The sequence below is a fragment of the Sorex fumeus genome, unplaced genomic scaffold (genome assembly GCF_029834395.1).
Source record: "Sorex fumeus unplaced genomic scaffold, SorFum_2.1 ptg000063l, whole genome shotgun sequence".
NCBI classification, from domain to species: domain Eukaryota; kingdom Metazoa; phylum Chordata; class Mammalia; order Eulipotyphla; family Soricidae; genus Sorex; species Sorex fumeus.
In genome coordinates, this window is record NW_026606120.1 from 62704158 (window position 1) to 62816297 (window position 112140).

The following is a 112140-nucleotide window of genomic DNA, read 5'->3' on the forward strand; positions in this document are numbered from 1 at the left end:
CGTACCAGACACAAGATAGTTACTTCTTGTTATTACTGACAGCCATGACAGATGTTCTCTCAGGATAACCATACATCAAGATAACCATACATAGCACTGGTTTTGCCTGTTGCAGGGTCACGTAGGTCAAGATGACCATACATAGCACAGGCTGTGCCTGCCGTGGGGTCGTAGGTCAGGATGACCATACAGGCACTTAGGCCTTGGTCAGTTAAAGGGCCAGCTTCCCACATCTCCCCCTTCCTTTATTATAAAAGACGCCAGCTAGGGGGAGCATTGACTGGGTCCCTCCAAAATATCCAGAATACCTCTGTTTTGCGGAGGGGAGGAGAGTGGAAAAAGCCCGTTTTCCCCTGATCACCCTACTCGTGGAGGGGAGCCGCGGAAAAGGGCCAGTGCTAGGCAGAGGAAACCTCCATGCAGGCCCAGTGTACTCCACAGGGAGTCGGAAGCAGCCATGAGGCCTCCCTTGCAGTGCTTTGCCAGACACCTAGCAGCTGAACAAAATGGAATAGGGTAAAGTCCGACTCTTTCATACCCAGAGTGTCAGATCAGAGAGGGGCGGGGGAGCTGGCCAAGAACAACTCAAGGATGGGTCCAATCAACTACGACCCGCGAGCTATCCTCTGCAGCAGCAGATTTTGCGGCCGCACAGTCCAGGGAAGCATCTTCCATTGCCAGGCGGTGGTAATGTACTTGTATGGGGTTGGCAGATAGAGAAGCTATCTGTTGTCTAACAAAAGCGGTAATTCGATTAAAAATGCAGGGGCCCACAGTAGCAATCAATAAAAGGGCAGTCAGGGGACCCAAGAGTGGCAACAAGTAAGGAAGTAGAGTGTGCAGGGCCCACCCAGAGCTAGAAGACTCACATTCCCGACGTCTCCGTTCTAAACCTTCCCTTAATTCACGCATGGAGTTTTTAATCACTCCACTGTGGTTAACATAAAAGCAACACTCTTCCCCCAGGGCAGCACACAATCCCCCCTCTTTCATAAAAAGCAAGTCCAGTCCTCTGCGGTTTTGAAGAGCAACTTCCGAAAGAGATGTCAGAGAATCCTCGAGGTGAGAGATGGATTGTTCAAGGTGCTCTAAATCGGCATCCACGGCAGCGCGAAGTGTAGCTAGACCGGAGTGCTGAGATGCCAGGGCGGCGATGCCTGTGCCGGCGCCTGCAAGGCCAAGGGTGAACAGGGTGGCGATGGTGATGGCGGAGACAGGCTCACGGCGGGATCGGTGGGGTGAGGCAACATCGCGCGGGGACCAGTAATCATAAAGGGTGGAAGTTGGGTGATACAAAATACGGGGGACCACCAGAACAGTCATACAGAATTCTGAAGATGAGTCAAAAACAGAGGCAGCGAGATGAGGAGTCAGGCCTGTCACTGAGCAGAGCCACCAGGCATCCTCGGTCGGGGTTACCCAGGAGGTGGGGGGGAAACGCGGGTCTGGAGTGATCCGGGCGCAGTGGCTTACGTAGGCTGAAGGAACGGAGCCGATGCAGTGGCCGGAGCCAGAGGTCGAGGATAGAGAAAGGTGAGGATATCGAAGTCCCAAAGGGGGTCCCCAAGACGAGGGAGGCGAAAGAGAGATACCATAGGAAGCATTGTGGCCAATAGCATCAAAAAACGGGGGGGGCCGGCTGAAGGCAAAGCCAGCAGGATTCCGTAAGTGTTGGGGAAGTCGCATTCAAGGATGCAAAGGAGGCGGCCACTAGGGCCCTGAGGGCGTCCGCAGAACCAGACGGAAAAGGTGGCAGAAATGGCGGGGAGGAGGGGAAGAAAGGGGGAAATGTTGTGGGTCTGATCTTTGGAGTTGTAACGGGGACAGGTGGATGGAGTGCGGGAGGCGAAGGTGATGGACCAGGCTGTGCATCCGGGAGGGCTTGGGATACCGTGCGGCGAAGACGGAGAAACCACCCGATCGGGTGCCCTGCTGGGGTCGAGCCACTCAAGGTGACTCCCCAGACCAGGCCGTTAGCGGCCCACCGGGAAGGGGGAAGGGTTCTCCCTGCTAGGGTGAAAGAAAGCCGAAAATTCCTACAAGTGGAGTCGCCTGCAGGGGGGCGACAGCTGGATTGACCAGCGGGAGCAGAGAGGTGAGAATAGGAGATGTAATCTGGGCGGGTGCCGAGAGCCCTGACGGCTGTGCTGGAGGACGCACAGGCTTTTTTGGCACAGAAGTAAACTCGGTCATCCCTGCAAGCAGGATCCGACGTGTGTCCAGGGCACAAGAAATGTGGCATGGACCAGCTGGAAACACAAGCTGACTTGGGCACCGGGGTGCTGTAGTTATTAGCTACATGACAGTAGTCTACCTCTAAGTTAGGGAACCAAGAGAGGGTTTGGAGAGCGCATCGCTTCTGAATGAGTGAGGAAACTGCATGACGGGGAGAGTCGAATGTTTGTAGTTGTTCAAAGTACACCTCCCAGCAGATGGGGAGTGGCTTATAATCAGCAGAGTTAGCGGGAGCCAAGGAAGGCTGCTCCTTCGGAGTAGCGCTTCTGGGCAGAGACTGGGGAAAGGTCCTGCGAATGCCAAAGAGAAGACCAGGGGCTGTTCCAGCATACAGACGCAATCCCCAAAGAAGGCCACCCCCGGCCCATCTCGAGAAGGCTAGTGCCCTGCCATTAGACGTAAAGGAAATGCGAAGAAGCTTACAATAGCGATCACCCACAGGGGGCTGGCATGGGATAGTATCAGGATATCTCTGTGCTGAAGAAAGAGTGATTAAATCGGAGGTGGAGGAACGAACCCAAGAAGCAGTACCTGTGGTCTCGCAGCCCCAACGCTTGCAGAAAAAATCAGTGGCATCTCCACATCCTGAGACCCTCTTATGTCCCGGGCAGGCGTAGTTCTCTGTTTCCCACTTAGCCCGGCAGGAGGGACGCCATGACAGGGGAATGAGCGAGCAGAAGTCCACCTCTAAGTCAGGAAACCAGGAGAGGGTTTGTAAGGCGCACTGAGAAAGAACACTCCGGTCTCCATCTGCTTCCCGTGCGAAGACTTGCCAGCAGATAGGAATTGCCCGGTGGGGTTCAGCAGGCAGAGCGTAGGGCTTATGAAGGTTCCATGAGGTCAGCAGAGTCAGGGTCAGAGGCAAGAGGATGTTCCCTGGGGCTGACATCTGAAAGAGAGGGAGAATGTTTCTCAGGGTCTTTAGGATCCCTGGAAGGAATTATAAGATCCGTTTGCCGGAGCAGCCTCTCTGGGAGCCAACGTGCAGCCCCCTCGCGAGTGTCATAGACACAGGCGTGTCCCCTGCCCCAGATCAGGACTGGGTCCGGGCCATGCCACTGAGCCGTGAGTGGATCCTTCCATTTAGCCATAGCATAGGAGTTTTTCGAATTAAAATGCCAGAAACGATCTGCAGCGCTACGGCCATCCTTGTCCAGACTTAGGAAGTTGAGCACAAACTGTACATGGGACAGCAGCGTCTTAGGAGAGCTGGAGGCAACATATAGGTCTCTTTCCTTTATCAATTTGGAGATATACATTTTAAGAGTAGAGTGGGCTCTTTCCACAATGCCCTGGCCTTGCGGGTTGTAGGGAATTCCAGTGGTATGCTGAATTTGGAGCTTCTTACAAAAGTCCTGGAACCTCTTCCCTGTATAACCCGGGCCATTGTCCGTCTTGATGCACTGCGGCTTCCCCAGGACAGATAGGCAGTAAAGGACGTGATTGATGACATTCTTAGAGGCCTCGCCTGTCTGAGCAGATGCACATATATACCCGCTAAAGGTATCTATCACCACATGGACATATCTAAACCGTCCAAAAGAAGAGACATGAGTAACATCCATTTGCCAGAGTGCATTAGGAACCAACCCCCTGGGATTAACTCCCAGGTGTGGTGTAGGTAGAAAGGTTACACAAGACTGGCACTGTTTTACGATTTGTCGGGCCTGCTCTCGAGAGATTTTAAACATCATTCTTAAAGTATTAGCATTAAGGTGATGAAGTGCATGAGCCTTAGTGGCCTCTGATACGGGGTCTGGACTGGCAATAGAGGCTGCAATCAGCCGAGTAGCCTGATCAGCCCTGTCATTGCCTTCAGATAGTGGGCCGGGGAGCCCGGAATGGGCTCTCAGATGGCCTATAAAAAAGGGGAGACGGCGGGAGCGGATGCACTGTTGGATCTGTAAGAACAAACTGGTCGCCTGAGAGGATTCCTTAATATAGCTGATAGTTTCAAGGAGCGGGTCAGAAAAGGCTACATAGGCACTATCTGTGTATAGATTAAAGGCTGTCTGGGGGAAGTCTTGAAAAACTTTACAAACGGCCGACAGCTCCACCAATTGGGCAGATGTATAGTCCGTGCGAGAGGAGACAATGTTCTCTTGGTGCACGTACGCTGCCATCCCACTAGAAGATCCGTCAGTGAAGATAGTGGGAGCCCCGGGGATGGGGTTATTGCTAGTGACAGTGGGGAAGATCCATCTGTGGATCTTGCAGAATTGAATCAGTCTGTCTGGAGGGTAATGATTATCTATGAGTCCCTGGAAGGAGACACAGGCTATGGGCCAGTCATCGGAATTCTGGAGTAGCCAGTTTACCTGGTCCCGGTCGTAGGGCTGAATGATGGTGGGTCGGCTCCAAGCCGAAGTATTTTCTGCAATATTCCCTCCCTAGTCTAATCAATGAGGAAACAAGGAAGTAATAGGGAGTGAGGACTCGTTTGGGAGTTGAGGGTAGAGACAACCAGGAGATGGGATGGGTCTGCCAAACAAGACCTGTGGGAGAGTGTGGGGTCGCAAAGATTATCAGAGAAAAGGGGAGCTCATAGTCCATGGTAACAATGAACTGTTCATCAATGGCACGCTCTACGAGGGCAAGGGCACGTTGGGCGTCATCCGTGAGTGTACGGGGGGAACTAGGATCCGGGTCACCCCGAAGAGTGTCAAATAGGGGCTTGAGATCATCCTGTGTCAGTTTAAGGCAGGGTCGGAGCCAGTTAATATTGCCTAGCAGCTGCTGAAAGTCGTTCAAAGTTCTCAATTTGGAAGTCATGAGCTGAGCCTTTTGAACTCTGACCCTGGACTGGTCGATCTGAAAGCCTAGGAAGGAGAAGGGGTCACTCATCTGAATCTTATCTTGAGCTATGGAAAACCCCGCATGGGTCAGGGTGTCAATCATAAGTCCGCAGCAATGCATAACTTCATCTGAGTGCGGGCCTGCAAGCAGGATATCGTCCATATAATGGATGATGTAAAGATCCGGCCATTGTTCCCTGACCGGGGCCAGAACACTCGCAACGAACTTCTGACACAAGGTGGGGCTGTTGGCCATTCCCTGAGGCAGCACCTTCCATTGAAAGCGCTTCATCGGACCTCTGAAATTTGTAACCGGAACACTGAAGGCAAATCGAGGGCGATCAGCCGGGTGGAGGGGGATTGAGAAAAAACAGTCCTTTAGGTCAATTACGATTTTGTGCCATAGGGCGGGAATGGCTACGGGGGATGGCAAGCCAGGCTGTAATGCTCCAAAGACCACCATGGTCTTGTTTACTGCCCTTAGATCCTGGAGCAGACGCCACTTCCCCGATTTCTTCTTGATCACAAAGATGGGCGTGTTCCAGGGGGAATTGGTCGGTTCTGTGTGTCCAGCAGCGAGCTGCTCCTGCACTAGCGCCTCCGCTGCGGCCAGTTTTTCTGAGGACAGGGGCCATTGATCTACCCACACAGGGTCATCTGATCGCCAGATAATCTTATCAGCGTGAGGTACAGGCAAGTCAACAGCCATTATGGTAAATTTCCCAGTCCTAGTCGTCCCACAGAGGGGGAGGGCATCACGGGTTCAGTGAGGCCCTGGGAGTGCCTTCCCAGACCCTGGCCAGGAAGATAGCCCTGCTGAAGTAAGAGATCCAGGCCTTTGGTATCTACTAGGATCAGATCCATTTGGGACAGGACGTCCCTTCCCCACAGATTAACAGGCAGGTCGGGAAGGACATAGGGGCGGACGTGGCCTTCCTTTCCTTCGAGGGTCCGCCACTTGAGCTCAGCAGAGCTCAACATCGGGTTTTTTGAATGGCCAATCCCCTGCAGGTGTGTTAAAGAGGGGGAGATTGGCCATTCTGGCGGCCAGTCCCTGGTAGTAATGATAGTAGTATCAGCTCCAGTATCTATAAGGCCAGTGAAAGATCTGCCTAAGATGGTGAGGGTCAGGAGTGGCTTACACTCCTGTATAACCTGAGCCCAGAACACCCCCTGTGGCGGGGGGCCGGTGGCGCCAGGGGCAGCGCTGGGTGGGATAAGGAGCAATTCAGCAATGCGGGCACCCAGATCTATACTCAGGAATGAGGACGTAGTCACGGCCATAACGCTAAGCTGGCCAGTGAGAGTATCATCTATAGTGCCAGGGAGGACCTGGAATCCCTCCAATATAAGATTCCCCCTCCCGATAATGAGGCCAACCATTCCAGCAGGCAGGGGCCCCTGGAAATTGACTGGGATGGGCTGAGGTCCCTGTGCCTGGGTTAGGATTGTGGGGGAGGTGGTACGGAGGTCCAATTTGGAGCTGCCTGGGATGGCGTGCAGGAGGGAATCGAAACCTGAGGCGGAACAATGGCTGGAGGCGGGAGGGATTGAGGGGGAAGGAAGGGGAGTGCCCCAGCTGCCTGCTGCATTACGGGGCCCTGGGGCCGGCCCCGCGACAAGTTTCCCGAGCGAGAGACAACTTCAACCCGGCACTCTGATGCCCAGTGGTACCCGTTCTTACACTTGGGGCATAATTTCTGGGGTACACGCGCCCTCCCCCGCTCTGGGCAGTGGCGCCAGAGATGACCAGGCTTGTTACAGTCAAAGCAGACTCTAGGGTTGGCTGGAGCGGTCACGGGAGTATTGGTCAAACTTTTAAAGGCCGCCCCAATAGCCAGTCCCATTCTTTGAGAGGCCGGGTCTACATCGGCGCACAGGCGGAGGTAGTCAGAGAGGGTCTTGCCCCGTTTGTGAGGACGGAGGACGCCCTGGCAGACAGAATTAGCATTTTCATAGGCTAGGTGGCGAATAAAGTCGTTATCAGTGTCGCCTCCCCCCAGGAGACGCTCAGCAGCCTCCACCAGGCGGCCAACAAAGTCATTATAGGGCTCATTAGGGCCCTGGCGGACTTTGGCAAGAGAGGTGACAACGGAACTCTTTGATGGGAGTCCCTTCCAAGCCTTTAAGGCTGCTGCCTGAATCTGCGTGAGAAGGCCAGGGGGAAACTGAGCCTGAACCTCATTAGAGGAAAAGGGAGCGTTACCCAGGAATTTGCTCAGTACCCAGGAGGAGGAGGACCCTCCCGCAGCAAGATTCCGCTGGGCCATATCCTGACAACGATCATGATAGTCTGCCTTCCAGAGCAGATAATCTCCGCGGCTTAAAACGGCCCGGGTCAGGGAAAACCAATCGTTAGGGGTGAGCCAGATCTCACTAAGGGATTCTAAGAGGCTCAGAGTAAAGGGAGCGGTTGGGCCACAGGAGGTAACAGCATCCTTAATGTCTTTTATATCACTAAATTTCAGTCTTTCATAGCGCTGTCGCCCATGGGCTTCCGCGTGGGCCTCCCCTGGCTCGAGATCCCTCGCATCCCTACCCCGATTAGGAGCCTCCTCGATGCCCTCGCGGTCTTCTGGGGAGTCTGCCTCTTGGGCTGCTCCCTCCCTCTCCTCCCCTGAAGGGGCTTGAGGTGAGAGGCCTCTACCAGACCTGAGAGCAGGAAAGATCTGAGGGGCCTGTGGGGGAGCTTTAAGCAGCTGGCTCTGTGAATCGGGCGGGGCATTTGGGGATAGATCAAGTTGCCTGATTTGCCCCAGGAGGTCCAGGAATTCCTTCTTTTGTTGCAAAAAGGAGCGAAGCACTTGCGCTTCTTGCGCCAAGCGGTGGGTAGCAAGACGAAAGTCGGAACCCACAAAGGACGGTGAAAGATAATTGCTCACCCCGAGATAGACCTCCGGATTGTACGGAGGGGGGCGGAGAGGGGAGGCAAGGGGGACTTTTGGGGGCCTCTCCGCTGTACGAGAGCGAGAGCGTGTGGCTGCATCCGTGAGGTCAGCAACGTTCTCCGGGGGAAGGGCATCAGAGTCCAAGGAACGCAGAGGGGAGTGCTTGGGGAGGGGATCCCTGATGGCTGGATATAAGCGCGGCATTAAACACTCAGAGGAGTCGGACTGGGATTTTGCAAGAGGTTTCTCGGGTGGCTCCCTGATGACTGGATATAAGCGTGGCTCCAAACACTCAGAGGGGTCGGGCTGAGAGCCCGCGGGAGGTTTCTCGGGTGGCTCCCTGATGACTGGATATAAGCGTGGTACCAAACACTCAGAGGGGTCAGGCTGAGAGCCTGCGGGAGATTTCTCGGGTGGCTCCTCAGGGGGCATAGGGATGGATATGGAGGGACAGGGGGATCTACGAGGTTCCTCTGATTCTGCGAGGGGGGTGGGGGAAACAGAAGGCGGGCGAGAAGGCGTGCGGGAGTGAGGGTTAGAAGGGCGATAATCTTTAAGAAAGGTCTCAGAGTCTTGGACTACCTGGTGGGCGTCTGACTGAACATGTCGGACGCGAAGGACCTCATTAATGAGATTCCAATAAGAGAAAGTCGGAACGGGGATTTTCTCGGGACCAGACGTCCTGTAATAGTCTTTAAGACAGTCTCCTACACGGCCCCAACGTTTCTCATCGATGGTGCCCCCTTGAGGGAACCAGGGACAGATCTCCTCGATAAGAAGAAAGAAATCTATGAGATCCTTTTTCTTGACCCGGATACCCCTGTGCTTAAGGGAGGTCTTTAAGCCACGAATAAACAATTCCTTCTTGCTTAAACTCTGACCCATTTTCAGAGGTCAGGAAAAACAGCGTTCAAAAATACAGATACACGCAAATATGCAGATCACGAAAAAGAAAATGAAAATTATAGGAAGGAGAGAGGGAGTAAGACAGACAAAAGGAACAGAAGGCAGACAGGACATGAAGAGAGACGAGACAGGAGATGGGTCACTGGAAGGCTGTTCCCTGCGTGAATACCTGGGAGAAACAGACACAAGACACGGGGGAGGCCCAACAAAGGGGCCCACTCAGGTGCTTGCCTGGCCAATGGGAAACTTAGCCGTAGTGGATCAGCCAAAGGTGACTTGCGGCCGACGTCTAAGTCAGCACCACCATAGACCATATGTTTCCCGTGGAACCGCAGGCAGCCCAAACGGATTCCGTAGCCTTTTCGGGGACCTTAAGGGTGCCCAGCCGTGGAACCACAAATTCGAATCAGAGGCGAGGACGCCCCTGACCGCTCATTCACTCACACACACATTCCACAAAGGACACAACAAAGGAGCGCGGGGGGAGCCTTATCCAACCCAGTGACCGTCTCATATACCTCATATGAGACTGAACACTCAGTTCTCCCCTTATACCACCCCGTCAACCTCTATAACGAGGCAGGGGCTAATGCCCACTCGACCTCGAACGAGATGGGTATTTTTGATTAGGCACGCACTTACCTTTCCGTGCGTCCCGGTGGCCACCGCTTTCTGAAGGGGAGTTCGGAGGTCGTCTCCCAGACACCGCCCCACGTTGGGCGCCAGTTGCGGGGGGGGGGGGGGCCCGCCAGACCACTCTCCGGCCTGCGTGTGTGTGTGTGTGTGTGTGTGTGTGTGTGTGTGAGTGTTGGGACACACCTAGGTACCAGGGATGGAACCCAGGTTAGCTGCGTGCAAGGCCAGCACCCAACCCACTGTACTATCTCTCCCAGCCCCTCCTCTGCTTCTGACCTCTCTGGGAATACACCCACATCAATTAAGGTGAAGGCCATCTCTCTCTCTCTCTCTCTCTCTCTCTCTCTCTCTCTCTCTCTCTCTCTGTCTGTCTGTCTCTGTCTGTCTCTCTGTCTCTCTCCCTCACTTTTTGGGTCCCACAGTGTTCAGTCTCAAGCCAGCTCAGGTTCTGCGGCTCCCTGAGGTTCTGTGTGGCAGAGCTCCTCCCCAGGCCTTGCAGATCTAGTGGAGAGAGGCCTCTTTGTGGACTGACAGGTTGGCTGTGTGCAGAGCAGCTCTCCCCCGGATCCTCGCTTTACTCTGCCGCCTCCCTGAGCCTGTGGCCAGCCACCCCTCTGCTGTGATCAAACTTTTTTTTTTGGGGGGGGGTCACACCCGGTGATGCACAGGGGTTACTCCTGGCTCATGCACTCAGGAATTACTCCTGGTGGTGCTTACGGGATGCTGGGAATCAAACCTGGGTAGGCTGTGTGCAAGGCAAATGCCCTACCTGCTGTGCTATTGCTCCAGCCCCTGCTGTGATCAGACTTTGGGGAGTACTCCTGTCTGTGCCCCCTGAAAGGCAAAGGTCACCATTCTGCTGCCCTGGGGGAACTCCCTGGAAATTCACTGTCACAGGTGACCCTTTCCATATAGCATTTTTAAATCTCATTTATTACTATCATTCAATATCTCCTTTTCAGAAAAAAAAATGTAAGTGTTGGGAAACTGTCAATTCACTGACAGGTTTTTCAAAAATCCTAATATTTGCTTAAGTTTATTTCATCGGCAACTGACATCACTAGCCATTCTTTTTTTTTTTTTTTTTTTTGCTTTTTGGGTTACACCCGGCGATGCTCAGGGGTTACTCCTGGCTCATGCACTCAGGAATTGCTCCTGGCGGTGCTCAGGGGACCATATGGGGTGCTGGGAATCGAATCTGTGTCGGCCATGTTGGCTGCATGCAAGGCAAATGCCCTACCCACTGTGCTATCGCTCCAGCCCCCATCACTAGCCATTCTTAAAGTGAGAGGCTTACTTCATTCATTGACAAGAAATTACCACCAATACTCAGGCCTGAATGACCACAGGCCTACCAGCAGTATTTCAGGTAATGGTGGTTGGGACCATAGAGATAGTAGTGAAGGTAGGGCACTTGCTTTGCACATGACCGACCTGGGTTTGAACTTCAGCATCCCATACGGTTGAGTGCTTCCTGAGTGCAGAACCAGAAGTAAGCTCTGAGCACTGTTGGGTGTGACCCAAACACCAAAACCATACCAACCAACCAAACAAACCAACCAAAACAGTGGTATTCCATGGGAAGTGGGGACAATTTAGCTCAACACAACCCATTGCACAATTTTTTTCTTGGCAATGCTTGTAGACTGAGCAGCAGGCTATGTGCCTTCAATGGTCAAATTTAGTAATAATAATGACCATTGATCCAACAAGGACATTCTTTTTGTTGTTTTTGGATTACATCCAGTGGTAGCTCAGTTACTACTCTTAGTGCTTGGGGGACCATGCAGGGTGACAGGGATTGAAACTCAGAACTCCCACATCAAGGCAGGTGCTCCTGTCCTCTTGAGCTGTACCCTCACTCCCTCAAGTATGTTCTTAAGTACAACTCTTTTGTCTTTTCTTCCTGCTATGAAGGTGAGACCAAACACAGCTGTTCATTGCTTCTACACCATTGCTGTGAACATCAGCGCAATCAAAGACAATCTCTCACTAGTTTTGACCTCAAAGACATCTGAAAATCATTTTGATGAGCGTGGGTGTCCACAGACGATTCTTAAAGACCCACATGCATATTGGGAAGAAAATGGATTTTCAAGTGTATGTGTGTGTGTGTGTGTTGTTGGGAAATTGAATCGCTGAACTATATTTCTGGTCCCATAAAAAGGGATTTTGAAGTCAGAGTTGGGTCCCTTTATGAGCTGAGAAACAAACAGGGTAAATGTCAATTTGTAGAGTGGGTCCAATGCATCCCCAGACTTAGAATGAAAAGTCAAAATAATACAGTAAAATATGACTTTATCGAGTGTTGTTCTTAGGCTCTCACCAGGCTCAAGAAAGGTTAATTAATAAATTCCATTTCATCAGCATTCAGGGAAAAAGTCACCTGAGGGGGCCAGCAATAATACGGTGGGTAGGACGTTGGCCTTGCATGTGCCAACCAGACTTTGATCCCTGTCACTCCATGTAGAGCCTGCAGGAGTGATTCCTGAGTGCAGAGCCAGGAATAAGCCCTGAGCACCGTGGGTGTGCCCCCTCACCACCAAATTTCTTATTATAAAAACTGGTGTCATATTTTATGTTATAGCTGCTCTGTTTGCCCTTCCGTGTGTGTGTGTGTGTGTGTGTGTGTGTGTGTGTGTGTGTGTTTCTGTCTTTTGGTGGAGAAAGCTAGTCTACTTCTCACATGGTGTGCTTTTATTCTCGAAGGCTTGGCAGATTCCTATCGATGACTATATTTATTTATTATCTCCAAACTATTGTCTTTTTTATCTCAAAACTATGTTTTTTTTGGGGGGGGAGCACACCCAATGATGCTCAGGGGTTACTTCTGGCTTTATACTTAGGAATTACTCCTGGTGGTGGTGCTCGGGGACCATATAAAATGCCGGGGATTGAACTGGGGCCAGCCACGTGCAAACCAAACACCCTGCCCGCAGCACTATTGCTCCCGTTCCTACAGTGCTTGTGTTTATCTCAAGTGCCGCTTTTCTCCCATGGTCTGAGCCTCTTAAAACACCTGATGCTCCAGGAGCTGCATCCTCATACCGCCACATTGAGCTGCTTGCCCAGCTGGTCGATTCACCAGGAGCAACTCTAGCTCTCCTGAGCTCCCCATGGGAGGCCCAAAATAATGACAACCACAGCAAGACAAACCACGCGATGCCCATTTTCAAAGAGGCGGTAAAGACACTCTTTTCTTTCTTTCTTCAAATCACTCAGAGATGAACAAGTGAGGAATTACGGGAACCTGAGCACAATGAAACCGCAAAAGAATTCACGCAGACTGCTGCGATCTCCCGGTAAAGCAACTGCACACAGGGAATTCTTGCTCTTGGGGAAACCACAGACAGGGTTTTCTTTTCTTTTGCTTTATGTGTGGTGCCCGGGATTGAAACCAGTGTCTCACCCATGCGAGGTAAGTGTTTCACCACTGAGTCCCACCCCTGCCTCCCTTCCTGGGCTTTCTACCATGTGAAATGGACTGTCACACCTCACGTTCTAAGGAAACAGATCCAACATAAATGTGTCAAAGTTGTGGCATGGGCTTTGCTGGCTGTGGCCACCTCAGCCAGTGAGCTGCTGCCCGTGGCCAGGTCTGTTCTTGCAGGAGCACCTTCTATGTCAGCAGAACATTGTTGTGATTTGCTCCTGGCCTTGGCATTGGCCCTGGAAGCTGGAGCATGCCTGAGAGAAGGGCTGGGAGGGCCTAAATTAGGGTTGCAGAGGAACTGGGTCTCCGGGTGATGGATGCCCCACCTAGGTCTGCATGCAGTGAGGGAGAGCAGGGTCTGGGATTGTGATGTTGGCTTTGCTCTTCATCATCAGGCAAAAGTTCCCTCTGTGCCACCAAGCCTAGACTCTGTGAAGCTTTTTCCTGGACTCTGGCCTGCCAACCTGAGGTTCTCTTCCACTCATGAGGTATGGGGGTGTGAGACTCCACCAGGAGCCTGTTTGGGGTTTTCGGTGGAGTTTATCTGGGCTAGATAAAAGACATAGCGAAAAGCAGCGCTTGTGAGTGTACACGTAGGGAATGGTATGTGGGAATTTTTGTTTTTGTTTTTTGGGTCGCACCCGGCATTGCACACGGGTTGCTCCTGGCTCATGCACTCAGGAATTACTCCTGGAAGTGCTCGAGGGACCATATGGGATGCTGGGAATCGAACCTAGGTCAGCCGCGTGCAAGGCAAACGCCCTACCCACTGTGCTATCGCTCCAGCCCCAAGTATGTGGGATTTTTGTGGTAGTTGCTTCTGGATGGTGCTCGAGGAACCCTGTGTTGCTGGGGAAGAAACTGGAGAATCTCACATGTCAGGGATGTGTGTCAGCCCTTTGCCTATCTCCACAGCCTCAGGAAACAATTTGTAGGGACATAGGGAGAGGCAAATAATGCTATGAGAGGTCAGAGATGACCATCAGCAGTTCTGACGCCCCAGAGCTACGGAGATCAGTATTAGGACCCAGATGGCACAGAGCTGCAAGCATGGCCAGCTTGTTACGGAGCACGCAGTGGACTCGCCTGCCCTGAGCAGTCACACTGCACCGTGGGTCTGGTCACTGTTAGAGCCCAGAAGAAGCCACCACTGCCATTTTTGTGCCAGGCAGAGACCCACAGCCCTCGAAGGTGCAAAAGCTTGGCAGAGAAGGAATGGTGGCCACAGCTGTGTTTGCTGTTCCCTGAGCACTTCATTGTATTTTCCTTTATTTGCTTTTGGGATCACACCCGGCAATGCTCAGAGGTTACTCCTGGATCTGCCCTCAGAAATTACTCCTGGCAATGCTCAGGAGACCATATTGAATGCCAGAGATTGAACTTGGGTCGACCGCATGCAAAGCAAATGCCTTACCTGCTGTACTATCACTCCAGCCCCTCATCAGATTTTTTTAATTTCCATCAGAACCTTATGGAATACATATACCATGATTTCCCTTGTACAGAATGCAAAACAATGGAAGTGAGAGGCAAGAGTCTTGCCTTGCATATGGTGATCCTGGTTCGGTCCTCCAGCACCGCTTAGGGTCCCCTAAGTCTCACCAGGAGAATAGGATGCGGAAGCTGCTATGATATGGGCCCCACAGAAATTCAGCACAGGATGAGGACAGACAGGCCCTGGTGAAGGGTGCACCCTGCCTGTGGCTCCACACTTACCCCAGGGTCCAGAACCAACCGGCAGTAGCAAGGATGGGAAGCCGCACCCTTCAAGCTTCTGCAGACTCCCTGACCCATTGGGTCAGTCAGCTGGCTTCTATTTCCCCTGTCCCACACTGATGGGGGAGTGACCAAACACGCAGCCTCTTACCTCCTTATCACCAGCTTAGTAAGAGGAGCAACAGGAGACAAACACAGTCCCACCACTGAGACAGAGCAGAGACTGGGGACGGTGCTGCTAGGAGGCCCTGGAGGTCCCTGATTCTGCATTCTCAGGGCTTCACAGTCAGTTGATGACTGGTTGCCTGAAAATCGCTAGGAGTAGCCCCTTGGGTCTTCTAAGCACTGTTTGGGAGATCTCACCCCAATATTGTGTAAACACACAAAAAATAAAAGGGCAGTTTCCCCACTCCAGGGAGGTCGATGGCGATGGTCAGGTGAAGGAAGGAAACGAGGCCAAGCTGGTTGGTCTTAGTAGCCGTTTATTACATGGAAGAGATGTATGTCATGGAGGCCCCAGGATCTCTCAAGCATGTGCTCCTTTGTTCTCTCAGCTTCTATCCTCAGCCCCATCTTCCCAGGTTCTCTGATGCACGTGTCCCCCCAGAGAGCCCTGAAATCTCCCTTATATAGATCATAGTACCTCTAAAGGCGCAATATAATGATGTCATCAAAATGAGTTACAGAAAGAACATTGAGGCAGCAAACATACATTGTTTCCTTACATCCGCAGGCCAGTAATCCTGGCCTCACCTTTTCACAAGCTACAAGCACTTAGATTAGCACAACAAAGACCAGTCTGCTAGAGCTTGGAATCTACATCTCCAAAAAAGCAGTCTCATCCAAGCTAGTCAGGACACACAGGAGACCGCTTCTAGGACGTGTTTCTCCTCTCCTTGTCCAAACAACATATAAGCATACATAATATTAATCATTTCGTATGGACACAGTAAGAAATACTTTGAGCTTATAGAATTGCTCTCCTAGGGCCATCTCGATCTCAGACTGCAGTGCTCAGGCCAGATATCTTTCCTATTCCTAGCAGCAGGGCCCTAGTCTTGTCGTTACTTTTGGATCATGACATCATTTGCCTATGATCAAACTCTTAACTTATAGTTAAGAATCGTGGCACCTTGGCCTGGCCCATCGCGATGCCAGGGTAGCACATAACTTACCGGCTTGCCCTGGTTCCATCCAGTCCCACGTCGGGACCCTGCCCTTGGGGTGCTAGGAAGTGAGGGCAACTGAGGCTTAAGTTGAGAAGGCAGATGGCCAGGAGTGAATAATATCCAAAGCCAATTAATTCCTAAGTTATAAAGCATAATATTAATTAATTGTCTTCCTGTATCTATACAAAAGGACATTGCATTAAAGTAAACTGCTCAAAGACATAAGGAGAGGAGAAAGACAATATTAACTTACAGTACAGCTTCAGTGTCTAAGAAGGATGAGACCTTACAAATTGGTTGGGGAAGAGAGCATAGAAGAGGTTACAGACAGACAAAGTAATGGGAGTGACTCGGGAGCACTGTGATGAGTACAATCTGATAAACCTAAGCTCCGTGTACTCCAACCCTGCCTGTGGCTCCACACTTACCCCAGGGTCCAGAATCAACCTGCAGTAGCAAGGATGGGAAGCCGCACCCTTCAAGCTTCTGCAGACTCCCTGACCCATTGGGTCAGTCAGCTGGCTTCTATTTCCCCTGTCCCGCACTGATGGGGGAGTGACCAAACACGCAGCCTCTTACCTCCTTATCACCAGCTTAGTAAGAGGAGCAACAGGAGACAAACACAGTCCCACCACTGGGACAGAGCAGAGACTGGGGGCGGTGCTGCTGGGAGGCCCTGGAGGTCCCTGATTCTGCATTCTCAGGGCTTCACAGTCAGTTGATGGCTGGTTGCCTGAAAATCGCTAGGAGTAGCCCCTTGGGTCTTCTAAGCACTGTTTGGGAGATCTCACCCCAACATAATAATAATAATTACAATGAAATAATATAGCTTAACAGGGGCCAGAGAGATAGTAGAGTGGGTAGTGCACTTGCCTTGCATGTGGCCAACCCAGATTCAATTACAGCATCCCATATGGTTCTTTAAGTGCATCAGGTTGATCACTGAGTGTGGAGCCAGGACTAACCCCTGAGCATGGCCGTATGTGTGGCCACCAAAAATAAAACAAACAAAATCCCTCCCCCCCACACATACACAAAATATGGTCTTGTAAACTAATTCATTGGAAAAAAATATTTAGTAACTAAATACAAAAATGTACTTTTATCCTATTAACATAATTAGAACTAGCTACTAGGTCTACGTGACATGAATAAGAATCTTGGTATTTAAAAAATTCTCGATGATGATGACCAATGTAATGTATAGCTCTTGGTTCGGGGGCCACACCTGGTGGTGCTCAGGGCTGCTTTCAGCCCGTTGCCAGGGATGGAATGCAGGCCTCCCACGTGCAAAGCAAAGTAGGAGCCTCAGTCCTTTTGAGTCATCTACCCTGTCCAGTGTGATATTTACAAATATTTTTTTTCTTCAATATTAATTAAAATGTATGTTGTATCGTGTCAGGTCATATTAAGATTTTTAAAAATTACATAGACAACAAACAACCCTCCTATTTTTTTTTTAAAAAAACAAGCCCTGTCTTACAAAACCCTTGGAATTACAAACACTTATTGCATTAATGCCACCAGTTTGCCAACCTTCTTGGAACTTCCTTTTAAGAGAACAATCTCGAGAGCTCTTGCCAAATCACCATTGCAAAATACTAATATAAATACAGCTAATTGGCACGAAGGAAAATAGAGTTGAGAGTGATGGGATGGGGAACTGATGGGAAAAGTCAGCAAAGCAACAGAAACCAAAATAAATATAAATGAATAAAAATAAGCCCCAGAAAAATACACAAGAATCAAGTGGAAATTCTTTTTTTTTTTTTCTTTTTGGGTCACACCCGGCGATGCTCAGGGGTTACTCCTGGCTCATGCACTCAGGAATCGCTCCTGGCGGTGCTCGGGGGACCATATGGGATGCTGGGAATCGAACCTGGGTCCGCCATGTTGGCTGCGTGCAAGGCAAACGCCCTACCCGCTGTGCTATCGCTCCAGCCCCTCAAGTGGAAATTCTTGATGTATATGCCTGGTGTGTTTGTGCGCGCGCACACACACACACACACACACACACACACACACACACACACACTAACTTCCAAAGATTAACAGAAAATTGGAGACACTGAAAGAAATACTAAGCAAACCTGAAATCAGATCAATAGAAAGTATCTAATTGCAGAAGAGAAAGACAAATGCTTCACAAAGCTTCAGTCACCTGTAGCTGCCCGTGGCAACCTTTTTGTTTTTGTTTTGGGGCCACACCCAAAACAAGATCTTACTTCCAGTTCTGCACTCAGGGATCACTCCTGGCAGGCTCGGGGACCATATGGGATGCCAGGGATTGAATCTGAGCTGGCCGCCTTCAAGGGAAACACACTCTGGCCCCCATATGGCAACCTTCTCGAACCTGTGCATTGGCACCTGGTCTGCTTATGGTGGTCCATGGACCACCAAGCTGGTGAATGAGTGGTTTTAAGCTTTCTCTACCTGCAGACCAGCACCAGTCTATGGATCGGCAATGGAAGACGACTGACTTACGGGGCAATATCAGGCAAACTAGCAAATATTTCATTGGACAGAGGGACAGAGTGAATGAGAAAGGAAAAGAACAGAGTCCGTGATATGGTTCAACTAGGACAGCACATGCCTGGTGTGTGTGTGTGTGTGTGTGTGTGTGTGTGTGTGTGTGTGTGTGTTTAACCCTCAGGACCACATGGCCTGCTAAGTATCTCCAAATGTGACTCTGGTAGTCCCCAAAACTGGGCACAGACCTCACAACAATGCAGAAGGGGGTAAGAGGAAGAGAAGAGGAAGGAAGAGGAGGAGGGGAGGAGGAGGAGGTGAAAGGGGAGAAGAAGAGGAAGTTGCAGTACAGTGCATAAATGGCTAAAAATTGGATACAGGTCTCTGAAGTCCAGCAAAACTCAAGCTGGGGTTTTCTATTTAATTTTGAGGCCACACCTGTTAGTGTTCAGGGCTTACTCTTGGTCTGCACTCAGGGATCACTCCTGGGTTGGCCTCAGGCAAAGCAAGCACCCTACCTACTGTACTATCCAAGCAGGATTATTTTTAAAGGCATCTAGGTATGTTGTAGTCAAACACAGTGTCAGAAATTCCCAGACAAAAATCCATAAAAGACAGTACCTATAGGGCACACCAATATAAATGGTTCTCTAAGATCTCCTTCCCTTTGTTGGTGTTTGTGTTATGTGATGACTGTGGTTTGCATAGGCCTGGCCACATCGTTAGTCTCAGCTCACACACACAGGATGTGGGATTCACACGTTCAGGTGCGCACTCCTTAGCTGGGGTCCTTGCACACCTGAGAGTTTGGTCATAGCTCCCCAGACACTGTGGCAGTACTCTCACACATGCAAACCAGGGTCAAGCTGTACTTCCTGACCACACTATATTCAGACATCTTTTTTTTGGGGGGGGGGGTGGGTCACGCCTGGCATTGAATAGGGGTAACTCCTGGTTCATGCACTCAGGAATTACTCTTGGCCATACTCGGGGGACCATATGGGATGCTGGGAATTGAACCTGTGTCAGCCGCGTGCAAGGCAAATGCCCCACCCACTCTGCTATTGCTCCAGCCCCTCAGACATCTTTTTAAAAATGTATTTTTATGTTTTTGGTCACAGTGCTCCCTGGACTGGAGACCACACCCCTTTGTGGTTCTTAGGGAAATCTCTTAAGGTGTCAGGGGTCACAGAGGGGCCAGATTGATCTAGCAGAGCCAGACTGTGCTCCGTCCATGTGGGACACGGAGGATTTGAATTTGTGACCGTGTGATTGTAAGGTAGACATTCTGACCCAGCAAACACTTCCTCTGGGTGCACGCAAACGACTGCTGGAATCTCTTCAGAAACAGCTGTGTTCAGAAGCCAAAAGAATGAAATCTTTGGGGCTGGAGTGATGGTACAGCGGTTAGGGCGTTTGCCTTGCAAATGGCTAACCTGGGTTTGATTCCCAGCATCCCATATGGTCTCCTAAACACCACCAGGAGTAATTCCTGAGTGCATGAGCCAGGAGTGACCCCTATACATCGCAGGGTGTGACTCAAAAAGCAAAACAAAACAAAACAAAATAAAAAGAAAGTACAGCGGGCAGAGCAACATGCCTTGCATGCAGCTGACCTGGGCTAGATCACCCTCCCCAAACCCAACCCCCTCCAATAATGTTCCCGAAAGCCCACCAGGAGTGAGTATTCCTAGGGCTCAGAGCTAGGAAGCCCTGAGCTCCCCTGATGTGCCCCCACCTCCAAAACCCCAAACAGAGCAAGAAACATATAGTGTATTTTATGAATCCAAAAGAAGATTTTTTAGAAGACGGGAACAACAACAACAACAACAACAAAATAATGAGACAAGTAAAACACAAGTAGGAAACAGACTTGATTCGATGAACACATTAAGTACATACAAACTAAGCAGTCTTCTTGCCCATGGGCCTGAGCCCTGCAAGTGGTGCTTATACCCACCTGGCTACAGTGTAGCGCTGGAAACTGTAGCCAGAAGAGCAGCAGCAACACTTGCAGGGCGAGGAGGCAGCGGGGAAGGGGGGCGGGGTGCGGGACTTGAGCTCATGACAGTTAAAAGTCAGAGACGGGGATGGGAATGATAGGACAGCAGAACAGCAGGTAGGATGTTTGCCTTGCACCCAGTCAATCCAGGTTCCATCCCTGGCAACCCGAGTGCTGCCAGGAGTAATACCTGAATGCAGAGTTACGAGCATCACCAGGTGTGAGCTCAAAAATTAAATAAATAAATAAATAAATAAATCACGATCACGATCATGATCATCCTGTTCGTCGATTTCCTCGAGCAGACTCCAGTAACGTCTCCTTCTTCCTAGCCCTGAGATTTTAAAAGAGCCATTTCAATGCTCTTTTCAGGATTAGGAGAATGAGACCCATCATTGTTACTGGTATTTGGCATATTGAGTACGACACGGGAAGTTTGCCAGACTCTGAAAATAAATAAATAAATAAATAAATTAATAAATAAATAAATAAAAGGCAGAGACAAGGACCGGAGACCTAATATAGGAGGTACGTCACTTGAATTACACCTAGAGACCCCCAGTTTGATCCCCGGTGCCAACATACAGTACCTTGTGTTCCTCTAGGAGAACAGATGCAGGAGAGAACCCTAAGGCTGGTTGTGATTCAATCCCTCAAAACATAAAAATAAAAAAATACGGGGCTGGAGCGATAGCACAGCGGATAGGGCGTCGGTTGCCTTGCACGCGGTCGACCTGGGTTCGATTCTCAGGATCCCATATGGTCCCCTGAGCACTGCCAGGGGTAATTCCTGAGTGCAGAGCCAGGAATAACCCCTGTGCATCCCCGAGTGTGACCCAAAAAGCAAAAAAAAAAAAACAAACCCACAAAAAAACAAAGAAAACAATAACAACAAAAAAACCCACATTATTATTATTATTATTATTATTATTATTTTGGCCATACCCAAGTGGTACTCAGGGACCACTCCCTGGGCAGCACATACACAAGGACCACGGGAAAGGGAACGTGAACCTCCGAGAGCTCTGTGGCAGTGCAGGCAAGTACCATTCCCAGATATGCAAGCCCCACAGGCACCACAAGCATGTGTGTGAGGACCACAGCAGCATTGAAGAAGGGAAGGGAGAGCGGGAGAACATTTTAAAAGAGGGGCAGAAAAGAGCCAATGTATCAGGAATACGAGGAACTCTGACTGCAGGCTGTGACAAAATTAAGAGTAAGTGACATGCTAGACATACTTATGTTCCAACAAGCATGTCATCATGATGAGGTGACCCAAAGTTTGCAGAAAAGCAGGTGGTTGCTTAAAGATAAAGGGGAAGCAGGATGAGACACGCCAAGGATGCAGGGGCAAGAGGCCCTGAGAATAATCTGAGTTCAGACTGAGTAGCTCTCACACACTGCTCTGTTCAGCTGCCAAGAAGAACTTTTTTTGTTAACCATTCAAGGCTAACGGCGAGTATCTGGCTTCTGCACTCCGCATGCTTGTTTACAAGAAAGTCGATTGATGTTGCCATGCAGGGTGTGATAAGAATGTACAAAAACTTTGCCTGGACTTAGGTTCGGGGCTGTTTGTTGCACTGAGAACCTCCAGACTTGGAAGCCCCTGCGGGTTAATAAAGGCTCTTCATTTCTGCAAACAGGCTTGTTTGATATTTCTTGGGACTTCATGAAAAAGTTCGCATGCAACAACATAACGTACTTTCCAAAAGGAGAGGAGGGAAGAATATTGGAAAGAATATTGGAAGAACAAAGGAATAAAAATGGCACGCTAGGAAATATTGAACGCAAAAAGAACATAGTAACAGATAAAAGGAAGATCAAAAAGACATAAGATTTAAAATAGCACATGGAAGATACAACACCTGCCTTATCAGTAATTTAATGCAAATGGATGAATCATGCCAGGGAAAAGGCAAAGCTTGACAGGATGCATAAAATAGTGCTTTAAGGGGGACCAGAGAGATAGTATAGTGGGTAGGGCATTTGCCTTGCATACAGCAGACCTGAGTTTGATCCTGGGCACCCCATATGGTACCCCTAGCACTGCCAGGAGTGATTCCTAACTGTAGAACCAGGAATAAGCCCTGAGTACCACCAGGTAGGGTGCTTGCCTTGCACATGTATAATTCAGGTTCTAATCCTAGCATCCCGTATGGGCCCCCAAGCACTTCCAGGAGTGATCCTTGAGTACGGGGCCAAGAGTAAGCTTTGAGCACCACTGGGAGTGACCCCAAAACAAACCAAAAAAGCTTTAAACTATATGCTGTCTACAATTGCCATCATGAATTAAAAAGCAAATCAAACATAAATAACACAAGAGTGGTAAACAATAACTCAAAATAGGATAGACTATTTTGGAGTAGAGCAAATAATAGCCCAGTAAATCTGAAAGACTGAAATAATACAAAGTATACTCTCTAGCCACAAAGAAAGAACTTTAGCATCCTAGGTCAGTAAATATCTAAGACTTTGTCCATCCTTCCAAGTCATCTTCAAGTTCCTTGTAAACTTTTCTCCCTGGAAGGAGAATTCTACAAACACTCTGGCATGTGAATCACCAGGTCACCTCACCCAAAGGAGTTAGGTGGGCAGGAATTTCAAACTGTTTCCAGGAAAAGGGTGGGGGCTAGTAGTTTCGAGCAGGAAATACCATTTGGAAGCCAAGAGCCATTGTCTAGGGAAGTTATTTGGTTTCTAAATAAGCCTCTGTATTTTTTTTTTAAAAAAATCTGATACATGAAATAATTATGTCTATCCCCAAACTTCAGTGTGAGAATTAAATGAGATCATGTACATCTTAATTTCCTCTCATTCTCCTCCCACCTTCTTCCTTCTCCCTCAGGCAAACAGTAAAAAAAAAAGGGGGGGTATAAACAAGAACACCTTGGGTAAAGGGCCCCAAAGGAAGAGAAACAGGGGAATTATTAACAGGAATTAGAATGAGTAAAACTCTCCTGACCTAAAACCCCAGTCTATTTTGTTCATGCTGCGTGATTCTCATGTATAAAACAGATGTGGATTCTTTCTACTAGGGTTTATAAGCACTGTGACAGTGTAACTGAACAGGTGTGATTTTTCTTATAAATGGTAACCTTTACCATTAGTAATAGTCTAAAGTACCTTTCCCTCATTAAACAAATTTGTATGGGGGCTGGAACAATAGTACAATAGGTAGGTCACATGCCTTGCATGTGGTCAACCCAGGTTTGATCCCTGGCACCCCATATGGTCCCTGAGCACCTCCATGAGTGATCCCTGAGTGAAGATTTGTAAGCCTGAGCATTGTTGAGTGTGCCCCCATACACCAAGAAAAAAATCATTTAGGGTGAGGGAAATTGTATAGATATCAAATGGATGGAGTATGCAGAGACCCTAAATGCCTTTCACAGCACCACCTGGTTCCCTGAGGAACTGCTAGGATCTGGGGAGGGTCCCTGAGGAATCCTTATCACTGCTCAGGAGTCCTTCCTGCCATCCTCCTCACCTCTAAATTAATGGAACTATCTGCTCTACTTGAGCCACATCCGGGCCCCTTTCCTAATTTTTGCTGCCTACTTAGTCCCCCTAGCACAGCAGGTAGGGCGTTTGCCTCGCATGCAGCCCACCCAGGTTCGATTCCTCCGTCCCTCTCTGAGAGCCTGTCAAGCTACAGAGAGTATCCCTCCCACACGGCAGAGCCTGGCAAGTCCCCGTGGCAAATTCAATATGCCTAAAACAGTAACAAGTCTCACAATGGAGACATCACTGGTGCCGGCTTGAGCAAATCATTGAACAACTGGAGGACAGTGCTACTCAGTCCCCAACAGCAACCTGTATCCGCCTCCTCTCGCCCCCACTCTTTCTCTTTGGCTCCACCACCACCCCTTCCTGTTATTTTTCCTGAACTGGTGGGAGGAGAGAGGGTGGAGCAGAGCTTTCTTCAAAAATAAGAAGGAAATCGCAAATCTAAACACATTTTAGAAACATGTTTCAGTTCCAGCACTAAATTTGCGACGAAATGGACATGAATAAAATGATAAATGGACATGAATAAAATGATAAGTAATAACTAGCAAAAGCGCAGAAAGAAATCTCCTAGTTTAAGCCAGAGCATGTGATTCTGGGCTCCCAGGGACAGCTGCCAGGAGCAGGAAAGAGAAAGGAAGGATTTAAAAAGAGAGAAAAAAATGGAGGAGGGTGGGTGGTGGGTGGGGATAGTCGTTTAAGTGACCCTACCACTGTTGTTGCTTAATTTGGGGACCAAAGCCATTACCATACAGTGGATTGAACTCAGGGTCAGCTGTGTGCAAGGCAAGAGCTCCAGGACCACTTCTACTGACCCTCTACAATTATTTTAAAATGTATTATCATTATTTTGAGTTTTGGGCATACCCTGCGGTGCTCATGGCTCTGTGCTCTAGCATCACCCCCGGTGGGGCTCGGGGGTCCTTTTGTGAGGAGGGGGCCGGGGATAGAACCAGGGTGGGCCAAATTCAAGCGCCCTATTCGCTGTACTATCGCTTCAAATCACCTACAGTTACTCTTATCGTTTCGTTTTTAAAGGCCTGTCTTGACCCGCCAGGCTTGCTCGCGGGCGCCGGGGGCATCTGTCGGGTTTGGATGAGTTCTCCGAAGATCAGGACTTGCCGCGGGCTGGAGCGTGCCTGCAGAATCCGGGTTCGATCTGCGGGGCTTGAGAAACTCGGAGTCCCACTGTCCCGCGCCCACCCACGCCGTGGCAGGCACCCGGGGATCGGAGGGTCAGTAACCTTTCTCCACGCGTGCCCACTCCTCTACCTACTACTTGCGATCCCACTGACGCCCCTCCAATACCCCGCCCACCTCCGCCCCGCCCATATCCAACCACGCCCCGCTCGCACCCCGCCCACACGGGCCACGCCCCGCCCCCCCACACGCCCCGCCCCCACAACAACCCACCACGCCCACACTCATACGACCCGCCCACAACCTACGCCACGCCCACTCCCGCCTACGCCACGCCCCCAGCCCGCTCGTGACTTCCTGAAAGACCCCGGGCCCCGCCCCTGCGGCCGCTAACTTTAGTTTCCCCAGTTGCACGAGCTGGCAGAGCGGTTGCAGTGTCTGCAGCGCGTGTGGTCCGCGTCCATCCCCCCGACCTCCACCCTCAGCAGGACCACCATGGCGGAGCTGTGTCCCCTAGCAGAGGAGCTGTCGTGCTCCATCTGTCTGGAGCCCTTCAAGTTGCCGGTCACCACCCCGTGTGGCCACAACTTCTGCGGGTCGTGCCTGGACGGGACCTGGGAGGCCCAGGGGGCTCCGTACAGCTGTCCGCAGTGCCGTGCCGTCTACCGCTCCCGTCCGCAGCTGCAGAAAAACACGGTGCTGTGCGCTATCGTGGAGCAGTTCCTGCAGGTCGAGCCGGCCCAGGAAGTGCTCCCCGACGGCTGGATGCCCCCCACCCGCCGCACCGACGCCGCCTCCGTGGCCTGTGATCTGTGCATGAACGAGAAGGCGATCAAGACTTGCCTCGTGTGCATGGCCTCCTTTTGCCCCGAGCACCTGCGGCCGCACCTCGACAGCCCCGCTTTCCGCGACCACCCGCTGCAGCCGCCCATCGGCAACCTGATGAACCGAAAATGCCCGCAGCACAACCGGCTGCGGGAGCTCTTCTGCCCCCAGCACAGTCAGAGCATCTGTCACATCTGCCTGGTGGAGCACAAGGCTTGCTCGCCCGTGGCCCTGAGCCAGGCCAGTGCCGACCTGGAGGTAGTGTGTGTGTGTGTGTGGGGGGGGGATTGGAGGGTGGCCGAGGGTGCCACTCGTGGGGGGCTCCGTCTAGCTCTGCCTTCCAGGTGGGTGTTGGGCAAGGCTGGATCTGAGATCTCGCTGGGAGAACAGCATCTATTTGGTGTCCTCTGAGCTCTCACCCCTCATCTGCTCTACAGAGGGGAGTGCTGCAGACGGTGGGTGATGCTGTGGCCTGCCTTAAGCCTGGGACTTTTCCACGGGTGTTTGAGGGAGCTTTTGAAGGGCAGATAGGAGCTCGGTGGTTACCCCTACCCTGCTCACGAAATCCTGGCCGTGGGAATAGTTCCTTCCATTTTGCAACAAGTCCAGAGAGGCAGTTGAGCCTGGGTGAAGGCATTGTGTGGCTTAGGTGCCATCTTTGGCTGGCTCCATTCCCATTGGCCATTTCTCCCAGCCGACCAGCCTCACAGCCAGGTTTAACGAATGTGGAGCATGCAAGTAGAGGTGATAGTGATGTTTGTATGAACTGAGAATAAGTTGAGTCCTGGGACTCCTGGATAGACTTTGTGGTTCAAAGTTCAAAGGCCCTCTCGATGATCGTCGATTTGTTCGAGCGGGCCCAGTAACGTCTCCATTGGAGACTTTGTTGTTACTGTGTCTGGCATATCGAATACTCTCGGTAGCTTGCCGGGCTCTCTGAGAGGGGTGGAGGAATCGAACTCGGGTCGGCCATGTTGGCTGCGTGCAAGGCAGACGCCCTACCCGCTGTGCTATCGCTCCTTGTGGTACCACATGGATTCCTAAGGGGCCTTCCAGGGCTTGGAAGAATTTTCGGGGGGCTACACCAGGCAGTGCTCAGATCTTACTCCTGCAATAAAGCTTACAACTGCACTCTGGGAGAATGGGGGTGGACACACACACACACACACACACACACACACACACCCCACACACCACACCACACCACACCACACACCACATACCACATGACCAGTTGAGGTGCCTAGGATTGAACCAGGGTCAGCTGTGTGCAAGGCAAGCGCCTTATCTGCTATACTGTCACTCCTTGGTTTGGTTTTTGAATCACTCCTGGAAGTGTTCAGGAATCACTCTTGACAGAAATTGGGAGACCATTTAGGGTGCCAGGGATCGAACCCTGGTGAGCCGCATGCAAGTGTCTTATCCACTGTACTCTCACTCCAGTCCCTTGGTTTTGGTGTTTGAACCTCATCTAGAAGTGCTCAGGGATCACTCTTGGTGGCTGCCATAACCCCTATACTATCTCTTTGATCCCTTGGAAGATGTTTATTGGTTCGAAAATTCTAATTTGCCCCGTAAACTCCAATGCAGGCCATGTAAAGGCCATCAAACCACCATCTTTAGTTATAGCTGTGTCAACTTCAAGCATGGTCTGATTTTTTTTTCCTTCTTCACGCTTCTTCTGAGAGAGCCAAGACTTGCTTCCTGTGGCCTGAGCGGACCTGAGGCAGGTTTTTGGGGTTCCAGACCATGGTGCTGTCCTGCCTTCTTCGGTCCGGTCTGCCTTTGTCTCTGGATTTCTCCCCTGACTCTCAGAAGCCAGACGGTCAGGCCTGGCCTGAGGGCTTGCTTCCTGGGTCTCCACCTTTCCTGGAAAAGAACCGGCTGACCTTTGGAGCCAGGTGTCCCACTCTCCCTGCCCATGACTTCTCTGCCCTTCAGGCAAATTTCTGTAGTTCTTGATCCTCTGTGCCTCATCAGTAAGAGAGCTCAGACCAGACCTGGCTTTGCATTTTCCTGTTGCCTCTTAGACATGAGGGTCATGGGTATCATTAGTTCCCATCTCACAGGGTACAGGGAGAATGACACAGGCATTATGTACACCTCACAGTGCATATTCCTAAAACCACCCTTATTGCTTATACCATATTGCTTATACCAGGGTGGATGAGCGCTTGCCCAGTGGAGAGGGTGGGTTGGCCTGTTTCTTGATTTGGGTGCAGGGGCCTGCAGGCAAGGTCTGGGGCAACCTGGCTCCTGCCTATAAAAGTTTTAATGCTGTCAGGCAAAGGCAGGAAACCCCTTTTCAGCCTGAGCTGGGGTCTGCATCTGGTTGATTGATGTTTGCCTTCCTTCCTTCCTTCCTTTCTTTCTTTCTCTTTTTGGATCACACCCAGTGATGCTTAGGAGATATTTCTGGCTCTGTGCTCAGGAATTACTCCTGGTGGTGCTTGGGGAACCATATGGAATGCCAGGTATCGAACCCAGGTGGGCTGCATGCAAGGCAAACGTCCTCCCCACTGTACTATCGCTTAGGTCCCTGGTGTCGGCTTTTTAATCCTGAAACTGACCCTTCTGCTGCCCCAGTCTCTGTCCACTGGGTTCTCTGCCCTGTTGCTGCTTGCTTTACTGCTGTGACTGCTTGTCTCCAGCTGGACAGTGTGCTGTCCCTGGGCAGCTGGGTGCCTCTGCCACTGGAGTCCCACAGATACTGTCAGATGCCTGACTTTTAAGCTTCTAAGATGCCTGACTTTTAAGCTTCTAATCAGCGCACAGGACTTTGCTGAGCCAGTCTCGCGAAACTTCTGGTTATCTGTGGCCATATCAACAGCTAACTAACCATGTGAACAACTTCTTTTTTTTTTTTCTAATAATGATGAATTTTATTAGTTTGTGAAAAGTATCCTACAGACATCTCAGATATCAAAAAAGCATGTAACAATATTCAATACACATCAAGTTAAAAATACAAATGTTAGGATTTGGAAGAGACTTCTTTGATGTGAGAAAATTCACAGACAAACATCTAAGCCCTAGGGCTGGAGTTTACTTACTGGAACACAATTAAGTGTTCCCAATAAAGATCAGGAAGGAAAGAAAGCAGTTCCCTCCGCTTCCTGACCTGAGTACTGGACAAGAGGCAAGAACAGAAGCAGGAACAAGAGAGAGCTTGGATTTCTTTCGGCAGCTGCTACCATTGTACTTTTCGGATGCCCCAAGAATCAAATATGTTACACAGTCAAATTTACCATAAATACTTTTGCACACATGGTCGCAAACAAAGTCCATGTAGAGCAAACAAGAGATCATTTCATTGGCACCCAGAGGTGATTTGGTACAAAGAAAGGGAAAACGCAGGTCGAGCAAAAAGAGAAAGCAGGAACTTGCCCAAGAGGTTCGTTGAGAAACAAGAAGAATGTGTGGAACCTGCATGGTTAGAATGTTCTGGAAAGCCACTCACAGCTGCACCGTCCAGTTGGAGTACTGGTGCCCAAAGGATGATGCCAGAACCCATCAAGCCTGGGGTGTGGCTGCCATTTACAAGTGAGCTGGGCCTGGGCTCTGTCCAGTGCGTGTCTGCAGCACCCAGCCCTGTCCATTGTGGTGGGCACAGGCTTCGTCAGAGTTTGCATCACAACTGTGGCAGCTGAACCACAAGACTGACCTGCACAGGCTGGGGGCTGCCATTCACTGATGCAGTTTCCTGGAAGCCCTCGAGACCCCAGCCACGTGCAGGGGCCGACGGATCCAGCGGCGGGTGAAGGCTCTCCTCGGCCTGCAATGTGCTGCCTTCACACATCTCAGGGTGTGCAGAGAGAGTCCCTCTTCCACTTGCTCTGCAGGTCCTGATTCCAGGGGAGATGCTCAGGGTCACACCTGACCGGTGGCCTCACCCTGAGTCTATACAACAGATGGGATGCACCGGCCTGTGAATCTCAGGGAGACACGCCAGTGCGTGGATAGGTACTGGGCAGCCCCTTGTAGGTGTTCTTCTCTTCTTCCAAAGAGGCCACTGCTGCCCTCTCCCACCTTCCCCAACAATGAGGGCTCTGTCCAGTGCGAGCTCCCACTGACACACTCTCACTGCATGTGCAGGGCAGGAACTTGGGTTCAAGGATCAAAACCGGGACGGGATCGGGGCGGCATCTAATATGATCCTCTTCCAAGATTCCTGGCAGCCTGACGCCAGCAGCACTGCTCACTGCTCTGTCCCGAGGAAGCAAAGTGACAGCCCAGATGGACTGTCCTGGAAGCATTCCTAGGTGCTGTTTGAGGTCCTGCAGCCAGCCCAGAAGCAGAGGGGTGGCTGGTCTTGAGAAGGAAGCAGGACGGGCAGGAATGTGGGCGGTGGGTGGGGGTGATGCTGGGGAGGGGATTTGGGTGGGGATCACGCAGGGAGGGGGCCTTTTACTGGGGTTGGAATTCCCCATAGCAAGACATCCCGGGGAGGGCCAGTGAGGGAGGAAAAGAAGGTGGATGGGCTGAGGGACAAGGGACAATGGGAAACTTGTCGGATGGGAGGGTGAGGAGGGAGGGGTGAGGAAGGAAGGGTGATGACAGACAGAAGGGTGAGAATTGGAGAGGTGAGAAGGATGAAGATGAAGAGTGAGGATGGAAGGGTGGGTGAGGAAGGAGGGATGAGAATGGAAGGTAAGGAACGACGAGGAAGGAGGGGTGAGGGTGAGGATAGAGGGGTGAGGTAAATAGAAAAAAGGGTGACAATGGAAGGGTGAGGTTGGAGGGGTGAGGGGTGAGGAAGAAGGTGGCGAGGAAGAAGGGTGATATGAAGAAGGGGCGAGGAAGGAAAGGGGAAGGTGAGGAAGGAGGGGTGAGGAAGGAAGGGTGAAGAAGGAGGGGTGAGGAGGGAGGGGAAGGAAGGGAAAGGAGGGGCAAGGGAGGAGGGGTGAGGAGGGAGAATGAGGAGGAAAAGAGGAAGAAGGGTAAGGAGGATGAAGGAGGAGGAGGAAGGGAGAGGAAGGAGGTGTGAAGAAGGCAGGGGTGAGGAAGGAGGGGGAGGACAGTGTAAGGCCACGGACTCCACTAACCCAGGGTGGGCCCAATAAGCGTCAGAGCAGAGATTCTGAGCACCTGGACTATAAGGGAAAAACAAGAACCCAGCCAGCCTTATCTCCAAAGGAGCAGCTGAGCTGATATTCTGGAATGTTCTTGCCCTTCAACTCTTCCTCCCTGGGAATTTCCTGGTGTGGCTGCTCTCTTAACAGGATCCATCTGGGAGAAGCCCAGTCAGCAAGTCAGGTGAACTGTGTCCCACTTAATCAACATCACAGAGTTCACTACCACCTACAAACACCTGGGAGTGGGGGGAGGTTTGCCTATAAAAGGGGGTGACTCCAACCTCTGTGGCTGGCACCCCGGGGCCCCTGTGTGACCCTGAGGGGGGGGAAATGTGTGAGGGTAGTGCTCCCCAGAGTGAATCTCCATCCTGGGGGCTCTGATTCAAGGGGAGCCCGGGGAAGGGCGCCCCTCCTCCCACGTCGCTGGTCTCAGAGTCTGGGGCCCGCTTCTGCGGCTTCCTCATTGGCCTCGCGGTCTGATTCAGGCATCTGGTCCAGCAGCATGTCCTCCGAGCTGGTAAACTTCACGTGGTAGACGATGCTCCAGAAGCTGGAGTCGGAGCCCTTGTACCGGTTTCCGGGGTACAGCTGCCAGAGCAAGGGCAGCCGGTGGGACCCGAGCTGGCTGGGGCGCATGGCGTGGCTCAGGGGCACGTCTTGCTGGCGCATGAGCACTCGGAAGCCTCTCTCCACCTTGATGACTGTGGGCAGCCAGGTGCGCTGTCTCTCGTCCAGATACACAGCCCTATCCCAGATCCACAGGTGGTCAGGGTGCACGGTCGTGGGCTCGCCCATGTCGCCTGCGGTGTCCCAGGGTAAAGGCAGGACGTCTGGGGAGCCACCGGTCGATCGAACAACTTCTTTTTTTTAAAAATTTTTATTAGTGAAACACCATAAGGTACAGTTGTAGACTTACAAATTTTTGTGCTTGGATTTCAATTATACAATGATCAAATACCCATCCCTCCACCAGTGCCCATTTTCCACCACCATGGGTCCCAGTATCCCTCCCACCCCCCATCCCCTCCATCCCACCCTGCCTCCGTGTTCTCTTTGTTCTCTCTCTCTCCTTTTGGGTCCTGTGGTTTGCAAAACCTGTGGGGCTGGAGCGATAGCACAGCGGTAGGGTGTTCGCCTTACAAGCGGCCAACATGGCCAACCTGAGTTCGATTCCTCCGCCCCTCTCGGAGAGCCCGGCAAGTTACCCAGAGTATCTCGCCCGCACGGCAAAGCCTGGCAAGCTATCCGTGATGTATTCGATATGCCAAACACAGTAACAACAAGTCTTATGATGGAGACGTTACTGGGCCCGCTCAAGCAAATCGATGAACAACGGGAGAACTGTGACTGTGGTTTGCAAAAGAGGCATTGAGTGGCAATCATGGTCGATAGTCTACTTCCAGCATGCTTCTCCCATCCTGGGAGGATCCTCCCAACACCCTTTATTTGGTGCTCCCTTCTCTATCTGAGCTCCCTTTTCCCCTAGCATGTGTGGCTGGCCTCTAAGCCGTGGAGAAACCTCCTGGTACTAATCTCGGCCACTCTTGGGTGTTAGTTTCCTATTTTGTTACTTTATTGTGAACAACTTCTTATATGTTCTCCAACGTGGAGCTGCTCCTGCTCTCTGTACATTCATACCAGCCCCCCTGTGGCAGAGCCAAGTCCCCAGTCTGTGAATGACTCCTTAGAAGTCCAGTTCAGCAGGTAGGTAGGGTGTTTGCCTTGCATGTGGCTGACCCCAGGCTCGATCCTGGCATCACATAGGGTCCTCTGAGTCCTACCAGGAGTGAGCCCTAAGCACTGCTGGGTGTAGCCCAAAAATTGAAACAAATTAACCCAAAAAACTCAATCAAATTGTGCTCAGTCCACTGGGAGCTCTCTCTTGCTGGCGTCCTGAGTTCTCTCCCGGTTCTTAGGCCCCAGAGGCCGGCTCTCTTGGCCTTTTGCCTTTGGTCTTGAAGTGTTGGAGGCCAGGTCAAAGGGCACAGTCACAGAGGTGAAGCTTTTTGACTGAAAATTTGACTGTGAAATGTTCAACATCGGACTTTGAGATTGATCGGTGTGACCTTGCTGTCTGCTTCTGGCCTGCACATGTGATGGTCATCTGGCTGGGCAGTTACAGGCCCATGGTCCGATTTGGCCTTGAAAACTTTGAGTGGTGTGAAAGAGACGAGACAAATAGAGGATGCGCCAGAGTAAATTGTATCATCTTGTGAGAAGTAAATGCTTTTTTTCTAGAAATTCCTGGTGTGCTCTGGTGTGCACCATTTGGACTCCCGTCTAAAATGGTAACCTCAGGGCTAGCTAGATAATACAGTGAGTAGGGCACTTGCATGCGCCAACCTGGGTTCAATCTTTGGCATCTGATAGGGTCCCCTGAGCCTAGCCAGGTGTGATCCCTAAGCACAGAGCCAGGAGTGATCCCTGAGCTTAGAGCCAGGATAATTCCTGAGCCTTGCTGGGTGTCCTCTCAAACCAAAAAATACATAAGTATTTATGTTAATGGTAACCTGAGGATCTTGTAAAACCAGGTTAATAGCCCTGTAACCTGGGGCAAAGCTCCTAATTACTGTGTCCTTACTTTTAGGGGACAGGTAATTCCTACCTTGGTACTTTGTCTTTCTCTTTAAATCAGCCAATACTTAAATAACTCATTTAAATAAGTTAATAATTTAGTGCTAAGACAATGCTTGGTATCTAGTGAACTCAGGGCAAATGCCCCCTGCTTTCACTGTGGCCATGCTGGTGGTGACTTTTTTCATTTCTGTGCCCCAACATTTCATCTGAGCAGGATACTCTGATGGATATGAAAAATATTGTTGGCACTTGAGATCCGAACTGCAATCACTGAACTTTGTAATTGTTAGGGCGCGGATCGTGATCTCCCTTTAACGACAAAGAGACTCCAGAGACTGCAAACAGCAAGCAAGGTTTATTGTAAGACTGGCTAGCCAGGGTCAAGCCGCCTACACGGACACGCAGGTCAGTTAGGTGAGGCAAGACCCCAAACCTCTTCAAAGGGGATCTTATATAGGCCTTCACTGGCTGTTACAGCAAAGCCCACGCATTTCATAGCCAATAGATTTGTAACGACATATGCTTTCTTAACCAATCCAATTAAGGGTACATCACTTCTTAGCCTATAGATTCAAAGATCAGCATTTACGCACATAGGCATTGTGACTAGTGGGCATCAGGTAACTTGGACATTTGGTTATCACCTTGCTTCCTCTGATTCTCAGCCCTGCATTCTGGAGGTGGATAAGGGAAGAGTTCTTAAGGGAGGTAACAGATAAGGAGGGCAGGAAAGGGAGAGTTACTAATTTATAGAGTTTTAACTCTGGAATCTCCCTCAGGGTCCCTAGGGACCTAACATTCCTCCCTTTCTCTACTTCATATTGAGGAATCTTCCTCAGTGGGCTCTTCATACAGAGGAGTAATTTCCTCAGTGGGCAGGGTCCAGTATTGTTACCCAGAATTAGGAGGATTTTCAAGACTCAAACCAATTCTCCCAGGCCTCCCTTTCTCTCCGACGTTGTTCAAGGCCCTCCCCGAGCTTGGCCGTGGAGTCTCAGACCATCCCTGTGTGATCAGTATAGAGTAGCAGCATTTTTCTCCCAACACCACACATAAATCCCCATTCTTCATTGCCTTGGGAGGGGGCCTTCCCTATCTACCTGCCTACATCCTATTGCCCCCCCCAGAGATTCCACCACCTTGAATCTTTAAGGGAGAATGGCAGAAGGTCCATCTTCTGGAGCTGCTTCATGCTGACAATGGGGCGCTGGCCCTGCCTACACAAGGGGTGAAATCTCATGCTACCTCAGCTTTTTAGTGGCCCTCAGCAATGAATTGGTTGGGTTCCTGAAGTTATCTGAAAGAAAAGATCAGTTCGATTAGACTGAAGGATATCACTTTGAAATGGTTAGACCCTGGAGGAGTAGAAGTTCCTTTCTGACCCAGTAAGGACAGAGTTCTCTACCCACAGGTTTGGCTGATAGAAAAATGACTTCCTGTGTCCAGATTTTTCTACTGGACACAGAAACACCAAGCCATTCTCTGGCTTTCTCAGTGCAGATTGGAAAAGCTTCTGCCCATACACTGAAGCTATCAATAAGAACCAACAGATATTTATACCTTGAACATATGAGCATTTGATCATTTGCATAAAGCCAAGCTGCGATCCTCCTCTAAGTTCCTTGATGCTGAACAGGTGTTAGGAGAGAAGGATCAAGATTTCCACTAGGTTCATTAATGGCACAGAAAGCACAGTTCTGAGTTACTTCTACCTTACTTGCTATTAAGTCCCTTTAATAATATTCCACTGCATTGGTCCAGGAGTTAGCAACTTTCCTTGTTGGTAAATCATCCATCATCTTCCTTTTGGAAACCTCCAATGTCCATCGTTCCTCTTCTGCAGAGCATTCTGGCTTAGAGGAAACATTCTCTGGTGTTAATCCCATGATGCAACAAAAATTAAGAGCTGTTAACATCCTTGTTCTCTCCAAATGACTGTTCACAGAAAATGAGATGCAATACAGAAAGTATAGAAAGAAAATTCACAGTATTTTAGAACTAGATATTAATCCACTCTAATTTAACCATTTTAGATGGCCTTTCTTGACACTTTTGCCAATTCACAAACTGGGGGAAAGCAATTCTGCACTTTGAGATGAGCTTCACCCTAGTAAAGCTCTGGCTTCCAATGCTCGTATCAGACAAGTGACAGCATGTATAACATTGAGTTCCTTTATAGATTAGGCTGTTTTCCTACAGAGAGTAACCAGGTTTTATCTAAATTTCCCAAAGAGGGTTACCTTTTAGACCAAGATTAAATACATTTATTCAATCACCTTTGTAGAATTAGAATCTGATTCTTACAAAAAGCAAGTTACAGAAACATGGTTTTCTCTCCACCTTCATTTCAAAACGTTGCAAGATAGTTTAACAAACCTGGCTTGTTCTTTTGCATAAACACAGTTAAGCTTAGAGAATTCTCCATTTGGGATACCCCATTATTTACTGAGAAGTCCTGGGGATCGACTAAAGACAGGAGACACACCAATAGTGGCATTAATCTGATTTGGCACATCAGAGCTACCCAGGCCTAACCAGAAGATGTCCCACGACGAACTGGATGGCCTCAAGCCTTCGGGCCTCATTTTACACAGAGATGTCCTGGCAGAAAGGAGTCCATCCCATCCCTTCTTCAGGGGTGGGAGAAATCCTGGTTTCCAGGTTTTTTTTTTTCCTTGACACTGAGAGTAGGCCCAGACTGAGTTAGTCATTGCAGAGTCCTAGATTCCTCATTCTCTATAGCAGTGATAATTTCCAGTCTTTTCTTGAGCCGGCCTGCCTCTAGGGTCGCCCTGAGGTTTGTAGGGTACTTGAAACTGTACCTGTTAAGTCCCTACTCCTGTCATTTAGACAGATCCCTTGACTGTTTCCCTGGAAGAGGGCTTTGGGGTCCCACAGTTGTTTTTTTCCTGTCTGCATGAGGGGTAGACCCTATTACAGAGAGGAAAGGCTTATCTGGATTTATGCAAACCAACATAGAGCCATGAAACATCAAAAACATACTGAAGGTGCAAAAGAAGAGAAAAGCAAGCATTTCACTTTACTCACAGAGATGTAATACACCTGTTTGCTGTGGGTCCTAGTCAAAAGAAGCTAAAATCTGTAGAGAGAGAGCATACCATTTAACATGTTTTCAATCCCATGTCAAAACCCTTGATTCCCTGCAACTTTTGAAAAATTCAATTATCTAAGAGCACTGTAACAGGAGTCCGGATGATCCACCTATCGTCTTTTCCATAGATCTTACTGAAAAGGTACTAGAACAATTCTGCATGTGATTTAAAGAGTTTCTTATAACAAAACAATTTGATCAGTTCCTTTTCTTAAACCAACCTCAAACCTCATATACACATTTCTTTTACAAACATTCTATAACTGGATTCCTTTTCTTTTTCCCACTGATATCTCCATCAATTATCTTTCTGACTTAAGACACACATCTGTATTCCTAATAGTCATCCCACAAGTTTAACCTCTTATTTTACTGAACTTAGTACAACATGATCTCCCAAGTTTAGACACTAGTTACCAATCATCTCATTTAACATTGACAAAAATACTCTGAAGTACCATTTCAAAAGCATTATATCAGTTCTATAGTTAAGGCTTTAGAGATGCTCACAACTAAAGTTCTTACAAGGTATATCCACTGGGCAAAAGATCACTTTACATTAGAAATTCACCAGGACACATCTTAAAATTCTGATTTACAGGAAAACACAAATACAAAAAGATTAAAACACTCATAGATTATCATGAAACAGAAAGCATTTCACACTTAGGTACAAAGTTCTCAGGTTAGGACTAGGTTGATACCTGGAGACAAAGCTTGGCATGAAATAAAATTATCAAAATAATAGCATGTACTTTCAAGCACTAGACAGGCTGATTAACAACATAGTTAGTAAAATTTCCCACATTTTCCATGCAATTCTCCATTCTCGGAAACTATTACAGAAGACTGACATCTGAGGTGAACCCATTTTATAACTCTTAGTAGTTCTAGAAATTTTAGTTAACCAAGAGTCTCAGAGATCACATAGAGCACTGGTAGGACAAACTTTGCAACCAATTTTATAACTCTAGAAACTCATGTTTAAACTAAACCATTATTTTTTGAACCTGTTTTCATGTGTCATTTTAACTCCTTCTATGTCAAATATTCTAATCCAATCCAGATACAAATATGTACATTAACATAACAGCAAAAGACCTATAAACAATCAATTTTTATAGAACATGATAAAACTTTCTTTGGCTTAATTTCAATAGTTCTTGTACCTTAATTATTTAAAATCATGAGCTCTCTATACCAGACATTTTTAACAATTCCACAAAAATACAAACATGCTTTCAGACACAGAAAAAGCCCTTTGGATTTTTTTTTTTTAACCAAACTTTGATATCAGTATAAGAAAATATTTGAATTGCTGTGTGAGCACAGAAAGGATGGCAACAATCTACCTTTCCCACCGCCCGTGTTTGGTAGTTTCCCCAACTCCAGGGAGGTAGATGGAGATGGGCAGGAAAAGGAAGGAAATCTTATGGCCAGGCTGCTTGATCTTAGTTGCAGTTTATTCCAATCCTCTCTCCATTAACTCTCGTACATCTGCAGGCCAGTAATTTTGGCCTCCGAAAAGAAGATATAAAACCAAACTGAAACCCTGGTCTGTGTGTCTGCAAGTTGCCTACCCTGAACTCACTATAATTTTTTTTTTCTTTTTGGGTTACACCCAGTGATGCCCAGGGGTTATTCCTGGCTCTGCACTCAGGAATTACACCTGGTGGTGCTTGGGGGACCATATGGGATGCCGGGGGTCCAACCCGGGTTGGCCTTGCACAAGGCAAACACTCTATCTGCTATACAATTGCTCCGGCCCCCCGCCTTTTTTTTTTTTTAAGTTTTTTGTTAGTGAGTCACTGTGAGGTACAGTTACAGACTTACAAACTTTCGTGCTTGTGTTTCAGTCATACAATGGTAGAGTACCCATCGCTCGACCAGTGCCCATTTTCCACCAATGGTCCCAGCATCCCTTCCACCATCCCCACCCTGCCTCTGTGGCAGGAGGGCCCCCCTTTTTTTTTTTTTTTTTTTTGCTTTTTGGGTCACACCCGGCAAATGCACAGGGGTTACTCCTGGCTCTGTGCTCAGGAATTACCCCTGGTGGTGCTCAGGGGACCATATGGGATGCTGGGAATCAAACCCGGGTTGGCCGCGTGCAAGGCAAATGCCCTATCGACTGTGCTATTGCTCCAGCCCCCCACCCCCCTTTTTTTTCTGATTGTTTTGGAGGCCACATCCGTCTGTGCTCAGGGCTTAGTCCTGGCTCTGCTCTCAAGGGAATCACTTCTGGGCGGCCTAGGGGTCCACACGGGGTGCCGAGGACTGGACCCAGTTTCTGTAAGGCAGGCACTCTACCAGCTGTACTATTTCTCCAGTCTCTGTACCCGGAACTAATATTTTTGTTTGTTTGTTTGTTTGTTTGTTTTTGGGGGGCCATACCTGGCAATGCTTAGAGCTTACTCCTGGCCTACACTGGGACTTACTCCTTCACTGGGCTCTCGGGACTCTAGGGGATGCTGGAGATAGAACGAACCTGGGTTGGCCGCATGCAAGACAAGCACCTTATTTACTGTACTATTGCTCTGACCCCTGAACCCTTCACTGTACTTTCCCCTGGCGAGTAGGGAGGGAGGCCAGTTTTCCACCTGAAACTGCTTTTTGTTGCCGGACGCAGAGGAGAGGTGGGGTGGCAGAAACTCCCTGGGGATCCTTGTGGGGCTGGTTCCTGGCACTGGGGGCTGGCACCCACTGAGGTGCTCTCTTCCCCTCCTTGCTTCGCTCTGCAGGCCAAGCTGAGGAGTAAACTGGCCATCATTCATGGTCAGATCAACAGCGCGGGGGTGGCCCTGGAGGACGTGCGAGCCAGGCAGCAGATAATACAGGTGAGTGGTCCCGGCCCCCCAGTCTCCAGGCAAGACCAGCTTAAGCAGCTGCCAGCGGCTTTGCAAAACACACAAAACACATGTGCCCCTGAGGGAGGAGGCCCTGACCCCAACCCCAAAGTAACTATAAGCAGAAGCCTGGGAGAAATCCCGACAAATCAAAGTTTAAAAAGTCGTAATCGTGAAGAGCTGATGGTGGGAGGGAGGAGAGAGCAGCCGGCACAGGTGTGTTTTCCCAGGGTCCTTACACCTCACTGTCACAGTGCTGGAAGCCCCAGTTGCTAAATCAAAGTGTTGATGGGGCCACACACCCTCCAGTGGGTCTGTGGATGGATCCTTCCGGCCTCACGCAACTTCCGGTGGCTCAGGTGCTCCTTGGCTTGTGGCCGCATCTCTCCTCTCCCTGCCTCCATCCTCATGCGTGCGTGGCCTCTTCCTCTTTCCCAGCTACCAGCCTCCATGGGTTGTGCTGCTTGCAGATGGGCCGGAGGGTGGCATGTTAAGCAAAATAGGTCAAGGGGGAAAAGGACAAATACCAGCTGATACTCGTCTATGGGATTGAGAAACAAAACAAAACAGGGAATTGACTGTACCAAACCATGACAAACTCGTGGCCTTGAGTTCGAAAACTGATAACCAAGCAGTGGTCTGTGTGTGTGTGTGTGTGTGTGTGTGTGTGTGTGTGTGTGTAGGGGGAGGGGGATAGAGGAGGGACATGGCACTGAGAGGGTTAATGACCAGACTAGAGGTGACCTCAGGACAGTGGTGGAGAGTCTTAGGCTACTTGGTGCGCAGCAACTTTGTATATTGATTCTGTGACCTAACACTACTATAACCAGGTTTCTATACTGTAATACAATGGGTTCTATCCCCATCATCCTATATGGTCCGCTGAGCATTGCCAGGAGTAACCCCTGAGCATCGCTGTGAATGACCCAAAAAAAAAAAGTGAAATAAAATCTTTCTTAAAAGTAAAAAAGCATATAAACTGTGGATCCCCTAAGCACTGCTGGGTGTGCCTTGGAGGGCCCCAGGATAGCCCTGCAGGGCCTGAGCAGTACCACATCCCTGGGCCCTTACATGCACTACCCAATTGTCTGAGAATCACTACCCAGACCTCATGAGCACTGCTTAAGAGCCCTTCCACCCCACCCAGTGCTAAAAAGTGGTGGTGTTCATTAGTACTGCCACCGGAGCGTGGGTGCAAGTTTGAACTACCAGGGCTCCACATCACACCAGCAAACACCCTCTAGGATTTTTTTTCACCCCTCTATTTGGCTACTTTCTTGCCTTGGCCCTCATAGGAGAATGCACGGAAGAGGTTGGAGCAGATTCGACAAGAGTACATGGAAATGAAGGCTCTGCTGGATGCCTCAGAAGCCAGCTCAACACGAAAGATCAAGGAAGAGGAGAAGAGGGTCAGCAGCAAGCTGGACTCCATCTACCAGATCCTACTCAAGAAGCAGAAAGAGATCAAGACTGCAAAGGAGGAGATTGAGCACGCTCTGACCAAGGAGGATGAGTTTGAGTTTCTGGAGGTGGGTGTTGATGAGGAAGTAGCTCAGGACTCCGTGTAGCATGATGAGTTGGCTGGGAGTGCCAGCTCATTTCCGTTCTCCAGGGGTTGGGACCTTTGCATGAGAACCAGGCTGTGTTCCTGTTCTGTGCCACCTGACAGCGTCCCACATGCTTCATCTCAGACCTTCTGTGACTTAGGAGTCTGCCTCATGGCTCATAGGCTGCCATGGGCAGGTGGGTCTGACTGCGTTTCCTTTGGAGTTCAAGGTTGTCATCCAAGCTGCCCTGGTTAAGCCTGGAGCGATGAGACAGGGATGAAGGTGCTTGACTTGCTCGTGGTCGACCCTAGTTTAATCTACGGCACTACCATATGGCCCCCTGAGGCCCCCTGAGCAGTGCCAAAAATGATCCTTGAACCCAAAACCAAAAAGAAAAAGTAATAAGTCTATGGTTGTAGGGAGAATTCAGTTCCTTCTTGTCTCAGGCTTGGGGTCCCAGCTTTCTGTCTGGAGTGCGCCTTGAGTCTTTGGCTGGAGTTGCCAGAGATTTCCTCCAGGAAGGCCTCGGGCATGCTGGCTCTCCTTCAAGGGCTTTAACCTGAGGAGGCCAGCCCCAGCCCAAGAGAGTCATCTTTCACCATTTTATTATAGACAAAATTTCCTTGAAATACACATAACGTTTGTTTTTATTTTGTTTATATGATAATCACCTTTTGGGATAAATTCAGAATCCACAGATTTGGGGTTCTTAGTTATATCTTCAAAATTTCTATTTTGCCCTAAATGTCATCCAAGGGCAGGAAGGCTAGCTGCATCCGTTCCCCACCTGCCCATACTTGGGAAAGGGGCGCAGGCCGGTTGTGTTGCCCCAGGTGAGAGGTTTATCTTGGAGTCATCTTTGGAGGTGCTGAGACCAGAGCAGTAGTATAAAGGTGAAGGTGCTCCAGACCCATTCAATTCCTTGTGTTTTGCCAGGGGTAAGCACCGGGTGTGCCCCGCCCCCCCCAAAAAAAGTTTTCCTACAATATACATACACCTCTTTCCTCTTTCCCTCCCCCAGATGACCTCCAAGAAATCTCTTTCTTTTCTGGTTTTTTGGTTTTGGGTCACACCCAGCGATGCTCAGGGCTTACTCCTGGCTCAGCACTCAGGAGATGCTCAGGGAACCATATGGGACGCTGGGGATAGAACCTGGGTTGACTGCATGCAAGACAAACTCTCTACTCACTGTACTGTCTGCTCCCCAGCCCTGAAAGTATCTTTCTGACACACAGCCCACTCTTCTGCCCCTTCTAGCTTTAGGTTCCGTGGAGTGACCCCAAGACCCTTGGTGACAGGGCTCTGTCTTTGCCAGCAGCCTCATCTCTCAGTTCATAGTCCCTGCTTCCACCCACCATGTCCTGGCCACATGGGCAGCAGGTGCCAGTGGACTGACCTTTGCCTCGAAGTCCTTCGTTCGCAGGGCAGCTCTGCTCCCCTTTCTTCCTCCGGTCCCTGTACTCTGCCTTGGCAGGGATTCGCATGTTTGTTCCCGGGTCTCTGCAGGAGCAGAACATCTGATGGTGTTGGATGTTGCTGGTTCTTTTTGTTTTTGGGCCACACACCTGGCCATGTTCAGGGGCTGTTCCCGGGTCAGCACTGGCTGTCCTCAGGGGACCTTATGGGATGACCCAGACAGAACTCAGGTCCGCTGAGTGCAAGGCAGGTGCCCTCCCTACTGTACTATCACTCCTGCCTCGTGGGCATTGCCTGTCTTGAGTCAGTTCTCAAGTGGCCTTTGGCTTCCGCTCCTGGGCAGAGCCTCTGTGTCCTGAGTGCCCCCTGTCCCATGCAGAGCTGTGTGTCTGCCATACAGTGCTGTGCTGGGAATGCACTGATGGGGTGATTATGTGCCTCCCTGTCTCTGGGGCTTGGGGCCATGCACCTGTCAGGCACCTGCCACTGTCCTTACTAAGACACTAATCCAGCTTGGTCATGGGTGTCTGTGAGCTGTTTCTGGGGTGCGGGAGCAGTATCAGCCGCTGACTCCAGAATCCTCCCCGAGGCAGCCCTGCCTGCTTTGGGCACTCATGCTCAGAGCCTCCTATGCTTTTGCAGCCTTGCCTGCTTCATGTGAATGGTGGTGCTACTCCTGTCTGGTGCTCAGGGGACCCTGTGATTCCGGGGATCGGACCCCGAGAGCTAACTCTCTGACCCCAATCCAGCGCCATTTCCATATTTATTTCCCATCTGGTTTAGTGAATGATTCCAGAGCTTCCTCTCAGCTCCAGTTACTCTTCATTTTGTTTATTCATTTATTTTTGGTGACGCCTGGCTCTCACACATGTAAGGCAGGCTCATTTCCATCGTACTCTGTCCATACCCCCCCTTAAATGCCATTTGACCCTTGGCTCTCTGGCTAATCGCACCAACATCCTTGAGCATCTTCAGCTGAGTTCGGGTGCTGAATTGGCAGCTGCTGCATGCACTAATCTGGCTTGTTCTAGAAATCAGGAAAGCTGCAAGCATTGAGCACCAAGCCGGTCTACGTGCCGAAGGTGGAGCTGAACCAGGAGCTGGTAAAGGAGGTGTGTCAGAGCTCCTCGGAACTCAAAAACCAGCTGAAGCTGTGCATCAAGCAGCAGCAAGACAAGAAGAAGCCCGAGGAGCCCGCCAGCTCAAGTGAGCCGATGCCACCAGCCTCCAGTCCCCTGGAAGGGACCAGATGGGTCCCTCAAAGCAGTTTGAGGGGATGAGAGAGAGGGTCAGGATCTGGGACATCAGCCCTTTGCTTTCAGGGGGGTCCTGTCACATCTTGGGGAGGGTCTCAAAGTCCCATTTCACCCTGTGATTGTGGCCATTCTTCCTATAGCATTTCAGGGCCAGGGGGTGCTTTGAGGTCAGGGTGGGACTTTTTGGGTGGGAGCTTCTGGTCTGTGTTCCAGGGGTCAAATCTAGATCCGCCACGGACTCTAGGCTGTCAGTATGTTTGGTTGGGGGCGGCACGTGTTGGGCGCAGAGAACCCTGGGTCTCTTCCTTAACACCCCTTCTAGCCCCCACTCCATGCGATAAGCAGCTAGCCCTGACTCAGTTCCCCAGAACCCCTGCCGCTACCCCCGCCCTCACTGTGGCAGTTTCCTGAATGGTCAGTCTGCTGCCTCTGGCCACGGATGGAGCATTTGTTTGTTTCTTTACATTTTAAAATTTTATTTATTTTTGATATTTGGGTCATACCTGGTTATGCTGAAAGGTTACTCCTGGCTCTGCACTCCGGAATTACTCCTGGTGGCGGTGCTAGGGGGCCCGTATGGGATGCTGGTGCTCGAACCCGGGTCGGCCATATGCAAGGCAAATGCCCTACCTGCTGTTCTATCACTGCAGCCCCAGCATTTTTTTTTTTTTTTTGCCTTTTGGGTCACACCCAGTGATGCTCAGGGGTTACTCCTGGCTCATGCACTCAGGAATTACTCCTGGTGGTGCTCAGGAGACCATATGGGATACTGGGAATCGAACCTGTATCAGCCATCTTGGCTGCGTGCAAGGCAAACGCCCTACCCGCTGTGCTATCGCTTCAGCCCAGCAGCCCCAGCATTTTAAAATTTTAATACCATGGTTTATAAAATTGTTTACAAAACAGTTGTTTTAGGCGTTCAGTGTTCCAGCACCAGCCCCTCTACCAATGTCCCCAGTTTCCCACACCCCCCCACCCCCACCCCAGCCTGCCTCCTTGCAGGCTCAAATTTATTTCATGCTGTTTGTTCCAACACAGAGGCAAAAGGAATATCAAAACTTATCAAAAATTATACCAGTAAGAGTGAGTTTGTGGTAATTGTTATCTCTTGTGCTGATGTTGCTGAAGTCCTTGTCTGAGACTCTCCTGTGCTGGCTGGTGCCCGTCGAGCCTTCCGTGTCACTGGTTAGGCTCACTGAGCTTGGTGGTCCTTCGGTGCAACTTTCCCACCAGATTTGCTGTGATCCTCCTGGGCTGACAGCACGATGAAATTTGGAGGGAGATATATATATATATATGTGTGTGTGTGTGTGTGTGTATATATACATGTATATATGTGTGTGTGTGTATATATATATATATATATATATATATATATATATATATATATGCGGTCCAGGAGTTATAGATCTGGAACAATTGGATGAGGTTCATTTGTGGAACTGGGCCACTTTCGTGCCAGAGGGTGTTGGCTGTGACTGCTGTGCAGAAAGGGGAATCTGCCCGCCCCCACCCTAAGGTCCCAGCTTGGAATGGAGCTTTGTGGAGGCCGTCCTCCTGGGACTCTGTAAACTCTGCAGGGGACTGGCATTGGTTTTGGATTCCAGATCAGGCTCTTGACCTCATCCTGCCCTGTGCAAACTCCTGTTGATTTCTCCTGTCCCCCACCCCACCATGCCCCCTGCTGTCCACCCCGCCGTGCCCCCTCTGCCCACCCTGTCGTACCCACTGTCCAGGTCTTAGCTATGCTGAGCTTAGCTGCCATGGGACCTTTGTCCCTACGCTGCCCCCCATGGGAGGCAGAGACTTGGCCATCTTCACCACTCAGCTTGCCCCTTCCCACGCTTGGCAGGCAACCTCCTCACCCCAGACCCATTGCTCAGACATGGGTGTCGTTCCCTCTTCCTTCCTCTTCCCTCCCCCACCTCCCCGCCCCTGCTGGCCCCATTGTACCATCTTGCACTTCCTTGCAGTTCCCACCCTCTTCCCCTCTGCTGTTGCTGGGCCCCAGGCCTGGGTGGGGCTCAGGATGTGGGGTCCTGGGTTCTGCTAGTCCTTTACTACTTCCTGAGCATTGGTCCATCATGGGAATCCAGGTCTGGGAGGCGGCACAGCTGAGGGGGAGATGAGCCATGGGGGAAGATTCTCTAACAGTCCTCACTGGCGCCGCCCCAGTGCAAGCTATGTCATCAGAGCAGGGGGGCCCCGCTCTCTCCTACGACCACGCCATCTCGGGGCTCGCCCCTGCACACAGGATTTTCCGAGCTTCTGTTTCCCTGGGAGCCGGGGCCTGGGCTCCACCGCCTTGCTCTTGTGACTCCAGATCTGCCTCCCCGTCTCTCTGCCTCAGTCTCCCCAAGGTGCCTCTCCTCTCTCTGTCCCTTTGAGGGACCCTTCTTATAGGAAGGGAGACAGCTGGCACAGTGCCAAGGACCCTACATATCTTTAAATAATCACCTGTTCCAGTACTCTAGGACCTATTTCCCGGGGCCTCTGTCTTCAGGGCCCCTCCATTTTGCCTAAGCCAAGGACTCCTTCCTGTCCCAGTTCCCGGTGTGTGTGATCAGACACACAGTTTAGGTTTAGCTTAGTATGTTGGGTCTGAATTTTATATCCCCAGTTGCGAGAGACCATGTCCACACACGATAATGTAAAAGCAGAGGAACTTTATAGCTAGCTCGAGCTAGGGTCCAAGTCTCATTTAACACAGTAGAGTCTTGACAAGGACCCTGACTCCAAATCATAAGCTGTTTATATAGGTTTCAAAGTTTCTAAGTTAAGCAGGCACTATGGTAACAGTGATCAGGCACAGTTAAACAATAGTTTCCAATAACACTAATTGTTCTATGATTACATAGGCTATCCATTCCTTACGGTTAACAAAAGATAATTTCTAAGGCATAATAACTGAGGCACAGTGATTGATTGAGCATTTGTTGGGCCCAGGAACTTCCCAGGTGGGTTCAGGTTGGCTAGTTATACGTTGTATTGCTGGGAAACTAAGTCTGTTTCAGTTCCAGGAACTGAACCTGAGGCCTCGCTGATCTTACTGATTTCTGCCACCTATCATGACATCAGTTATGCCCTTACATTCTCCCTTTTTCTTTTGCCTCCAAGAATAATCGTACTCTTGTATGCTTAACTCTTCTATGGACTGTGGGTTCCTGGCCAATCCAGTGTATTGCTGCCTTAAGACCACTAGCTTGTTCAGGATGCAGGGTCCCATGGTCAGGAGCAAAAGCAGGGGCACCCATGTGGGATGGGATCAGGGTGACAAGTTGACTTTCCCAGTTCCCTTCCTAAAACCATATACTCGTAGCACAATCTTTACCATGAAACACAACTCAGGAGTGCTGCAATTGGCAAAGTAGGAGGGGAACAAGCAAGGGGTTACGTATAAGCAAGCCAATATTGTTGGGTCCCCAGTGTAGGGGCTCTTCTAGCTGACCTGTGGTAGAATCGCTGGGAGGCAACTCTATAGTTGGTTACAATAGGGTCGTTAGGTCCCTGAACAAGCACATGTCCCAGCATTACTACTGTAGGGGAAGAGGCAGAGAAAACACTCGCAGGAAAGGAGCTGAACCCTGAGGACACCAGCATGGCCCAGGTTCCCTGGCTCCCTAGCCTTGAACAAAGGGCATCCTCTGTGGCACAGTGCCACCGCAGTTCAGAGAAGTTGCAGCAACTATGCTGCTGGGGTTTGGGACCATATATGGCAGTGCTCAGGGGTACTCCTGGCTCTGTCCCAGGGATCTTCCTGCTGGTGCTCGTGGGAGCACATGGGTGCCAGGAATCGAACCCAGCGCCCTCTCCACTGTACTGTCTGTCTCTCCAGCTCCCAGCCTGGCTTTCAGCCTGAGGCAAGAGGGAAGAATCTCCCTCCCCTCTCCCCTCTGGCCCCTTTTACCCTGTCCCTAGCTCTGTAAGTGATGGGATGGGGTGGGATGGTCCATCCACACCAGGGCTGGGGCTTCAGGTTGGATTGCAGGAGCCCTCCTAAATGACCCTTTTTCCTTTGACACAGTGGTCCCCAGAGCCCCCAAAGCGCCCCCGCACCCTACAAAGAAGATCCCAAGTAAGTATCTCCCTCTGTCTAAGGGCATCAAGTATCTCCCTCTTTGAGGGGGATCACTCTAGGAGACTTTATTTTTTGCTTTTTGTTTGTTTGTTTTTGCTTTTTGGGTCACACCCAGCAGTACTCAAGGGTTACCCCTGGCTCTGCACTCAGGAATTACTCCTGGCGGTGCTTGGGGGACCGTATGGGATGCCGGGAATTGAGACTTGATTTTTTGGACTTGTAAGAAATCTTTTTTTTTTCCTTTTGCTCTTTGGGTCACACTTGGCATTGCACAGGGGTTACTCCTGGCTCACGCACTCAGGAATTAATCCTGGTGGTGTTCAGGGGACCATATGGGACACAGTGGGCCGCGTGCAAGGCAAATGCCCTGCTCGCTGTGCTATTACTCCAGCTCCAGAAATATTTTTTTTTTCTTTTTGGGGCTGGAGCGATAGCACAGCGGTAGGGCGTTTGCCTTGCACGCAGCCAACATGGCCGACCCGAGTTCAATTCCTCCGCCCCTCTCGGAGAGCCCGGCAAGCTACCGAGAGTATCTCGCCCGCACGGCAGAGCCTGGCAAGCTCCCCGTGACGTATTGGATATGCCAGACACAGTAACAACAAAGTCTCCAATGGAGATGTTATTGGGCCCGCTCGAGCAAACCGATGATCAACGGGAGGGCCTTTACTTTACTTAACTTTGCTTACTTTTTGGGCCACACCCAGCGATGCTCAGGGGTTACTCCTGGCTCTGCATTCAGAAATTACTCCTGGCGGTGCTCAGGGGACCATGTGGGATGCTGGGTATTGAACCCAGGTTGGCCGCCCATTGTACAAGGCAAACAAACGCCCTACCCGCTGTGCTATTGCTCCAGCCCCAGAAATCTTTTCCTTTTTTTTTTCCTTTTTGGATCACACCCAGCAATGCACAGGGGTTACTCCTGGCTCTGAACTCAGGAATTTTACTCCTGGCGGTGCTCAGGGGACCATATGGGATGCTGGGAATGGAAGCCGGGTTGGGCGCGTGCAAGGCAAAACCCTACCCGCCGTGCTGTCTGTTGGTCCAGCCCCACCCCAGAAATCTTTTAATGAGGTCTAATTAAGGTATCATAACAATGCAGGTCTTTTTGTTGTTGTTGTTGTTTGCTTACTTTTGGGCCACACTCAGCAGTGCTCTGCTCATCATATGTGGTGCTGATGTTGGAACCAGGCTCACAGCCGCAGCTGTCTGCTGTGGAAGAACCTTACCCTCCATACTGTCTCTGGCCCAGAGTATGCAGATCTTTGAGGCCCACTGAGATCCGTGTGTGTCACCATTGCACCAGTCAAGAGAAAGAATGTCTGTCATTCCAAGCTTTATTGGTCTGGGTCCCATTCATGCGAATGATTGCTGGGATGGTGTTTTGAAAGGGTCATTTTGTTGTGCTTTTAACATAAAGCAACATCTTAATTCTGAGACTTTCTTTTGCAGAGGAAGAAAAGAAACAACCCAAGAAACCTTGTAAGTTAGGCATTTCTGTATCTTTTTTCCCCTTTGCGTTTGTTTTGGGGCTATGCCTAGTTGTGCCCAGGGCTTAATCCTGGTTTCAGTACTCAGGTATTGGGGGACCATGAGGGATGTTGGGATTGAATCCAGTGTGGCTGCGCCTTACTCCCTGTACTATCTCTCTGGCCCCCACTTTTTGCTTTTGTGGATTTGGGGCCATACCTGGTGGTGCTTGGGGGTTACTCTTGGTTCTGTGCTCAGGGTCTCACAAGGGGACCATGTGATCTTGGTCTTGGGGGTGGTACCAACCCTGTTACACAAAAAGCTGTGCTCCACTGCTAGAAATAGTTCTGGAGAACAGAGCCAGGAGTAAACCCTGAGCATGGCTGGGTGTGGCCCCCCAAATAAACAAACAAAATAAGGGCTCTAACTCTACAGAGCCTTGGGCGATAGCACAGTGGGTAAGGTGTTTGCCTTGCACGGGCCAAACCTCAGTCCCTCTCGGAGAGCCCGGCATTCCACCGAGAGTGTCCCGCCCACATGGCAGAGCCTGGCAAGCTCCCCGTGGTGTATTCGATGTGCCAAAAACAGTAACAACAAGTCTCACAATGGAGACGTTACTGCTGCCCGCTCGAGCAAATTGATGAACAACGGGAGAACAGTGCTACAGTCCATAGAGCCATCTCTCTGGCCATCTTTCTGTTCCCGAGGCTGTTGAACCTAAAACTGAGCACTGGCAGGGGAATCTCAGCTGTTATCCAGGTTCGGTGAGGCTGAGATCCAGGTTCTGGACTACTTTGAGGGCAGGTGGCCTGAGGGTGGAGGACCTGGTGGAGGACTGGGAGACAGGGACATGGGAGACCAGTACAATGAGTGTTGCCCTCTGGACTCCTCTATGCCCTGGAGGTTTCCGAGGTGCCTGTGGGGTTGGCCGGTGTGGAAGGACATAGTGGCCATCAGGCCCTCTGTATCCTGGCCCCAGCTCACACCTCTCCTTCCTCATCTCCAGCTCCCTCCCCCAGCAAGGGTCCCACTTTCGGAGCCCCAGAACAGTTAGATGATCTGAAACAAGCTGGCCCCGATGGTGAGTCATTGTGGGGCCAGGGGCAGTGGGTGGCCGCCACGCTTCGTTGCTTCTGAAAGTGACTCTCTCTTCTCCCAGCTGCAGTTCCAGTCTTGCCCAGCTCGCATGTTTTCAAGGCCAAGATGCTGGAGACCTTCTTGGGGAAGACCAGAGCCGAGCTTCTGGAGTGTGAGTTCCCTGAGCTCTGTTCTGGCACGGCCCTGAGCCTGGCCGGCTCCTCCGGGTGGCCTCTCTGTCCTCTCCCGCAACGTTCTCTTCCAAGTGTGTGTCCATTCTGTGCTCCCTTTCGTCGGCCCCTGCCTTTCTGCACTGCTCTTCCCAGCCAGCTTCCAGTCCACCTCTGGTCTGGGTGGGCTCACCCTAAGCCCCGGTTGAACACAGTTCTTGGGACCCTGCCGGACTCTCCACCAGAGATTTGACGGCTGCCTCTGCTGCTCGGGCTTTTCGTCCGCCTTCCTCCCTCACTGCACTGTGCTCACATTTGCCTCAGCATTCACTCTCTGCCCCGCCCGCCCTCTGCTTCCCAGAAGGAGCCTCTGAGCCTCCAGTCACTGCCTCTCCCACTTCTCCCTGCATTGACGCCCTCGCCCTTCCCTCCCCACCTACCTTGCAGCGGGCAGGCACTCCCAGGTACACTGTTTCCCTGGGCCTTTCTCTCGAGGGCTGGCTCATGCAGTTCTCTTATCACAAAAGCAGAGCCAACAAACAAAACCCAAACCAGCCAAACCAGCTGACCTTTCTTGGCTTTAGCTGTCTTACCTCCCTCTCACCCCTGCACTGGCTGGAAGACAAATACCTGGGGCTTATTCTGTTCTCAGGGAACAAGGATAGGAGACGTCTGTATGTGTGCATGTGTGTGTGTGTGTGCGCGCGCGCGCGCGTGTGTGTGTGTGTGTGTGTGTGCACTTGCGCACGAATGCAGGCATGCATGCATATGCAGGGGATCAAGTCCAGGTCTGATGCGTACAGGGTGTATGCTGTACCACTGAGCCGTATCCCAGCTAGAGATTGTGTTGCTGAAATAATTTTCTCTGTGACCCTTTGGAGGGCAGTTTGGGGTTTGGAGCGACTGCCAGTTAATGAAGGTTTAGCACACTGTCCTCTGCTGTCGCTCTGGGCCAGGTTGTGCCTCAGTGGTAGAGAACGTGCATGGTGATGTGTGAGCTTCATATGCTTGATTCCCCAGCACCAGAGGGAAAATAAAAGGCCTTTTGTAATTTACTATTTGAGCTTTGGGGATGTACACTGCTCAGGCTACTCATGACTCAGTGCTCAGGTTTCTGAGAGTGCTGGCGATTGAACCAGCATCAGCTCCATGCAAGGGAGGCGTCTTCACCCTCAGGGCTTCCTCTTGCTTGTTCTAGAATTACCTTGGAAAGCTCCATCCTATATCAGTTAAAGTCTTAGTTTAAAAAAGGGGGGAGAGTCTATATATTATGTATTTGTTTGTTTTTTTGGGCCACACCCAGCAGTGCTTAGGGCTTACTCCTGGCTCTGGCCCTAGGGATCACTTTTGGTGGGGCTTGGGGATCATATAGGGTACTGGAGATCTAACCTGGGTTGGACATACGCGAGGCAAGTGCCCTACTGGTTGTACTATCTCTCCAACCCTCTAAAACTTTTTTTTGTGGGGGGCACCCACACCTGGTGATATTCAGGGGTTACTCCTGGCTCTGTACTCAGGAATCACTCTTGGGGGTACTCAGGGGACCATATGGGGTGCTGGGTATTGAACCCCAGGCAAGCACCCTGCCTGCTGTACTATCTCTCTGGTCCCCACTAAAAAAATATTTTTAAGTGGGGGAAAAAAAGTTTTCCCTGGGTATTAAACTCATGAACACACTCTAGTCCTGGGTGATTTTATGTGCCCCTGGAGGGCAGGGGCACCCCCAACAGTGCTCAGTTAATGCGCTTAATTCCCAATGTCTATGCGCTTGGGGATCACTCCTGGCAGGGCTCAGGGGCCTCTATGGGGTGGCAGGAATCAAACCCAGGCCAGCTATGCACAAGGCAAACACCCTACCTGCTGAACTGTTGCTCCAGCTGCCTCCTTTTTTTTGGGGGGGGGGTCACACCTGGCGATGCACAGGGGTTACTCCTGGCTCTGCACTCAGGAATTACTCCTGGTGGTAGCTCAGGAGACCATATGGGATGCTGAGGATCGAACCCGGGTTGGCCGCGTGCAAGGCAAACGCCCTACCCGCTGTGCTATCACTCCAGCCCCCCAGCTGCCTCCTTTTTAAATAGTTTTTGGGTCATACCCAGCAGGGCTCAGAGATCACTCCTGGCAGAACTCGGGACACTGTATGTGGTGTTGGGGGGGTCACACCAGTATTGTGTGCAAGACAACAGCCTTAACCCCTGTACTGTCTCCCCAGTCCCTGCTCTGGGTGTTTTTTAAGTCACTGAACCATTATCCTGTCCCCAAGTCTGTTATTTATTTCTCCCCCACACCCCCGTTGGCAACTGTGGTGAGCATCACGGGGGTCACGGTCCTCCTGTTGTTCATCGGTTTGCTCGAGCGGGCCCAGTAACATCTCCATTGGAGACTTTGTTGTTAGTGTGTTTGGCATATCGAATACATCACGGGGAGCTTGCCAGGCTCTGCCGTGCGGGCCAGATACTCTCGGTAGCTTGTCGGGCTCTCCGAGAGGGGCGGAGGAATCGAACTCGGGTTGGCCATGTTGGCTGCGTGCAAGGCAAACGCCCTACCGCTGTGCTATTGCTCCAGCCCATGGTGAGCATAGATGTTAAAATTTCATCTGAAAGACCAGAGAGATAGTTCAATGGGCTGAGCAGATGCCCTGCACGAGGTGGCCCAGGTTCTTTCCCCAGTCGACAGTCTTCCAGTGCCGCCGGTAGTGACCCCCCAGCACAGAGCTGGAGTAGCCCCTGAGCACTCCCGGGTTGGCCCCCAACTGGTGACAGAATCTTCTCCTGCCATAGTCTGACCTCTTTTGTCTGTTTTTGTCCCTCCTCCTCCTCACCTTGATGACTTGGCCTGGCTTGGTAAATGCGATTTCATTTATTATGTTATTTCTGGGGCATTGGGTATGGGCCACCAAACCCAGTCATACATGGAGACTCCTCCTCCCAGCTCTGTCTATGCTTGAGGGTCACCCCTGGTGTTGCTCGGGGACTCGTGATGCGAAGGATTGGGTTGTGGTTGGCTAAATGCAAGGCAAGTGTTGTAACCCCTGGACCATCTATTTTTCCTTTTTTGCTCGAGTTCCGGGGATAGAACTGAGGGCCTCGCATATGCCTGGCGGGTGCTCCTGTGCCTCGGCCTCCTGCCCCCGCTTTTCCATTGAAATTGGATCATTCAGCCTGCACTGGGCTCTACCTTTCTGCAAGAGTTGGCCTTTCTGTGACTCTCTCTCACCCCTGAGCCACTGCATTCCCCCCGGATCCAAATGTCCCTCCCTGCAGTCATGCCTTCCTTAGGTACTCTAAGAACTCTGTCATCTTCTTGTCCCACCGGAAGTGGCTGGAGCTGTTTTTCTTAGCTGGCTGAGCACCCGCCTGTGTCCTTTAGAAGTGAGGACAGGAAATTCAGCCTTTTCAGGTCTCCTGGAAGTGACTGGAGGTAGTTTGGTGAATCTTGCCCTCCTCACTGTTGCCACCCAACCCTCGTCTCGACTCCGTAGTTCTCCAGTCTGTAGCCCCAGTGTTTCTCCTTCCTTTTCCTGTGGCTTTTGTGCTCAAAGCTGCCCAACCAGTACAGACTTGACATCCTGTGAACTCCTGGTTTGCCTTTGCTCTCCCCTCTCCCTCCTCTGCTCTTCTCTTTTCCTTCTCGTCTTCTGTCTTTAATTCTTCCCGTTGTTTGCTCAGCTTTTGGCCTCTCTGTGCTTTCTCCACACCTCGGGAGGACCACAGGCCCCGAGCCTGCCCCCCGCAGAAGTCAGTGCTCACCTCTTAGTAGCGCTGGGTCTCTGGAGTGGTTTCTGAAGAGTTTATCTTGCTTATTGGGGTGAGAAATTCATGAGACCTGGTGCTGGGTCCCTCTTGTTCATGCTTGTTTTGCACAGATTTCCACATGGCTCAGTAAATAGTTCGAGATGAATGAGTAAACACAAATGCGGTGACTTACAGGTGGACACAGAGCTAAATTATTTGAGAAAGATGAAAATATATTTGGCTGGACAGGTTAGATGGGCAGATGGTACCTGGGTAGATGGATGTGTAGATGGGTGAATAGATGAATTGGTGGATGGTGGGATGAAGGATGGATGGAGGGATCCATGAGTAGATGGGTCATTGAATTGATGAGTGGATCGGATGAACTGATAGATGGCTTAATAGGTAGATGAATAAATGGATCAGTAGATGCCTGAATGGAATGGTAAGTTGATGGATGGATGGAATGATAGGTGGATGGATGGTAGGCGGCTGGCTGAGCAGATGGATTAATGAATAGATGAGTAGAACAGGCGAATAAAACAAACACTCCCCTGGGGAAAGGTTTAAAATGCGAGCACGTTGGTCCCTTTGCAACCGACTCCCTCTGGGTCATGTTCCTCAGATGCTGCTGAGGTCATCCTGGACTATAACACTGCACACATCAATGTGGCCCTGTCAGAGAACTACACTGTCGCATCTGCTGTGGACACACTGCAGAAGTACCACCCGCACCCGCAGAGGTTCCTGTATGAGTGCCCGCAGGTGCTGGGCCTGCACTGCTACAAGAAGGGCATCCACTACTGGGAGGTGGAGCTGCATAAGAGCAGCTTCTGCGGGGTGGGCGTCTGCTATGGCAGCATGCCACGCCAGGGCACTTTGGGCCGCCTGGGTCGCAACGGCAGCTCCTGGTGCGTGGAGTGGTTCAACACGGAGATCTCCACCTGGCACAACAACGTGAAAAAAACCCTGTCCCCCACCAAGGCCTCCCGGGTGGGCGTGCTCCTCAACTGCGACCACGGCTTCATCATCTTCTTCGCGGTGACGGAGAAGGTCCACGTGCTATATAAGTACCGGGTGGACTTCGAGGAGGCGCTGTACCCTGCCTTCTGGGTCTTCTCCGCCGGCACCTCGCTCTCCATCTGCTCCAACAGTAACTGAGGCTGCGGTCCCAGCTGGCTCCCCGGAATCCTGCAGGGACAGTACTATGAGATTGAGGTTCCCCGGGAGACCTTAAGGGTGGAAAGGGGTGTGGGGGTCGGGAGGGTGGGGGCTGATGGGAGGTGGAAGGCGAGAGGCTCGGGGGAGACGGGATTGGGCCGGAGGAATGGGGTGGGGCGGTTGTGTGGGTTGAAGCAAAAGGATGCGTTTCTACCCCAAGATACGCCTTAGGTAGGGTGATGTGCCCCCAACTTGGGGAGTGATGTGTCTGGTGCCCCCTTTCCTCTTGTCGAGAAGCAGCAGGGGATCCTGCTGCTACTTTGTGGGGCCACATGTGCTCCCGGGCTTAGCTTTTGATTACTTGCTGCAGGGCTGTAGATATTTCAAGATTTCAATGTGGTTGCATTCCAAAGGGGCAGTAGCCTCTTCCAGCCCCTCTCCCCCAACACACACACACACACACACACACACACACACACACACACACACACATACACACACACACCTCTATACAAACGTTGGAGGTGTACATGAATGCTCAGGCTTCTGGGCATTCTCCATGCTTGAACATAACTTCTTAGCCCCAGAGCAGAGTTGACTGTGGAAGTAGGGCCTCTCGCTTTCCCAGAGAATGGCCCCACCTCCCCTCCCAACCTGCCTTACCTCATCACCCCAGCAAGGCAGGGGGGATTAAAATACTGATCAAAGTAAGCTTGTGTGCCCAGCACTTCAGGCTGTGATTCAAGGCCAGGGTACCTCAGGCCCGAGTGTGACCAGAAGCCACCTCTCTGGAGTCCGAGGGATGAGGAACGGTAGTGGTGTTCTGGCTGCAGCCGTAGGCTATTGTTACCTTCTCCCCTCGGCCTTGCTTTAGTGCCAGGAGCTCTCATGCACAGGAGAGACCCGCCCTGAGCCGGCATGTGTGTTCATCCTTCAGGACTCTTGGCTTCTTACTCCTGGAGCTGCTCATTGCTGGCCTCTGCCCTGGAGTCTGTGCCACCATGGCCAGCAGAGGCAGGAGATTGCTAAGTCCTGTGTCCAAAGCCTGTTGTCCCACAGACAGGCCATGGGTGGCCACCTCAAGGATGGTCCCAGGTCACCTTGCTGGCTGGGGTGATTGATCTGTGACCAGAAGGGTCTCCAAGGAGGTGTTACAGGAACTGGGCTCCTTCCTGTTCCTCGCTGGCCATAGCCTGTAGAAGCACGTGGCTCCCCTTCCCATGAGTCCCAGCTTGTCACCAGGGTGATGATGCTTCCAGCTGTCCTCATGGGAGCCCTTTCTGGGTGGCTGAGGGGCCAGGAACGCTTTAAGGCTGCCAGACTCAGGTTTGAGGGACCGTTTTTCTGCCTTGTTTCCTGTGCAGTGAAAATCACCCCAGACCACGACAAGGTTAGTGACTTTGGAAGGGGGAAAGGAGAGAACTGCAGGAAAGCTCCCAAACTTCACATATCCAGATGAAGTCAGGATGTGAGCTTGCAGTCCAAAGGGGCAAGTTTCACCTCTCAGGGAGAAATGAGTCCTGCTCTGCCTTTCCCACAGGCGAGCTCAGGTCAGGCTCCTGGTGGTGTGACAAAGAGGCCACTTTGGGGAGGCCACCAGGCCTTGCTATCTAGATATTTGAGAACTTAGCTCTTCTCTGGTTTTATGCCGGAATTCCAGGGCGTTCTGGGGAGAGCCCCTCTTTCCCCCCACCCAACCCCCTAAACATCCGGCCATCCACTCTGTGGTACCTCCAACAAGGACTTTCACTTCCGTGAAAGACCGAGCCCCTTTGTAGGAAAGATATCCCCAGTGGCCCGAAATGTGCCCTTGGGAGGTTTCCTTCCTTTCCTGTCGAGAAGGAGCATCCCTTGGGGATTCTCCTCCACTCTTGGAGATGGTGAAATGCATCTTCGCTGATCTGAAGCAGAAGCCTGTCTGAGGGTGATTCACATTGGGGAAATAGACTTGGAGGAGGGGGACGCAGAAAATCAGTCCACGGACTGTCTGGCTCCAGTTTCAGAAATGGCGGTGGGAGAGCGGCCTCTTCTCCGGCCAGCCCTTGTAAGCTCAGGCCAGGGAAGCAGGCATCCCTCTGAGAGGAGGCGAGGAGAAATGTGTGCTGAGCCCTGTACCAGGTGCTTAGGTGGTGTTAACCAAGGAGCACCCCTTGCCTCCCAGTTGTGTCCCCTCACCCTACAAGGCCACTGCCTGGCCCAGTGTTGGGAGGACGGGGAGCTTTGTTTTCCTCTGACTTATTTTGCAGAGTAAAATAACTCAGGTGGAAGGTAAGAGGTCCCCCCCCCCCCCCCCCCCCCCCCCCCGCCCATGGCTCTTGCCATATCCTAGTGGAGGGAGTTTACCTTAAATCTTTGCACTAAGGAGAAGTCCCCAAAACACCAAAGTAAGAAATACTCTCCCAGGCCCAGGGGTGGGGCTGCTGGGTGTGGCCACTGAGGTGCCCCAGTCCGTGTGTGTTATCCAAGATTGGTGGTCACCGGCCCTTTAGATCCCCATGGAATGAATCTTTCTAAATAGTCCTGATCTATCAGCATTTTATTGTGCTCCCCCTATTTTGATTTGAAACTGATCAAGGGTATTTGAACTAATTAAGGGTATTTGAGCTCTTCTTTCTTAAGGGGACTTGAGTTAAAATTGGTTCTTTAGGAGATAATCCAGGCCCTGGAGCAACTCATGGGAAATCCTGATGCCAAGGCCATGAATGTGCTGGGAGTTTTGACTCAGCTTCTGTGAGTTGGCCTTCATTTTTACACATCTTGAAAAAAGAAAAGGCCTTCAGAAGCTTTGCCCATGGAGGTCAACACAGTAGCTGAGTGAGGGGCCCCCCTAAGGCCTGCTCTGGATGGTGGTCACCTCAGGTCACCCTCAGGGGTGGAGAGACTGGCCTGGGTGTGACAGGAAGAACTGGAGTGTCCTTCAGCTGTTGCAGCCAGAAGTTTGGGCTGGTGGGACTTGAGAGCCACCCAGGCTGGGTGAAGGCCACTAGGGACATACCTGATGGTGGGGCTGTCATGTCACACCTCCTAGAGCTGTGGCACTGAGTGCCAGGAATTAACTGTTGGGGCTTGAACGCAGGACCTTGCAGCCACTTAAAACAAGCTCTACCTCTCTAGCTAACCCCCACACAGTTCTCCTTTTGCTTAGAATATATTAAGCTATTTGAGATTTTTTTTGTTCCATGAACCTTTCAGAAATATTTGTTCTTTTTCCTTGAAGAATGATATTAGACATTTTTTTTGGCATTTGAATTTTTTTTACTGAATCACTGTGAGATAAAGAATTACAAAATTGTTCATGATTGCATTTCAGTCATACAATGTTCCAACACCCATCCCTCCCCAGTGTAATTTCCCAGCACGTGTCTCCAGTTTCTCTCCCACCCCCGCAAACCATCCCCCACCCCAGCCTGACTCTATGGAAGGCATCTCTTTTTCTCTCTTTCTCTCTCTCTCTCTTTCTCTCTGTCTCATTTTAGGCATTATGGTTTGCGATACAGATACTGAAAGGTTATCATATCTATCTCCTTTGCCTGCTTTCAACACTCAGTCCTTGTCCAGAGTGATCATTTCCAACTAATAGTGTCCTAATGAATCCTCCTCTGTCTTAACTACCTTCCATCTCCCACAACGTTGACCCACCATTGACCAGTCCACTTGGCCCATTTTCCCTGGCCTTGGATATTAGTGTCATACTTTTTTTTCAATAGCCGACAAATAAATGCAGTCATTCTATATCTGTCCCTCTCCTTCTGACTCATTTCACTGAACATCTGTCCCTCTCCTTCTGACTCATTTCACTGAACATAATATACTCCAATTCTATCCAGTTATAGGCAAATTTCATGACCTCATTTTTTTCCCTAATAGCTGTGTAGTATTCCATTGTGTATATGTACCATAATTTCTTATCCAAAAATTTGTAGATTGCTTAGGAAGGGTGGCCATTTTGTTGTTTGGGGGGCCATGCCCAGTGCTGCTCAGGGCTTACTCCTAGCTCTGTGTTCATGGGTTGCTCAGGCAGTGCTTGTGGAAACATGGAGCCAGGGATCAAACCAGGACCTCTTAGATGTGAAGCATGTGCTCAACCCATTGGAGTCATCTCTCCTGTCCAGCAATAGACATTTTCGTTTTGTTTTGGGGCCACACCTGGCAGTGCTCAGAGGTTTCTCTTGGTCCTGTGCTCAAGGATAACTAATGACTTTGCACTCAGGGATCACTGCTGGTGGGCTTGAGGGACCATATGGGGTGCCAGGGACCAAACCTGGGTTGACTTTGTGCAAGGCAAACACTCTACTCACTGGAGCAACAGCTTCAGTCCCAGAAATTGTCATTTTTACAAGGATAATTCTCTTGATGCAGGAGTATGAAATAACTTTCTTTTTTTGCACATATTCTTTTCTTTCTCTTAATATTGTCTTATATTTTTTATTATACACCCTTTGTTAGGTTTCTTCCTCAGTACTTTTTTCTTCCTGAAGCAATTGTAAATTGTAAAAAATGTTCTTTTTTTTTTCTTCTTTTTGGATCACACTCAGCTATGCTCAGAGCTCAGGGGTTACTCTTGACTCTCCACTCAGGAATTACTCCTGGCGGTGCTTGGGGGACCACATGGGATTCCGGGGATTAGAACTCAGGTTGGCCGCATGCAAGGCAAACGTCCTACCTGCGGTTCTATTGCTCCGGCCGGATTGTGTTCTTGATTTCTTTCTCTTCTATGTCATTTCTGTGTGTAGAGAATTTCATGCATGGAATTCCTGTATTGTATTACAGATGATGTCAGTCCCCCTCCCTTCCTTGTGGTGTTGTTGTCATGGCGAGGCTCACACACTCGTCGGACTGGGACCCTCACACCATTCAGCTGTGCTGCTCCCCGGGATTTCAACATCAAGTCGAGGTGGTGGCATGCTCACCCAGTACTCCTTCACTTGCTGCGCTCGCACTCCTGCTCGCTGGGGATCACACTCTCTGTTCAAGTAGGCAGACTCTAGGCATGGTGTTTGCTGGGTGTCACTATGGTGCTGACACATGTTCTCTAAGGTTGCACTTGTTGCCTGTGGTATTATCACCTCTAATATATATATATATATATAATTTTACTTTAATTTCTTCTTTTTTATTTATTTTTTAAATTGAATCACCATAAGAACAGTTAGGGCTGGAGTGATAGCACAGCGGTAGGGCGTTTGCCTTACACACAGCCAACATGGCCGACCCGAGTTCGATTCCTCCGCCCCTCTTGGAGAGCCCGGCAAGCTACCGAGAGTATCTCGCCCGCACGGCAGAACCTGGCAAGCTACCCGTGATGTATTCAATATGCCAAACACAGTAACAACAAAGTCTCCAATGGAGACGTTACTGGGCCCGCTCGAGCAAATTGATGAACAATGGGAGGTCAGTGACTCAGTGACTCAGTGAAGAACAGTTAGAAAGCTTTCAGGTTTAAGTCTCAGTCATACAATGATCAAACACCTATCCCTTCACAGTGCACATTTTCCACCACCAAAAACCCCAGGGTACCCCACCTCTCACCTCTCCCCCTGAGGTATGAATGAGACCCATCATTGTTACTGGTATTTGGCATATTGAGTACGACACGGGAAGTTTGCCAGACTCTGAAAATAAATAAATTAATTAATTAATAAATAAATAAATAAAAGGCAGAGACAAGGACCGGAGACCTAATATAGGAGGTACGTCACTTGAATTACACCTGGAGACCCCCAGTTTGATCCCCAGTGCCACCTACAGTACCTTGTGTTCCTCTAGGAGAACAGATGCAGGAGAGAACCCTAAGGCTGGTTGTGATTCAATCCCTCAAAACATAAAAATAAAAAAATACGGGGCTGGAGCGATAGGACAGCGGATAGGGCGTCGGTTGCCTTGCACGCGGTCGACCTGGGTTCGATTCTCAGGATCCCATATGGTCCCCTGAGCACTGCCAGGGGTAATTCCTGAGTGCAGAGCCAGGAATAACCCCTGTGCATCCCCGAGTGTGACCCAAAAAGCCAAAAAAAAAAAAAAAACACACACAAAAAAACAAAGAAAACAATAACAACAACAAAAAAACCCACTTTATTATTATTATTATTATTATTATTTTGGCCATACCCAAGTGGTACTCAGGGACCACTCCCTGGGCAGCACATACACAAGGACCACGGGAAAGGGAACGTGAACCTCCGAGAGCTCTGTGGCAGTGCAGGCAAGTACCATTCCCAGATATGCAAGCCCCACAGGCACCACAAGCATGTGTGTGAGGACCACAGTAGCAATGAAGAAGGGAAGGGAGAGCGGGAGAACATTTTAAAAGAGGGGCAGAAAAGAGCCAATGCATCAGGAATACGAGGAACTCTGACTGCAGGCTGTGACAAAATTAAGAGTAAGTGACATGCTAGACATACTTATGTTCCAACAAGCATGTTATCATGATGAGGTGACCCAAAGTTTGCAGAAAAGCAGGTGGTTGCTTAAAGATAAAGGGGAAGCAGGATGAGACACGCCAAGGATGCAGGGGCAAGAGGCCCTGAGAATAATCTGAGTTCAGACTGAGTAGCTCTCACACACTGCTCTGTTCAGCTGCCAAGAAGAACTTTTTTTGTTAACCATTCAAGGCTAACGGCGAGTATCTGGCTTCTGCACTCCGCATGCTTGTTTACAAGAAAGTCGATTGATGTTGCCATGCAGGGTGTGATAAGAATGTACAAAAACTTTGCCTGAACTTAGGTTCGGGGCTGTTTGTTGCACTGAGAACCTCCAGACTTGGAAGCCCCTGCGGGTTAATAAAGGCTCTTCATTTCTGCAAACAGGCTTGTTTGATATTTCTTGGGACTTCATGAAAAAGTTCGCATGCAATAACATAACGTACTTTCCAAAAGGAGAGGAGGGAAGAATATTGGAAAGAATATTGGAAGAACAAAGGAATAAAAATGGCACGCTAGGAAATATTGAACGCAAAAAGAACATAGTAACAGATAAAAGGAAGATCAAAAAGACATAAGATTTAAAATAGCACATGGAAGATACAACACCTGCCTTATCAGTAATTTAATGCAAATGGATGAATCATGCCAGGGAAAAGGCAAAGCTTGACAGGATGCATAAAATAGTGCTTTAAGGGGGACCAGAGAGATAGTATAGTGGGTAGGGCATTTGCCTTGCATACAGCAGACCTGAGTTTGATCCTGGGCACCCCATATGGTACCCCTAGCACTGCCAGGAGTGATTCCTAACTGTAGAACCAGGAATAAGCCCTGAGTACCACCAGGTAGGGTGCTTGCCTTGCACATGTATAATTCAGGTTCTAATCCTAGCATCCCGTATGGGCCCCCAAGCACTTCCAGGAGTGATCCTTGAGTACGGGGCCAAGAGTAAGCTTTGAGCACCACTGGGAGTGACCCCAAAACAAACCAAAAAAGCTTTAAACTATATGCTGTCTACAATTGCCATCATGAATTAAAAAGCAAATCAAACATAAATAACACAAGAGTGGTAAACAATAACTCAAAATAGGATAGACTATTTTGGAGTAGAGCAAATAATAGCCCAGTAAATCTGAAAGACTGAAATAATACAAAGTATACTCTCTAGCCACAAAGAAAGAACTTTAGCATCCTAGGTCAGTAAATATCTAAGACTTTGTCCATCCTTCCAAGTCATCTTCAAGTTCCTTGTAAACTTTTCTCCCTGGAAGGAGAATTCTACAAACACTCTGGCATGTGAATCACCAGGTCACCTCACCCAAAGGAGTTAGGTGGGCAGGAATTTCAAACTGTTTCCAGGAAAAGGGTGGGGGCTAGTAGTTTCGAGCAGGAAATACCATTTGGAAGCCAAGAGCCATTGTCTAGGGAAGTTATTTGGTTTCTAAATAAGCCTCTGTATTTTTTTTTTAAAAAAATCTGATACATGAAATAATTATGTCTATCCCCAAACTTCAGTGTGAGAATTAAATGAGATCATGTACATCTTAATTTCCTCTCATTCTCCTCCCACCTTCTTCCTTCTCCCTCAGGCAAACAGTAAAAAAAAAAGGGGGGGTATAAACAAGAACACCTTGGGTAAAGGGCCCCAAAGGAAGAGAAACAGGGGAATTATTAACAGGAATTAGAATGAGTAAAACTATCCTGACCTAAAACCCCAGTCTATTTTGTTCATGCTGCGTGATTCTCATGTATAAAACAGATGTGGATTCTTTCTACTAGGGTTTATAAGCACTGTGACAGTGTAACTGAACAGGTGTGATTTTTCTTATAAATGGTAACCTTTACCATTAGTAATAGTCTAAAGTACCTTTCCCTCATTAAACAAATTTGTATGGGGGCTGGAACAATAGTACAATAGGTAGGTCACATGCCTTGCATGTGGTCAACCCAGGTTTGATCCCTGGCACCCCATATGGTCCCTGAGCACCTCCATGAGTGATCCCTGAGTGAAGATTTGTAAGCCTGAGCATTGTTGAGTGTGCCCCCATACCCCAAGAAAAAAATCATTTAGGGTGAGGGAAATTGTATAGATATCAAATGGATGGAGTATGCAGAGACCCTAAATGCCTTTCACAGCACCACCTGGTTCCCTGAGGAACTGCTAGGATCTGGGGAGGGTCCCTGAGGAATCCTTATCACTGCTCAGGAGTCCTTCCTGCCATCCTCCTCACCTCTAAATTAATGGAACTATCTGCTCTACTTGAGCCACATCCGGGCCCCTTTCCTAATTTTTGCTGCCTACTTAGTCCCCCTAGCACAGCAGGTAGGGCGTTTGCCTCGCATGCAGCCCACCCAGGTTCGATTCCTCCGTCCCTCTCTGAGAGCCTGTCAAGCTACAGAGAGTATCCCTCCCACACGGCAGAGCCTGGCAAGTCCCCGTGGCAAATTCAATATGCCTAAAACAGTAACAAGTCTCACAATGGAGACATCACTGGTGCCGGCTTGAGCAAATCATTGAACAACTGGAGGACAGTGCTACTCCGTCCCCAACAGCAACCTGTATCCGCCTCCTCCCGCCCCCACTCTTTCTCTTTGGCTCCACCAGCACCCCTTCCTGTTATTTTTCCTGAACTGGTGGGAGGAGAGAGGGTGGAGCAGAGCTTTCTTCAAAAATAAGAAGGAAATTGCAAATCTAAACACATTTTAGAAACATGTTTCAGTTCCAGCACTAAATTTGCGACGAAATGGACATGAATAAAATGATAAATGGACATGAATAAAATGATAAGTAATAACTAGCAAAAGTGCAGAAAGAAATCTCCTAGTTTAAGCCAGAGCATGTGATTCTGGGCTCCCAGGGATAGCTGCCAGGAGCAGGAAAGAGAAAGGAAGGATTTAAAAAGAGAGAAAAAAATGGAGGAGGGTGGGTGGTGGGTGGGGATAGTCGTTTAAGTGACCCTACCACTGTTGTTGCTTAATTTGGGGACCAAAGCCATTACCATACAGTGGATTGAACTCAGGGTCAGCTGTGTGCAAGGCAAGAGCTCCAGGACCACTTCTATTGACCCTCTACAATTATTTTAAAATGTATTATCATTATTTTGAGTTTTGGGCATACCCTGCGGTGCTCATGGCTCTGTGCTCTGGCATCACCCCCGGTGGGGCTCGGGGGTCCTTTTGTGAGGAGGGGGCCGGGGATAGAACCAGGGTGGGCCAAATTCAAGCGCCCTATCCGCTGTACTATCGCTTCAAATCACCTACAGTTACTCTTATCGTTTCGTTTTTAAAGGCCTGTCTTGACCCGCCAGGCTTGCTCGCGGGCGCCGGGGGCATCTGTCGGGTTTGGATGAGTTCTCCGAAGATCAGGACTTGCCGCGGGCTGGAGCGTGCCTGCAGAATCCGGGTTCGATCTGCGGGGCTTGAGAAACTCGGAGTCCCACTGTCCCGCGCCCACCCACGCCGTGGCAGGCACCCGGGGATCGGAGGGTCAGTAACCTTTCTCCACGCGTGCCCACTCCTCTACCTACTACTTGCGATCCCACTGACGCCCCTCCAATACCCCGCCCACCTCCGCCCCGCCCATATCCAACCACGCCCCGCTCGCACCCCGCCCACACGGGCCCCGCCCCGCCCCCACCCACACGCCCCGCCCCCACAACAACCCACCACGCCCACACTCATACGACCCGCCCACAACCTACGCCACGCCCACTCCCGCCTACGCCACGCCCCCAGCCCGCTCGTGACTTCCTGAAAGACCCCGGGCCCCGCCCCTGCGGCCGCTCACTTTCGTTTCCCCAGTTGCACGAGCTGGCAGAGCGGTTGCAGTGTCTGCAGCGCGTGTGGTCCGCGTCCATCCCCCCGACCTCCACCCTCCAGCAGGACCACCATGGCGGAGCTGTGTCCCCTAGCAGAGGAGCTGTCGTGCTCCATCTGTCTGGAGCCCTTCAAGTTGCCGGTCACCACCCCGTGTGGCCACAACTTCTGCGGGTCGTGCCTGGACGGGACCTGGGAGGCCCAGGGGGCTCCGTACAGCTGTCCGCAGTGCCGTGCCGTCTACCGCTCCCGTCCGCAGCTGCAGAAAAACACGGTGCTGTGCGCTATCGTGGAGCAGTTCCTGCAGGTCGAGCCGGCCCAGGAAGTGCTCCCCGACGGCTGGACGCCCCCCACCCGCCGCACCGACGCCGCCTCCGTGGCCTGTGATCTGTGCATGAAGGAGAAGGCGGTCAAGACCTGCCTCGTGTGCATGGCCTCCTTTTGCCCGGAGCACCTGCGGCCGCACCTCGACAGCCCCGCTTTCCGCGACCACCCGCTGCAGCCGCCCATCGGCAACCTGATGAACCGAAAATGCCCGCAGCACAACCGGCTGCGGGAGCTCTTCTGCCCCCAGCACAGTCAGAGCATCTGTCACATCTGCCTGGTGGAGCACAAGGCTTGCTCGCCCGTGGCCCTGAGCCAGGCCAGTGCCGACCTGGAGGTAGTGTGTGTGTGGGGGGGAGGGGGGATTGGAGGGTGGCCGAGGGTGCCACTCGTGGGGGGCTCCGTCTAGCTCTGCCTTCCAGGTGGGTGTTGGGCAAGGCTGGATCTGAGATCTCGCTGGGAGAACAGCATCTATTTGGTGTCCTCTGAGCTCTCACCCCTCATCTGCTCTACAGAGGGGAGTGCTGCAGACGGTGGGTGATGCTGTGGCCTGCCTTAAGCCTGGGACTTTTCCACGGGTGTTTGAGGGAGCTTTTGAAGGGCAGATAGGAGCTCAGTGGTTACCCCTACCCTGCTCACGAAATCCTGGCCGTGGGAATAGTTCCTTCCATTTTGCAACAAGTCCAGAGAGGCAGTTGAGCCTGGGTGAAGGCATTGTGTGGCTTAGGTGCCATCTTTGGCTGGCTCCATTCCCATTGGCCATTTCTCCCAGCGGACCAGCCTCACAGCCAGGTTTAACGAATATGGAGCATGCAAGTAGAGGTGATAGTGATGTTTGTATGAACTGAGAATAAGTTGAGTCCTGGGACTCCTGGATAGACCTTGTGGTTCAAAGTTCAAAGTTCAAAGGCCCTCCCGATGATCGTCGATTTGCTCGAGCGGGCCCAGTAACGTCTCCATTGGAGACTTTGTTGTTACTGTGTCTGGCATATGGAATACTCTTGGTAGCTTGCCGGGCTCTCCGAGAGGGGTGGAGGAATCGAACTCGGGTCGGCCATGTTGGCTGCGTGCAAGGCAGACGCCCTACCCGCTGTGCTATCGCTCCTTGTGGTACCACATGGATTCCTAAGGGGCCTTCCAGGGCTTGGAAGAATTTTCGGGGGGCTACACCAGGCAGTGCTCAGATCTTACTCCTGCAATAAAGCTTACAACTGCACTCTGGGAGAATGGGGGTGGACACACACACACACACACACACACACACACACCCCACACACCACACCACACCACACCACACACCACATACCACATGACCAGTTGAGGTGCCTAGGATTGAACCAGGGTCAGCTGTGTGCAAGGCAAGCGCCTTATCTGCTATACTGTCACTCCTTGGTTTGGTTTTTGAATCACTCCTGGAAGTGTTCAGGAGTCACTCTTGACAGAAATTGGGAGACCATTTAGGGTGCCAGGGATCGAACCCTGGTGAGCCGCATGCAAGTGTCTTATCCACTGTACTCTCACTCCAGTCCCTTGGTTTTGGTGTTTGAACCTCATCTAGAAGTGCTCAGGGATCACTCTTGGTGGCTGCCATAACCCCTATACTATCTCTTTGATCCCTTGGAAGATGTTTATTGGTTCGAAAATTCTAATTTGTCCCATAAACTCCAATGCAGGCCATGTAAAGGCCATCAAACCACCATCTTTAGTTATAGCTGTGTCAACTCCAAGCATGGTCTGATTTTTTTTTCCTTCTTCACGCTTCTTCTGAAAGAGCCAAGACTTGCTTCCTGTGGCCTGAGCGGACCTGGGGCAGGTTTTTGGGGTTCCAGACCATGGTGCCGTCCTGCCTTCTTAGGTCCGGTCTGCCTTTGTCTCTGGATTTCTCCCCTGACTCTCAGAAGCCAGCCGGTCAGGCCTGGCCTGAGGGCTTGCTTCCTGGGTCTCCACCTTTCCTGGAAAAGAACCGGCTGACCTTTGGAGCCAGGTGTCCCACTCTCCCTGCCCATGACTTCTCTGCCCTTCAGGCAAATTTCTGTAGTTCTTGATCCTCTGTGCCTCATCAGTAAGAGAGCTCAGACCAGACCTGGCTTTGCATTTTCCTGTTGCCTCTTAGACATGAGGGTCATGGGTATCATTAGTTCCCATCTCACAGGGTACAGGGAGAATGACACAGGCATTATGTACACCTCACGGTGCATATTCCTAAAACCACCCTTATTGCATATACCATCCCAGGGTGGATGAGCGCTTGCCCAGTGGAGAGGGTGGGTTGGCCTGTTTCTTGATTTGGGTGCAGGGGCCTGCAGGCAAGGTCTGGGGCAACCTGGCTCCTGCCTATAAAAGTTTTAATGCTGTCAGGCAAAGGCAGGAGACCCCTTTTCAGCCTGAGCTGGGGTCTGCATCTGGTTGATTGATGTTTGCCTTCCTTCCTTCCTTCTTTCTTTCTTTCTCTTTTTGGATCACACCCAGTGATGCTTAGGAGGTATTTCTGGCTCTGTGCTCAGGAATTACTCCTGGTGGTGCTTGGGGAACCATATGGGATGCCAGGTATCGAACCCAGGTGGGCTGCATGCAAGGCAAACATCCTCCCCACTGTACTATCGCTTAGGTCCCTGGTGTCGGCTTTTTAATCCTGAAACTGACCCTTCTGCTGCCCCAGTCTCTGTCCACTGGGTTCTCTGCCCTGTTGCTGCTTGCTTTACTGCTGTGACTGCTTGTCTCCAGCTGGACAGTGTGCTGTCCCTGGGCAGCTGGGTGCCTCTGCCACTGGAGTCCCACAGATACTGTCAGATGCCTGACTTTTAAGCTTCTAAGATGCCTGACTTTTAAGCTTCTAATCAGCGCACAGGACTTTGCTGAGCCAGTCTCGCGAAACTTCTGGTTATCTGTGGCCATATCAACAGCTAACTAACCATGTGAACAACTTCTTTTTTTTTAAAATTTTTATTAGTGAAACACCATAAGGTACAGTTGTAGACTTACAAATTTTTGTGCTTGGATTTCAATTATACAATGATCAAATACCCATCCCTCCACCAGTGCCCATTTTCCACCACTACGGGTCCCAGTATCCCTCCCACCCCCCATCCCCTCCATCCCACCCTGCCTCCGTGTTCTCTTTGTTCTCTCTCTCTCCTTTTGGGTCCTGTGGTTTGCAAAACCTGTGGGGCTGGAGCGATAGCACAGCGGTAGGGTGTTCGCCTTACAAGCGGCCAACATGGCCAACCTGAGTTCGATTCCTCCGCCCCTCTCGGAGAGCCCGGCAAGTTACCCAGAGTATCTCGCCCACACGGCAAAGCCTGGCAAGCTATCCGTGATGTATTCGATATGCCAAACACAGTAACAACAAGTCTTATGATGGAGACGTTACTGGGCCCGCTCAAGCAAATCGATGAACAACGGGAGGACTGTGACTGTGGTTTGCAAAAGAGGCATTGAGTGGCAATCATGGTCGATAGTCTACTTCCAGCATGCTTCTCCCATCCTGGGAGGATCCTCCCAACACCCTTTATTTGGTGCTCCCTTCTCTATCTGAGCTCCCTTTTCCCCTAGCATGTGTGGCTGGCCTCTAAGCTGTGGAGAAACCTCCTGGTACTAATCTCGGCCACTCTTGGGTGTTAGTTTCCTATTTTGTTACTTTATTGTGAACAACTTATATGTTCTCCAACGTGGAGCTGCTCCTGCTCTCTGTACATTCATACCAGCCTCCCTGTGGCAGAGCCAAGTCCCCAGTCTGTGAATGACTCCTTAGAAGTCCAGTTCAGCAGGTAGGTAGGGTGTTTTCCTTGCATGTGGCTGACCCCAGGCTCGATCCTGGCATCACATAGGGTCCTCTGAGTCCTACCAGGAGTGAGCCCTAAGCACTGCTGGGTGTAGCCCAAAAATTGAAACAAATTAACCAAAAAAACTCAATCAAATTGTGCTCAGTCCACTGGGAGCTCTCTCTTGCTGGCGTCCTGAGTTCTCTCCCGGTTCTTAGGCCCCAGAGGCCGGCTCTCTTGGCCTTTTGCCTTTGGTCTTGTAGTGTTGGAGGCCAGGTCAAAGGGCACAGTCACAGAGGTGAAGCTTTTTGACTGAAAATTTGACTGTGAAATGTTCAACATCGGACTTTGAGATTGATCGGTGTGACCTTGCTGTCTGCTTCTGGCCTGCACATGTGATGGTCATCTGGCTGGGCAGTTACAGGCCCATGGTCCGGTTTGGCCTTGAAAACTTTGAGTGGTGTGAAAGAGACGAGAAAAATAGAGGATGCGCCAGAGTAAATTGTATCATCTTGTGAGAAGTAAATGCTTTTTTTCTAGAAATTCCTGGTGTGCTCTGGTGTGCACCATTTGGACTCCCGTCTAAAATGGTAACCTCAGGGCTAGCTAGATAATACAGTGAGTAGGGCACTTGCATGCGGCCAACCTGGGTTCAATCTTTGGCATCTGATAGGGTCCCCTGAGCCTAGCCAGGTGTGATCCCTAAGCACAGAGCCAGGAGTGATCCCTGAGCTTAGAGCCAGGATAATTCCTGAGCCTTGCTGGGTGTCCTCTCAAACCAAAAAATACATAAGTATTTATGTTAATGGTAACCTGAGGATCTTGTAAAACCAGGTTAATAGCCCTGTAACCTGGGGCAAAGCTCCTAATTACTGTGTCCTTACTTTTAGGGGACAGGTAATTCCTACCTTGGTACTTTGTCTTTCTCTTTAAATCAGCCAATACTTAAATAACTCATTTAAATAAGTTAATAATTTAGTGCTAAGACAATGCTTGGTATCTAGTGAACTCAGGGCAAATGCCCCCTGCTTTCACTGTGGCCATGCTGGTGGTGACTTTTTTCATTTCTGCGCCCCAACATTTTTATCTGAGCAGGATACTCTGATGGATATGAAAAATATTGTTGGCACTTGAGATCCGAACTGCAATCACTGAACTTTGTAATGTGCCTGTCAAGGTTCCAGGTGGAGCGGGGAGGGGTGTTTGGTGTGGGGGTGGGGGATGGGGGATGGAGGGTGGGGGATGGGAACACTGGTGGTGGAGGGAAGTTGACACAGGTGGTGGGATTGGTGTTGAAATGTTGTATGCCTAACATTCAACTTTGTAAATCATGATTCTTTAATAATATAAAATTTAAAAAAAACTTTCAGAAGAAGAAAAGGAAAATTTGTTGGAATCCTGTGGATCCTTGGAGCATTTTATTTTTTATCAGGCAGATTTCTCTTGGGGCTGGAGTGTTGGTATAGCAAGTACGGTGCAGGCCTTGCATGCGGCCTACCCATGTTCCCTCCCCTGCACTGCAGACGATCATCCAAGTGCACCAGGAGTTAAGGCCTGAGCACCACCAGTTGGTGTGGTCCCAAAACAAAACCAGCAGGTTATGAGTAAATCACTGCAGTGATGAGTGCATCACTTTAGTGGGCTCTAGGGACTCAGGCCACGAGTTGTCTGGGGTCATCCTTAGCCCTGGGCTAAGCCCCACACAGATCACATACCTGTGGCACTTATCTGTCATGAACCTTGGGCTCTGGGCTGGGAGGGCAGCCCTGAGGGCAGGCTTATCTCTCTTGGGGTGGGGCCTGATTCTCTGGGTGCTGACTCCAGATCCTGCCTGCTCCCTTTCCACACTCACCATTGTCTAATGGACTCCCCTCGCCCACTCACATTGTGTCTGCTTATCTGGTTTTGGCAGCGGGAGGACTGGTTTGAGGGGCCTCTTGGTCACGGCTGCAGCTACTGTCCTGTGCTTTCTGCCTCTGTGAGCTTGGCTGCCTTGTTGTCCTCCCTTTGTGCCTCAGTTTCCTCCTCGGTGAAATGAACGATTGTGAACGATTATGCGCGGACTGACAATGACATGGCCCTCATCTGATGTCAGCCCTGTGCGCAGCACTTAGGTGATGTCAGAGAGTCCTCCTCCTGACCCCGCGAGGAGGGAGCAGTGGGGGTTGTATTGTAGCCCAGAAATCCCAGGTGCGAAACAGTGGCTAGCTGGCAACTGGCCTGGCACCCTGGTCTGTGTGTCTGCAAGTTGCCTACCCTGAACTCACTATAATTTTTTTTTTCTTTTTGGGTTACACCCAGTGATGCCCAGGGGTTATTCCTGGCTCTGCACTCAGGAATTACACCTGGTGGTGCTTGGGGGACCATATGGGATGCCGGGGGTCCAACCCGGGTTGGCCTTGCACAAGGCAAACACTCTATCTGCTGTACAATTGCTCCGGCCCCCCGCCTTTTTTTTTTTTTTAAGTTTTTTGTTAGTGAGTCACTGTGAGGTACAGTTACAGACTTACAAACTTTCGTGCTTGTGTTTCAGTCATACAATGGTAGAGTACCCATCCCTCCACCAGTGCCCATTTTCCACCAATGGTCCCAGCATCCCTTCCACCATCCCCACCCTGCCTCTGTGGCAGGAGGGCCCCCCTTTTTTGTTTTTTGTTTTTTTTTTGCTTTTTGGGTCACACCCGGCAAATGCACAGGGGTTACTCCTGGCTCTGTGCTCAGGAATTACCCCTGGTGGTGCTCAGGGGACCATATGGGATGCTGGGAATCAAACCCGGGTTGGCCGCGTGCAAGGCAAATGCCCTATCCACTGTGCTATTGCTCCAGCCCCCCACCCCCCTTTTTTTCTGATTGTTTTGGAGGCCACATCCTTCTGTGCTCAGGGCTTAGTCCTGGCTCTGCTCTCAAGGGAATCACTTCTGGGCGGCCTAGGGGTCCACACGGGGTGCCGAGGACTGGACCCAGTTTCTGTAAGGCAGGCACTCTACCAGCTGTACTATTTCTCCAGTCTCTGTACCCGGAACTAATATTTTTGTTTGTTTGTTTGTTTTGTTTTTTTTGGGGGGGCCATACCTGGCAATGCTTAGAGTTTACTCCTGGCCTACACTGGGACTTACTCCTTCACTGGGCTCTCGGGACTCTAGGGGATGCTGGAGATAGAACGAACCTGGGTTGGCCGCATGCAAGACAAGCACCTTATTTACTGTACTATTGCTCTGACCCCTGAACCCTTCACTGTACTTTCCCCTGGCGAGTAGGGAGGGAGGCCAGTTTTCCACCTGAAACTGCTTTTTGTTGCCGGACGCAGAGGAGAGGTGGGGTGGCAGAAACTCCCTGGGGATCCTTGTGGGGCTGGTTCCTGGCACTGGGGGCTGGCACCCACTGAGGTGCTTTCTTCCCCTTCCTGCTTCGCTCTGCAGGCCAAGCTGAGGAGTAAACTGGCCATCATCCATGGTCAGATCAACGGCGCGGGGGTGGCCCTGGAGGATGTGCGAGCCAGGCAGCAGATAATACAGGTGAGTGGTCCCGGCCCCCCAGTCTCCAGGCAAGACCAGCTTAGGCAGCTGCCAGCGGCTTTGCAAAACACACAAAACACATGTGCCCCTGAGGGAGGAGGCCCTGACCCCAACCCCAAAGTAACTATAAGCAGAAGCCTGGGAGAAATCCCGACAAATCGAAGTTTAAAAAGTCGTAATCGTGAAGAGCTGATGGTGGGAGGGAGGAGAGAGCAGCCGGCACAGGTGTGTTTTCCCAGGGTCCTTACACCTCACTCTCACAGTGCTGGAAGCCCCAGTTGCTAAATCAAAGTGTTGATGGGGCCACACACCCTCCAGTGGGTCTGTGGATGGATCCTTCCGGCCTCACGCAACTTCCGGTGGCTCAGGTGCTCCTTGGCTTGTGGCCGCATCTCTCCTCTCCCTGCCTCCATCCTCATGCGTGCGTGGCCTCTTCCTCTTTCCCAGCTACCAGCCTTCATGGGTTGTGCTGCTTGCAGATGGGCCGGAGGGTGGCATGTTAAGCAAAATAGGTCAAGGGGGAAAAGGACAAATACCAGCTGATACTCGTCTATGGGATTGAGAAACAAAACAAAACAGGGAATTGACTGTACCAAACCATGACAAACTCGTGGCCTTGAGTTCGAAAACTGATAACCAAGCAGTGGTCTGTGTGTGTGTGTGTGTGTGTGTGTGTGTGTGTGTGTGTAGGGGGAGGGGGATAGAGGAGGGACATGGCACTGAGAGGGTTAATGACCAGACTAGAGGTGACCTCAGGACAGTGGTGGAGAGTCTTAGGCTACTTGGTGCGCAGCAACTTTGTATATTGATTCTGTGACCTAACACTACTATAACCAGGTTTCTATACTGTAATACAATGGGTTCTATCCCCATCATCCTATATGGTCCGCTGAGCATTGCCAGGAGTAACCCCTGAGCATCGCTGTGAATGACCCAAAAAAAAAAAAAGTGAAATAAAATCTTTCTTAAAAGTAAAAAAGCATATAAACTGTGGATCCCCTAAGCACTGCTGGGTGTGCCTTGGAGGGCCCCAGGATAGCCCTGCAGGGCCTGAGCAGTACCACATCCCTGGGCCCTTACATGCACTACCCAATTGTCTGAGAATCACTACCCAGACCTCATGAGCACTGCTTAAGAGCCCTTCCACCCCACCCAGTGCTAAAAAGTGGTGGTGTTCATTAGTACTGCCACCGGAGCGTGGGTGCAAGTTTGAACTACCAGGGCTCCACATCACACCAGCAAACACCCTCTAGGATTTTTTTTTTCACCCCTCTATTTGGCTACTTTCTTGCCTTGGCCCTCATAGGAGAATGCACGGAAGAGGTTGGAGCAGATTCGACAAGAGTACATGGAAATGAAGGCTCTGCTGGATGCCTCAGAAGCCAGCTCAACACGAAAGATCAAGGAAGAGGAGAAGAGGGTCAGCAGCAAGCTGGACTCCATCTACCAGATCCTACTCAAGAAGCAGAAAGAGATCAAGACTGCAAAGGAGGAGATTGAGCATGCTCTGACCAAGGAGGATGAGTTTGAGTTTCTGGAGGTGGGTGTTGATGAGGAAGTAGCTCAGGACTCCGTGTAGCATGATGAGTTGGCTGTGAGTGCCAGCTCATTTCCGTTCTCCAGGGGTTGGGACCTTTGCATGAGAACCAGGCTGTGTTCCTGTTCTGTGCCACCTGACAGCGTCCCACATGCTTCATCTCAGACCTTCTGTGGCTTAGGAGTCTGCCTCATGGCTCATAGGCTGCCATGGGCAGGTGGGTCTGACTGCGTTTCCTTTGGAGTTCAAGGTTGTCATCCAAGCTGCCCTGGTTAAGCCTGGAGCGATGAGACAGGGATGAAGGTGCTTGACTTGCTCGTGGTCGACCCTAGTTTAATCTACTGCACCACCATATGGCCCCCTGAGGCCCCCGAGCAGTGCCAAAAATGATCCTTGAACCCAAAACCAAAAAGAAAAAGTAATATGTCTATGGTTGTAGAGAGAATTCAGTTCCTTCTTGTCTCAGGCTTGGGGTCCCAGCTTTCTGTCTGGAGTGCGCCTTGAGTCTTTGGCTGGAGTTGCCAGAGATTTCCTCCAGGAAGGCCTCGGGCATGCTGGCTCTCCTTCAAGGGCTTTAACCTGAGGAGGCCAGCCCCAGCCCAAGAGAGTCATCTTTCACTATTTTATTATAGACAAAATTTCCTTGAAATACACATAACGTTTTTTTTTATTTTGTTTATATGATAATCACCTTTTGGGATAAATTCAGAATCCACAGATTTGGGGTTCTTAGTTATATCTTCAAAATTTCTATTTTGCCCTAAATGTCATCCAAGGGCAGGAAGGCTAGCTGCATCCGTTCCCCACCTGCCCATACTTGGGAAAGGGGCTCAGGCCGGTTGTGTTGCCCCAGGTGAGAGGTTTATCTTGAAGTCATCTTTGGAGGTGCAGAGACCAGAGCAGTAGTATAAAGGTGAAGGTGCTCCAGACTCATTCAATTCCTTGTGTTTTGCCAGGGGTAAGCACCGGGTGTGCCCCGCCCCCCCCCCAAAAGAAATTTTCCTACAATATACATACACCTCTTTCCTCTTTCCCTCCCCCAGATGACCTCCAAGAAATCTCTTTCTTTTCTGGTTTTTTGGTTTTGGGTCACACCCAGCGATGCTCAGGGCTTTCTCCTGGCTCTGCACTCAGGAGATGCTCAGGGAACCATATGGGACGTTGGGGATAGAACCTGGGTTGACTGCATGCAAGACAAACTCTCTACTCACTGTACTGTCTGCTCCCCAGCCCTGAAAGTATCTTTCTGACACACAGCCCACTCTTCTGCCCCTTCTAGCTTTAGGTTCCGTGGAGTGACCCCAAGACCCTTGGTGACAGGGCTCTGTCTTTGCCAGCAGCCTCATCTCTCAGTTCATAGTCCCTGCTTCCACCCACCATGTCCTGGCCACATGGGCAGCAGGTGTCAGTGGACTGACCTTTGCCTCGAAGTCCTTCGTTCGCAGGGCAGCTCTGCTCCCCTTTCTTCCTCCGGTCCCTGTACTCTGCCTTGGCAGGGATTCGCATGTTTGTTCCCGGGTCTCTGCAGGAGCAGAACATCTGATGGTGTTGGATGTTGCTGGTTCTTTTTGTTTTTGGGCCACACACCTGGCCATGTTCAGGGGCTGTTCCCGGGTCAGCACTGGCTGTCCTCAGGGGACCTTATGGGATGACCCAGACAGAACTCAGGTCCGCTGAGTGCAAGGCAGGTGCCCTCCCTACTGTACTATCACTCCTGCCTCGTGGGCATTGCCTGTCCTGAGTCAGTTCTCAAGTGGCCTTTGGCTTCTGCTCCTGGGCAGAGCCTCTGTGTCCTGAGCGCCCCCTGTCCCATGCAGAGCTGTGTGTCTGCCATACAGTGCTGTGCTGGGAATGCACTGATGGGGTGATTATGTGCCTCCCTGTCTCTGGGGCTTGGGGCCATGCACCTGTCAGGCACCTGCCACTGTCCTTACTAAGACACTAATCCAGCTTGGTCATGGGTGTCTGTGAGCTGTTTCTGGGGTGCGGGAGCAGTATCAGCCGCTGACTCCAGAATCCTCCCCGAGGCAGCCCTGCCTGCTTTGGGCACTCATGCTCAGAGCCTCCTATGCTTTTGCAGCCTTGCCTGCTTCATGTGAATGGTGGTGCTACTCCTGTCTGGTGCTCAGGGGACCCTGTGATTCCGGGGATCGGACCCCGAGAGCTAACTCTCTGACCCCAATCCAGCGCCATTTCCATATTTATTTCCCATCTGGTTTAGTGAATGATTCCAGAGCTTCCTCTCAGCTCCAGTTACTCTTCATTTTGTTTATTCATTTATTTTTGGTGACGCCTGGCTCTCACACATGTAAGGCAGGCTCATTTCCATCGTACTCTGTCCATACCCCCCCTTAAATGCCATTTGACCCTTGGCTCTCTGGCTAATCGCACCAACATCCTTGAGCATCTTCAGCTGAGTTCGGGTGCTGAATTGGCAGCTGCTGCATGCACTAATCTGGCTTGTTCTAGAAATCAGGAAAGCTGCAAGCATTGAGCACCAAGTCGGTCTACGTGCCGAAGGTGGAGCTGAACCAGGAGCTGGTAAAGGAGGTGTGTCAGAGCTCCTCGGAACTCAAAAACCAGCTGAAGCTGTGCATCAAGCAGCAGCAAGACAAGAAGAAGCCCGAGGAGCCCGCCAGCTCAAGTGAGCCGATGCCACCAGCCTCCAGTCCCCTGGAAGGGACCAGATGGGTCCCTCAAAGCAGTTTGAGGGGAAGAGAGAGAGGGTCAGGATCTGGGACATCAGCCCTTTGCTTTCAGGGGGGTCCTGTCACATCTTGGGGAGGGTCTCAAAGTCCCATTTCACCCTGTGATTGTGGCCATTCTTCCTATAGCATTTCAGGGCCAGGGGGTGCTTTGAGGTCAGGGTGGGACTTTTTGGGTGGGAGCTTCTGGTCTGTGTTCCAGGGGCCAAATCTAGATCCGCCACGGACTCTAGGCTGTCAGTATGTTTGGTTGGGGGCGGCACGTGTTGGGCGCAGAGAACCCTGGGTCTCTTCCTTAACACCCCTTCTAGCCCCCACTCCATGCGATAAGCAGCTAGCCCTGACTCAGTTCCCCAGAACCCCTGCCGCTACCCCCGCCCTCACTGTGGCAGTTTCCTGAATGGTCAGTCTGCTGCCTCTGGCCACGGATGGAGCATTTGTTTGTTTCTTTACATTTTAAAATTTTATTTATTTTTGATATTTGGTTCATACGTGGTTATGCTGAAAGGTTACTCCTGGCTCTGCACTCCGGAATTACTCCTGGTGGCGGTGCTAGGGGGCCCGTATGGGATGCTGGTGCTCGAACCCGGGTCGGCCGTATGCAAGGCAAATGCCCTACCTGCTGTTCTATCACTGCAGCCCCAGCATTTTTTTTTTTTTTTGCTTTTTGGGTCACATCCTGCGATGCTCAGGGGTTACTCCTGGCTCATGCACTCAGGAATTACTCCTGGCGGTGCTCAGGAGACCATATGGGATACTGGGAATCGAACCTGTATCAGCCATCTTGGCTGCGTGCAAGGCAAACGCCCTACCCGCTGTGCTATCACTCCAGCCCAGCAGCCCCAGCATTTTAAAATTTTAATACCATGGTTTACAAAATTGTTTACAAAACAGTTGTTTTAGGCATTCAGTGTTTCAGCACCAGCCTCTCTACCAATGTCCCCAGTTTCCCACACCCCCCCACCCCCACCCCAGCCTGCCTCCTTGCAGGCTCAAATTTATTTCATGCTGTTTGTTCCAACACAGAGGCAAAAGGAATATCAAAACTTATCAAAAATTATACCAGTAAGAGTGAGTTTGTGGTAATTGTTATCTCTTGTGCTGATGTTGCTGAAGTCCTTGTCTGAGGCTCTCCTATGCTGGCTGGTGCCCGTCGAGCCTTCCGTGTCACTGGTTAGGCTCACTGAGCTTGGTGGTCCTTCGGTGCAACTTTCCCACCAGATTTGCTGTGATCCTCCTGGGCTGACAGCACGATGAAATTTGAAGGGATATATATATATATATGTGTGTGTGTGTGTGTGTGTGTGTGTATATATATATACATATATACATATACATATACATATACATATACATATATATGCAGTCCAGGAGTTATAGATCTGGAACAATTGGATGGGGTTCATTTGTGGAACTGGGCCACTTTCGTGCCAGAGGGTGTTGGCTGTGACTGCCGTGCAGAAAGGGGAATCTGCCCGCCCCCACCCTAAGGTCCCAGCTTGGAATGGAGCTTTGTGGAGGCCGTCCTCCTGGGACTCTGTAAACTCTGCAGGGGACTGGCATTGGTTTTGGATTCCAGATCAGGCTCTTGACCTCATCCTGCCCTGTGCAAACTCCTGTTGATTTCTCCTGTCCCCCACCCCACCATGCCCCCTGCTGTCCACCCCGCCGTGCCCCCTCTGCCCACCCTGTCGTACCCACTGTCCAGGTCTTAGCTATGCTGAGCTTAGCTGCCATGGGACCTTTGTCCCTACGCTGCCCCCCATGGGAGGCAGAGACTTGGCCATCTTCACCACTCAGCTTGCCCCTTCCCACGCTTGGCAGGCAACCTCCTCACCCCAGATCCATTGCTCAGACATGGGTGTCGGTCCCTCTTCCCTCCTCTTCCCTCCTCCACCTCCCGGCCCGTTCTGGCCCCATTGTACCATCTTGCACTTCCTTGCAATTCCCACCCTCCTCCCCTCTGCTGTTGCTGGGCCCCAGGCCTGGGTGGGGCTCAGGATGTGGGGTCCTGGGTTCTGCTAGCCCTTTACTACTTCCTGAGCATTGGTCCATCATGGGAATCCAGGTCTGGGAGGCGGCACAGCTGAGGGGGAGATGAGCCATGGGGGAAGATTCTCTAACAGTCCTCACTGGCGTCGCCCCAGTGCAAGCTGTGTCATCAGAGCAGGGGGGCCCTCCGCTCTCTCCTATGACCACGCCATCTCGGGGCTCGCCCCTGCACACAGGATTTTCAGAGCTTCTGTTTTCCTGGGAGCCGGGGCCTGGGCTCCACCCCTCTGCTCTTGTGACTCCAGACCTGCCTCCCTGTCTCTCTGCCTCAGTCTCCCCAAGGTGCCTCTCCTCTCTCTGTCCCTTTGAGGGGCCCTTCTTATAGGAAGGGAGACAGAGCTGGCACAGTGCCAAGGACCCTACATATCTTTAAATAATCACGTGTTCCAGTACTCTAGGACCTATTTCCCGGGGTCTCTGTCTTCAGGGCCCCTCCATTTTACCTAAGCCAAGGACTCCTTCCTGTCCCAGTTCCCGGTGTGTGTGATCAGACACACAGTTTAGGTTTAGCTTAGTATGTTGGGTCTGAATTTTATATCCCCAGTTGCGAGAGACCATGTCCACACACGATAATGTAAAAGCAGAGGAACTTTATAGCTAGCTCGAGCTAGAGTCCAAGTCTCATTTAACACAGTAGAGTCTTGACAAGGACCCTGACTCCAAATCATAAGCTGTTTATATAGGTTTCAAAGTTTCTAAGTTAAGCAGGCACTATGGTAACAGTGATCAGGCACAGTTAAACAATAGTTTCCAATAACACTAATTGTTCTATGATTACATAGGCTATCCATTCCTTACGGTTAACAAAAGATAATTTCTAAGGCATAATAACTGAGGCACAGTGATTGATTGAGCATTTGTTGGGCCCAGGAACTTCCCAGGTGGGTTCAGGTTGGCTAGTTATACGTTGTATTGCTGGGAAACTAAGTCTGTTTCAGTTCCAGGAACTGAACCTGAGGCCTCGCTGATCTTACTGATTTCTGCCACCTATCATGACATCAGTTATGCCCTTACGTTCTCCCTTTTTCTTTTGCCTCCAAGAATAATTGTACTCTTGTATGCTTAACTCTTCTATGGACTGTGGGTTCCTGGCCAATCCAGTGTATTGCTGCCTTAAGACCACTAGCTTGTTCAGGATGCAGGGTCCCATGGTCAGGAGCAAAAGCAGGGGCACCCATGTGGGATGGGATCAGGGTGACAAGTTGACTTTCCCAGTTCCCTTCCTAAAACCATATACTCGTAGCACAATCTTTACCATGAAACACAACTCAGGAGTGCTGCAATTGGCAAAGTAGGAGGGGAACAAGCAAGGGGTTACGTATAAGCAAGCCAATATTGTTGGGTCCCCAGTGTAGGGGCTCTTCTAGCTGACCTGTGGTAGAATCGCTGGGAGGCAACTCTATAGTTGGTTACAATAGGGTCGTTAGGTCCCTGAACAAGCACATGTCCCAGCATTACTACTGTAGGGGAAGAGGCAGAGAAAACACTCGCAGGAAAGGAGCTGAACCCTGAGGACACCAGCATGGCCCAGGTTCCCTGGCTCCCTAGCCTTGAACAAAGGGCATCCTCTGTGGCACAGTGCCACCGCAGTTCAGAGAAGTTGCAGCAACTATGCTGCTGGGGTTTGGGACCATATATGGCAGTGCTCAGGGGTACTCCTGGCTCTGTCCCAGGGATCTTCCTGCTGGTGCTCGTGGGAGCACATGGGTGCCAGGAATCGAACCCAGCGCCCTCTCCACTGTACTGTCTGTCTCTCCAGCTCCCAGCCTGGCTTTCAGCCTGAGGCAAGAGGGAAGAATCTCCCTCCCCTCTCCCCTCTGGCCCCTTTTACCCTGTCCCTAGCTCTGTAAGTGATGGGATGGGGTGGGATGGTCCATCCACACCAGGGCTGGGGCTTCAGGTTGGATTGCAGGAGCCCTCCTAAATGACCCTTTTTCCTTTGACACAGAGGTCCCCAGAGAGTACGGTGCAGCGGCCTCTGCCCCCAAAGCGCCCCCGCACCCTACAAAGAAGATCCCAAGTAAGTATCTCCCTCTGTCTAAGGGCATCAAGTATCTCCCTCTTTGAGGGGGATCACTCTAGGAGACTTTATTTTTTGCTTTTTGTTTGTTTGTTTGTTTTTGCTTTTTGGGTCACACCCAGCAGTACTCAGGGGTTACCCCTGGCTCTGCACTCAGGAATTACTCCTGGCGGTGCTGGGGGGACCGTATGGGATGCCGGGAATTGAGACTTGATTTTTTGGACTTGTAAGAAATCTTTTTTTTTTCCTTTTGCTCTTTGGGTCACACTTGGCATTGCACAGGGGTTACTCCTGGCTCATGCACTCAGGAATTAATCCTGGTGGTGTTCAGGGGACCATATGGGACACGGTGGGCCGCGTGCAAGGCAAATGCCCTGCTCGCTGTGCTATTACTCCAGCTCCAGAAATATTTTTTTTTTCTTTTTGGGGCTGGAGCGATAGCACAGCGGTAGGGCATATGCCTTGCACGCAGCCAACATGGCCGACCCGAATTCGATTCCTCTGCCCCTCTCGGAGAGCCCGGCAAGCTACCGAGAGTATCTCGCCCGCACGGCAGAGCCTGGCAAGCTCCCTGTGACTTACTCGATATGCCAGACACAGTAACAACAAAGTCTCCAATGGAGACATTACTGGGCCCGCTCGAGTAAACCGATGATCAACGGGAGGGCCTTTACTTTACTTAACTTTGCTTACTTTTTGGGCCACACCCAGCGATTTTCAGGGGTTACTCCTGGCTCTGCATTCAGAAATTACTCCTGGCGGTGCTCAGGGGACCATGTGGGATGCTGGGTATTGAACCCAGGTTGGCCGCCCATTGTACAAGGCAAACAAACGCCCTACCCGCTGTGCAATTGCTCCAGTCCCAGAAATCTTTTCCTTTTTTTTTTCTTTTTGGATCACACCCAGCAATGCACAGGGGTTACTCCTGGCTCTGAACTCAGGAATTTTACTCCTGGCGGTGCTCAGGGGACCATATGGGATGCTGGGAATCGAAGCCGGGTTGGGCGCGTGCAAGGCAAAACCCTACCCGCCGTGCTGTCTGTCGGTCCAGCCCCACCCCAGAAATCTTTTAATGAGGTCTAATTTAGGTACCATAACAATGCAGGTCTTTTTGTTGTTGTTGTTGTTTGCTTACTTTTGGGCCACACTCAGCAGTGCTCTGCTCATCATATGTGGTGCTGATGTTGGAACCAGGCTCACAGCCGCAGCTGTCTGCTGTGGAAGAACCTTACCCTCCATACTGTCTCTGGCCCAGAGTATGCAGATCTTTGAGGCCCACTGAGATCCGTGTGTGTCACCATTGCACCAGTCAAGAGAAAGAATGTCTGTCATTCCAAGCTTTATTGGTCTGGGTCCCATTCATGCGAATGATTGCTGGGATGGTGTTTTGAAAGGGTCATTTTGTTGTGCTTTTAACATAAAGCAACATCTTAATTCTGAGACTTTCTTTTGCAGAGGAAGAAAAGAAACAACCCAAGAAACCTTGTAAGTTAGGCATTTCTGTATCTTTTTTCCCCTTTGCGTTTGTTTTGGGGCTATGCCTAGTTGTGCCCAGGGCTTAATCCTGGTTTCAGTACTCAGGTATTGGGGGACCATGAGGGATGTTGGGGTTGAATCCAGTGTGGCTGCGCCTTACTCCCTGTACTATCTCTCTGGCCCCCACTTTTTGCTTTTGTGGATTTTGGGCCATACCTGGTGGTGCTTGGGGGTTACTCTTGGTTCTGTGCTCAGGGTCTCACAAGGGGACCATGTGATCTTGGTCTTGGGGGTGGTACCAACCCTGTTACACAAAAAGCTGTGCTCCACTGCTAGAAATAGTTCTGGAGAACAGAGCCAGGAGTAAACCCTGAGCATGGCTGGGTGTGGCCCCCCAAATAAACAAACAAAATAAGGGCTCTAACTCTACAGAGCCTTGGGCGATAGCACAGTGGGTAAGGTGTTTGCCTTGCACGGGCCAAACCTCAGTCCCTCTCGGAGAGCCCGGCATTCCACCGAGAGTGTCCCGCCCACATGGCAGAGCCTGGCAAGCTCCCCGTGGTGTATTCGATGTGCCAAAAACAGTAACAACAAGTCTCACAATGGAGACGTTACTGCTGCCCGCTCGAGCAAATTGATGAACAACGGGAGAACAGTGCTACAGTCCATAGAGCCATCTCTCTGGCCATCTTTCTGTTCCCGAGGCTGTTGAACCTAAAACTGAGCACTGGCAGGGGAATCTCAGCTGTTATCCAGGTTCGGTGAGGCTGAGATCCAGGTTCTGGACTACTTTGAGGGCAGGTGGCCTGAGGGTGGAGGACCTGGTGGAGGACTGGGAGACAGGGACATGGGAGACCAGTACAATGAGTGTTGCCCTCTGGACTCCTCTATGCCCTGGAGGTTTCCGAGGTGCCTGTGGGGTTGGCCGGTGTGGAAGGACATAGTGGCCATCAGGCCCTCTGTATCCTGGCCCCAGCTCACACCTCTCCTTCCTCATCTCCAGCTCCCTCCCCCAGCAAGGGTCCCACTTTCGGAGCCCCAGAACAGTTAGATGATCTGAAACAAGCTGGCCCCGATGGTGAGTCATTGTGGGGCCAGGGGCAGTGGGTGGCCGCCACGCTTCGTTGCTTCTGAAAGTGACTCTCTCTTCTCCCAGCTGCAGTTCCAGTCTTGCCCAGCTCGCATGTTTTCAAGGCCAAGATGCTGGAGACCTTCTTGGGGAAGACCAGAGCCGAGCTTCTGGAGTGTGAGTTCCCTGAGCTCTGTTCTGGCACGGCCCTGAGCCTGGCCGGCTCCTCCGGGTGGCCTCTCTGTCCTCTCCCGCAACGTTCTCTTCCAAGTGTGTGTCCATTCTGTGCTCCCTTTCGTCGGCCCCTGCCTTTCTGCACTGCTCTTCCCAGCCAGCTTCCAGTCCACCTCTGGTCTGGGTGGGCTCACCCTAAGCCCCGGTTGAACACAGTTCTTGGGACCCTGCCGGACTCTCCACCAGAGATTTGACGGCTGCCTCTGCTGCTCGGGCTTTTCGTCCGCCTTCCTCCCTCACTGCACTGTGCTCACATTTGCCTCAGCATTCACTCTCTGCCCCGCCCGCCCTCTGCTTCCCAGAAGGAGCCTCTGAGCCTCCAGTCACTGCCTCTCCCACTTCTCCCTGCATTGAAGCCCTCGCCCTTCCCTCCCCACCTACCTTGCAGCGAGCAGGCACTCCCAGGTACACTGTTTCCCTGGGCCTTTCTCTCTAGGGCTGGCTCATGCAGTTCTCTTATCACAAAAGCAGAGCCAACAAACAAAACCCAAACCAGCCAAACCAGCTGACCTTTCTTGGCTTTAGCTGTCTTACCTCCCTCTCACCCCTGCACTGGCTGGAAGACAAATACCTGGGGCTTATTCTGTTCTCAGGGAACAAGGATAGGAGACGTCTGTATGTGTGCATGTGTGTGTGTGTGTGTGTGTGCGTGTGTGTATGTGTGCACTTGCGCATGAATGCAGGCTTGCATGCATATGCAGGGGATCAAGTCCAGGTCTGATGCTTTCAGGGTGTATGCTGTACCACTGAGCCGTATCCCAGCTAGAGATTGTGTTGTTGAAATAATTTTCTCTGTGACCCTTTGGAGGGCAGTTTGGGGTTTGGAGCGACTGCCAGTTAATGAAGGTTTAGCACACTGTCCTCTGCTGTCGCTCTGGGCCAGGTTGTGCCTCAGTGGTAGAGAACGTGCATGGTGATGTGTGAGCTTCATATGCTTGATTCCCCAGCACCAGAGGGAAAATAAAAGGCCTTTTGTAATTTACTATTTGAGCTTTGGGGATGTACACTGCTCAGGCTACTCATGACTCAGTGCTCAGGTTTCTGAGAGTGCTGGCGATTGAACCAGCATCAGCTCCATGCAAGGGAGGCGTCTTCACCCTCAGGGCTTCCTCTTGCTTGTTCTAGAATTACCTTGGAAAGCTCCATCCTATATCAGTTAAAGTCTTAGTTTAAAAAAGGGGGGAGAGTCTATATATTATGTATTTGTTTGTTTTTTTGGGCCACACCCAGCAGTGCTTAGGGCTTACTCCTGGCTCTGGCCCTAGGGATCACTTTTGGTGGGGCTTGGGGATCATATAGGGTACTGGAGATCTAACCTGGGTTGGACATACGCGAGGCAAGTGCCCTACTGGTTGTACTATCTCTCCAACCCTTTAAAACATTTTTTTGTGGGGGGCACCCACACCTGGTGATATTCAGGGGTTACTCCTGGCTCTGTACTCAGGAATCACTCTTGGGGGTACTCAGGGGACCATATGGGGTGCTGGGTATTGAACCCCAGGCAAGCACCCTGCCTGCTGTACTATCTCTCTGGTCCCCACTAAAAAAATATTTTTAAGTGGGGGAAAAAAAGTTTTCCCTGGGTATTAAACTCATGAACACACTCTAGTCCTGGGTGATTTTATGTGCCCCTGGAGGGCAGGGGCACCCCCAACAGTGCTCAGTTAATGCGCTTAATTCCCATTGTCTATGCGCTTGGGGATCACTCCTGGCAGGGCTCAGGGGCCTCTATGGGGTGGCAGGAATCAAACCCAGGCCAGCTATGCACAAGGAAAACACCCTACCTGCTGAACTGTTGCTCCAGCCGCCTCCCTTTTTTTTGGGGGGGGGGGTCACACGTGGCGATGCACAGGGGTTACTCCTGGCTCTGCACTCAGGAATTACTCCTGGTGGTAGCTCAGGGGACCATATGGGATGCTGAGGATCGAACCCGGGTTGGCCACGTGCAAGGCAAACGCCCTACCTGCTGTGCTATCACTCCAGCCCCCCAGCTGCCTCCTTTTTAAATAGTTTTTGGGTCATACCCAGCAGGGCTCAGAGATCACTCCTGGCAGAACTCGGGACACTGTATGTGGTGTTGGGGGGTCACACCAGTGCTGTGTGCAAGACAACAGCCTTAACCCCTGTACTGTCTCCCCAGTCCCTGCTCTGGGTGTTTTTTAAGTCACTGAACCATTATCCTGTCCCCAAGTCTGTTATTTATTTCTCCCCCACACCCCCGTTGGCAACTGTGGTGAGCATCACGGGGGTCACGGTCCTCCCGTTGTTCATCGGTTTGCTCGAGCGGGCCCAGTAACATCTCCATTGGAGACTTTGTTGTTAGTGTGTTTGGCATATGGAATACATCACGGGGAGCTTGCCAGGCTCTGCCGTGCGGGCCAGATACTCTCGGTAGCTTGTCGGGCTCTCCGAGAGGGGCGGAGGAATCGAACTCAGGTTGGCCATGTTGGCTGCGTGCAAGGCAAACGCCCTACCGCTGTGCTATTGCTCCAGCCCATGGTGAGCATAGATGTTAAAATTTCATCTGAAAGACCAGAGAGATAGTTCAATGGGCTGAGCAGATGCCCTGCACGAGGTGGCCCAGGTTCTTTCCTCAGTCGACAGTCTTCCAGTGCCGCCGGTAGTGACCCCCCAGCACAGAGCTGGAGTAGCCCCTGAGCACTCCCGGGTTGGCCCCCAACTGGTGACAGAATCTTCTCCTGCCATAGTCTGACCTCTTCTGTCTGTTTTTGTCCCTCCTCCTCCTCACCTTGATGACTTGGCCTGGCTTGGTAAATGCGATTTCATTTATTATGTTATTTCTGGGGCATTGGGTATGGGCCACCAAACCCAGTCATACATGGAGACTCCTCCTCCCAGCTCTGTCTATGCTTGAGGGTCACCCCTGGTGTTGCTCGGGGACTCGTGATGCGAAGGATTGGGTTGTGGTTGGCTAAATGCAAGGCAAGTGTTGTAACCCCTGGACCATCTATTTTTCCTTTATTGCTCGGGTTCCGGGGATAGAACTGAGGGCCTCGCATATGCCTGGCGGGTGCTCCTGTGCCTCGGCCTCCTGCCCCCGCTTTTCCATTGAAATTGGATCATTCAGCCTGCACTGGGCTCTACCTTTCTGCAAGAGTTGGCCTTTCTGTGACTCTCTCTCACCCCTGAGCCACTGCATTCCCCCCGGATCCAAATGTCCCTCCCTGCAGTCATGCCTTCCTTAGGTACTCTAAGAACTCTGTCATCTTCTTGTCCCACCGGAAGTGGCTGGAGCTGTTTTTCTTAGCTGGCTGAGCGCCCGCCTGTGTCCTTTAGAAGTGAGAACAGGAAATTAGCCTTTTCAGGTCTCCTGGAAGTGACTGGAGGTAGTTTGGTGAATCTTGCCCACCTCACTGTTGCCACCCAACCCTCGTCTCGACTCCGTAGTTCTCCAGTCTGTAGCCCCAGTGTTTCTCCCTCCTTTTCCTGTGACTTTTGTGCTCAAAGCTGCCCAACCAGTACAGACTTGACATCCTGTGAACTCCTGGTTTGCCTTTGCTCTCCCCTCTCCCTCCTCTGCTCTTCTCTTTTCCTTCTCGTCTTCTGTCTTTAATTCTTCCCGTTGTTTGCTCAGCTTTTGGCCTCTCTGTGCTTTCTCCACACCTCGGGAGGACCACAGGCCCCGAGCCTGCCCCCCGCAGAAGTCAGTGCTCACCTCTTAGTAGCGCTGGGTCTCTGAAGAGTTTATCTTGCTTATTGGGGTGAGAAATTCATGAGACCTGGTGCTGGGTCCCTCTTGCTCATGATTGTTCTGCACAGATTTCCACATGGCTCAGTAAATAGTTCGAGATGAATGAGTAAACACAAATGGGGTGACTTACAGGTGGACACAGAGCTAAATTAGTTGAGAAAGATGAAAATATATTTGGCTGGACAGGTTAGATGGGCGGATGGTACCTGGGTAGATGGATGTGTAGATGGGTGAATAGATGAATTGGTGGATGGTGGGATGAAGGATGGATGGAGGGATCCATGAGTAGATGGGTCGTTGAATTGATGAGTGGATCGGATGAACTGATAGATGGCTTAATAGGTAGATGAATAAATGGATCAGTGGATGCCTGAATGGAATGATAAGTTGATGGATGGATGGATTGATAGGTGGATGGATGGTAGGCGGCTGGCTGAGCAGATGGATTAATGAATAGATGAGTAGAACAGGCGAATAAAACAAACACTCCCCTGGGGAAAGGTTTAAAATGCGAGCATTTTGGTCCCTTTGCAACCGACTCCCTCTGGGTCATGTTCCTCAGATGCTGCTAAGGTCATCCTGGACTATAATACTGCACACATCAAGGTGGCCCTGTCAGAGAACTACACTGTCGCATCTGCTGTGGACACACTGCAGAAGTACCGCCCGCACCCGCAGAGGTTCCTGTATGAGTGCCCGCAGGTGCTGGGCCTGCACTGCTACAAGAAGGGCATCCACTACTGGGAGGTGGAGCTGCACAAGAGCAGCTTCTGCGGGGTGGGCGTCTGCTATGGCAGCATGCCACGCCAGGGCGCTTTGGGCCGCCTGGGTCGCAACGGCAGCTCCTGGTGCGTGGAGTGGTTCAACACGGAGATCTCCACCTGGCACAACAATGTGAAAAAAACCCTGCCCCCCACCAAGGCCTCCCGGGTGGGCGTGCTCCTCAACTGCGACCACGGCTTCATCATCTTCTTCGCGGTGACGGAGAAGGTCCACGTGCTATATAAGTACCGGGTGGACTTCGAGGAGGCGCTGTACCCTGCCTTCTGGGTCTTCTCCGCCGGCACCTCGCTCTCCATCTGCTCCAACAGTAATTGAGGCTGCGGTCCCAGCTGGCTCCCCGGAATCCTGCAGGGACAGTACTATGGGATTGAGGTTCCCCGGGAGACCTTAAGGGTGGAAAGGGGTGTGGGGGTCGGGAGGGTGGGGGCTGATGGGAGGTGGAAGGCGAGAGGCTCGGGGGAGACGGGATTGGGCCGGAGGAATGGGGTGGGGCGGTTGTGTGGGTTGAAGCAAAAGGATGCGTTTCTACCCCAAGATACGCCTTAGGTAGGGTGATGTGCCCCCAACTTGGGGAGTGATGTGTCTGGTGCCCCCTTTCCTCTTGTCGAGAAGCAGCAGGGGATCCTGCTGCTACTTTGTGGGGCCACATGTGCTCCCGGGCTTAGCTTTTGATTACTTGCAGGGCTGTAGATATTTCAAGATTTCAATGTGGTTGCATTCCAAAGGGGCAGTAGCCTCTTCCAGCCCCTCTCCCCCAACACACACACACACACACACACATACACACACACACACCTCTACACAAACGTTGGAGGTGTACATGAATGCTCAGGCTTCTGGGCATTCTCCATGCTTGAACATAACTTCTTAGCCCCAGAGCAGAGTTGACTGTGGAAGTAGGGCCTCTCGCTTTCCCAGAGAATGGCCCCACCTCCCCTCCCAACCTGCCTTACCTCATCACCCCAGCAAGGCAGGGGGGATTAAAATACTGATCAAAGGAAGCTTGTGTGCCCAGCACTTCAGGCTGTGATTCAAGGCCAGGGTACCTCAGGCCTGAGTGTGACCAGAAGCCACCTCTCTGGAGTCCGAGGGATGAGGAACGGTAGTGGTGTTCTGGCTGCAGCCGCAGGCTCTTGTTACCTTCTCCCCTTGGCCTTGCTTTAGTGCCAGGAGCTCTCATGCACAGGAGAGACCCACCCTGAACCGGCAAGTGTGTTCATCCTTCAGGACTCTTGGCTTCTTACTCCTGGAGCTGCTCATTGCTGGCCTCTGCCCTGGAGTCTGTGCCACCATGGCCAGCAGAGGCAGGAGATTGCTAAGTCCTGTGTCCAAAGCCTGTTGTCCCACAGACAGGCCATGGGTGGCCACCTCAAGGATGGTCCCAGGTCACCTTGCTGGCTGGGGTGATTGATCTGTGACCAGAAGGGTCTCCAAGGAGGTGTTACAGGAACTGGGCTCCTTCCTGTTCCTCGCTGGCCATAGCCTGTAGAAGCACGTGGCTCCCCTTCCCATGAGTCCCAGCTTGTCACCAGGGTGATGATGCTTCCAGCTGTCCTCATGGGAGCCCTTTCTGGGTGGCTGAGGGGCCAGGAACGCTTTAAGGCTGCCAGACTCAGGTTTGAGGGACCGTTTTTCTGCCTTGTTTCCTGTGCAGTGAAAATCACCCCAGACCACGACAAGGTTAGTGACTTTGGAAGGGGGAAAGGAGAGAACTGCAGGAAAGCTCCCAAACTTCACATATCCAGATGAAGTCAGGATGTGAGCTTGCAGTCCAAAGGGGCAAGTTTCACCTCTCAGGGAGAAATGAGTCCTGCTCTGCCTTTCCCACAGGCGAGCTCAGGTCAGGCTCCTGGTGGTGTGACAAAGAGGCCACTTTGGGGAGGCCACCCAGGCCTTGCTATCTAGATATTTGAGAACTTAGCTCTTCTCTGGTTTTATGCCGGAATTCCAGGGCGTTCTGGGGAGAGCCCCTCTTTCCCCCCACCCAACCCCCTAAACATCCGGCCATCCACTCTGTGGTACCTCCAACAAGGACTTTCACTTCCGTGAAAGACCGAGCCCCTTTGTAGGAAAGATATCCCCAGTGGCCCGAAATGTGCCCTTGGGAGGTTTCCTTCCTTTCCTGTCGAGAAGGAGCATCCCTTGGGGATTCTCCTCCACTCTTGGAGATGGTGAAATGCATCTTCGCTGATCTGAAGCAGAAGCCTGTCTGAGGGTGATTCACATTGGGGAAATAGACTTGGAGGAGGGGGACGCAGAAAATCAGTCCACGGACTGTCTGGCTCCAGTTTCAGAAATGGCGGTGGGAGAGCGGTCTCTTCTCCGGCCAGCCCTTGTAAGCTCAGGCCAGGGAAGCAGGCATCCCTCTGAGAGGAGGCGAGGAGAAATGTGTGCTGAGCCCTGTACCAGGTGCTTAGGTGGTGTTAACCAAGGAGCACCCCTTGCCTCCCAGTTGTGTCCCCTCACCCTACAAGGCCACTGCCTGGCCCAGTGTTGGGAGGACGGGGAGCTTTGTTTTCCTCTGACTTATTTTGCAGAGTAAAATAACTCAGGTGGAAGGTAAGAGGTCCCCCCCCCCCCCCCCCCCCCCCCCCGCCCATGGCTCTTGCCATACCCTAGTGGAGGGAGTTTACCTTAAATCTTTGCACTAAGGAGAAGTCCCCAAAACACCAAAGTAAGAAATACTCTCCCAGGCCCAGGGGTGGGGCTGCTGGGTGTGGCCACTGAGGTGCCCCAGTCCGTGTGTGTTATCCAAGATTGGTGGTCACCGGCCCTTTAGATCCCCATGGAATGAATCTTTCTAAATAGTCCTGATCTATCAGCATTTTATTGTGCTCCCCCTATTTTGATTTGAAACTGATCAAGGGTATTTGAACTAATTAAGGGTATTTGAGCTCTTCTTTCTTAAGGGGACTTGAGTTAAAATTGGTTCTTTAGGAGATAATCCAGGCCCTGGAGCAACTCATGGGAAATCCTGATGCCAAGGCCATGAATGTGCTGGGAGTTTTGACTCAGCTTCTGTGAGTTGGCCTTCATTTTTACACATCTTGAAAAAAGAAAAGGCCTTCAGAAGCTTTGCCCAGGGAGGTCAACACAGTAGCTGAGTGAGGGGCCCCCCTGAGGCCTGCTCTGGATGGTGGTCACCTCAGGTCACCCTCAGGGGTGGAGAGACTGGCCTGGGTGTGACAGGAAGAATTGGAGTGTCCTTCAGCAGTTGCAGCATATCGACACTCAGCCTTGGATTCATTGGCAGGGGCTCTGACAGACAAAGCCATCACCAGCCAAGGGTGAAAGGACCGCACCCTGGCATACAGGAGATAGGGCGCTCTTGTCAGAAACCCAGCCATCGGCAGTGTACTGCAGCAAGGCTGAGGTTTCTGAAGTATGGGACTTAGCTCTGTAAGTGAGTGTGTGTGTGTGTGTGTGTGTGTGTGTGTGTGTGTGGTGAGAGGTCGGGTACAGAGCAGCTGGCACCTGTATACTTACAACATGGGAATGGATAGTGAGGAACTCCAGAGTAGCTGGCAGTTTCGTCTTGTGGAACACTGTCCTGCTGGATGCCATCTCATCAGTAACAAATCCTGAGGGTTGATCGCTGAGGAGAGGACCTCTACCCACCCCTAGCAATGAGCTAAGATAGTGAGGAAGCAAAGAGACCAGGATTAGGGAGTGCTTGCTCTTGGCAGACCCATTGCCAGTCTGCATGTGAGTGCTAACAAGCAAAGCTCACCCGTACTGACAGTGGCCATAACTTGCCAGATTCTGTGCCTGGTCAGCACCAGAGTGTGCTCTGTCACCAGCTGGACTTGATGCTAGCCCTGCGCTCTTCTTAAGCCCTCCCTGGCATGGGTTCCCCAGCCATTGCCCATGTCTGCATGACCAGTACTGTCTGATGACTGTTGGGTGCTGATTTTGCAGCTCTGCTCTATGTCCAGGCTCTCTTGGATACAGGTCTCTGGTCCCTGTGGGCACCAGATCTAATAGGGTGTTGTGGTGACAGTTCTGCTATATGCCATTTTGGTTCTCCTGACAAACAGACAAAACCAGTGTGGATCAAGGCAGCAGCCTAGTTGTTGTTAATACAGTCAAGTGACACAAACTACTTGAAATGATCTCAAAGCAATGGTACTGATAAACTTACTGAAATGAGAGGTCCGTGGAGAACATGGACAAAGATTGAGAAAGGTCTGAAAGTTTGAGGAAAGTTCCAATTAAAATCTTAGCACTGAAAAACAGTAGTTGAGCTTAAACATGCAACAGAGGCAGTCAGTAGCATTTTAGAAGACATCAGAAATGGAAATTGAGGAGCTGGAGAAAGAGTATAGTGACTAAGATGCACATGGCTGAGCCAGACTTAATCCCTGGCACTCATTTAGGTCCCTTGACCCCAGCTAGGAATCAGCGCTTAGCGCTGCTTTTTGTGTGGTCCAAAAAAGCCCCAGTGGAATTTGAACTCCAAGGTAAAGTAGTAGAGACTACTTGAAAAGGCCACCAAAAGGAGAAAATTTAAAACAATAGAGATGGGACAACCTGAAAAGAAAAACATTCCCATCACTGAAGTTTAAAGACCAAAGGGAAGAGGCAGAATTCTTACTTGAAAAAACAATAGCTGAAAATATCCCTACGTTGAGTATGGGGTAAGGCTAAGATCCAGGACGCACCAAGAGTTTCAAACAAGATAGACCCAGAGAGTTGTGCACCAATTGGCAGAAATTAAAGAAAAATAATCCGGAAGCAAACCCCTGTAAGACCTCTAGGTTTCTCACAGGACCTCAGCAGGCCAGAAGGCAGAGAGGCATGAAGTACCTTCATGTGAAGTCCTGAAAGAAAAAAACTTTCAACTGAGACTATGCCACCCAGCTAGGCTATAATCAGCTTTGCAGGAATAACAGTGTTTCAGGAATTCATGGCCCCCAAACTGGCTCTCCCTTAAACAAGATTTCTATAAAAGGAAAAGAACCCCCAGTTGGAAACAGGTCTCTCTCACACACACACACAATATACAGTTTGGGAAAGAACAGTATTTGGACTAATTTCAAGTTACTGATTCTTCTTGTTTATTGTCTTCTCTTTTTAGTGGCTTTCACACACATTCACTGGACATTCTATATAAAAGTCAGTTTCTTTGGGCAGCATTTGACATTCTTTAGGCGGCTCCTGGAGACTTGATTTTAAGTTCAGGTGTATAGCAGTGTGCCTTTACCTGAGGTCAGGCAGCCCTGCATCCAGAGGAGAGCTCTCTGGAGTATCGTCCACTGCTGGCCCCATGTTTCCTTCCTGAGGCTCCAGCCTCAGCAAGGTTTCTGTACTCTGTTTGCATGGTTTCATCCTGTATCTCATCTAGAAACCACCTCTAGGCAGAATGCTGGGGCAAGTTTGAGAGATTGACCTTCTGTGAGGCTAAATTTCCTGTACTTTCCATTGTTGTATGGAAAGAATGATTCTATATATTCTACATAAGTGTTTATCATGAAAGAATAGTCTTAGGTTTTTCAGCTTTCATGGCAAGAAATGCCATCTGTCTGAGCTAGCTCCTCAGGAATCCAAATCTTTGTTCGTTGTATTGTGGATGCATTCCTAATCCTATTTTGATTTTTCTGTGAAATGAATCTATTGGAATTTTTTTTAGCTGAGGGCAACTCTTGCCTGGCATTGCTTTCATTGACTTTTCTTTCTAATTTTCTTTTTGCTTATTGATTATTTTGCTGAAATTGTGTTAGTATATGTTATTCTATGGATCTTCTAGTTTTCAAATCGTTTGTAGCACAAGGTATATAATAAATGTTAAAATGATACAAGTGTCCAACTGATTCTGAATATTATTTCTAAAGATGTAGCATTCAAGATCATGTCTGCTAAATGAGACTTCTGTGGAGATTACCATCCTGGGTGATCCACCAAGTAGTTACACAATATTTATGTTCAATGCATTTTAATTATTGCTACCAACGGGAGGGGGGGAGGGCGGGGCACAAGAGAGGGGAGGGGCACTTTTGATAGAAGAGCCCCAGAATAATAGGATTTTCTGGGTTTTACTGCGGGATTATCTGACTCTAGAGGAAAATAGATAAAGCAATAGAAAAGGCAGGTCACATGCAGAGAAATTAGCAAGACAGTGATTATGGGAATGTCAGGGTTTATTTTACTATTCTTACCACAGTTACATACATTTTAAAATATAATTTCTGTGTGTGATGCTGGGGACACACCTATTTATGCTCAGAGCTTACTTTTGGCTCTATGGTCAGGGATCACTCCTGGCACATACTTGGGCACATATGTCATCCTGGGATTGAACTGAGGTCAGCAACATGAAAGGTAACCACCTTACTCACTGTACTATCTCTTGGGCCCTGAAAGTACACTTTATTCTAAGAGCTTCAGGTTCAAGTATTGTTTCTGCAATCACTGGCTCTGAGTGACCCTAACAAGTCACGGAACCTTTCTGAGTCTGTTACTGCGAATGTAAAGTGAATAGCTTTACTTATCATGAAGTTGGTGTAACAGATATGAAATGATACACATGAAACATAAATGAAGTAATATATGTGAAAATTACATGAAATAATATACAAGAAATGCATAATACAAACACGCACATGAAATTGAAATAGTTTGCGGAAATAACTCATGAAATAGTCCATATGAGATAGCCCGTATGAGAGAATATGAAGTAAATATCACACAAAAGAGGGGCCAGAGCAATAGTACAGCAGGTAAGGTACTTGCATAAAAATGTCTATCTTTCAGAGCCTAAAGGACAGCCAGGTATGAGACTGCAGTGATGAGGCATGTGGGGCCTCATGGGATGAGGGGTGGAACCGGCCCTGCTCCCCGCCCTGACAAGGCCCTGTGTTGCCACTCACGAACGCCTCCTCTAGCTCTTGAACGACCATGATCCTACAAACCAATCTCAGAACCCAGTGGCTTTTGGCAGTAATCCCTCCAGACTTACTACTAAAATATCAGGAATCCAAAATCGCGTGACCGCAATAGCGGCCGTACAACATCATGTGCTCTTTATAACCAGCAATAGAAAACAAATTATCTAATGATGTATTTTTGGCAGGGCTAATTGTTGGGGGAAATTCCAAATAATAATGGTGGGTCTTTTGTCGTAATATTGAATGTGATCAACATAGAGTAAAATGGAAATCTGCCACACTGGAAGGGGTGTGAGGCGGGGTATACTGGGGTTCTTGGTGGTGGAAAATGTGCACTGGTGAAGAGATGGGTGTTTGATCATTGTATGACCAACTGAGACTTAAACTGAAAGGCTTTGTGGCTATTCTCACAGTGATTCAATAAATTAAAAGTTTTTTTTTTTTAAATATCAGTCTTCCAAGGTTTTGGTGAAGAGCCAAAGTTAGTACATAACAGTTATTACATTACCTAAGATAAAAAATTTATATAGGGACAGCATGATAGTATAGTGGGTAAGGCACTAGGTTTGAATTAGTTTGGGTTCAACCCCCGACACCACATATGGTCCCCCAGGAGTGATCCCTGAGCATCGCTGGGTGTGGCCCCAAAGCAAAAAAAAAATAAAAGAATCCATGTGAGATAACATAGAACAAACCATATAAAATAGTGATGCACACAAAATATGTATGTAATCCATATGAATAATAATACACACCAAAAACACACCAGAAATAATCCCTGTGAGGTAATTCACTTGAAGTATACTTTAACACTTAAGCATGCTTTAGACACTCACAGAATCGACTCAGCAAGTAAGTGGCAGTTTTTTGTGTATGTATTGGTATTTTGGGGGGTACTCATCAGTGCTATACTCCCAGCTCTGTACTATGAGGTTGCTCCTGGCAGTGCTGGGGGGGAGGGGAGAGGAGGGAATGTTGGTGCCAAGAATCAAACCACAGCCACCTTCTTGCAAAGTGTGTGTGTGATCAGCCCATTGAGACTCTCTTTGATCCTAGTTGCATATGGGGGGCATTGGGTGGGGTGGGGGGCACACCTGGTAGAGGGCTTACTCCTGAATCTGTGCTCAGGGATCACTCCTGGTGGTGCTCAGGGGACCATATGAAGTGCAGGTGATCGAACCTGGGCCAGCCGTGTGCAAGGCAAGCACCCTACTTGCTATACTACTTCACTGACTTTTTTTTTTTTTTTTTTTGCTTTTTGGGTCACACCTGGCGATGCTCAGGGGTTACTCCTGGCTCATGCACTCAGGAATTGCTCCTGGCGGTGCTCGGGGGACCATATGGGATGCTGGGAATCGAACCTGTGTTGGCCATGTTGCCTGCGTGCAAGGCAAACACCCTACCCGCTGTGCTATCGCTCCAGCCCCCACTGACTTCTTATATAGATTTTCTTTGTTTTTGGGGCCACACCCACTTGTGCTCAGAGGTTGCTCCTGACTCTGCACTCAGGAATTACTCCTGGAAGTCCTTGGGGAACCATATGGGATGCTGAGATGGAACCTGGCTCAGGCGTATGCAAGGCAAACACCTTTCCCGCTGTACTAACTTCATCTCTCCCTAGCCTCCATATATATATATATATATATATACACACATATATATATATTTATATTTAGGCTTTTTGAGTCACACCTAGTGATGCTCAGGGGTCACTTCTGACTCTGCATTCAGGAATGATTCCTGGAAATGCTCAGGGGACCATATGGGATGCCGGAGATCAAACCCACGTTGGCTGTGTGCACGGCAAACATCCTCCCTGTAGTGCTATCGCTCCGGTCCTGCCCCATATATTTTTATCTTATGCAATAATTGTTTGGTATTAGGCACTAACTTGGCCCTTCACCAAAGCCTTGAAAGACAGCCATTTTTATCATCCCTATTTATAGATAATGTTTTGAGAAGGTGAGAGTTTCATCGGAGATAACACACGTAGTTCTCTATGAGTCAGACTGCTGCTCCTCCCGTTTCTCTAACAAGAAAATTGAGAGGCACTGAGTGTAGAGCCAGGGTCAAGAGCAGTGGCAGAGCATTTTCCCCTACAGCCCTAAGGCATTGCCCTGCCTTAGCCATCAGTGTCCACTAGTCATGTGGTCCTGAGTCAAGAGGAAAAGGGTCACTAGGGTAAAGATTTTATTTATTTATTTTTTCTCTAGAAGGCAACCCTCAGTGTTGCTCAGATTCTGTTCCTGGTGGTACTCAGGGATCCAAGCACTGCTGGGATCAAACCCAGCGCCCCCATGTGTAAAGCAGACTCGCTGGCCTTTTGAGTCATTTCTCTTGCACTTAGAGATTTTTGTTTTGTCTTTTGGTTTTATTTTGTTTTAGGGACACACCTGGTAATGCTCAGGGGTTATTCCTGGCTTTGTGCTTAGTAATCACTCCTAGCAGTGCTCAGGGGACCATATAGGGTGCCAGAAATTGAACCCGGGTTGGTCAAGTGCAGGGCAAGTATCTTACTGCTGTACATACTATTGCTCCAGCCCCTGTTTTGTCAAAACTACATAAAGCATTTCATTAACAAAAATATTTTTTGGATCATATCCTGCTATGCTCAGGGCTCACTCCAGGCTCTGTGCTTAGGAATTACTCATGGTGGTGCTTGAGGGACCATGTGGAAGGCTAGGGATTGAACCTGGGTCAGTGGCGTGCAAAGCAAGCACCCTACCCACTGTAGTATCTCTCCAGCCTCTACGTAAAGTATTTAAAAAAATAGCCTTCCACCCCCAAAGTCTCTGGAGGGTGAAAATTTCCTCAGCGAGCAGGAAACAGTGGATGGCAGTATCAATGCCACTTATGAAGCACTTCCTGCGTGCCAGGCTCTGTACTCTCACATTGCTTCTTTACTACGCCCAGGGACGTGACTGTTTACACTCCCTGTTCATGGGTGGAAACACTGAGAGTCTGAAGGCTTGACACACACAGTACCTGCGGCTTAGGAAGGGAAGGAGGTAGGATCTGAGCTCAGCCCTTAACATATGCCCTGAATATTGGAACCACAATGACTTCTATTCCCCCTATGCCCTTCCAGTTTCTTCTTCCGTTTTTCTCTTTCTCTTTTCTCTTTTCTAATTTTTAATTTATTTTAAGAGGTTTAGAGTAGCCCCAGGGTCACAGCAAAATGGAAAGAGTAGAACTCTGCCACACACCCCTGCCTGCCTCCCCCAATGCCTCTCATGATAAACAACCCCTTCCACCACCAACCCCAATGGTGACACATTCACCGCAGTTGATAAACCTGTGTTGACACAGCACCATTATCATTATCATTCAAAGTTCCTAGTTTACTTTGGGACTCACTCTTGATAAATTCATTCTCGGGGTTTGAGCACTAACAGAGGGATGTGTCACCCTTGGGATGCTGTCATGGGATGAGTTCATGGCTCTACTGAGCCCTCTATTGAAATTCTACACATTCATATCACCCCCACCCCCACCTCCGTCCACACACACACACACCCCCAGTCTCTGGCTCCCCGATTCTTTCACTGTTTCCATTTCCTTTTCTTTTCCAGAATATCATACTATGGACTCAGACAGTGTAGACACTTTTCCGATGGGTTGTATTCACTTAGAAAAATGCATTTCTAATTTTTCCATGTTTTTTGTTTGTCATTGGGAGGGGAACATATCCGGTGATGCTCAGGGATTGCTCTTGGGCTCTGCAGTCAGGAATTACTCCTGGGGTTTCTCAGGGGACCATATGGGATGTTGAGGATCAAACCCAGGCTGACCACATGCAAGGCAGGCACCCTACCTGCTCACCCTCCTGCTGTTCTATCTCTCTAGTCCCTCCTGTGGCTTTTCATGGCTTGATAGTTGGTTTATTTTTAATTAGTCAAATTAAGTGAATTTAGGGCTGGAGCGATAGCACAGCGGGTAGGGCGTTTGCCTTACAAGCGGCCAACATGGCCGACCCGAGTTCGATTCCTCCGCCCCTCTCGGAGAGCCCGGCAAGCTACCGAGAGTATTCGATATGCCAGACACAGTAACAACAAAGTCTCCAATGGAGACGTTACTGGGCCCGCTCGAGCAAGTGAATTTATTTTTGATTTGTAGGCTACACCTGGATGTGCTGAGGGATCACATCTGGTGAGGTTCTGGGGACCATAAATGATGTGAAGGATTGAACCCAGCTCAGCCATGGGCAATGCAAGCACTTTAACCTCCTCCATCTCTCAACCCCCTAGTTCATTTCCCCCCTGAATATTAGGTAATCATAAATACTAATGAATACTGTCTCCATTGTCAGTATGGACCATAGTTTTTACCACCTGAAAGACATGGTTGGATGTTTGCTAACTCCTATAATACTCATATGCAGGTTTTTATGTGGACATCCATTTTCAACTCCTTTGGGTAAATATCAGGGCGTGTGCTTGCTGGATCACACCCAGTGATGGTTGCTGGGTATGTGGCTGTGTTGGCTGCTAAGAAACAAGTCAACCTGGGTGGCTCGGGAGATTATACAGCGGGTAGGGCACCTGCTTTGCATACAGCCAGCTGGGTTCAATCTTTGATCCCTGAACACAGAGCCAGTGGTGAGCCCTAAGCACCGCTGGGTGTGGCCCCCAAACACCACCACTAATAGCGACACACCAAAACGTCCTGCATATGCATGCCCTGGATTGAAGACTCTGTCTTGGGGCTGGAGCAATAGCACAACCGGTAGAGCATTTGCCTTGCACGAAGCCGACCTGGGTTCAATTCCCAGCATCCCATACATCTCATATGGGCCCCTGAGCACCACCAGGAGTAATTCCTGAGTGCAGAACCAGAAGTAACCCCTGTGCATCATTGGGTGTAACCTAAAAAACAAAAACAAAAACAAAACCAAAAAATGAGCTGTCTTTTCTGCTGAGCCTCCTGCAGGGCGCTTGTGCTCATGGACTCAGCAGGTGAGTCTAGCCTCTGAGAGATGTCAGTCCCTGTCCTTGTCTCTCTCCTCCCTAATTTTTATTTTAATTAATTAATTACTTTGCTCAAGCGGGCCCAGTAACGTCTCCATTGGAGACTTTGTTGTTACTGTGTCTGGCATATCGAATACTCTCGGTAGCTTGCCGGGCTCTCCGAGAGGGCGGAGGAATCGAACTCGGGTCGGCCATGTTGGCCACTTGTAAGGCGAATGCCCTACCGCTGTGCTATCGCTCCAGCCCATTTACTTAATTTATTTATTGCTTTTTGGGTCACACCTGGCAGTGCACAGGGTTTGTTCCTGGCTCATGCACTCAGGAATTACTCCTGGTGGTGCTCGGGGGACCATATGGGATGCTGGGAATCGAACCTGGATTGGCAGCGTGCAAGGCAAATGCTTACCTGCTATGCTATCGCTCCAGCCCCCTCCCTAAGTTTTATAGAGGCCTCACTCAATGGTGATTGCCTGGGGGCCGTATGGTGCCAGGGATCAAGCTCAGGACAAAGCCTGTGCTCCAGCCCTTTGAACAAGATCCCCAGCCCTATGTGTCAGTTTCATCCTTTCCCATCACGTAATTCCTTCCCCTCCATGCTGTCAGTACACCTTGGTGGTGCGGCCCAAAGTTCTGCCTCCCGGACCACAGGACCCAGTTCCCCCCGCTCTAGGGCAGTTGCTCTTCCCAGTGTGAGGGCGAAACTGATGCCATGGCAAGCTGCAGCTAACATTAAGTCTCAGCCAGGCCTCAGTTTCTGTTTCCTCAAAGCAGGACTTGCAGTTGCTGGTAAACTCCCAGTTGAGTAATTTGCCAAGATAAGGAATTGGTCAGTTGGGTCTGGCCGGTAGTGAGAGGGTCACTGTTCCCTCCTTAGAAACTGTTGCTGGGGCTGATGTGATAGCACCTCAGGTAGGACGTTTGCCTTGCACCCGGCCGACGTGGGTTTGATTCCCAGCATCCTGTATGGTCCCCCGAGCACTGCCAGGAGTTATACCTGAGTGCATGAGTTAGGAGTAACCACTGTGCATCACCGGGGTGACCCAAAAAGAAAAAGAAAAAGAAAAAGACAAGGAAACTGTTGCTAATAATTTCCTAATTGCTGACCACCATTGTAATAGGGTCGATGCTAAAAGTAGGTATATAAATTGCTTCTTAACACTGAACTTTTTATAAACTGCTTGTGATTTGGAATTGGATCCTTGTCAAGACGCCAGTGTTGGATGAGACTTGGACCCTAGCTTGGTCTAGCACTAGCTCTAGCTAGTAATAAAGTTCCTTTGCTTTTGCATTATCATGTGTGTATTTGGTCTCTATGTAATCGAGGATCTGAAACTTGGGCACAACACCAGAGCCCATCCTCACCTCCCAGAAGGCCCTGGTTCGTGCATGGTTTTCTCCGGGAGCTCTGACTACTGCTTTCACACTGGCATCAAAGCCTGTTTACTGGCTGCCCACCTGTTGCTTTCAAGGTTGTTTCCCAAAATGCTGTAAATGACTGCACTGGTTACAGGTGTCCCAGGGGCAGTGACACCATGCCCTTCTCTATTTGTTTCGTGGGTGGTACCACACCCAGCTGTGCTCAGGGCTTATTCTTGGCTCTGCGCTCAGGAATCATTTCTGGCAGGTCTTGGGGGAACCAATTTGGGGTGTCAGAGATTGTACCCACGTCGGCCACATGCAAAGCTAGAGCCTGACCATTAGTACCACCTCTCCAGTCTCTTTTTCTGTCCCTTTACAAGTCAGGCAACTTCTCTGGACCTACCGCAGACCTTCCTGCTAACCAGAGCTGGCCCACATGCCTGACTCGAATCAAATGAGTCAAGAGAATGGGAGCACTGTCTTGAGTTTTGGGGAGAAGATCACTTTTTCCAAGTCCTTGGCTATCATTGGGGATATGTGGAAGGGAAAGGGGTACTGGGTGGTGAGTTTGAGGGGGCTGGGGAATCAGATAGGGAGGGGGTAGTGTCTCTGGCAGAGGGAAGTGTTCAATCAGGAGGAGGGAATGGTGCTGAACCATGGTTAGGTAGGAAACCCTAACACAGTGCTGTCAGCACCAGTACTGCAAAACCACAGTACAGAAATGTAGCACTGTAGCACTGTCCTCCCGTTGTTCATCGATTTGCTCGAGTGGGCACCAGTAATGTCTCCATTGTGAGACTTGGCATATTGAATATGTCACGGGTATCTTGTATCTATATATCTATATATTTTAAAAAGGGCCTCTAGTAGAAACAGACTTGTGGGTGAGAAACAAGTGGGGGTGGTGAGTGGTGAGGATTGGTGGGGGGAAGGGGACACTGGTAAAGGGCGCCCTGTTGAAACATTGTCTGCCTGAAACCCAACCATGGATAACTTTGTAACTTCATGATGGCTAAAAAAAAAAAAAAAAAAAAAAAAAAAAGTAAAATGTGGACACCCCCCTGTGCTGTAAGAGGAACAGCCACATTTGTGTCTAGCGTGAACCTTGGTTCATATCATGTCAGTGGCCTCTAGTCTCCTTATTCTCCCAGATTATGGACGTGAGGGCAGAGAAGACTAAGAACTTATTATTCCTAGGGCCAGAAGGATAGTTCCCTCTGCAGGAAGTGCTCCAACGCTGCTCACCTGGCACACAGCCAACCCGGGGATGATCCCCGGTACCCCATATAGTTCCGGGAGACCCACCAGGGATGTGGACTCAAAACATTAAGCAAAACAAATAACTGCTCATGGTAAGTGTGGTTTATCTCTGGGCTCTCAATTCAATTCATCATGTCTGTTTTTGACCGAATGCGATGCCATTTCGGCACTCTGTAGCTCTGCAGTGTGGATTGAACTTGGGAAGATGATGTGTCCAATCCCTGCCTATTATTTTACAGACGCATTTGGCAGTGCTTGGGGCATGGGGCCAGAAGTTTGGGCTGGTGGGACTTGAGAGCCACCCAGGCTGGGTGAAGGCCACTAGGGACATACCTGATGGTGGGGCTGTCATGTCACACCTCCTAGAGCTGTGGCACTGAGTGCCAGGAATTAACTGTTGGGGCTTGAACGCAGGACCTTGCAGCCACTTAAAACAAGCTCTACCTCTCTAGCTAACCCCCACACAGTTCTCCTTTTGCTTAGAATATATTAGGCTATTTGAGATTTTTTTTTGTTGTTCCATGAACCTTTCAGAAATATTTGTTCTTTTTCCTTGAAGAATGATATTAGACATTTTTTTTGGCATTTGAATTTTTTTTATTGAATCACTGTGAGATAAAGAATTACAAAATTGTTCATGATTGCATTTCAGTCATACAATGTTCCAATACCCATCCCTCCCCAGTGTAATTTCCCAGCACGTGTCTCCAGTTTCTCTCCCACCCCCGCAAACCAAACCATCCCCACCCCAGCCTGACTCTATGGAAGGCATTTCTCTCTCTCTCTCTCTCTCTCTCTCTCTCTCTCTCTCTCCCTCTCTGTGTCTCATTTTAGGCATTATGGTTTGCGATACAGATACTGAAAGGTTATCATGTCTATCTCCTTTGCCTGCTTTCAACACTCAGTCCTTGTCCAGAGTGATCATTTCCAACTAATAGTGTCATAATGGATCCTCCTCTATCCTCTGTCTTAACTACCTTCCATCTCCCACATCACTGACCCACCATTGACCAGTCCACTTGGCCCATTTTCCCTGGCATTGAATATTAGTGTCATACTTTTTTTAGTAGCCCACAAATAAATGGAGTCATTCTATATCTGTCCCTCTCCTTCTGACTCATTTCACTGAACATCTGTCCCTCTCCTTCTGACTCATTTCACTGAACATAATATACTCCAATTCTATCCAGTTATAGGCAAATTTCATGACCTCATTTTTTCCCTAATAGCTGTGTAGTATTCCATTGTGTATATGTACCATAATTTCTTATCCAAAAATTTGTAGATTGCTTAGGAAGGGTGGCCATTTTGTTGTTTGGGGGGCCATGCCCAGTGCTGCTCAGGGCTTACTCCTAGCTCTGTGTTCATGGGTTGCTCAGGCAGTGCTTGTGGAAACATGGAGCCAGGGATCAAACCAGGACCTCTTAGATGTGAAGCATGTGCTCAACCCATTGGAGTCATCTCTCCTGTCCAGCAATAGACATTTTCGTTTTGTTTTGGGGCCACACCTGGCAGTGCTCAGAGGTTTCTCTTGGTCCTGTGCTCAAGGATAACTAATGACTTTGCACTCAGGGATCACTGCCGGTGGGCTTGAGGGACCATATGGGGTGCCAGGGACCAAACCTGGGTTGACTTTGTGCAAGGCAAACACCCTACTCACTGGAGCAACAGCTTCAGTCCCAGAAACTGTCATTTTTACAAGGATAATTCTCTTGATGCAGGAGTATGAAATAACTTTCTTTTTTTTGCACATATTCTTTTCTTCCTCTTAATATTGTCTTATATTTTTTGTTATACACCCTTTGTTAGGTTTCTTCCTCAGTACTTTTGTCTTCCTGAAGCAATTGTAAATGGGATCATGTTCTTTTTTTTTCTTCTTCTTTTTGGATCACACTCAGCTATGCTCAGAGCTCAGGGGTTACTCTTGACTCTCCACTCAGGAATTACTCCTGGCGGTGCTTGGGGGACCACATGGGATGCCAGGGATTAGAACTCAGGTTGGCCGCATGCAAGGCAAACATCCTATCTGCGGTTCTATTGCTCCGGCCGGATTGTGTTCTTGATTTCTTTCTCTTCTGTGTCATTTCTGTGTGTAGAGAATTTCATGCATGGAATTCCTGTATTGTATTACAGATGATGTCAGTCCCCCTCCCTTCCTTGTGGTGTTGTTGTCATGGCGAGGCTCACACACTCATCGGACTGGAACCCTCACACCATTCAGCCATGCTGCTCCCTGGGATTTCAACATCAAGTCGTGGTGGTGGCATGCTCACCCAGTACTCCTTCACTTGCTGCGCTCGCACTCCTGCTTGCTGGGGATCACACTCTCTGTTCAAGTAGGCAGACTCTAGGCATGGTGTTTGCTGGGTGTCACTATGGTGCTGACACATGTTCTCTAAGGTTGCACTTGTTACCTGTGGTATTATCACCTCTAATATATATATATATATATATATATATAATTTTACTTTAATTTCTTCTTTTTTATTTATTTAATTGAATCACCATAAGAACAGTTAGGGCTGGAGTGATAGCACAGCGGTAGGGCGTTTGCCTTGCACACAGCCAACATGGCCGACCCGAGTTCGATTCCTCCGCCCCTCTCGGAGAGCCCGGCAAGCTACCGAGAGTATCTCGCCCGCACGGCAGAGCCTGGCAAGCTCCCCGTGACGTATTCGATATGCCAGACACAGTAACAACAAAGTCGACAATGGAGACGTTACTGGGCCCGCTAGAGCAAATCGATGAACAATGGGAGGTCAGTGACTCAGTGACTCAGTGAAGAACAGTTAGAAAGCTTTCAGGTTTAAGTCTCAGTCATACAATGATCAAACACCTATCCCTTCACAGTGCACATTTTCCACCACCAAAAACCCCAGGGTACCCCACCTCTCACCTCTTCCCCTGCGAGTGTGGCAGATAGATTCCACTTTACTCTCTCTCTACTTAGATTACATTCAATTTTTCGACAGAAGACCTACCATTATCATTTGGAATTTTCCCTCAACATTCAGACCTGCCGAGAAGGCATCATTAGATAGTTTGTTTTTTATTGCTGATAATGAAGAGCATATTGGATTTCTGATATTTTAGTAATTAAGTCTGGAGGGATTTCTGCCAGAATTCGCTGGGTTCCAAGACTGATTTGTGTGCCTCTGGGATCATGGCCATTCAGCAACCGAAGGAGCCATTTGTGGGTGGCAACTTGGGGTCTCGTTGGGAAGGGGAGACGGGTGGTTACAGTCCCCATTCCATGTTGCCTCTATTATATTTGTGGTGGTTTCCAGGGGCTGCTCCCTGCCCCCACACCAAGACTTCTTTTTGCAGCACTAGGACTGATGTCAAGGTGTCACATATGCAATACCTGAATTCTCCTCTTGCCTGAACCCTCTTGATGCCTTAATAGCCAAATTCTACCTCCTCACACTTCCCCCTCCTTTTTTTTTTTTCCCTGCAGTTCTGTAGTACTTACGGGTGTTTAGTAGATGTGGCTGAAAACTGTGGCCCCAAGGTTTGCACCAGCAGAGCTGTGAGGCTTATGGAGCAGGATGGGGGACTGAGCTCAGCACTGTGGGACTGGGCATTTCACTACACGCTGCACGGTGGCTGCTCCGAGCCATTGCTCTTCCTCCAGGCCCTCATGCCCAGGTCTTGTAGGCTCTCACGTTTTTTGTGATTTTTATACATGTTCATAAAGTAGATCACAATAGTTCATTACAGATAATATTCAAACACCCACCCCACCAGCGAGCATCTTCCCATCACAATAAGAGGGAAGGAAGTGTGTGAGGTTGTTTAGTCACATCTGATGATGCTCATGTACTAACTGAAGCTCTGTGTTTGGGGATCTCTCCCATCAGGGCTCGGAAGATCATACGATGCCGGGGAAAAAACCAGGGTCCGCTGCATGCATAGTAAGTGCCTTCATACCTATTCTATGGTCTGGTCCCGTTTTGAGTGTTTATCTTAACTGGATGTTGAATCTTGGCAAATGCTTTCACTGTAGATTGATATAATCACCTGGGTTTTATCTTTTGTTGCTGTGTGTACACATATTGATTTACATACGTTGAATTGTTCCTACATTCCTGGGATTAAGTCCACCTGGCCATGACATATGATCCTTTTAGAATAATACTGAATCTGTACTGCTGAGATCCCACCAACCCCCCCTCCCCCACCGCACCCCCACCCTCAGGTGATTTTTCCTCAAGGTTCTACTTTTATTTTTCCCCTTTATTTAAACACCACGGTTTACAAAGTAGTTCACGATACATTCATTACAGCCATTCAATATTCCAACACCAATCCCACCACCAGTATGATCTTCCCTCCAGCATCGACCCCATTTTCCCAACCATACTCCAGGCCTGCCCCCTTTACAGAAACAAACTAATTTATTTTGTACTGCTTGTTACAACTAAATGCCTAATGGCATTACCAGAGAATCCTTCAGTAAAAGAAAATTTGTGAAAATTGTTTTTTCTCACTGCGGGGGGGGGGGGGTCATTAAGTCCTTATCTGAGGGTATACTAAGCCGTTCCTTGTTACTTGAGCCTTCTGTTATTATTTTTGTTTGTTGGGCTAACTTCCCCATTTAATTTGGTATGCTCCCACTGGGATGACAGTATTGTAGAATTTGGAGGTGTCATAGGCTCCAAAGACTCCAGGATATTTAACTGGACTGTGAGTTTACATGGCAGCAGTTGTGGGATGTGAGTGTGGCTGCCAGGGCTTCCGGAAGTATGAGTGGGGGAAGGCTGCCCTCCACTCCAGGAAAAGCCCAGAGTTCCCAGCCTGAAGACGGGCGTACCTGGAATTTTTGGCAGTTTGATGTCTCTGGAGAGATTAATCTGCGACAGTGGAGCTGGCCTGTTGGCATGGCAACAGTTGTGTGGTGTGGGTGCAGCTGCTGGGGCTTCAGCAGGGTACAGGTTTTGCTCATTCCCCCCCTCTGAAGAGTGCCCCAGAGTTCCATCTGGAGATCAGTGTACCCGTGAATTTTTGCTTGATTCCTTCTGAAATTTAATAGTGAGTCTATAAGGTTGGACCAATGGATGAGTTTATATGGCAGTGGCTGTGGCTATAGTTCTAAGATTTTGTTCAGAATTTATTAAGAGACAGTAATTTACAAACTTCTTCATAATAGAATTGTTTCAGGCATACAATGTTGCAATATCAATCCCACCACTCATGTCCCTAGGGGCCCTGCCATTCTCCAGCCTGCCTCTTGCCAGGCATATAACAAATTTATTTCATATTGCTTTGCTCCAACAAAACTTAAAGGTATAGCAAATAGAATTATCTGACGATAAATCAACAAGTCATTTTGTAGTGATTAACTGCGATATGATTTTACCCTATATAAATAAGGATATTCAAATAATTTAGTACAATGTAGTATATTCCCTATCCTCATGTACATTACTAAGTTTCCAGAGCTGGCATCTAAAACATATTGCATTTTTATTTTGTATTTGAATCTTATTGTGGTGATCAACATACCTTCGCAGTTATGAGGATTCCTTTTTGAGATTTTAATTTTATTTAAATTTATTACTTTATTGCTTATTTAAAATTAGAATTATGAGGGGCTGAAGTGATAGCACAGCGGGTAGGGCATTTGCCTTGCACGCGGCCAACCCGGGTTCGATTCCCAGCATCCCATATGGTCCCCTGAGCACCGCCAGGAGTAATTCCTGAGTGCAGAACCAGGAGTAACCCCTGAGCATCGCCAGGTGTGACCCAAAAAGCAAAAAAAAAAAAAAATTAGAATAATGAAACAGGATATTATATATACTTTTAGAAATATGCCCTTATGAGAATTTTTGCATTTATGTTCATCAGAGACATTGGTTTGTAGCTATCTTTTTGTAAGATGTTCTTACCTATTTGGGTTCAGAGCACATTTGGAATAAAGTTCTCTTAATTATTTTTGTTTTTGGCGGGGGGCTACCCCCAGCGATGCTCAGAGGTTACTCCTAGTCTGTTGTCAGGTGTGTTGTCCATTGTGCCACTGGCCCCATACTTCAGGAGTTTCTGGCTCTGCACTCAAGAATCACTCCTGGCAGTACTTGGAGAACCACCTGGGATGTTGGGGACTGAACCTGGGTTGACTGCGTGCAAGGCAAGTACCCTATCTGCTGTACTATCACTCTGACCCTCCTCTTCAATTTTTGGGATGAATCTAAGAAGGTTTGGAGTTAAATCATCCTTGAAGGTTTGGTAGGACTCACTAGTGGAACCATCTGGGCCTGGGCTTTTGGGGGATGTTTTGATTACTGTTTCATTTTCCTTTGTAACTGATCTGTTTTGTTTTGGTGTCACTGCTGTGCTCAGGACTTACTCCTGTCTCTATGCCTAGGGAACCACTCCTGGTGGGCTCAGGGGACCATATTGGGTGCTAGAGTTCAAAACTTTGCTGGCTACATCCAGGCAAGTGCTTTACCCACTGTGTCATCTCTCTGCCCCCTATTCACTTTTTAAAATTTTCTTTTGATTCACTTTTAGAAAGTTGTATGAGTCAGACTTTATCCATTTCTTCTAAATTTTCCATTTTATTGGCATATAGATGTTTGTGGATGTTTACCCTGAGGTTTTGTTCTTTTTTTTAATTGACTGTAGTATGCTGTAATCTCCTTATAATCTCACTATTTTCTGATTGGGTAGAGGGTATTCTTAGAGGTACTCAGGGTTTCATTTTGGCAGGTTCTGGGGACCATGAGTTTTGTTTGACTTTTTGGGTCACACTTGGCGATGTTCAGGGGTCATTACTCCTGGCTCTATATTCAGGAATTACCTCTGGTGGTGCTGGGAGATCATTTGGATGCCAGGGTTCAAATGTCAGTTGGCCACGTGCAAGGCAAACACCCAACCTGTTATGATCGTTCAGGCCCCTGGGGACCATATGTTGTGCTAGAGATTGAACCAGTGTCAAACACATGTAAGGCAAATGCCCTACCCGCTATACTATCGCTCCATCCCTTAAGGCTTATCTTTTATTATGACATATAACCCCACAGAAGGCTATAAGTTGCCAACCTGTTCTTAAATTAGATTTACTATAAAGTCAACATTTCTATCTTTCGTAGGAAAATGACTATGCTCACACTGGCCCTACTGGCCCCGGGGACTTTACCTAGCCCTGCCACCTAACTCCTTTTGTTTTTGGGCCACACCTGGCAATGCTCAGGGCTTACTTCTCGTGAGCTCAAAGAACTGTTGTGGGTCAGGGATCAAACCCAGGCCAGCCATGTGCAAGGCAAGTGCCCCACCCACAGTACTCTCTCCAGTCCATTCATCTAAGCTTCTTAAGGGTTTGCAACCCTTATGTGGGATTTACTCCTTTTAGGGGGCACTACTGCTGTGGGGGCTTCACCTGCAGTATGTTGCTGATACTTGGGGACGACTCCAGGCAGTGTCACACAATGTCCGGGATGGAAAACTGGCCTTGCATTTGTTCTACCACTTGAGTTAAACTCATGGTTCCCCACTTTTTTTTTTTTTTAACATACTGAGGTTTTGTCAGAGATTGAGTAACTCTGCTCAATGTTAATTGATGGCAGAGGCCAGGGTTTCAAATGAGCGATTTCAATGAAAACATATTTCCACAGTGCCAACTAAAAATACGACGAATTCCTCAGCTTTTTCATCACACTTACTGATCTTATAGAAGTCCCATGAGCTGGGCGTATAAAGCAGGGGGGATATGTTTCCTCTGGAAGTCATTCAAAAGTTTGTACTCTGCGCCCATAGGTCACAGAGCCACACAACACATATTCACATATTCTAGATGCACCTTCATGTCCAACGGTCTCCACACAATGGATGCCTGTCTGCTGCAGCCCCAGCACTGTCCCCTGTGAAACGGAAAGCCACTCATTTTTATCTCAGTGTCAAAAACCTACAGGAGGGCACAGTTGAAAGTGCTGCACTTCTAATTTTATTTTAGAAACCAACGTCATCAACATAGCAAGTGCTTTCATTTACATTTCTCTGTAGGCACTGACCACAATACAGAGCCAGGGTAGGAAAAAGAGTTGACGCAGGAGGAGTGAGTGTGGGTGTGGAGCAGTGGGATCGAAGACAGGGAACCAAGCGCAAGGGGTGTGCTGGTTTGCTTGAGTGAAGCCCTGACAAACGTCCTTGACACAGTGGGTTCAGAGATCCGACTCAGTTTGCCAGCCAAAGTGACCACGGCCAGGGCTCCAGGATGCTCTCAACTTGGAGAAAACTGAAGTTTGCATCAGAGAGTGCTTTGGGCTCGGGATGGAGCCCAACGGGAGAGTGGCAGAATTCCAAGCGTGAGGTCCTGGGTTGGATTCCCTGGCACTGAAACAGAACCAAACACAAACCCAAAGCGACCGAAACACGAAACGCAGCCAAAACATACCCGAGAGACAAAATGTATCTGTGAGATTCACTCAAACAGACCACACTGGGGAGACACTGCTGGCAGAGGCCAGATGTGGAGTAGGGAGAACAAGGGTGGGCCCCGCCATTCAACTTTGCAAAGTGCTGGTCCTTGCACAGGATCTTTCTCAGCACAAGTTGCCTTATACCCACCAGGAAGATGCCCTCTTGCCTGGGAAATGTAGACCAGGAAAGCAAGTTGACTTTCCAGCTCTCCCTTTGCAACGTTCCATCTGTCCTACAGTCCAGTGCCTTCTGTTCTGGCACTGAGTGGGGCGACTGAGGAGGTGTTTCCGGTCTGACACAGTAGACATTTACATTGCAGCTTCTAGATGGCTGATTTTCTGCAGACACTTCTGCAGATGACTAAGCTCAGCACCTCTATCAGGTGACAGCTTTCGATTCTTTCTCTAGAACTGGGAATCTAGCGTTCTGAGCCCCGGCAAGCATCTCTCAGGGCCCTTGGGATAAATATGCCTATATAGACACAACTACCGAACTACACAGATGATTTCTATACTTGACTAAAATTAGAAATGCAAGAAATAGAGGCTAATCAGTGCGTCATTAGTCAACAAAATACAGCAAAGTGGTCAAATTC

General features: G+C 49.9%; 2 protein-coding genes across 2 annotated transcripts; both read left to right on the forward strand.

Annotated features, from left to right (window-relative positions):
- Positions 1–25391: 25391 nt before the first annotated feature.
- Positions 25392–55234, forward strand: LOC130035053 (E3 ubiquitin/ISG15 ligase TRIM25-like). Its single transcript, XM_056126535.1, has 9 exons — positions 25392–25979; positions 39224–39319; positions 40624–40857; positions 43323–43497; positions 47572–47622; positions 49075–49104; positions 50099–50173; positions 50252–50341; positions 54699–55234. Exons 1-9 carry the CDS (start codon positions 25392–25394, stop codon positions 55232–55234), a joined length of 1875 nt encoding a protein of 624 aa, XP_055982510.1.
- A 9817-nt stretch (positions 55235–65051) lies between these two features.
- LOC130035842 (E3 ubiquitin/ISG15 ligase TRIM25-like) lies at positions 65052–89026 on the forward strand. Its single transcript, XM_056127761.1, has 10 exons — positions 65052–65139; positions 65455–66130; positions 72974–73069; positions 74376–74609; positions 77076–77250; positions 81312–81383; positions 82839–82868; positions 83863–83937; positions 84016–84105; positions 88437–89026. The coding sequence occupies exons 2-10, from the start codon at positions 65543–65545 to the stop codon at positions 88970–88972; spliced, it is 1896 nt and encodes a 631-aa protein (XP_055983736.1). The 5' UTR covers positions 65052–65139; positions 65455–65542; the 3' UTR covers positions 88973–89026.
- The last annotated feature ends 23114 nt before the right edge of the window (positions 89027–112140 follow it).

What these genes read in the sequence shown, in the direction of transcription:
- LOC130035053 (XM_056126535.1), top strand. Translation starts at nt 25,392, where the DNA reads ATGGCGGAGCTGTGTCCCCTAGCAGAGGAGCTGTCGTGCTCCATCTGT. An exon ending in AGGCCAGTGCCGACCTGGAG is followed by an intron (nt 25,980 to 39,223) that starts GTAGTGTGTGTG and finishes TTCGCTCTGCAG; the next exon opens with GCCAAGCTGAGGAGTAAACT. An exon ending in CCAGGCAGCAGATAATACAG is followed by an intron (nt 39,320 to 40,623) that starts GTGAGTGGTCCC and finishes TGGCCCTCATAG; the next exon opens with GAGAATGCACGGAAGAGGTT.
- LOC130035842 (XM_056127761.1), top strand. Translation starts at nt 65,543, where the DNA reads ATGGCGGAGCTGTGTCCCCTAGCAGAGGAGCTGTCGTGCTCCATCTGT. An exon ending in CCCTACAAAGAAGATCCCAA is followed by an intron (nt 81,384 to 82,838) that starts GTAAGTATCTCC and finishes TTTCTTTTGCAG; the next exon opens with AGGAAGAAAAGAAACAACCC. An exon ending in CAGAGCCGAGCTTCTGGAGT is followed by an intron (nt 84,106 to 88,436) that starts GTGAGTTCCCTG and finishes CATGTTCCTCAG; the next exon opens with ATGCTGCTAAGGTCATCCTG.